Source organism: Colossoma macropomum, unplaced genomic scaffold, assembly GCF_904425465.1.
Source record: "Colossoma macropomum unplaced genomic scaffold, Colossoma_macropomum, whole genome shotgun sequence".
NCBI lineage: Eukaryota > Metazoa > Chordata > Actinopteri > Characiformes > Serrasalmidae > Colossoma > Colossoma macropomum.
In genome coordinates this window covers 10,177,174-10,314,707 of record NW_023494807.1, presented here as the reverse complement: position 1 = coordinate 10,314,707, position 137,534 = coordinate 10,177,174, and the positions used below count along the sequence as shown (strand labels likewise).

At 39.4% G+C, this 137,534-nt stretch overlaps 12 protein-coding genes across 12 annotated transcripts; 8 read left to right on the top strand and 4 right to left on the bottom strand.

Annotated features, from left to right (window-relative positions):
* Positions 1-16,088: 16,088 nt before the first annotated feature.
* On the bottom strand, positions 16,089-18,414 carry LOC118797222 (claudin-3-like). Its single transcript, XM_036556498.1, has 2 exons — positions 18,309-18,414; positions 16,089-18,187 (listed from the first exon to the last, which is right to left on the bottom strand). Exon 2 carries the CDS (start codon positions 18,142-18,144, stop codon positions 17,332-17,334), a length of 813 nt encoding a protein of 270 aa, XP_036412391.1. The 5' UTR covers positions 18,145-18,187; positions 18,309-18,414; the 3' UTR covers positions 16,089-17,331.
* An 8,517-nt stretch (positions 18,415-26,931) lies between these two features.
* On the bottom strand, positions 26,932-28,073 carry LOC118796811 (claudin-4-like). Its single transcript, XM_036555928.1, has one exon. The coding sequence runs from the start codon at positions 28,010-28,012 to the stop codon at positions 27,356-27,358; it is 657 nt and encodes a 218-aa protein (XP_036411821.1). The 5' UTR covers positions 28,013-28,073; the 3' UTR covers positions 26,932-27,355.
* Positions 28,074-36,156: 8,083 nt separating this feature from the next.
* On the bottom strand, positions 36,157-36,807 carry LOC118796988 (claudin-4). Its single transcript, XM_036556178.1, has one exon. The coding sequence runs from the start codon at positions 36,802-36,804 to the stop codon at positions 36,157-36,159; it is 648 nt and encodes a 215-aa protein (XP_036412071.1). The 5' UTR covers positions 36,805-36,807.
* A 14,198-nt stretch (positions 36,808-51,005) lies between these two features.
* LOC118797156 (claudin-4-like) lies at positions 51,006-52,291 on the top strand. The gene has a single exon (XM_036556406.1). It carries the CDS (start codon positions 51,086-51,088, stop codon positions 51,704-51,706), a length of 621 nt encoding a protein of 206 aa, XP_036412299.1. The 5' UTR covers positions 51,006-51,085; the 3' UTR covers positions 51,707-52,291.
* Positions 52,292-58,013: 5,722 nt separating this feature from the next.
* LOC118797288 (claudin-4-like) lies at positions 58,014-59,085 on the top strand. Its single transcript, XM_036556597.1, has one exon. The coding sequence runs from the start codon at positions 58,055-58,057 to the stop codon at positions 58,766-58,768; it is 714 nt and encodes a 237-aa protein (XP_036412490.1). The 5' UTR covers positions 58,014-58,054; the 3' UTR covers positions 58,769-59,085.
* Positions 59,086-65,496: 6,411 nt separating this feature from the next.
* Positions 65,497-66,333, top strand: cldnf (claudin f). Its single transcript, XM_036556726.1, has one exon. The coding sequence runs from the start codon at positions 65,546-65,548 to the stop codon at positions 66,293-66,295; it is 750 nt and encodes a 249-aa protein (XP_036412619.1). The 5' UTR covers positions 65,497-65,545; the 3' UTR covers positions 66,296-66,333.
* A 1,540-nt stretch (positions 66,334-67,873) lies between these two features.
* LOC118797287 (claudin-4-like) lies at positions 67,874-69,237 on the top strand. The gene has a single exon (XM_036556596.1). It carries the CDS (start codon positions 68,044-68,046, stop codon positions 68,671-68,673), a length of 630 nt encoding a protein of 209 aa, XP_036412489.1. The 5' UTR covers positions 67,874-68,043; the 3' UTR covers positions 68,674-69,237.
* A 2,963-nt stretch (positions 69,238-72,200) lies between these two features.
* On the top strand, positions 72,201-73,034 carry LOC118797335 (claudin-4-like). Its single transcript, XM_036556663.1, has one exon. The coding sequence runs from the start codon at positions 72,311-72,313 to the stop codon at positions 72,998-73,000; it is 690 nt and encodes a 229-aa protein (XP_036412556.1). The 5' UTR covers positions 72,201-72,310; the 3' UTR covers positions 73,001-73,034.
* A 3,629-nt stretch (positions 73,035-76,663) lies between these two features.
* On the top strand, positions 76,664-77,296 carry cldnj (claudin j). Its single transcript, XM_036556289.1, has one exon. It carries the CDS (start codon positions 76,664-76,666, stop codon positions 77,294-77,296), a length of 633 nt encoding a protein of 210 aa, XP_036412182.1.
* Positions 77,297-79,384: 2,088 nt separating this feature from the next.
* Positions 79,385-80,612, top strand: LOC118797281 (claudin-4-like). Its single transcript, XM_036556588.1, has one exon. It carries the CDS (start codon positions 79,739-79,741, stop codon positions 80,384-80,386), a length of 648 nt encoding a protein of 215 aa, XP_036412481.1. The 5' UTR covers positions 79,385-79,738; the 3' UTR covers positions 80,387-80,612.
* Positions 80,613-81,256: 644 nt separating this feature from the next.
* sbds (SBDS ribosome maturation factor) lies at positions 81,257-90,694 on the bottom strand. Its single transcript, XM_036556587.1, has 5 exons — positions 90,498-90,694; positions 88,117-88,246; positions 86,503-86,703; positions 82,707-82,871; positions 81,257-81,993 (listed from the first exon to the last, which is right to left on the bottom strand). The coding sequence occupies exons 1-5, from the start codon at positions 90,623-90,625 to the stop codon at positions 81,865-81,867; spliced, it is 753 nt and encodes a 250-aa protein (XP_036412480.1). The 5' UTR covers positions 90,626-90,694; the 3' UTR covers positions 81,257-81,864.
* Positions 90,695-96,575: 5,881 nt separating this feature from the next.
* On the top strand, positions 96,576-136,282 carry porb (P450 (cytochrome) oxidoreductase b). The gene is made up of 16 exons (XM_036556394.1): positions 96,576-96,717; positions 104,973-105,162; positions 116,142-116,190; positions 117,332-117,460; positions 118,287-118,436; positions 123,160-123,284; positions 123,899-123,988; positions 125,844-125,942; positions 128,387-128,503; positions 129,710-129,828; positions 130,760-130,941; positions 131,309-131,458; positions 131,579-131,846; positions 132,479-132,624; positions 134,046-134,131; positions 134,834-136,282. Exons 2-16 carry the CDS (start codon positions 104,987-104,989, stop codon positions 134,976-134,978), a joined length of 2,031 nt encoding a protein of 676 aa, XP_036412287.1. The 5' UTR covers positions 96,576-96,717; positions 104,973-104,986; the 3' UTR covers positions 134,979-136,282.
* Positions 136,283-137,534: the final 1,252 nt, after the last annotated feature.

Here is a 137,534-nt window from a genome sequence, read left to right as displayed (position 1 = left end):
TCTCAAAGTCTATTATTTTTTAAATTTTTTTTACGGTGGCCCTAAACGCCGTTGTAAATGTGAGCTCTGTACAGTTCTGTGTAATTTAACAACATTATCAAGCTACCTGTCAGCAGCTAAGCAAAGAAAAGCTAACTAGCTAGCTAACTGATCTGAACGTTGTTCTGTAACATTATTTTTTGTTAGAGGTCATATTAAAATGATTTTTAATGAATACAGTAGCCCAGATAAAGTTTATCTAAGCTTACAGTCTGTTAAAAGTCATTGAGCTTGATTTTGGTCTTTAATCTTAAACTTTTTCAGCTTCGGGAATGAAATAAAAACTGCTCTGACCTCCAGATGACCAGGATAGAGAGAATCGGGCATTATACACTCCTCATTAACATCCTTCACCGTTTCTTACTCTAATATTTCTGAATAATTGGCTGCTGCCGCCATTCTCACTGCAGGTTTGTTCTGAGGAGTTTTTCCAAAGTTTTTCCTTCATATGTTGGAGGAAGGAAGATTTAGAGATGACTGGGACCGACTTCAGAGGCGTGTCAGTCATTATTTTGCAAATGGTCAATTATTAGGCCAATATTATTATTATTTTGCTTTTGTAAATGGGTCAAAATGTTCCTGCAAAAATAACTCAAATTGAGTTGATGGTATTCAAAACATAGAAAAACACTAGATTCATTTAGACATTTATCATTTAGATGTTTAGGGACTGTTGTCAGAAGTAAATGCCTGCATGTTTCAGTATTTATGTGCCAAGTTGTAATTTTTATCGTTTATTTTATAGTTTGTTTCAGTGCATTTTATGTCCCAATGACACTGCTTTTTATGTCTGTAGCTGAGTATGTTACGTTCAGAAAAACATCAATTCATTTCACACCAATTGGCCATAAAGAGGAGCTGGGACGTTACCATTTGCCAAGGGTTCTTTTAGCAGTTAGGACCACTTTTGGTTCCGTAAAGAACCAGTGTGCGGAAAATCTGAAGCTGAAGAACCTTTTAAAGGTCTGAAGAGTCCATGTTCGACATTGTTCTCATATTTTTCCCAACGTCTTAGAATTCAACAGGCTGTTTTTCTCTGCCTTTAAGACTAATATATGTAAATGAGCTCAGTTCTGATTGGCTGCCATGCATTGTGGCTCAATCAAAACAGATTCAGAGCTGAAACACTCCTTATAGTGTGAAGTTTCTATGCCCCTTTAAGGATTTTCCTAGAACCTTTGCATCATGTGCAGGTTCTTCACACTCACATTTGCAGAGGTGGTTTCTCCTTTGAAAGGTTCTTCGGGGAATTAAAAATGGATATGCTATGGCATTGTGCAAAGATGAACAAGACTGGGTATCATTTGATATTTTTCAATACCTTCATTTCAGGACTGATTCCAGAACAAACTCTTTTCAGTACCTCTTTTTGTGGTGCTGTAAGTGGGTGTGTTTACTGACCGCAAGAGGTTCCAGACTTCTTGGGTATTTACATTTGGATTTGGATAAAACGGATTTTGTGCTCGATTACTTGAATTTTCATACCCAGCCATTCTCCGTACTCCATGACGTTCTCCGTATTGTTACACAGGTTCCCAGTCTAGTCCCCCAGTAATTCCGCATTTGTATTATTTTCCAGTTTTTGCCACCCAAAATAAACCTCACTGAAGTTAAAGAGGCTGAAAAGAACACAAATGTAGATCATCTAAACGTCCTCTGAGGCGGAAATGGACTGCAGTGTCATTGCTCTTTGTTTTCTATGTCTGCCAGAAAAATGACTGAAGCCCTATAATGTTTCTACTTTGTTTAGTACTTGTTATTACATTATTAAACAGTATATTTTATGTATATATATTGATCAATATGTTTGTAAATGCATGTTTTTGTGTTCACTGCTGAAAAAACACATGGATTCCTTACATTGTGAAATAAAGATTTTTTACAATTGAAAATGTCACATTTATGTTTATTTCCTCCAGTCTGGGGCAGTAAGAGACTGACTAGGCTACAGTGCAGGAAAAAAACAAACAATTGACATCACATATAAAGAATAAGAGGAATTAAATGGAATAAGTGCTTCAGATTTTTTGGAAATTGAGTTTAGTTGAGGAACAAATTCCCAAAAAGGCCGCAGTTTTTGAGATAGCCCTTGTCGAGGAAGAACAATCATATGTTTATTGTTAACTTGAAAAAAGTATTTTACTGTAAAAGTTATAAGTAATACATTTATATCTGGACAGTCCCCCAAACCAATAAATGTGCAAATGTAGGCCTGGCATAAGAGGAGTGTCTGCATTTCAGAATAAAGGTCATAAAGCAAAAATAACACCAATCTCTTTGTCCTTTTTATACTCAGGCCCTTAAACATATGTGTGTAATAGGCGGAAAATGAATGAATAACTCTATATCAAAACTGTAACGCTTTTTAATAACTAGTAATAGTAGTTCATCCGCATACAAGAGACTTTGGAAGGTTGTAACATGTCTTGTCTAAGTGTCCATGTAGAGGGAAAGTGCAGAACAACGCCATCTGCTGGTGGTTGTGTTCAAAACATTTCCATCATTCGTTTCACTATAGAGAATTTTTTGGTAACAGATTAAAAATCACTTACAGATTTTGTGAAACAGCATATACGAATACAGTAAAATATCAGCACATTTTGCTCTGTTATACAAACGTAAAGAAGAAAATACAATTCAACTACAAAACCCAAGACTCCGTGCCGGCTCCGCTCTACGGAAAGTGGGAGAGTGACGTCATTCGCGCGACCAACTTTGTAGTCCGTTTTGGGCAAGTGCTGGTAAAAAAACGTTTTCCAGCGTTTCACTGTCAAATAATCGTTTTGATGGTTGACTATATGCGGTGCTTTTAATAATTCTTCGGTGTTTTTTTGCTTGTTAATTTTAAGTTTTGATATGTCAATTTGTCTGTTACGAATTAAAATACTGTAGAAGAAAAATACCACTTAAAAAAAGCAGTAAATTAGGGTCAGATATATATAAATCATATGGGACAATTTACCCCGCTCCTGAGCTGAACTACAATAGTACCTGAAGACAGGCCAACAAAGTAATATGAAAGGATTTATTTATGTATATTCAGATAGATAGACAGAAAGATAGATAGATAGATATTAGTTTATTGTAGCCAAAAATGAAATATAACATAATTGTACAGACTTAAAAATACTTTAGCGTCACCATTAATTACAATTTGTTCAGTGTTATTTGATTATTTGGCTTTGACAGCCTGTTTACGTTTTTCTCGGCCATGATAAAAATAACTCAAATAACAGGAATAAAAACATAAATCAATAATAATAAAAACATGATAATAAACTGATGAAGTTTGTTCTGCTCTTCACCACTGCCCTCTAGCGGTGAGTCACGAGTATGCAGTACAGTACGGTAAAATTCCATGTTGCACCAGAAGAGGGCGGCATGGAGCGACGGCAGGAGAGAGACCTCGTCTGTGATCTACACTCTACCACTATACCAGGTTAGTAGCATTTTCAATGATTTTACTAAAAGCAGTTTTGGATTTTACCTCACAGTGATAGAACAAAACTCCCATCGTGATTTAAAGAGTTTTCTATCATAATTTAATTATTTTGCTTTGCATTGTTTTATAGCTTGTTACCACACCAGTTTTGAGTGTATTTAACTTGTTCACAGATGCTAATTTATCCAGTTCACACAATATGTGCATTAGAATCCGAACAGTAATACTAGACTGTGCATGGCAACAGTCTCTGAACAGCAGCAGGGTGACCTATCATGCAGTCATACGTATTGGGATCTTGTGGATGATGTTGGAAAAAGCTGTCATTTTTGGTACCTTTATTTTTGAGAATGCAGGCAAAATAGGCCTACAATGTAAACATAGTGCTGACTAGTTTAAATAAGGTCCTGAAATCTAGTGGACAGTCCTTTGAGTCTCATGAGTGAGTTCAGCGACTTTAAGGTCACCCTTTGCTGACACAGCTTGTATAATCTCCATAGAAAAGCACTGATCAATAGAATGGGACACTCTGGAGCAGCTGCACATGAGTCTAAGGTCACCATGCCCAATGCTAAGCGTGGGCTAGAGGGGTATAAAGCCCCCCAGCATTGGGCTGTGGAGCAGTGGAACTGTGTTCTCTGGAGTGATGGAGCTCCATCCAATACCTTTGGGATGAGTTGGAGTGATCCAGAGCTGACCACCACCATCAGTACCTGACCTCACTAATGCTCAATCAGATCCTCACAGCAATGTTCAAACATCTAGTGTAAAGCCTTCCCAGAAGAGTAGAGGCTGTTACTGCAGCACAAATTCACTATTAACACCTTCATTTCAGAAGAAACTCTAGTTGTGTACAACAGTTCAATTCATCATGCATCAAATTAATTTGAATTCATATTTAGGGAAGTTTTAGGAATCCTTGTCATGTGACGTCTGAACCCTGGTGAGAAAGAATCGGTCCAGTACAGTCTAGAGCTGCTGGAACAGTGAGTGATGTGCACTTTTGTACTTGTGTTCGCAGGAATTTAGGGAGGTTCCCACTTCCAGCGAAAGGTTTGAGCTATCTATAAAGATTTAAACGCTCATAGACTTGATGTGGCTCTTATACGCTTCTGCCAGACGGAGCCCTGCGGTTCACTCTGACCTAATGACCCATTTTCTCTTAAAAACTGCAAGGTACAAAATGCACTTATCTGGTTTTCCTTAGCAGGTGTTTGTCAGTTCGGCAGCAGGATGTACTCGGTGTCCTTGGCATGTGCTAACACAGAGAGGGAGTGTGTGGAGCAGTATGAAGTGAAATATTGTAAGCAGAGAGAGATGGATGCTCCCTGACTCAGACTTTATTATTAATATGTAGATGATGTATCTGTGGTGAAACATCCCCAGAACAGGGAGGCGTCAGCTGGCGCATCAGTTTTCTTGCAGAAAGAAGAGCTAAACGCTGACCAGACTGACCCAATTAGTTAGTTACAAGTCACAGGTTTGGACACACTACGAGGGGCTTTTCTTTATTTTTTACTATTCTCTACATTTTAGAATAATAGCAAGGACTTCAAAACTATAAAATAGCACATATGGAATGAAAGGGGAATTCCACCATTTTTTTTTAAATTTCCACATTGTAAACAGAGTTCTTCATTCCTGCTGGAAAAGCTGCTTGAGATAGCACCAAATATCTAAAATAGAAGATAGTTTGGTTTTGTTTAGGGTTTTTAATTAAAGGGGAATTCCATCACATTTTCAAACTTTCTGCATAATTGTTTGTTTGAGATGTAAACAGAGTCATTCAGAGTGGTTTGGTGTGAAATGGTTCATATGTCTTCACAGTGACTACAACACAAATATAGACATTTATTTTACTATCCAAAACCACCAGTGAACCTACACGAGTCTTCTGAGTGTTTATATGGAATATTGATTATGAGGTAATAGTCATGAATCTGAAAAAAATAGTTTTCTTTGGGGACAATTTTGCATGTATCTCCCCGCCATGAATATGAATAATATGTTTTACGCCAAACCTCAAAACTATCATAGAATAATCACTCAATAGATTTATTAACTATTTTGTGTAACAGCTTCCAGTGAAGTAGCTTTGGTTTGGGTTCCTATCACCACCACTGTGAACAGTTTTGATGCTGTAAGTTTCTCTAGAACAGAGCGTTTCTCACCAAACCACTCTGAATGACTTTGTTTACATCTTAATCATTTATTTATGCGGAAATTTTGAAAAACTGGTGGAATTCCCCATTAAGCATAAAACTGGGTGAAAATGTCTTTCAGATTATGAAAAAAAACGTACTACAAACGATCTTTTGACTGGTTCTCTTAATTAAATTTGGAAAAATGTGTGATTTTTTTCTGAATATATTGTGCTTTTCAATCAGTACTGAAAGAGATTAATGAGGAAAGGAATATAATTTTAGTCTTGATTAATCACTGCAGTCATCTAGCAGCTAATTTGTCTTTTAGCTTTAATTCTGTTGCCAGCAGCACCCAAACACCTGCCAAGCTGCTGCTCATATCTGTCTGCTCTTGCAGCTTGAAAAGAGGAAAGTAGCACCTAATAAAAGTTTAAGGAGTTCATTCATTCAGATAAAACTCAACTGGTTGTTTGACACTCGCGCTGGAGTTCCTGGTGTATTAAAGAAAGACTTGATAGCACTTCACATGAATACTGCACTCATAATGCTTTATAAATGCATTTATATGGCGTGCATGATACCTTACATTGTCTGGCATAAGCTTGTATAATTGCTAATAACTAGTAAACATGAATGGTGTAACGCACTACAACAAGGTTCTGAACAGGTGTTATATTGTGTTATGGAACATGACTTTATGAAACCAAACACAATCAGCCATAATCTTAAGTCCACCTCCTTGTTTCTACGCTTGTTGTCCATTTTATCAGCTCCACTTATTATATAGGTGCACTTTGTAGTTCTACAGTTACAGACTGTAGTCCATCTGTTTCTCTGCATACTTTGTTATCCTTTTCTTCAGTGGTCAGGACCCCCACAGGACCCTCACAGAGCAGGTACTATTTGGGTGGTGGATCATTCTCAGTAGTGACACTGACGTGGTGGTGGTGTGTTAGTGTGTGTTGTGCTGGTAAGAGTGGATCTTTCATCAGTGGTCACAGGACGCAGCCCACAGGGCGCTGTTGGCTGGATATTTTTGGTTGGTGGACTATTCTCAGTCCAGCAGTCACACTGAGGTGTTTAAAACCTCCAGCAGCACTGCTGTGTCTGATCCACTAAGACCAGCGCAACACACACTAACACACCACCACCACATCACTGTTACTGCAGCGCTGAGAATGATCCACCACCTAAATAGTACCTGCTCTGTGAGGGTCCATGGTGGTCCTGACTACTGAAGAACAGGGTAAAAGGGGGCTAACAAAGTATGCAGAGAAACAGATGGACTACAGTCTGTAACTGTAGAACTACAAAGTGAAACTATACGGTCAGTGGAGCTGATCAAATGGACTATGAGTGTAGAAACAAGGAAGTGGACTTGTATGCAATCATCACTACTTAAGAGCAATAAAACAGGCTTATGCCAGTTATTTTGTATGCTTTATAAATGCCTTTATAAGTCATTGTGAATACAGGATATAGAGGAAGTGTTACCCAAGACTTTTATTCGAGGATGACTTCAGGCTGTTGCTCTGTGTGAGATACTGTTTCAAAGCTCTGCCTCCGTCCTCTGCTTACCTGCCTGATCTGGAAGTGAATGTTTCTCCTGACAAAGACACTCTGTTTCTATGTCCTACACTCTGATGACTCTAGTTACCCAGCAACTCTGTATTCTCCACCCACCCCACCCCCCCAGTATCGGTCATGTGACAACAGTTTCAGAGAAAGCAGCAGACTGTGAGTGGAGGCTTGGGTTTCCCCGGGAACTCTTAACGCTACAGAAACCCAAGTCTGCTTTTAAAAACAATGAGCCGGGACTACATTAAACCGGATTAAAGGCATCTAGACCTCGCCCTCCGGATAATTCAAACAGCTGCTTCTGTATTTAAATTCAAAAGGGATAAACAACAATGAAAAGCCTTTTTATGCTCTTAAAAAATATGGCTCTTCAAGGGTTCTTTAGTAAAGACAATGGTTCTATATAGAACACTCAAAGAACCATTTGCATGCTTAAATGATTCTTTGCATGGTGACCTTGTTCTTCAGATTGATGGAGAGTGTGCTGTGTATGGTTCTATATAGCACCTAAAAGGGTTCTGCTATTGTAATGATGTCAAGCTTGTAACAATAGAAGAACCTTATTTTGTGCTATATAGAACCATTTTCATGTATTTATGTGGTTTTATTGTTTTATGTTTTATGTCATAATAATTTTTTTACATGGCAGTTAATGGTACTAGAGTGCACTGCTTAGGCTGGATGGGCTGATGTATATAATATTTTGGTTTTTTAAGCAATAGAACACGAGAGAGAGTGTGTTATCACGAAATAACATCACGTGATGGCGAGTGCCGTAGATCATCACTCCGTTCACTCGCTGCACAGTCTGCTGTAAGCTTCGCCTTTTGAAGTACAGACTGTAAGTTTAGCTCAGTTTTGTCAATTTTTGCCAGATCAATGTTAATGTTGTTTTGTTCCAGCCAGTCTGTAAAGCATCTTACAGCCCATTTAGTTTGGTGAATGGTATTGGGTTAATTTCTGGCTGATTCCAGGTTGTTTAGCTGTTCTTCTGTCACAGCTGCCGACTGAAAAGCTGCTCAGTGGTGATGACAGTTTGGGAATTTAGTGTGGTCTCATCTTCAGAGTCTGACCAAATCGGCTGTCGGTCAAATGTGATCTTAAAAGTATCCATTTTCTGTTTGTGGCAAAGTAAGCAGTAAAAACGTTCAAATGGCTTGAGCGTCTCCTACAGCTGTCAAAGTCATTGCTTAGCAATGGCATCTCAGCGGACTGATACAGTGTTTGTGAAAAAAACCTGCTTTTATGGTGAAATAACAGCACAGTTACAATGCTTCTCAACCAATCAGCTTGCATGGCCGGAACTAGTTCAAGTTCAAGTTCAAGTTTGCTTTATTGACATGACAAATGTATATTTGTATTGTCAAAGCACAACTAACTGTTGTACAATGTGACATCACAAACAGTGAAATTGCAGCTTAGTTTCCATATATGGACTGTGTGGACTGGAGAGTGAAGGGCACATTTTGAAACTTTAACACTGTTTACATGCAGCATCAAAGTCTTTTATTTAAAAAATAGTAAGGAAAATTTGATTTTACATGTTATAGGCCCTTTAATTGTTTTACTATTTACATATGTTTATCTTATTTTATGTATCATTCTGGAATCTTATAGTATTTTGTCTAATAAGAAATGCAGAATTTCTCCAGCAAAACTGAAAAGTCCCTACAGTGAAATCCAATAATTTAACATTTTTTATCATAAGAATAACTTGATGCATGCAAATTTGCATTGCAGCCCATGTAGATAATGAATGTTAAACCTCAGGATGTAAATATCTAATATCTGAAGTTGAAATTCTACATTTTTTTCTAAATCTTGTATAATTGTCTGCATAATTAAGTGTTTAAGATGTAAACAGAGTCATTCAGAGTGGTTTGGTGCGAAACGCTCTGTTGTAGAGAAACTTACTGAGTCAGAATTGTTCACAGTGGTGGTGATAGGAACCAGACGTCCACCTCTAAAAGCGCCCTCACAGAAAGTTATTACAGGAAGTGGTTATGAATTCACTGCCTGATGACTGAGACACTGTTTTATGATAGTTCTGAGAAGATTATGGTCTTCATGGTGGAGGGATACATTCAGGATGTTGTGAGGCAAAATAGTCCCCAAAGAAAACGTATTATTTCAGATTCTCCACTATTTTCCATCATCCACATTCCATATAAACTCAGAAGACCTGTGTAGGTTCACTGGTGGTTTTGGTTAGTAAATAAAATGTCTATATTTGTGTTGTAGTCATGGCGACCCCTGGTTCCTATCACCACCACTGTAAAGACATCTGAACCATTTCACAACAAACCACTCTGAATCACTCTCAAACACTGATTTATGAAAAAAAAATTTTTAAACTATTAGAAATCTTTAATAGAAGTTCTAGCAGAAAAAAGACCAATGTTACACAAGAATGTCTATTGTCATAATATTCAATCTTTTTTTTCTTTCTGTTTATAGTGTAGAGAAACCCTGCCATGTTTATGCTTCAGCCTCAGTGACTCAGCGTTGTGTAACACGTGACAAAGCATGTTTCGAGTCATGAATGATACATTTGCATTGTCTCAGCTAACTAAGCTGCTCAGCACCTGCTGTAACTGGTTAAAACTAACTGTTTACGCCTTGGGGTCTTATAGGCCTTTAGAGAATGAAGGATTTCTGTGAAATTAAAAAAAATCTATAATATTTAGCTAATTTTTATTAAATCCTATCATCATGTTTGCTGTATTTAAACTGTGCTAGTTCTTACTATATTGTTAAGTTTCGGTTGGAAACAAAAGGGTTGAATTCTTGAAACAACAAGCAAGAAATTCTCCAATAAGGATTGTTCTCTCTGTGGTATCCAGGTAGATTCAGCCATGTGAGCTCCCCCATTGGTCAGGACTTCAGGAGCTGGACTGAAGGCCTTACATGTTAGGTTAACTACCAGCATAATTAAGACGTGACCATAGTCTAAACAGATTACGGTTAGTTGTTAGGAAAAGAAAACAGTGGTGGCAGCTCTATGCAGGACTCTTCACTGAGAGAGCTACTGTAAAACTGATACACACAAGCTCAGATATATGATAATGTCTGTTTGAAACTTCAGATAAAACATATGGGAATGGCTTTTACAAGATTTAAACGCTAGCGTTTAATTTATAACAGCCAAAACAATGTTAATAGGAATCAGCAGTAGCTTAAAGCTAATATACTGCTAGAATCCCATAGGGCTGCTAGCAGAAATTAATTATTATAGAGCTATAGAGGTGTTTTTATTGTTTCCTTTGCTTTTGGGCTTGTTTTTACATTTGTGTCCCAAACTGATGGCCTCACTTTAACCATCTCACTTTGCCTGCGTTGTGTTGTAGCTGTATAAATGGACAAAATAGGTGTCTTTATTACTTTTAATAATTCTATAAAACTGTTTTCATCAAATGCAGAGCCTGGACATGAAAATGATTGAACACAGTTTACAGTTTTCATCATCGATGTCCAACGAAAGTAACAGTGTCTGCATGTTCCAACCAATGAGTGTACATGTCATATATACACCGTTCAGGCATAACATTATGACCACCTCCTTGTTTCTGCGCTCATTGTCCATTTTATCAGCTCCACTTACTCCACTATAGAGTAATTTTGTAGTTCTACAATTACAGACTGTAATTGTCCCCCATGGACCCTCACAGAGCAGGTACTATTTGAGTGGTGGATCATTATCAGCACTGCAGTAACACTAATGTGGTGGTGGTGTGTTAGTGTGTGTTGTGCTGGTACGAGTGGATCAGACACAGCAGTGCTGGTGTCCACTCACTGTCTACTCTATTAGACATTCCTACCTTGTCAGTCCCCCTTGTAGATGTAAGGTCAGAGACGATAGCTCATCTGCTGCTGCACAGTTTGTGTTGGTCATCCTCTAGTCCTTCATCAGTGGTCTCAGGACACTGCCCACAGGACACTGTTGACTGGATATTTTTGGTTGGTGGACTATTCCCAGTCCAGCAGTGACACTGAGGTGTTTAAAAACTCCAGCAGCACTGCTGTGTCTGATCCACTCAGACCAGCGCAACACACACTAACACACCACCACCCACACGTCAGTATTACTGCAGTGCTGAGAATGATCCACCATCCAAATAGTCCCTGCTCTATGAGGGTCCTTGGGGGTCCTGACCACTGAAGAACAGGGTAAAAGGGGGCTAACAAAGTATGCAGAGAAACAGATGGACTACAGTCTGTAATTGTAGAACTACAAAGTGCACCTATATAGTAAGTGGAGCTGATAAAATGGACAATGAGCGTAGAAACAAGGAGGTGGTCATAATGTTATGCCTGATCGGTGTATATGTGATATGTATTTCATATGTACAGTGAATTAGTGGATATGTCATCATTATCTAAGTCACTCGTGGGTCGCAGGGGGTGCTGGAGCGTATCCCACCCTATCCCTGTGCTTGTTGGGCAGAAAGCAGGAAACGCCAAGGACAAGTCGCCAATCCATCGCAGGGCAGCATGAACATGCAAACCACATGGAACGCCACACAGAAAGGACCCTGGTCACCCAGCTGGGGAATCAAACCCAGGCCCTTCTTGCTGTGAGGTGACAGCTTGCCGCGCCACCATGCCGTCCATGTATATGCCATGTATATCATATATACACTCAGTAGTTCAGTGGAGGATCTCGAGGGGAACTGAAGCTCCACCAAGCAGCTGTTTTTGTTAGTTGGCTGCTTGTTGATTCATCCATAGATCTCCTATGGATGTCCAGCATGGTTTGCTAAAGGTTTTGCTTTCAAAGACATTTAAAAGCTGTATTTGAACAAGAGCTCTACAATCACAGAGTCTATCAGAGTGACATACAGCGTCGAAAGAGGAAAACAAATAAAAAAAAGTTTTACATTTTAAAGGTACACTCTGACCAGACTTTAATAACCCCCTTCTGATGACGTATTTTGTTAAAAAGGCTCGTCAGATTGAAAAAAAATACTTAATGTGGTAACAAGTAAATCAACTAGTTTTATTCAACCTAAATCATTTGTGGTGGAGTTTTGAATGCAGAAGGAAGCTGGAAGACTGATCCTACATACTATGAAGCTACAAAAGGCACTTCAAACAGCCTGTGCCCAAAAATCCACACCAACATTATTCAAAAGTACCTTTTGATACATCATCAGAAGGGGGGTTTCCTAGTCTGGCCAGAGAGTCCCTTTAACTTCGACAGCTCTAGTGTGTTGTAATAACCAAATAAACAAAATGAGGTCTTCTATTCATAAGAGGTGCAACTGATCTGGCCCCACCTAGAGTCCTGCATTATGCAAGAAGGTGTAATTACTGTCAATTGCTGGTTTACGGTCTAAGGAGTGACATCATGCGGTCTGATTTGATGACGTGTCTGGTTGTTTGCATGTTTGGCTCATTATGCATTAGCTGAACAGAAATCTACTACTTTGACTAATTCCAGCCAGGCCATGAAAATTTAGAGGCTTTGTTAAGAAGTGCCAGGTTGCTTTGCTGTCGATGGAGCTTGATAGTCTTTGTTAAGGTGACACTGATCCTGTATGATCCTGTGCAACAGGTGCTGCTGGCTGGTAATGTGATATTTTCATGTCTCCCACCACCTTACGCATGACACCATCAATATTTAACACAGCATCTGTTGGAAGGTGCTACAATTGATTCTTGTGGTCAGAAAGCGCAAAATGATAGGGAGCAATTCAAACATGGTCAGTAAACATATTAATCATGGGCACTAATCTGAGAATAAGATTATTTAATCATATAAAACAGGGATTTTGGAGTTTAAAATTAATTAAAAATGGTGTTGAATTGCACTAAATGGCACAAAAGTTTGTAGACACCTGCTTTCTTCTGAAATAAATGGTATTAATTGTGAGTTTGTGCTGCAGTAACAGCCTCTACTCTTCTGAGCATCTGATTAAGCATTAGTGAGGTCAGGTTCTGATGTTCGATGGTCAGTTCTGGGTCACTCCAACTCATCACAAAGGTATTGAATGGAGCTCCATCACTCCAGAGAACACATCTCCACTGCTCCACAGCCCAATGCTGGGGGGTCTTTATACCCCTCTAGACCATGCTTGGCATTGGGCATGGAGACCTTAGGCTCATGCATCTGCTCCAGAGAGTCTGATTTCTATTTGTCTGTCCTTTTCTATGGAGATTATGCAAGCTGTGTCAGCAATGGGTGACCTTAAAGTAGCTGAAATCACTCCTTAGATGGTTAGTCCTTCAGAAAATCATTTCTGTAAGTGAGATATGTGCAAGTTTTATGAAGATTTTTAATGTTTAACTGCTTAAAATCTCAGGCTCATTACATACTAAGGCTTATTAACCATTGTGTGGTGTTGATGTGTTTGTTACTCAGTGGTCTGGTGGACCCACCACATTATTGTTTTATAAATCAATACAGCCATAACAACTACCAGATGTTTAAAATATCATAAGTGTCCAGCGTAGAGTTCTCCTTTAGCAGCTGTAGCCAGTCAGCAGCCTGTCCATGTTGTCCACCCTCACACACACACACACACACACACACACACACACACAGACTAACAGCAGGCCATGTAGGAGAAGAACACAGTGAAGGACACAGCACCTCCACACTTTTACTCCTCGCAGGTTCAGCCTAACACCACATGTGTAATATAAATGTGTGGGGGGTGAACAGTGTGAAGACACTGAAAATGGGTTATTTTATATGTTCTTCACAGAAAATGAGCAAAGGATAAGAATCTGAGGTTGAAATAATAATAAATCGCATCATTTTTTTCTTTTGGTAAACATTGAAAAAGGGTCCCACAGATCTGAACACCACACAAGGGTTAAGCAGTACCTACAGGGACTTCAGTGCAAACTGGTTAAGCTGTTCTTAGGTTATAGACTTGTGTAATAAATCTTTGGGCCAGCCTGCAGTCCCTGGCCATTTAGGGGGTTAATGAGCCTTTACATAATGTAAGAGTTCTGGACCAAGTTAGGGTTTTTTTTCCTGGAGCTGTGAATTCAGGCCAAGAGCCATTTAGGAAGGCAGAAACACACCTGTTAGCATATTTAACACATACAGGTAAAGAACACTATTCAGTAACATCTAGTGTGTGTTTTATGCTCTTGTATCCCAAACTGTATCTGCATCAGACTGATGAATGAGGTCATGGGGTCATGTTTTAAAATGTATACTTATTTGATTTATTTAACGTTTGAAGAGTTTTGTGTTGATAAAAAAGAGATTGGAGTTTAAACAGTGGTGAGTAGCGCCGTAGTGACCGTAGTGTCACTTAGTACTGAGCATTGTGATAGTGCACTTCAATATCGGTATAAAGAAGCACAATTCTAGTATTATGAAAACCCAATCCACATTTTTTTTGATACATAGTGTATTTGTAACCAAGAATGTATTAATGATATTCTCTTATTTTGAGTTTCTATTTGAAAACTATATTCTGTGTTATTGCATTCATTAAGAAAATAAAATCAAATTAGATGTTAACCATTGCAGCTTAATCAATTGTTGTGTGGGTTTTTCCAACAGTTATTAAGCCTCATCATGGACTATGTTTTCCTTTCAGTACAAAATACTGTGTAGTCAAGGACTACACTCTTAAAAAGAGGGTTCTTCAAGGTTTCTTTAATAAAGACATGTTTATATATAGAACCATGAACACTCGAAGAACCATTTGCATGCCAAAATTCTTATTCAGATTGATGGACAATGTGTTGTATATGGTTCTATATAAAACCTTTTTGAAAAGGGTTATATATAGCACCAAAAAGCGTTCTGCCATTGTTACAATGTCAAACAACACTTTTCGGTGCTATATAGAACCATATACAACACATTCTCCATCAATCTCCAGAACAATTTCACCATGCAAAGAAGCATTAAAGCATGAAAATTATATTGTATTTACGGGTTTATATATAATCATTGGGCCTCATTCATCAGTATCTTAAGTCTGTTCTTAAGTGTGTTCTTGTGAAAGGTCCTAAGAAAAAGTCTACGTCAGATTCATGACGTGTTCTTAAAGCGCAGAACTGTTCTCACCTTTGTGCTCTTGAGTGTGTGTAGATTCTGTTCTTACCTAAGAACAAATCCCAGATAAGAAAACACTGGTGAACGTCAGAATCCTTGTCAAAACTGGGTAAGAGGGTTTTTAAGAAGAAATTTTTTTCTTAAAAACTGTTGGTGAATGAGGCCCAATTTTTGTTATTTATTGATATTTGGACCTTTATTGTTGTTAAATTTCAATATGAGCAGAATTTATTACATCCATGACCCTGTTTGGCACCTTTGCCTACACTGGTAGCTAAAAGGGTTCTACGTAGTTCCAATGAAGTCAAACATGTAATAATAGTGGCACCTTTTTTGGTGCTATATAGAACATTCTTTTAAACCACATACACGATTTATAAAATGGTTCAGACATAGAACTATGGACCATTCAAAGAACCATAGGAATGCATAAATGGTTCTTTGCATGGTTATATGGTTCTTCTCCATGATGGAGAACCAGCTGTACAAAATAGCACAAAAAGGTTCCGCAATTGCTACAAGTCATAGAACCCGTTATGCTAGGAGTGTACAATAAAATTCCCATCATAGAGAGCCATTCATGCATTCAAATGGTTTCTTGAGTTGTTGTGGTCCTTTATAATCACTGCCACTGCTAAAGAACCCTTGAAGAACCCACTTTTTTTAAGGGTGGTAGATCCTTTTTGGTAACTGTTAAAGGAGTGTGTGTACTTTTGTTGCCAGTTAGAGATGAAACAGCTGCTAATCCTGATCTAATCTATCTATCTCTAATCTCATATCATTGATCTAATCTATCTATCTTTAATCTCATAACACTGCAGTTAGAACAAATGAGGGATAATGAACGAACTGAACATCAGACTTCAAAAAAACAAAATCAGAGTTTATTACATTGTTAAACTTGATACATGTGTTCCAACGTAAGCAAACGCAGAATTCAAACCACTCGCTTTCTTGAAAGAACAGAAAAGCACCAGCATGTTCCACCAGCTCGACACCAGCGCTCCTCTCCGCCTCACTGCCCACAATGAGGTGCTCACATTGTGTCTCCTGGCTTCCTTCCCACTCCGCTCTGCCACAAGGCCCCTTGTGTAAGGCAGACTATAATGTCCACCGGCTCGGGTAACTGTTTTTGTCTTTCTCTCACGAGTAATCTTTTTCATCTCATGTGCTCAACACAGTCAACCACGCAACGTTAAAAGCAACGATAAAAAAAAGACTGAGAAATACTTTGAAAAAAGGGACCTTAATTTAAAGGTTAAGATGTAAACAGAGTCATTCAGAGTGGTTTGGTGTGAAACGCTCTGTTCTAGAGAAACTTACAGAGTCAGAATTGTTCACAGTGGTGGTGATAGGAACCAGACGTCCACCTCTAAAAGCTCCCTTGCAGGAAGTTAATACATGAAATGGATATATATACACTGCCTGATGACTGAGACACTGTTTTACGATAGTTTTTAGAATGCATAAATCCATTCATGGGGTTGTATTTGTGTTGAAGTTATGATGCCTGGTTCCTATCACCACCACTGTAATGAAAAGTCTCTACAAAGAGTCTCTGCAATCGACTGTTTCACACCAGACCCTGTTTACATCTCAAACATTGAATTATGCAGATCCTTACAAAAAAGTCACATTCAAATTGTGAAAAATCACATCTAGAAGAGTTTTGTCACATGTGAACACGATTTAATCACATGATACTTTTTCATGCAATCATTTGGTTTTTCACATGAGATAACGTTTTTTAACATGTTAAGTGTGTTTTATTTACATGCAAAATTCATGTGACTTTTCTATAAGGGGAAAAATAAGTAGAATTTACCTTTACACCCTTCTTAAAACATAAAAAAGTAAGAATGTCTATTGGGCTGGAAGGCTTTCCATTACTGCATTAGAAAATACACTCATTTGACCTTCAGGCGGACTTTTTTTTCTCCCTCAGTGCATTAAAAAGCCAACCAAATCCATCTTTTCATAGGCCGACAAATGACAAACGTTCTCCTTCATAACGGAGTCTGAGAGGGCACTCGTATTACATACCCTTGTCAAAGAAATGACACCAAACAGAGGTGTGGACAGTTTTACAGTTCCTCATTTTCACTTCATACGTAGTCTCTCCTGTCGTACCCACCGCCAGCTGTGGAGCGAGGGGCAGAGTAAGCCATCCTGGAGGGGTTGTATTTCTTCTCCTGTGGCGGGCAGGAGCAGCAGAGCAAGGAGCCGCCCATTAAGAGGAGGGCGGCGGCGGCCCAGCCGATGTAGAGCGCGGCCCCCAGCTCCCTCCGCTGCGCATCGGTCAGCAGCGGGTTGTAGAAGTCCCTGATGATGCTGTTGGCTGACCAGCATACTGGAATCAGCTGCATGAGCCCAGCCACGATGAACAGCACCCCAGCGAAGATCATGACTTTGGCCTTGGAGGACTCGTCCTCGATGCAGTTGGTGCACTTGGCGCCGGCGATGGACACCAGCACAGCCAGGACAGTCAGCAGGATGGAGATGACGGTCAGAGCTCTGGCTGCTTGGAGGTCCTGTGAGAGGGCCAGCATGGAGTCGTAAACCTTGCACTGCATCTGCCCCGTGCTCTGGACCACGCAGCTCATCCACAGGCCGTCCCAGATGATCTGGGCCGTCACGATGTTGGAGCCAATGAAGGCGGTGACCCGCCACATGGGCAGGGCGCAGGAGACGATGGCCAGGAGCCACCCCAGGACGCACAGCACGATGCCTATGAGCTCCAGACCAGCAGACATGGTCGATGTTGGGTTCCTTCTTTCTACAGCTGGTTGAGTTTCTGCAGTGATGTGAGATCCAGCCAGTGTCTCAGAGTCAGTGATGTGGTTCCTCTGCAGAAACAAGAACCCCTTTATACTCCGGCTCAGGTAGAGGGGTGGAGTCCTGCAGGGCAGTGACATCATCCAGAGGAAGGACTTAGACTCTGCTGACCTGCTTTTGCCAGCCCTGAATGATGGTACAAAACGTTATGAATTAAGGAGTAGGAGTAGAAGCCACCTAGTTACTGAACATCCATTTGTAGCTGTCGGACAAAACGTTCCCAAAAGCCCACGGCGCGTGGTAGTACCTCTCTACATCTGCCAAAAAGGAATGTCTAGAGCAGGGGTGCCAAAACTTTTTATCATGCAATGTTTGAGGTGGGCCCTGGGCCAAAAAGACAAAACAGAATACAAATAAAGACACACATTTCAAAAATGCATTTTTATCATATTGCACTATAACTAAATTTGTAACTTAAGTATTTCAAACATACAGTTTAAGAATAGCATTAAATAAGTTATACATGCAAAAATTTGTGAACTGACATTTTTTGTACACTTTATTTGCTGAATATACTGGAAATATATTTTATAGTTTGTTTTATTTTTTTCCAATATGATAAACGGTCCCACCTTAACTTTATATTAAGTGTGTCTCTAATACCTGTGTAGTTACACATGAATACCATTTGTAACAACACTGTAACTACTGATGATTTAGTCTATATTACAGATGAATTAAAGAAGTACAGCCTATATAATTACATGTGTATCAACTTCAGTGTGGCATAATGTAATCACACAAGTGTATCTTCTACACAGGAACTTTCCTGTAGTGCAGTGTTAAAGTTACACTAAAATAAGTGGGCGGTTCCTGTGTAGTTGTTATGTAGGTACTGTGTAATAATGGAGTGGTCATATAGACATTGCTTTTGAGGTAATGCAACACATTTAATAAATGTCTTAAAAGTTATGTTTTAAGATAAGGGGATGTCTGCTGTACTGTCACATAGACATACAGAATGATTTAAAGTTAAAACACAGTGTCACAGCACTGGCAACATAAATGCTAGCTAAATGTTAGGAAAGCTGGCAGATACAGTGTAAGTAATGCCTTAATGTAAGTTATTAGATTCTTTTACTGCTGGAAAAAATGCTGTTCCAGTCTGATTACAAATGTAATTACATTAGTGTTATTACCCTTGTGTAATTACATGAGAGAATAGGCTGTTACAACTATTAAGATACACTTGTGTAATTATATGATGCAAAACTGAAGTTGATACACATGTATAATTATATAATGTGTACTTCTGTAATCCATCTGTAACAGTAACTAAAGGATTAGTAGTTACATTGTTGTTGCATATATTGTTCATATGTAACTACACAGTTATTAGAGACTTAATATGAAGTGAGACCTGATAAACTTAGCATTTAGCTTTGTTCCCTGTATATGTCATGTCATTTGACTGGGGTGTTCACACATTTGCAAATGACCGTTTCATAATAAATTGTATTTACATTACATTTAAATTCCATCTGCACTCCTGACTTTTTCTGTTTGCATATATCTCAAATGCGAACACCAAGCTATTTCTGAACATTTGGGGGGCCTAAGCACCATCCTACTTGGGGGGCATCCATCCACCTCAATTATATTATTTTGTATGCAGGAATAAAAAGGAATTTATATTTAATTAATACTTAAAACTGATCAGGAAAAAAATCTAATAAATGCCAAAGTAAATGCAGTACTGAGCAGACGTATTAGTCATCAAGAACTGATTAAAAGCTACAGAGAAAATGTGTCTCCTAGCAACCACCTGGAAGACCTGGTAGACCCCAAAACTGCTCCCATCAGATAAACAGCACTTAAAGCTTTCATCTTTGAGAGAGAGGAGAAAATTAAGATGCTTCAGATCTGAAAACATCCACAGGTGTTTCTGTCCATCCTTCCACTGTGAGAAGACGACTCAGCGCTATGGGTCTGAAAGGATGTGTAACTGTCAAGAAGCACCTACCTGAGAAAAGGAGACGGACACACCAAACAAAGAAGCTGAACAATGGACTGACCACCCCAGAGTCCAGATCTCAACATCACTGAATGTGTTTGATTACTTCAGAAAATCGTCAACCAACTTCTAAGACTGAACTTTGGAGATGTGTCTGCAGATTCTTTGAGAAACTGAAAGTGAGTCTCCTGAAAAGAATGGGAGCTGGAATAAAGGAAAAGAGTGACTCACTGACACTCACACAGCTGAGAGTAGATTTAGTTGTCGAGGTTTTTATGTTACTTTCTGTTTAATGTATTTTTTGCTCATTTTACTGCTAAGAATACATAATTTGTTCTAAATGGCTGCTTTAACTGGAAATTGAATAACATAACAGTACTGAAATCCTGAAATTAATGAATAAATAAATAAAATAAATACCATACCGAAATAAATCACATTGTTTGTTTAAGTGGCATGTGCCTCATTTCCGCTTTACTAACCAAAATTATCTATAACATTTTGTACCCATATCATATTTGACATGAACAATATTAAAGAAAGAAAACACTCTTGTGGCTCAGAGGCCTCTTGTGACTCAATTGAGCGTGTCGGGTGTCGCTGCACTCACGGCTCTTTCAGTGCGATTTCGGAGATCATCCAGTGTTGTGGAACCAACGACGAACGCTCTGAGCTGTTGGAGGTTCACTGCCCACAAATCACGCTGCACAGTTATGACGGATTCACTCTTATTGAAGTGGAGAACGCAGAACGCTTTCTGCTCAGGGGTCTCATCTCCTCGCAGACTGAAGGGAGCCATCTCCCACTGACAGACAGAAACTCTATGATCCCCTCTTTCAATTGGATTATGATTGGTTCCTAGGAACCTGACGATTGGAAAAATATGCCGATTTGAAATCAGATGAATCTTTTTGAATCACCTTGTATAACAAGTAGGGGAAGCTGGGAGGGTGACAGATGCTCAGATAAGAAGTCTTCACATAAGGAGTCTCAAAGAACTGCCGTGTGATTAGCCAGACATTCATTTGTTTGGAAACTATGTCCTTCTTCAAAGAGCCACTGTTGTTGCTGCGTGTCTGAAACCTCCAATCAGCTGAGTCGATGAGCTGTGCCTCTGAGGTGTCTTTGTATTTCGGTGGGTGATGGATCCTATTTCCAGCAGGGTGACCTCAGCTTTGGCTAAACTGCAGGTGAATAACAGTTAATGTTCCTGGCTACCTTTTAAACGCTTTTACAGGATTAGTTCTAATGGTCACCTATGCAAAAACCAATGTTTATTATGGGGTTAAAGTGACACCACTGGAAACTGTAAAGCTGACAAATACGCTGATCAAGACATATGGTCACCTAAAAGTGTAACCTCAAGCATGAAATGCTCCATTCTAGAGAAAGTTACAGAGTCAGAATTCATCACGAAGCTCCCTCACAGAAAGTTATGAAGTTATGAATACACTGAATGATGTCAAATTTTAAAACTTCTGTATAATTCAGTGTGTGAGGTGTAAAAAGAGTGATTCAGAGTGGTTTGGCGTGAAATGGTTCAGATGTCTTTACAGTGGTGGTGATAGGAGCCAGGGGTCGCCATGACTACAACACAAATATAGACATTTTATTTACTATGCAAAACCACCAGTGAACCTACCATATATGCCCCACCATGAATGCATTAAAAAAATAGCGTAAACAAAGTCTCAGTCATTAGGTAGTGTAATAATAATAATAATAATAATAATAACAATTATTATTTTTTTATATTTATTATTATTATTCCACTTATTTTTTACATTTCTGCATAATTAAGTGTTTGAGATGTAAACAGTCATTCAGAGTGGTTTGGTGTGAAATGGTTCAGCCTTCTTTACAGTGGTGGTGATAGGAACCAGGGGTCGCCATGACTACAACACTAATATAGACATTTTATTTACTATCCAAAACCACCAGTGAACCTACACGAGTCTTCTGAGTTTATATGGAATGTTGATGATGGTGATAAATCTGAAGAAAGTACGTTTTCTTTGGGGGTTATTTTGCCTCACAAAGCCATGTGTGTATCCCTCCACCATGAGTGGATTTCACACATACTTCATAAAACTATCGTAAAACAGTGTCTCAGACATCAGACAGTGTATTTATGGCCATTCCAAGGAATGACGTTCGGTGAGGGAGCTTTTAGAGGTGGAGATCTGGCTCCTACCACCACCACCGTAAAGAAAATCTTGGTATAATAACCATTTGAATGACTGTTTGCATCTAAATTATTTAGACATTTTGAAAAATCCACTTTAAACCAAATTATTCATCACCATGGCTATGAATGGTGTCTCATTAAAGGTATATGCAGCGGGAGCAGAGAGGTAGTGCAGCTTGTACAGTATGTGGGGAGTCGTTTGAGGGAGTGTAGGAGTAGACCAGCTTGTTTTTTTAATTTTTGGCTCGGAGCAAAAATATGTCCAAAGCATTTCATTTTACCGTCTGTAGGATGTGCTGGAAAATCCCCAGAGACACACAAACTCATTCTGAAACATTAGACAGACATTCAGCATCATAACAGTAATTATTAGTGGGGCAACCATGGAAATGACCCTGATGTCTAAGCAGAGACCCTCGTGTCTAAGCAGAGAACCTCATGTCTAAGCAGAGACCCTGATGTCTAAGCAGAGTGACTCGAATCCTGGTTTGCTGTCTCTGAACTCCACTCAGAGCCGAGATATATGCCTCATTAAAATTTCAGCCTGAGAAAAAAACACAAACAAAGCTGATTAAATCAGGAGAATCGACCTTAAGTGTGAATTCAACCAAATTTTCACAATGCCTGAATAGTTCGTTCAGAGTGGTTTGGTGTGAAATGGTTCAGATTTCTTTACAGTGGTGGTGACAGGAACCAGGGGTCGCCATGACTACAACACAAATATAGACATTTTATTTAGTATCCAAAACCAGCAACGAACCTACACGAGTCTTCTGAGTTTATATGGAATGTTGATGATGGAAAATAGTGATAAATCTGCAAATGTGAAGTTTTCTTTGAAGACTATTTGCCTCATAGTTGTTTCCCTCAGTCATGAATAAATTACAATAAATAGAGTAAAATACATTTTAAGCCAAACTTTTTTTTCACAAAACTATTATAAAACAGTGTCTCAGACATCAGGCAGTGAATTCATAACCATTTCATGTAGTAACTTTCTGTGAGGGAGCTTTTAGAGGTGGATGTCTGGTTCCTATCACCACCACTGTGAACAATTCTGACTCAGTAAGTTTCTCTAGAACAGAGCGTTTCACACCAAACCACATTTAATTATCAAGAAATTTTGAAATATCAGTGGAGTTCCCCTTTTACACATAAATAACAATAAAACTCAGTTCCTTACATGTCTGACTCACCTGTCATTGTCGTGTGCAGTAGGTACTGCAGTACTGTTCTACTGCAGCTCACAGTGCCTCTGCTAAAGACTCGAGACTCTGACTTACACCTCAGAGACTCAAGATGCGACTTAGACTCACACTTCAGAGACTCAAGGCGCGACTCTGACTTGCACCTCAGAGACTCAAGAAGACCTTGACTCTAACCTCAGAGACTCAGAACACGACTCTGACTTGCACGTCAAAGACTCAAAACACGACTCTGACTCACACCTCAGAGACTTAAGAAGAGACTCTGACTCTAACCTCAGAGACTCAACGCGACTGTGACTTGCACGTCAAAGACTCAAAACACAACTCTGACTCACACCTCAGAGACTCAAGAAGAGACTCTGACTCTAACCTCAGAGACTCGACGTGACTCTGACTTGCACCTCAAAGACTCAAAACACAACTCTGATTCACACCTCAGAGACTCAAAAAGAGACGCTGACTCTAACCTCAGAGACTCGACATGACTCTGACTTGCACCTCAAAGACTCAAGAAGTGACTCTGACTCAAACCCCAGAGTCTCAAGACGCAACTCTGACTTGCACCTCAGAGACTCAAGACATGACTCTGACTCGCATTTCAGAGACTTAAGACGCAAATCTGACTTGCACTTCAGAGACTCAAGACGCGACTCAGACTCACACTTCAGAGACTCAAGGCTCCGCTTTGACTTGCGCCTCAGAGGCTCAAGATGTGACTTGGACTCACACCTCAGAGACGCAATACAACTCTGACTCGCACCTCGGAGACTCAAGATGTGATTCTGACTCGCACCTCAAAGACTTGAGACGATTTAGTCTCACACCTCAGAGACGCTAGATGCAACTCACACCCCAAAATCTCGTAGTGTGACTGACTCACATTCCAAAGACTCAAGACGCAACTCTGACTCGCACCTCAGAGACTTGAGATGCAACTCTGACCTGCACTCCAGAGACTCAAGATGTGACTCTGACTCAGTCCCAGAGACTCAAGATGTGACTTTGACTCAGTCCCAGAGACTCGGAATGTGACTCTGACTCAGTCCCAGAGAATCATGACGTGACTCTGCCTTACACTCCAGAGACTTGAGTTGTGACTCAGACTTGCATAAAGAAACCTGTAGTCATTTCGACATTCCATAAATTCTTTAGATGGTTTAAGACCATGGACTCAAATATGTGCCAAGGTATGAGGTGTGCTTCCCAAAATTTAGACAGTCTGTGTGTGTCTGGATCTGAACTTTGTCCTAGTTTGTCAGCATTGCCTGTATATGTACTTCATATATTATTTATGTGAGAATTTGCCTTTCCCTTTACTTTTCAGGATCCCTTTAGATGTGTTAAAGGGGAATTCCACAATCCTTTCACATTTTCTGCAAAATTAAATGATTGCGATGTAAACAGAGTCAGTCAGAGTGGTTTGGTGTGAAACGCTCCGTTCTAGAGAAACTTACCAAGTCAGAACTGTTCACAGTGGTGGTGATAGGAACCAGATGTCCACCTCTAAAAACTCCCTCACAGAAAGTTACTACATGAAATGGTTATGAATTCACTGCCTGATGTCTGAGATTATTAGAGAGGTCTTTGAGAGGTTATGAGGAAAAATAGTCCCCGAAGAAAAATTATTTCAAATTTTCCTCTATTTTATAATCATTAGCGTCCATATAAACTCAGAAGACTCGTGTAGGTTCACTGGTGGTTTTGGATAGTAAATAAAATGGCTATATTTGTGTCGTACACACTGAAAAAGATGGTTCTTCAAGGACTTTTTAGTAAAACAGATGCATCTTTTTAGAACCATGAACTATTTCATGATTAAATGTTTCTTTTCATGGTGAAATGGTTCTTCCAATTGAGGGAGAATGTGTTGTATATGGTTCTGTATACAACCTTCTCAATAATGGTTCACCAAAAAGGGTTCTGCTATTGTCACGACATCAAGCTATATAGAACCATATACAAAAGATTCTCCATCAATCTGAAGATCCATTTCACCATGAAAAGAACTATTTGAGCATGCAAATGGTTCTTTGAGAGTGTATGGTTCTATACAGAATCATTTTCTTTACCAAAGAACCCCTGAAGAACAATCTGTTTTGAGAGTGTAGAGCAAAATCAATCAACCACTTCACACCAAACCACTCTGAATGAGTTTCTTTACATCTTAACTGCTGAATTATGCAGAAATGTTTAATTGTCCTTTCAGTCACAGTCTGTGTTTTCACTCACCCACTCTTACCTTCCTGAAATGTGACCCCTATGACCCCTTCCGTGTTTGTGGATCTTATGGGTGTTCTCTCATCACTTCAGCGCTTTAACTACAGGGATGGGCTTCGGACACGGCCCAGAAACTCAGATAGCGCGCTTCCCTGACATTCCACAGCCAGCCACCTGGCCTCAGTCCTCCTGCCCTGAAACAGCTTCATTGTCCCAGGGTGGTTTGGACAGTTGGATTAGGGCCCTAACAAAGCAAGATTCTTGTCCGGAAAGCTAATAGACTGTGAGAGGCGGGTAGATAACTACACTGACAGAGGATCCAACTCAGCACCTCATTATTGAAGACTTGGAGGCTTGTTTGAGACTGTTTGGCTTCCTAGATTCCACATCTTTCTGATTTTTTTTTTGATATTTTATGAAGGCTGACGAATGGGTGATGCTGAAAGTGGCTGCACTTATTACCTAAAATATTTAAAAATAAATTAGGAGGATAGCATCAAACCCCAGAACTGATAAAATTAATGTTTGGATTGAAAGACAATTTTAAAATGTGTGATTAAGACACATTTTATAGCATCAAAGTCTTCATATAATGCAGTTCAGTAGATAAAGGAGAAGTCCATTGATTTTTGCAAAATTTCATTGCTATGATATAAGCAAAGTCATTTAGAGTGCTATGGTGTGAAATGCTCCATTACAGAAAAACCCTGTTTTGTTCATAATGGTGGTGATAGGAACCAGACGTCTAAAGGCCTCTAAATGCTCCCTCACATAAAGCTGTCATACAAAATGCTCACAAACACGTTGTTTGCCACATTGTTTTACAACAATATATTATTTATATTCATTCATCATGGAGAGGTATATGTGGGTATTAGGAAAAATAGTCCCTAAAGAAAACTTTTTTTCAGATTTATCACTTATTTATCACATTTTACCATCATCAACATTCCATATAAACTCAGAAGACTCGTGTAGGTTCACTGTGGTTTTGGACAGTAATAAAATGTCTATATTTGTGTTGCAGTCATGGCAATGAGTTATGTTTTATCATGACGCCTCATTCCTATCACCAACTCTGTGAAGAAATGCGAGATTGTGGGTTTCACAATCAAACCACTCCGAAAGACTTTCTTTACGTCCCAACCACTGAATTACACAGAGATTTTGGAAAGTTATTGGAATTGTGCTTTAAAAGGTGGTGAAAGTAAAAGTGCTTAAGCCCGATCCCAGATCTTTATACCTTTAAAACAGCAGTCATTTTAGGAAATAGTTGTTTATTTAACTATAATACAGAACATACTTAACAGGCATGAATTTTAATACAAAGACACATATACAGTTTTACTTGGCCTTTTTAAAAAAAAAAAACATGCGTAATTGTTCTACCATTGTGGAATAAGACATACAAACACAATAACCACGTTTAATTTCCCATCAGCTGAAAGAAAAAGAGAAATTAAGCCACTTTACAATTGTGATAGCCACCTTGCTGTACAGTTAATATGCAACCAGAGACAAAATATACAGAATGACTCTTCTGAATGATCTTTGGACGACAACAATGACAGAAACAAAATATTCGGCCCGTATGCGCTCCTGCTTCCAAACACACAGTGCTCCAGTGCACAGACTTTGTTCTCTTTTGGGTCAGGATGTTATCAGTCTGATGAAAGCAGGTAAAAGGTTAGACTCTTACCAAAGATCTCTCTTGGCAAAGCATTGGCTCAGACATAGTCCCTTCTGTCGTAGCCGCTGGGAGCTGCAGATCTGGTGGTGGAGTAGACCATCCTGCTTGGTGGAGCGTACCTTTTCTCCTCCCGTGGGGGGCAGCTGCAGCACAGAATCGCTCCCCCTATGAGCAGCAGAGCTGCGGCCGCCCATCCCAGGTAGAGAGAGGCGCCTATCTCTCGTTTCTGCGCGTCCGTCACCACCGGGCTGTAGAAATTCACTATGATAGCATGGGCAGTCCAGGACACCGGGATTATCTGCATGATGGCGGCGCAAATGAACGTCGATCCGGCGGCGATCATTACTTTGGCCTTGGTTCCCTCCTCATCGATGCAGTTAGTGCACTTGGCCCCTACCACGGAGACCAGAACCCCGAGCACCCCCAGCACTATGGAGATCACGCACAAAGCCCGGGCGGCCTGCAGGTCTGAGCTGAGGGCCAGCATGGAGTCGTAGACCTTGCACTGCATCTGCCCCGTGCTCTGGACGGCACAGCTCATCCAGATTCCCTCCCATATGATCTGCGCCGTCACAATGTTGGAGCCGATGAAGGCCGTGACCCTCCACATGGGCAAGACGCAGGATATGAGGCCGATGATCCACCCCAGAGTCGCCAAGGTGACGCCCAGTATCTCTAAACCCAGAGCCACCATTCTGTACCCTTGAAAAGTGCTTCACTCCACCACAGATATCATAAACTGAGGGAGGTTCTCGACAGTGGCCCAATGCTTTATAACTATCTCCGCAGGGGAAGGAGGGGTTTTGACGGATGAGGCCTCCTGGGGATTGGTCAAACTTTTCAAAATAAAGTTTTTTCCCCTCCTAGTGTAACCTTGGCATGGAAACTTCTGTAATGATTCAGTGTTCTGCCCCAACACAAGGGAAGTGAATTGATAACCAGGGCCCAGGGGCGTCTGGTTAAAGGATAACTGGTAGGTTACACTTAAACCACAAAACGAACAAAACCTCAGGAGACAAGTATGACCTGGGAGTGTGGTCTGCAAACATGAACAACCACAAGTGGCGCATTCTATCACAAAAGCAGAGCCAGCTATGCAAAACAAAGTCACATAAAAGTGTCATATAAGGATCTATGCTGGGTAATAAAGTGGTGATTCATTTGTTGACATGAAATGCTAATGGAAACTCTTCTGAATGGTGCGTTTCCTTGAAGGAAGACCGAATGGATGACACTAAAAAGTGGAGCAAACAGTCTGTCACATGACCAAAGCGCAATCACAGCCCACGTCTTTGTTTCAGTGTCACAAAACATAAATATTTAGTGTCCATTCCACTTATCAAGGACACATACAAGGTTCCTGGTGACCTACTTTAAGCCTTTATGCACTGGTCATTTTACTTTTATTTAGGAAGTTTTAAGGAAACTAAAGAAAAACAGAAACCAGCTCCATCTTTATTAGCACCCTAAGGGTAAACGGGTAGAAATCTAACCTTTCATTAAAGAAAATTTAGTCTGAGAAAACACAAAAACCTCACAACAAAATGTAACTGAAGCATGTTCCCATTTACTTACATATTGATAATCCATCAGACAATAATGCATTAGAATTCATTTGACTGCTAGAGACATTTGATTTGAAGCAGCACATGTGCAGCTTGACCCACAAGCTCAGTCACAACGTGGATCTGGTGATGAAAGGTTTAAACACAAATGTGTCCCAAATCTCTGATGATTTCTCGTCAGATCATTTCTGTGCTTTCTTTCAAGTCAGTGTAGAAGTAAGGAAAAAAGTGCCTTTAAAGTTACTTTGAAAAGTGTTACATGAAGTCAGAAACAGCTGAGAAGCTTTGAGAATATTTATAAAAGTTCAGCGAATACACCTCTGACTTCCTCCTGTAATGATCTGGTCTCTTATTTAAATACTAGATTAAGGAAACTCTTGACACTCTCGCTCCAGTCAAATGGATGAAAATCAAGCATACTTGTAAAAATCCGTGGAATGAGGAAATATGCCAGCTCAAGAGAAATTGCTGTAAAACAGAGCACTTATGGAGGAAAACTAAACTGCAGGTACACTATGATATTTTCAAAGAGCAGATCTCCAGTCATACCTCTCTAGTGTAATTAATAAACACGAAGATAATACCAAAGTCCTTTTTTTTCACCATAGACCGACTAATTAACCCTAACTCTTCTGCTAGTGTGGTGAATGGTGCTTTATCTTCTAAAATCTGTGAAGAGTTTGCAATTCATTTTCGAAAAAAAAAGACTTGATGAGACAGACTACAGCTCAGCTGACTGAAACAAACTCCTGTAACCTTCCTGATAAGCCACCTACATCAGTAATGACATCTTTCTCTGCTGTCAATCATCAGCAGCTTACAAGTGTTATAAACAAAGTAGGTTTGTCCACATGTGATCTTGACCCTGTTACTATTTCATTTCTTAAGATGGTTTTGATTGCATTCAAAATGATGGCTTAACAATTGTAAACTGTTCTCTGTCAACAACGACGCTTTGGTGAAGCCCCTACTGAAAAAGAGTAGCATGGATTCTTCCATACTAGAAAATTTTAGACCAATTTCGAATCTTCCTTAGAAGAAGCTTTAGAAAAAGTTACTTTCATGCAATTAAATGCGTATCTTATTTCAAACAAGTTATATGAGAAGTTTTAATCAGGTTTTTGTTCTAACCATAGTACTGAGACAGCATTGGTTTGTATTATGAATGACCTCAGGCTCAGCACTGATGCACAAAATCCTTCTATTCTGGTCTCACTGAATCTTAGTGCAGCTTTTGATGCCATTGATCATGAGATTCTAATACACCATCTTAAATACTGGTCAGGTCTCTCAGTCCCAGTTTTAGAATGATTTAAATTACTAAATTATTCACTGGGAAATCATTCATCAAAAATATTTAACATTTTTTGTGGAGTCCCATAGGGTTCAGTTTTAGGGCCTTTGCTCTTCTCTTTGTACATATTGCCTCTAGGTGATTTAATTAGGAACCATAATGTAAATTTTCATACCTATGCTGATAACATGCAGTTATACATTTCAATTTCTTCTGATGATCAAGACTCTGTATACAGGCTGACCAGCTGTGAATCTCACAAAATTTCTTACAACTTAATAATTAGAGAACTGAAACACTGATACTTTGTACTAAAACTCAAAGAAAAATGCTTTATTAAAAGCTTGGCTCTTTAGCCCCGTATACCAAACCTGAATTAGGAAACCTCGGTGTGATCTTAGATTCTGAGCTCATGTAAACGTTGTCATGAAAGTAGCTTTTTATCATTTGAGAAAGAGAAGAGAAACTTGTTCATGCCTTTGTTACAAGCAGAGTTGATCACTGTAATGATCTTCTTACTGGGCTACCTAAGAAAACAATACATCCTCTACAACTCATACAAAATGCAGCAGCACAGATCCTAACAAAAACACAAAAGAGAGATCATATTACTCCCATTTTGAAACTGCACTGACTGCCTAGATCTTTCAGGATAGATGTAAAAATTTTGCTCCTAGTTTTTAAGGCTCTAAATGACTTTAAAGCTCCACTTACCTCACAGAGTGTCTATCTATGTTCCAACCTGTGATCTTAGATCTGCAGATACTGACCTTCTGCAAACACCTTCTGTAAAATACAGAGACTCTGTCTGTTATTCTGCTTCTAAACTGTGGAGCTCAGTTCACACGTTTAAGAAATATTTGAAAACATATCTCTTTAGCTTAGCGCTCAATTAAGAAATCTCTTTGGTATTTGTCTGTAACTTGATCTCTCATTGTCGTGTCTGTTACTGTCAAATATTATCACCTGTCTGTAAAGCACTTTGAGCTGCCACCAATATGATGTGTTCTATAAAAAAAGATATGATTATTATTATTATTATTATTATTATTATTATTTCATTTTGAGTAGACTTGAGTATTCAAGAACTCTTAAGCCGTTTATCCATGATTTCCTGTTTCACTGTGGTGTAAACATGAGGTGACGCAGAGGCCACATTCCCTCATTTATTAACCCCTTAAATGGCCAGGATCCAGATTTCTATTACACACTTCTATAGCTCAACCAGTCTGTACTGAAGTCCCGGTAGTTACAGAATAATAAGCCTTAGTATGTAATAAGTCTGGGATTTTAAGGGGTTAACATGTGGAAGAATGTTCAGAGAATACGCAAAATGAATTGAGACAAAAGTGTGTCAGCTTTCAGAAATCAGGCAATGGCTATAAAAAAATAGGTCAGTAATAAAGAAGCTAAAAAACAACCAGAGCTGTAGTGAACCTCTCTGGAACAGAATGCATGTTTATTTTACTTCCACACACAGTAAGGAAGATGATTAGAAAGGCAAAAATGTCACCAAGTATCACAGTTGGAGATTTACAGATGATGGTAGCATTTTGAGGTCTCCAAACCTATTTTTTGGTGTGTCAGAAGAAAGCATTTTCTCAAGATGGGTTTGGCATAAAAAGAAGGACATTCATGCCAAAAAAAGGATCTCTTCCCCACTGTTAAGTATGGTGGAGGATTTGTGGTATTTTGGTGCTGTTTTTCTTCCAAAGGTCTTGGGAACCCTGTTAGGACACATTAGATCACGGACTCCATGAAGTATCAGGAGATTTTAAATGAAAATCTGGCTGCCTCCGCCAAAAAGCTAAAACTGGGTCATGGTCAGATCTTTCAGCAAGACAGCCATCCAAAACATACACACAAATCCACACAGAAAGAGTTCAAAGAGCACAGAATCAAGCTTTTGGCATGGCCACCCTCGTCCCCTGACCTAAACCCTACTGAAAAACTGTAGAGTGAGCAGACGAGGACAGTCTAAAAGAGAGAAGCTACAGTAGAAGCCTGAGGGATCTGGAGAGATTCTGTGTTGAGGAGGGCTCTCTTTTTGTCTACACTAAATTTATGTCAGTTGAAGGGTAGAAAAAATTGTAGAGATTTGTCTCATGTGTTCAGTGTGATTTTAAGAGATTTGTCTTGTGTGTTAAGTTTGATTTTTCTCTTGTGTTCAGTGTGATTTTAAGAGATTTGTTTCATGTGTTCAGTGTGATTTTAAGAGATTTTTCTTGTGTGTTCAGTGTGATTTTAAGAGATTTTGTCATGTGTTCAGTGTGATTTTAAGAGATTTGTCTCATGTGTTCAGTGTGATTTTAAGAGATTTTTCTTGTGTGTTCAGTGTGATTTTAAGAGATTTTGTCATGTGTTCAGTGTGATTTTAAGAGATTTGTCTCATGTGTTCAGTGTGATTTTAAGAGATCTTTCTTGTGTGTTCAGTGTGATTTTAAGAGATTTTGTCATGTGTTCAGTGTGATTTTAATAGATTTTTCTCTTGTGTTCAGTGTGATTTTAAGAGATTGTTCTCGTGTTCAGTGTGATTTTAAGAGATTTGTCTCATGTGTTCAGTGTGATTTTAAGAGATTTGTTTCATGTGTTCAGTGTGATTTTAAGAGATTTGTCTTGTGTGTTCAGTTTGATTTTAAGAGATTTGTCTCATGTGTTCAGTGTGATTTTAAGGGATTTGTCTCGTGTGTTCAGTGTGATTTTAAGAGATTTTTCTCTGTGTTCAGTGTGATTTTAAGAGATTTGTCTCATGTGTTCAGTGTGATTTTAAGAGATTTGTCTTGTGTGTTCAGTTTGATTTTAAGAGATTTTTCTTGTGTGTTCAGTGTGATTTTAAGAGATTTGTCTCATGTGTTCAGTGTGATTTTAAGAGATTTGTCTCATGTGTTCAGTGTGATTTTAAGGGATTTGTCTCGTGTGTTCAGTGTGATTTTAAGGGATTTGTCTCGTGTGTTCAGTGTGATTTTAAGAGATTTTTCTCGTGTTCAGTGTGATTTTAGGGATTTGTCTCATGTGTTCAGTGTGATTTTAAGGGATTTTTCTCGTGTGTTCAGTGTGGTTTTAAGAGATTTTCTCATGTGTTCAGTGTGATTTTAAGGGATTTGTCTTGTGTGTTCAGTGTGATTTTAAGAGATTTGTCTTGGTGTGTTCAGTGTGATTTTAAGAGATTTTCTCGTGTGTTCAGTGTGATTTTAAGAGATTTTCTCCTGTGTTCAGTGTGATTTTAAGGGATTTGTCTCATGTGTTCAGTGTGATTTTAAGAGATTTATCTCTTGTGTTCAGTGTGATTTTAAGGGATTTTTCTCATGTGTTCAGTGTGATTTTAAGAGATTTTCTCATGTGTTCAGTGTAATTTTAAGAGATTTTCTTGTGTTCAGTGTGATTTTAAGAGATTTGTCTCATGTGTTCAGTGTGATTTTAAGGGATTTGTCTCGTGTGTTCAGTGTGATTTTAAGAGATTTTTCTCGTGTTCAGTGTGATTTTAAGAGATTTATCTCTTGTGTTCAGTGTGATGCTTGTCCAGTCTATGTACTTAAACTAGACATGTAAATTCAACTAAATGCTAAACTAGCAACAACATGTTTACCACCTCTGCATTGTAAGTGGTGAGTGGTAACAAACTTGATTGTTCGTTTGTATGGAGCATTTGAAACTGTACATGTTTTAGCAAATGAAATCTCTTTATTTAGCATAGAGGGACTAAAAGTAACATTGTGTCCAACTTCAAGTGCTACATGTGTGATTTGACTAGCTTTCCATTTTTGAGGGCTGCATGATTTCACAACTCCAACAATATCATCTAGTTCGCTGACAACACAACAGTAGTGGGCCACATCGCTAACAACAATGTGGAAGCATACAGAGAGGAGGTGAAACACAGTGGTGCACAGACAACAATCTCTCCCTCAATGTAAACGAAACCAAAGAGATGATTCATGATTTCAGGAAGATCATCGAGAGGATCATGCTGGAAAGAGTGAACTGCTTTCAATTCCTCATTCACATAGCTGAGGGTCTCACCTGGTCAGTCAATACATCACACCTCGTCAAAAAGGCCCAACAAAGCCTTCATTTCCTCAGAAAGCAGAGGAGAATCAACCTGCCACATCAGCTCCTCTGCAGCTTCTACAGGTCCACAGTGGAGAGCCTCCTGGCCAGCTGATCACAGTCTGGTACAGCAACTGCTACGGAACAGAAGGCCCCACACAACCCACACACCCCAGGCACTTCCTGTTCCACCTGCTACCATCTGTGAAGGGATATCAAAACATTCGAGCTAGAACCACCAGGCTGAAGAACAGTTTCTACCCTCAAGCTGTTAAACTGGTCACACCCACAGCTCCCACCAGATCATGAGTACAATAAACCACTCCAGTTATATGTGCATTGCAGACTGCACTCTCCATATTACTGCCGAATGACTTCTTAAGTACTTGATTGAACACTTGAACAAACATGCATTACACAGTTTACTGAACACTTAAGTATATTTTATTCACTGGACCTTCCTCTGAGAGTGCCACACATATTTTGCACGCTCTGTCTATACACTAGCACACTTCTGTGTCTCTAGTTTAGTCTGTGTTTACTGTCTATTCATTGTTTTTGTACTTATCCTGAACGTGTTTTGTTATACTGTACCTCCGTTTTATGTATAATAACAATAAACTTGAACAGAATTGAATTTCATGGTCCTCAAAACTCTTTGTCCTTTGTGAGACAAGATAATTAGAAGATAAAGGTTCCTTTCTCCTGTTTACTCATGGTTCTCAAATTCCTCTGCTTTCATAACATCATTAGCACTTAGGTTAACTGAAAAGCTCATTTATGGCTGATTTCCTTCTCTCAAAAATGATCACCAGCTAAACAAAGAAATGCCACAGCCACTGGGCTTAAATGTTAGCTTCAGCAATCAATGAAGCTATTGAGGACCTGGGCCCAGAGAGGTATCCACCTAGCAGGTGCTTTCATCTCACAGTGGCTAGTTTCAGTTACGGTCAATGGACACAAAGGAGCAGCAGAAGGTCCCAGAACAACGGTCACATTGTCACGTCTACACTGAAGCAGAGAGGCTAATTTTGAATGTGCAGCAGCTCCTTAAAAGCTGGGTAGATTTCAAAAGATATGGGGCACTTTGCAGTGAGCATCCTTTGTTTCTTAGCCTAGCTAGCTTAGCTTTGCGGAGTCTCGGGTTTCCTGTTTCTTCCACAGTTGGGAAAGAAAGAATTCCAGAAGGCATTAATGCTGATTGTTCTCTGATAAGAACTTTATTGCTTTCAAATAATGTTTACATTACTAAGCCTTGCATTGGCCTTTAACCTTATAAATGCACCTATGAGGAACTTCAGTGGATGCTTTTTTGACAAATGAATGCAGAACAGTTATTGTGATGCAAAATGCCATCAATAAAAGTAAACATTTGTTCTATGAGTTGGCTTATTGTCCTTAAAGGGGAATTCACCCATTTTGATTTCACTTGAAATGCTTCATTGTAGAGAAACCTAATTCAGACTTCTTTACAGTGGTGGTGATAGGAACCAGGGGTTGCCATGTCTACAGCACAAATATAGCCTTTTATTTACTTTCCTAAATGGCCAGTGAACCTGCACCTTAAACATATCGTGAAACAATGGCCTACAGGCAGTGTATTCATGACCATTTCATTTGAGGTAGCATTTAGAGGCGGACGTCTGGTTCCTATCACCACCACTGTGAAGAGTTCTTACTTGGTAAGTTTCTCTAGAATGAAGCATTTCACATTAAACCAATCAGAATGACTTTCTTCACATATGAACCAGTTAAGTGTCAGTTAAGCAGTATTAACTCTACATGACTTTCATAGTTCTACCTGTATCATTACTTTATACATCACAGATATCTTGGTGCCATTTACTGCAAGTTCCAGCACTCTGAATGCACGTCTCTTGCCTGTGTCTCATTTGCTGACCTAGGCTGCTTTCAAACAAGCATAAAGACCACTCAAACATAGTCCCTTTTGTCATATCCAGTCGCAGCCATGGATTTCACCGTGGAGTAATTTGCTCTGGTCGATGCAGGGCGTCCTCTGGAAGGACATGAGCAGGACAGTATGGCTCCCCCTAGGATCAGCAGGCAGGAGGCGCCCCAGCCGAAGTACAGCGAGTTCCCGAACTCCCTCTTCTGGGTCTCCTGCAGGAGCGGGTCATGGAAGTCCAGGATGATGGTGTTGGCCGTCCAGCACACGGCCACCAGCAGCAGCAGCCCGGCCCCGATGAACGCCCCTCCGGAGCCCAGCATGATGCGCGGCTTATTGGATGCATCCGATGTGCAGTTGGTGCACTTGGCCCCTGCCACCGCGAGAGCGATGCCCACCACCCCGACAAATGTGGAGACCACGGTGAGGGCACGGGCCGCCTGGAGGTCCTCAGGAAGCCCCAGCATAGAGTCGTAGATTTGGCAGTGCATCTGCCCCGTGCTCTGGACCACGCAGCTCATCCACAGGCCCTCCCAGACCACCTGTGTGATCACAATGTTCTGGCCTACGTATGCCGCCACACGCCACATGGGCAAGCAGCAGGCCACCATCACTCCCAGCCAGCCGGCCACGGCCAGAATCATGCCCAGGATCTCGAGGCCGGCTGAAGCCATCGTCCCAAGAGCTCCGCAGACTAACGTCCTCTGTGTCCCTGACACAGCCCTGGAAAATAGCGGTGCGATATTAGACTCCCAGCAGTGGATGAAGCTTTCTTAAAGGGAGACTGGTGAGGGAGGGAGGAAGAGAGGGTTGAGAGAGGGAGCGAGAGAGGGAGAGAAACAGATTCTACCTTCTTTATAGTGCAAAGAAGTTTGAAGGTGGAGTCAGACCACGATGGCATCATTTTTGCACTGGTATAAGAGCAAACAGGGACCCTCTGTCACTTTTTTTTACCATCAGGTGGCACAGTCAAATCCAAACAACTAGCAGTCTAAGGCACCTTGATGGTGGAAATATGCTAATGCACTAGTGTTGTTTTTCAATGGAACCCTAAAACTGCAAACTTATTATTGTTATTAGGATGTATAATTCAGTAAATACAATGAATTATTCAGGGTTTAGTTCAAATTATTAAGTATTTACTACGAATTATTCAGTCACTACTAATGAATTATTCAGTAGCTACTATGAATTATTCAGCAGCTACTATGAATTATTCAGTTCTTACTACAAATTATTCAGTACTTACTACAAATTATTCAGTAACTGCCATGAATTATTCAGTTACTACTTTGAATTATTCAGTTTCTGCTATAAATTATTTAGCAACTACTATGCATTATTCAGTATGTACTAAACATTATTCAGAAGCTACAATGAATTATTCAGTAGCTGCTATAAATTATTCAGTAGCTACTAGAAATTATTTAGTAAGTACTATGAATTATTCAGAATCTACAATGAATTATTCAGTAGCTACTATAAATGATTCAGTAGCTACTAGAAATTACTTAGTAACTACTATGAATTATTCAGTATCTACAATGAATTATTTTGTAACTACTACAAATTATTCAGCAACTATTATGAATTATTCAGTAGCTACTATGAATTATTCAGTAACTGCTACAAATTATTCAGTAGCTACTATAAATTATTCAGTTAATATTTTGAATTATTCAGTACCTTCTATACACTATGCAGTACCTATAATTAATTATTCAGCATCTTCTATGAATTACCTTACAGACCGACATTATATGAAATGGAATGCAATGCTTATGATTGTGGAACCAAACTGCTGGGTGCTTCTATTAATGCTTGCATCTATATAATGCAATAGGTTTGATAATCAAGATGATGTTCATTGCTATGTTTTCTTTGATTGTAAGACTAACAATAGGCTTTTTTTCCAGAAAACAACACCAGCAGCTAAAATTACTCCAAATGAGTAGCTTTTTGCCCTTTGTAACTAAGAAATTATAAGGTTTGAGTTTCAGGACAATTGTGCTTTATTCTGAAGTTTGCTATGTAGCCTGTCATTGTGCAGGAACACAGGGGTTTTCAGGCTGAAATGGGACTCCACTGGTGTCTCATATGGGCATTTCTCCCATTAACCTTGAGAAAAAAACTGCTGAATCACCTTCTCAATAAGACGTGTGTGAAGGCTGGACAATTCCGCTCTTTGTCTGTAGAAGGAGTAAGAGACGTTACCCGATCTCAGATTATCTTCCTTGTGTAACGGTTCAGAATTCCACTAGCTGGACTCATAAGCTGAGTCGGGCGGCTCTTGATTATGTTTTGATGGACTACACTGAAATGAATTTGCAGCCCATACGCCCAAATACTTTATCCCTAAGAAAATGACTGTGGTTGTGACGCAAGCTGCTTGCTTAAATGTTTATTTAATATTATGTATCAGAGGTGGGAACAAGTCACTAAGTTGCAAGTAACAAGTAAGTCTCAAGTCAAGATAGTCGAGTCTCGATTCAAGTCCCGAGTCAGTACAGACGAGTCTCAAATTGAGTCCCAAGTCAATAGTGCTAATTTTCGAGTCCTAAACAAGTCAGTCTGCGTTCTTCAGCTAATTTACGGCCATAACACTGAATAATGGTAACAGCATTATAGCCTTTTAATGACAGCACGTTAGCAGTGTATGGCTGTGTATTCAGTATTTTTAATGAACTTAATAAAAAAAACTTTTCCGTTCCACGTTTCCGTCACCATTTAGGTGGAATGTCAAATTTCAATATCAAGCTGGTGAATAACAAGTCAACTTCATCCTCGCAGTGGATGTTGCGCTTGTTTTACCTGCATAAGCTGTTAAAATCGGTCAGTTTGCCTGGTGAGTTTCTCCACTAAGACTGGAGTTTAAGTGCTGAGCGAGGGAGCATTGATGCTGTTGATGCTTCGCTTGTTACCAGCTTATGGAGGCGAACTTGAGCTCTAACGCATCCCTTCTGAAATAAAATAAACCAAGCATACATTCAATTTTCAATTATTCAGAAAAATCAGGAAACAAATCCATTCCCATGATAAGTAATCGACTGTGTGGAGTCCCGTCTGCAGTCAGACTCTCCACTAGTCTTCCAAGTCAAGAAGATGGTCCGAGTCAGAGTCCCAGTCACTGGTGTTGAAGTCAAAGTGGAGTCCCAAGTCTTTCTCGATTCGAGTCTAAAGTCATCAAATTCGTGACTCGAGTCAGACTCGATTCATATGACATGGACTCGAGTTGGACTCGAGTCACGAATTTGATCACTTTAGACTCGTATTGAGAAAATCGAGAAAGCCTTGGGACTCGACTTTGACTTCAACACCAGCGACTCGGACTCTGACTCAGACTTGATCGTCACTCGGAAAGACACCTCTGTTATTTATTAAGAAACATAAGTAATAGGTAAGGAATGTCATATGGGGAGGGTGTGCGCTCTGACATGTTTCCTCATTGTGTATTATATGGTAAACTGTGTTACACTGTTAGCCGCCAGCCAAAAACGGCTCTTCAGTAAAAGTTATTCATTTTTCAACATCTAGAAAAAAATCAGAAACCATATATTTAAAGCTGCACTCTGTAAGTTTTGGGGATTTGGGGGGACCTCTCTGGTGGAAACGTGTAATTGCATGCATAACATTTTGTAGTGAGGGTTGTGCTTTGGCCCCCTTCCCTGAGCACATGAATGTGATGACTGAAAGAGAATTCGAAGAGAACTCAGTCTAAACTTGGTGAAGTACACGTTTTCTGAGGATGTGAATTATCTACTATTGTCATCATATCTTCATCTTTATCAGTATAATGTTGATTTTGAGATTATTTGAGACCCAAACATCAAGTTGGACCTTCTTTTTAAGTCTATGTGTGTGACATTAATATGTAAAAATGTACGATGTGGTGTGAAGAACTCCTGACTCTACACCTCTGGCTTTTAAACGATTATCTCAGGCTTTACAGGGCGACTCATAGCAGCACACACTCACCATTTTAGCCTGTTTTTATTCTCTTCACTCAGTAATGACACTTCTTTCAGTTTTAACAACAAAATCTTACACAGTGCAGTTCTAACAGAAAATATCATTTATTTATCAGTTTTTGAACACACTGATTTTCCTTTAACCCTCTATTGCACAATGTTGCCTCAGGGCAACAAACTGATTTTCTTCACTTTGCAATAACGTTATATACATTTAAAGACAATGATAGGGTTAACAATGAATGGAGGAGTTTGAGTAAGTCAATAAAAAGCATGTGTTTGATCATACTATCTCTTAGTGGGCAGATTTAAACCTCTTTTTTAACGTTCGGTACCATTTTCTTCTGTTCATGAGAATTTGCAAAAATATAGAAGCAACATTGTGTGACAGTGGAATGGATTTAGCCAGTCAAAATCCAGGTTTCACCACTCCAGGGAACACAGCTCTATACCATGCTTTCCCATTGTCGCACGATGTTGCCTCAAGGCAACATACTCCAAAAGGACTCCTGCACACATTATTGTTTTTTTATGTTCTTGAAATTAATAATCAGGTCAGAGAAAATAAATCAAGGATCATTTTATGCAAGAAAAAGGGTTTCTTTTTTATTATGGAATTGGATTGTCATATCTAATCTCCTCTGAAATCTATCCTGAAAAAACGACTAATCCATACTTAATGGGGGTTTTGACTGAAAATTAAACAAATGAAGCAGATTAAAATGAGTTATCTGGAAAGTAAGCATGTGTTTTTCCAGTAACACACTGTATAACATTTGAATAAATACAAGTAAACATCAATAAACTCAAAAAACTCACGTTTTACTGTGGTCAGTAAACTTGTGATTATATTTGGTAGATAATCACAGGTTTTATTCCTGATGTTTATTGTGTTTTATTATTTATTTTTATTCTAATGTTTGTGTTTTTTGCCCTGCGATGGACTGGCGACCTGTCCAGGGTGTACCCTGCCTTCCGCCCAGTGACAACTGGGATAGGCTCCAGCACCCCACCACGACCCTGAAGGATAAGCGGTTTAGATGATGTGTGTGTGTGTGTGTGTGTGTGCGTGTGTGTGTGTGTGTGTGTGTGTGTGTGTGTGTGTATGTTTGTGTTTTTGAAAAAATTAAATGTTTACTGTCCAAGCAAATTGCTTTACACATCATTTTCTCAGATGACCTAAGACTTTTTCTCACTACTGTATACATTTACAAATGCAGGTGTTGATAGATTTTAATAAAAATCACACTTTATTTATCAACTACAGATTAAAGCCTTTTGCATTTCAGATTAATTCGTCAGTCTTCAGTTTGGAAAGAGGCTCTTAAATTCTTCTGTGACTGAGCAAATAACTGAGAAGTACCGAAAGATAAATAGCAATAAATGTCCGAAACAGCCTTCAGTTTCTGCATCTCATAGCTCATTTGTTTAGGTGTGGTCATTTGATTCCATTGATGTTGGAGTCATGCTTGTATTCTGGCCAATCATCAGCCAAAAAGCATCTTCATGAGTAAATACATTTATATGATTTCAGTTTATTAGTTTTAGTTGACGCAGAGTGAGTTTTGAATCATAACGGCCATGGTTGAGGAGTTTTGCTTCAGGCTTTACCTCGAACTGCAGACGACACCAACAGGCAGGTTGAGGGAACTGCAGGGAGGGGCTGGGGAACGTTTAGCTTTTCACTCGGACCAGTTTACACATATAACCTCGACAGGAAGACTGTTCTTAAGCCAGCAGGTCGTAAATCAGAACCTTTTGACATTTTCTGAACACGACACCGTTACGCCTTATAGGAAAAATGGGTAAATATTAGTCATGATATTAGCTTTCTTATGTGAAACTGACTCAAACTGAGGCTGTTTGCTTTCTCATTTATTCTCAGACATTCAGAATATTTGTGGCTAAGATCAGAGCAGCTGAGATAAGATATATATGTGGCATAAGTCACATACTTGTCTGTGGATTCTGAGAAATCTTTGACAAACATGAACTCTAAGCTATAGCTGGACTAAACATGGGAGACAAATGGAATTTTTGAAGTCACTGAAGCTTTATTAGTATTACACACTGACCAGGCATAACGTTATGACCACCTCCTTGTTTCTACGCTCATTGTCCATTTTATCAGCTCCACTTACTATATAGGTGCACTTTGTAGTTCTACAATTACAGACTGTAGTCCATCTGTTTCTCTGCATACTTTGTTAGCCCCCTTTTACCCTGTTCTTCAGTGGTCAGGACCCCCATGGACCCTCACAGAGTAGGTACTATTTGGGTGGTGGATCATTCTCAGCATTGCAGTGACACTGACGTGGTGGTGGTGTGTTAGCGTGTGTTGCGCTGGTACGAGTGGATCATTGATCTGAAATTGATCTGTGTGTTAGTGTGACCACTGCTAAAATTCTACTTGAGGAAGTCCAAGAATTTACAGTTACCATCTGATCAGTGCTTCATTAAATTATATCAGGCGCTGCTGATGACATGCGATGGCTGGAGTGCAGGAAGAAGTCTGGAACCAAACCTGTGTTCTCAAAACAACATATTCATAACTTTACTGAAAACAATTAATCAATTAATCAACCTTTATTCAAACTCACACTACGCTAAGGGTGACTCTCATTTACAAAGTAGCAGAGCATTTCCAATACAAGGAGATTGAATAAAGTAAATATGCATCTGTGGTAGTAAAAGTATGGCAAAGAAAATAAAATAGAACCGAGAAATTATTATCATTAAAACAGTGCATAAAAATAAAAATTAGGAAATATTAAGACAAACAAGACAAATCAGAACAACCGATTAAAACTATTAAACACATTAATAAAAAATATATGACAATCTAAAATAATTAAAATAAAATAAAATAAATAAATAAATAAATATAAATAATGAATGTACATAATTTCCCATCAAGGTGGCCATAAGTACATGTTATTCATTTTTCAGGAGAAAACTGTGTTGTACTGTCACAACCCACAGGTCATCATTTTCCCGTACGTTGGATTCACAGCACTCCCATTGTCTCCACCTGCCTTTTGACGTCCACTGAAAATGTGTTTCTGTTATTCTTTACTCAGTGCCAGGACTTCTGTTGAAATAATGACCTATGTGAAACAGGACTGACAGAGAGAGATTATGATTATCACTCTTTTTTAATAGCGTCTTTTGTCCACTTAAGCTCACATCACAAAATCCATGAAAAAAAAAACACACATAAACAAATAGGGTGGAGCACTCCAAAAACACTGGAGTATTCTTTAAAGGCCCCATATTGAATTAATACAAGAATATAGGCAACAGAATGTTCTGCTTTTTTGATAATAGTATGATGAACATGACATAAACGTTGTTGAAGTTGCACTCCCGGGTCCATACAGTCCATATATGGAAAATAAGCTGCAAAAACACCCCTTTGTTTTTATTAATGTCATAAAACAAACGTAATTACACACATCCTCCTATTCAGCACACAGCAGTTTAGCCTGAGAACAGAGGTCATTTACATGTTTAAGTCTGAAAGGCACAGCCTGTTTAATTGTTAGGGGTAAAGAGAGGTTGGAAAATGGTCATGTAGAAATATACTATGAATGTTTTTGGTACATAAACATACACAAATGTAATAAGTGGATCTCGGAGAGGGAAGAAAATGCAAAAAAAAGTAAGACATGGGACATTTGAAGGGCTAAAATCATAGAAACATTAATTGTAAGAGTGCTGTAGTATGTAAACACTGTTAAAATTTTAAAATGTACCATTGACTCCCCAATCCATACAGTCCGCACATGGAAACTAAGCCCGTTTTGAAATCCTTGTTTCTGTGATGTTATAAAAACAAATGCATTTCCACATCTCTTACCATTTGGCCTGCAGCATTTTAGCCCCACCCAGGTCTGTTTCAGCCTAGATTGCTTTTTGAATAAGGGCAAGTTGCATATATCAGTCTTAACCCTCTATTGCATGAATTATTACATAAACATGATAAAATGTTTTAATGTGTTTTGCTATTTAAAATTTCTTGAATAATGGAAACATTTGAATTTAAAGTGGGGTATTTGGTAAATTGTTGCCATATGGCAACAATGCGCAATCATACCACAGCACCATAAAATCTAAAAAAAAAAAGCACCATAAAATCTAATTTTTCTCTAAAAAAATCTTTTTATTAAAAAACCAAGACCAAACAAATCCAACTTAAACTTAGTAAAAATGTACGACCCAATATTCACAAATATTGTAAATTAATACTTTTTCAATTGGTATTTGGAATATATGGTAATAACAGCATCATACTAAGAATTCCTGGTCATGTGACATCATAAATTCTTTGTCCTTTCAAAGTAAAAGACCCTTTTTCCACAATTAAATAGGAAAACACAGATTTTATATTACTGCTTTTTAGTAAAATTGAGAAAAAGTAATTGTTGCCATATGGCAATACCGTGCAATAGAGGATTAAAGGCACAGTGACAAAAGTAGCTTAATTGCAAGGGAGAAAGGGTTTTGCTACATAAACCTGCATGTAAATGAGAAATGCAGGAAAATGCAGGATATGTGCCCTTAAAATCCCTATTAAATACTAATTCAGTAACTACAGGGACTTCAATGCAAACTGGCTGCGTTATTCTTAGGTTATAGAAGTGTGTAACAAACGTTTCGGCCCTGGGTCATTTAGGGGGTTAAGAGCAAATGCTCAGGTTACTGAAGGTCAGGATACTTGTTTGCTGAAAGCTTTAGTGCTTCAGTGTCCAAACAACATAACATTTTGCTTGGTGTGATTCTGGACTATACAGATACAGGTATAGACACAGACACGGTCAGTCTGTATGGGAGAATGTGAATGTATTGTCTAAGACTAATACGACCGAATGGGAACAGGTGCATACAGAGGTCTCTGAGTGTAGAACATGCACAGACCAGTGCTGACGCTTTATCGAGTGTGGGAGCAGGAACCTGCTCAGCCAGTCTATTTGTCAGCAGGTGTCAGTTCATTAATAAGTGACAGGCAGGAGCGAGCTTGCATGGTAACAGTTAGTCGGAGAAGCTGGGAGAGGAAACAGGTGTTTTGGAGCGTAGGGAGCTTCATTGATAATTGCATATTTTTAAACATATGGATCTTGTGGATTGTTTTACATAGTGGCCTATTTAGTATGTGCCACACAATACATTTTATGTTTTAGTGCACATCTGAACATTTGAACACACAGTAATTCTCTTTTGGTTAACAGCCATTTTAAATATCGTCACTGTCAGAAGAAAAACATGTATCTCCATATCTGGCCATTTTTATTTTTCTACATCATTTGAACACAGCAGTTCTCCTTTACATACACTTGCATTAAAAGTTAGGGTGTTTTTGCCCTCTCCTGAAAAGTTACCGTTTGGAGATACATGTTTTTCTTTGAACAGTGACGATATATGGTCAGTATGTAATTTTACAATGTATGAAAGTGGAAATGATTATCAGCACATAATCAAATTTTGATACACCTTTTTCATGGTCATTTGAGGAGATTAATGCTGTTTGTACTGTCTTTGTTGACTGAGGTTCTCGTGATTAAATTGTTCGCTGAAGTGTAACTTACAAAACCTCTGACATATTTACCTTATTTCAGTTGTAATAGTTAAAGGGAAATTCCACCAATTTTTCAATTTCTGCCTTATTTGGTGTTTGAGATGTAAACAGAGTCATTCAGAGTGGTTTGGTGTGAAATGGTTCAGATGTCTTTACAGTGGTGGTGATAGGAACCAGGGGTCACCATGACTACAACACAAATATAGACATTTTATTTACTATCCAAAACCACCAGTGAACCTACACGAGTCTTCTGAGTTTATGTGGAATCATGCTGATGAACTCAGGCTTTAGCAGAGCTCAGTGGCACTGAGATTAATAACTGATCACATTGATTTATCAGTCTACTCAGGCTTTAGCAGAAACTGTTTGTAAAAAAGCTGTTAATTAAGTTGTTTCTTCAGAGTAAATCTTTACATGATTTTAAAATATTAAAAAGTATTGATGGTGTTTTTTTCAAATATGGTATTTATTTTTACCCCCCTAAAATCCCTGACGTATTACATAGAAAGGCTTATTATTCAGTAACTACAGGGACTTCAACGCAAACTAGCTGAGCTATTCTTAGGTTATAGAAGTGTGTAGTAAAACTTTGGCCTCATTGGCCATTTAAGGGGTAAATTGAGTGAATATGTATTCTAAAAGTATTCTCCTACAAATAAAAAAGGTAACTGTATTCTGAATACTGCCTTTACAAAATAAATACCTTGGACTGATACTTCTCTCTGTTTTCTGAATACATATTCCAAACACTTGTATTCTGCTACATCTTAACCCTGACAATGGCACAAATGATGAGGATATCAAAGGGTGGCTGCACACACAGCAGGTATCGCTAATAAAATGAGGAAACAGACAAAAAATGTGAAACAAGTGTAAATAAAAGTGACTATAGAGCTTGGAGTAAAACAGAGTACCAGAGTTGTGTCACTGTCTTTGATTATTCACCGTGCCCTACCCACTAAGCCCTGTGATTAAACACAGCGATGTCACATACTGAAACCCACTCACCCCAGCCCCCCCACTCAGACTCTCACATGCCTGAGTTTCACCTTTATTATCATTACAAAGAGCCACACAGCACAGCTCACAGGAAGTGACGTTAGTTTGCATTTTTTAAGATTTTCTGATTAACATCAGCACAGACTGGTACATCTTCCCTGTTGGTGGAAAGCGTGTTCTGTGCTTGTCTGTGCTGCAAATACTTGTCAGGACATGTTTGTTTTTTTTTTTCTTTAGTCTCTAACATTTTCCCACCGTAATTTACTAAAAGCAAACCGCCCAGTTCTGGATTTGAATGTAAGATTGTTGCTGACAGCTGTCACAACCTGCAGGATCATTTAAGACTTAACTGTTTCGTAATAACTGTGTGGTCACATCACTGGAACAACATGTCTATAAACACTGCCAGTGTATTTAAGACTAAAATGTGTTGTTAGAAGCTTCTTTTGCATTTCTTTTCCCATTAACACTGTTATATTTAATGTACTAATACTAAAAGAAGTGTATCAAAGCTGGGCTTATGCAAATTAGGAAAGTACTAAAATAAAAACTTTTTTTTCTATGGTATTAAGCATTTCTCTTTGTACTTTGCAGCTACGTTCTTAAAAAAGATGGTTCTTCAAGGGTTCTTTAGTAAAGGGAATGGTTGTATTTATAACCATGAGTTCTATAAAGAACTATTTTATGCTTAAATGGTTCTTTTGCATGGTGATTGGTGGAGAATGTGTTGTATATGGTTGTTTATAGCACTAATTCTACTATTGTTACAACGTCAAGATTGTAAACAATAGCAGAATTCTTTTGGGTTCAACATATTCTCCATTAATCTGCAGAACGATTTCACCATGAAAAGAACCATTTAAGCATGAAATGGTTCTAGAACTCATGCGTCTAATAGAACCATTCCCTTTACTAGTGTAGGTTAAAATCAGATTGTCTCAAAAGGTCTCGAGGAAGTGGGAAAGATTTCAAAGTTACTGTGAAGTTATTTGCCATCCTTACTTGTTAGAATAATTCTAATTATAAAATATGAGTTTGTGTGAAAAGAACAATACTACAGGTAGGAGACTGACCAGGGATAGCCAGGCAAAATTTCAAATTTACAGCCTTACTTCAAATCTAGTCGATCAGCCAAGACATGTTTGGTGTCTGAAGTTTGCTTCTTTAGTTTTAGCACTGAAGCTATGAGGCTAATGTAGCTAACAGGTAATAGAAGACTTGTAGACTTCATATGTCTGACATGCTTTAACCTAAAATATTTGTCTATATGTATTTAATTCTACTTTTTTCTCCATAGTTCAGTCTCTGAGATGTAAACAGAGTGATTTAGAGTGGTTTGGTGTGAAATGGTTCAGATTTCTTTACAGCGGTGGTGATAGGAATCATGACTACGGCACAAATATAGACATTTTATTTACTATCCCAAACCACCAGTGAACCTACACGTGTCTTCTGAGTTTATGTGGAATATTGATGATGGTAAACAGGGAAAAATCTGAAAAAAATTAATTTCCTTTGGGGACTATTTAGTGTCACGACACTCTGCGTGTATCCCTCCACCATGAAATTACTTTTTAGGTCAAGCCTTCCTAAAACTACTGCAAATCAATGTCCCAGGCATCAAAAATCCCCACTTATCCCCACTCGGTAAGTTGTGCTCCTTATTAAAGCACTTTGAATGACTTGTTTACATCTTAAATATTTAATTTAGCAGATTAAAAAAAAAAAATCAGTGGAATCCCCCTTTAATATCTCCCCTTGCTTGCTGCCAAGTGTGCACATCCAGTTAGCGTGATGCTAACAGGTGATGTATGAGCTTCCATTATTTATTAACTACATTAGCTCCAAAACTAAAGAAGCAAACTTCAGACCCAACATGTCTCGGCTGATGGACTACATTTGGGGTAAAGGGGGAAGCTGAGCAAACTACATTTTCAGCCAAACAATTGCTTTAATGTTCGCACCAGCCAGCGTCTCACATTTCGGCTGCTTTCTGACAGTCACCTTAAAAAGTAGATGCTATGCTAGCCGTCTTTCCTCAGCTCCTTAATTGTGGAAATTCTTTCCCTGTGTACCTGCACGTGGAACTCTATCCAGCGACCCCAAGCCAGGAGAGATTTTAATGAGCTACCTTCTGAGAAAGAGTCTTTATTGTCCTAACGGCGGTTTTGGCTTCTGAACAGTGCTCTCTTTCTTTAATGAAACAATCAGTATCTCTTACTCTCTCCCTCTCCTTCCCTCTTTCTGGAAAAGGCAAAACCTGCGAGCCCCAAAGGTTTTGTGTTTTTTTTTTTTGCCCCCCACCGCCATGTCCTCCACGGCAGACCCTCGGACAGTGAACGCTTAAAGCATACAGAACCATTAACTGCTATAGAACCTGCTAGAGAGTCTTCAGAACAGACCTCATCTCTTCCTCAGGACGTTCTGTGAAAGGTCAGATAATTTTCTGCATGTTTTCAAGCTTTAATCAGTGTTGATTTTCTAGGAAATTATTGGGGAGGATCATTTTTCATGGACTTTAGATGTCAGAGCTCATGTTAAGGACGTAATCTAAGTAATGTGGTGTTGTTTTTGGCAGTGATAGGGATGCACAATGATGTCGGAAGCATATCGGTATCAGCTGATATGTCACCGTCGGACATTGTACTCCAGAAGAGCAGGTGACGCTGAGTTACTGTGCTATTTATGCGGCGCTGGGTTATTGTGTTATTGCGCTATTGTGGTACTGAGTTTATTATTAGAAATAAGTGTTGCTATTCCAGGTGAATCTAGTCTTAATTTCTACATTTTACAAATGTTTATGTATCGGCATTGACACATATGTACACGAAAAATATCGGATCTCGGCATCGGCCCGCTATTCCTATATCTGTGCATCCCTTGTGGGAATATTTTGGAGCTACCAGGGTGAAAACGCTGCAAGTCTGAAAGAATATTGTCAAAAGCACTGAATTAGCATTGTTTACTTTACGTTGTAGATTTAGGCCTGTTGTATTTTTGCCTTCGGTACAGTCATTGGGTTCAGTAGTTTGATGATATTACAGAAATAAGAGATACACTACAAGGGATGCATGATGTTAAAGGAAGCATATCGGTATTGGCTGATACTTGCTCAAAAAAAAATCAGCATCGGACAGATGCTAAGATTTGAACTTAGTTTTATAAACTTCGTACATTTATTTCTGTTTTTCATTTTACTTTTTTTACTTTTTCATAGTGTGAAAAGTCTTATTTAATTGACTTATATTATGAGTTCAGAATGTTTTTCTCTTCTCATGTAAAGTTACCATTGTAGTGGATGACATGTAATTATTCCAGTACTTTTTCTGGCAGAGCTGAATGTTTAGGCAACAATGAGTTACTGCACTAAAATATCTGCATTTGATTCCGCTTTCTTAAAGAAATGTGTTGCAATTCTCTGTAATCCATGTGGATCTTGTCTGAATTTCTATAATTTATAAATGTTTATGTATCAATGTCGGCTGATATGAGCATGAAAAATACCAGATATCGGCATAAATGCTTAGGAACGTCTTGCTTTGCTATCATTGTGAAAACACTGCAAATCACAAACAATATACAAACACTGTGTTAACATGGTCTTCTTCATAATGCAGATTTAGGCATGTTGTGTTTGTGCATTTGGTCTTCGTTTTTTGATGATATTACAGGAAGAAGGGATAAACTACAAGATATTTATTTACATTGAGTGATTTTTGGCATGTGTAGTTTTAGGTAGACACTGTGACTATGCACTGTTTGTTCAGGTTGAAGTTCCAGGTGCCAGAGAGCCTTAATTTAAGTTAAACAAGCACTATTATTTCTACCTGTCTTCACCCCACAGACACACCTATTCACCTGTATTTGTTCGCTTGCAACATACCTTTTCAAATGTCACAAAGTAACGCCGTTCAACGCCTTCTAAAAGGTCTTTTGATTGGTTTTCGCTGCTGCATACTTCTGTCCAATCAGGCTTTGTATTTGCTGCTGAAAATATTTCACTTGTGCACCACTTTTGATTCTCTGGAGAAGATATAACTCGATCAGTGTAGGTTTCTTAAAATATTATATAAATATTCTGTCTGGATCCACCCAGACACAAACATGGCTCAATGCTGAGATTTACTAGAAACCAGTTATTTCCATGAGCAGACCTGTAGACTCACTGTGTCGCTATGACTCACCTGGGGACCAGTCTGCTATGGAAACACAAAACCTGAAGAGCTGGGACAATCAGCTGGAGGGGGAGGGGGGAGTCATGTCGAGGTTACTCATACGTGCGAGTGTGTGTCACTGCCCCTCCTTATTTGAAGCATATAAAAAGGGGCCTGCTCTCACCCCTCATCAATATCACCCCATCTCCAGCAACACTACAAGACATATTCTCTTGGACTAAGGAATCAAACAAGAATGGTGTCCGCCGGGATGCAGATGCTGGGCACGGCCCTGGCCATCATAGGCTGGGTCATGGCCATCGTGGTATGCGCTCTTCCCATGTGGAAGGTCACGGCCTTCATCGGGCAGAACATTGTGACGGCGCAGACCACCTGGGAGGGAATCTGGATGAGCTGTGTGGTTCAGAGCACCGGGCAGATGCAGTGTAAGGTCTACGACTCCATGCTGGCCCTCACCTCGGACCTGCAGGCTGCTCGGGCCCTCTGCGTCATCTGTATTTTGGTTGGACTGGTGGGAATCCTGCTGGCCATGGCTGGTGGAAAGTGCACCAACTGCGTTGAGGACGAAAGCGCCAAGGCCAAGGTTGGCATCGCGTCCGGCGTCGTCTTCATCATCTCTGGCTTGATGTGTCTCATTCCAGTCTGCTGGACGGCCAATGCCATCATCCGGGACTTCTACAACCCAGTGGTCATTAGCTCACAGAAGATGGAGCTCGGAGCTTCTCTGTACATCGGTTGGGCCGCAGCCGGATTGATGATCATCGGAGGAGCCTTGCTCTGCTGTAACTGCCCACCCAAGGACAACTACGCGGCCACGTATTCGGCAGCCAAGTCAGGACCCAAGGGGTACGTGTGAGAAGATGCTCGGAGTTCGGACTTCATGTGGTTATCATGGTACGCTGTATATTGGTCAGCTGCTACGTGTTCTGCTGTGTTGTATCATAAGGTGCCAAGCAAAGAATGGCCTAACGGGCTGTAACAGGGAGGCAGAGTTGGCCAAAATTTGGTGTGACACTTTTTCGTTTACATTTACTTTTGTTATACATACATACATACATTGATTTTCAATGCTGTAATGTGTCTTTAGATTGTGAATATTCATTGAAAGCAGCATTTCAAATGTGCATGAAGCTGTATTTTAATCAGAATATCATAACATACATAACATTTCTTTTTGACATTGTATATTTTTTTAATGTGGTGCAAATTATTTGTTCCTCTGCTGTGTTTGACTGTAAATAAATGTTTTTTTAAAAGTAAAACACTAAAGTGGTTTCAAAATGCTGATGAGAACTTTTATATGCAAAGAGTACTGCAAACCATATGTTTTGTAATAGAGCTGGTGATGTAGACACTTTTTTATTTGAATTTTTAATAGTAAAGGAAGAGGTCACTCTGAACATCAGTGGAAATAAAGCAGATCTCATGTGTTAATAAAAGACTGGTCATTTCTGACATCTGAATACTTTTGGAGAAAAGAAGAGATTAAAAGGTTTTAACTGTAAGAAGTTCTGAAGACTTTTCAGGAAAAACATGAGGTCTTCTCATCTGTTTTCAGCATTCTAGAAAGACAATGAAGACAGCAAATGTGAAATAAGGATAATAAATAATAAAACATAATTAGTGAGGTTTTTTTGGGTTCTTTCATAAATTAGTTTCCCTTTGCTTTGATGTAGCTTTATGTACTCTTAGTGTTCTCTTAAACAGCTTCTTAAGGAACCACCTGAAATGGTTTTCCAGCAGGATACACCTATGTTTATTCTACTGGAAAACCATCTGTTTTTGGTCTGAGACCTTGTTATTACTGTCGGGGAGCCATTATAATGTATATGTATGTATAATTTACTTACACTTAGAAAAGCAAAGAACACATGGAGTATATATATCACTGTTGTCGGAAGAAAATGTTACCATCTCCGAAATGGTAACTTTACAGGAGAAGGAAAAAACATACTTTACGTTTAATGTAAGTCAATGGAACCAGAATTTTTCCCAAGTCATTTTGGGCCGGATCTTTTGGTCCGTTCTTCATGAAACTTACACACAATGTAAAGGGTAACAGGTACTTTGGAATTGTGTCAAAAACTGAAATACGTCAAAAATGGAGATAATGAGGTTTTCTTTTGACAGCAGCGATATATGTATATATACAGTAATTGTGCATTAAAATGTGCAGGAATGTGTGCTGTTTGTAGATAATTTAACTATATATATATATACACATTATCTACAAACAGCACATATACTTTTACCTAAATACATAAATAAAGCATAAAATGTGGCCTGTACATTTTATGTTTTATGTTTTATTTTTTGCCATATGTTAAACTAAGCAAATAAATAGAAGTTGTGGACTAAAATGTGCACAAAAATGCCAAATATAGGTTTGTTCCAGATATATGCCTTGATAATTTGGGAATAGTAAATGTTATTAAATAATAAACTCTACTATCTTTTTATAGTAATTTCTTGTCATGGAATTTCTATAAATAAAAATTCTTGATCAGCAACATTGGGTCACTGCTTTTCATATATGACATATTTTAGATATTGACATTCATTCATCTTTCTCAGTTAGCATGGAATCATCTGCAGCACCGTTAATCACTGACATAGTACACAATTTTACAGCTATAAAACAACAGCATCATATTACCATCACTTTACTTTAATCGACCTGCAACAAAACTGATTCCAAACTTGCACAGGTGCTGAACACTGCCCTTCAAAAGTTTGGGAACACCTTGTTTTCTTATGAAATTTTAGAGTAATGTTTGATTTTTAGTGTTTGTTAAGAGACAATGTGCTATGCAGCTTTGATCTTCAACATTCAAAGGATCTTCTTTCTAAATATTCTATTCTATTCTAAATTCTAAATAATGATTTGACAGTTTTCTTTTCTATTAACTACTATTAAAAAAACATACTGAAACTCTTTGGCCCAAAAGTTGTTTTAACACCTGGCAAGTCTGAGTGCTGACATCACCATTGTAGCACTTTTGGTTCTTGTTCCCTTAACTTTACTGTTTTTAAATGCTGAGTTATTGCAAAGCAAAAAGATGCTTCTCTATTAAAATAAAAAAAACATGCTCATGTACTGAAATGGTGGGTGGCCCAAAACACATGCACATGAGAATGAAACCCAGTGGTGCTTTAGTCTATGTTCTCTATTCACGGACTCCCAGATCTAATCACTACTGCCCTCTGCTGCTGATGTTTAAGCCAAGGCAAGCTCTGAGTCATACTTTCAGTCTGGAATTACCCCACAGGCAATTACCCCGCCTCTGGCTGCTCTCAGAAACCAGCCCATAAACATAAATACTGAAAACACAATTAGTTTTGGAAGATCTGGTGTTGTAAACTCATTATCTCAAACTGTCTTGTTGGTTCAACCAGTTTTTTGACATAAACATGAGCCTAAGATCACCTAGAGGGGTATAAAGCACCCCAGCATTGTGGAACTGTGTTCTCTGGAGTGATGGAGCTCCATCCAGTACCTTTGGGATGAGTTGGATTGATCCAGAACTGACCATCCAACATCAGTACCTGACCTCACTAATGCTCCCTGCGAATCACAGAAACCACTGAATGTTACTGTTGGTTTCTGATGGTTTTCTAACGTGTTCTTAAATATTTCATTGATGGGTCTTGATGGGTTGATGTCACACTGTAAAGAATCCGGTAACACTTACCATGAATACCATGTCAGTAAGCATCTATAAGCACTTTCATAACATGTTATAATGCATTCATAAAGTATTACAAACATGACTATAAATACTAAAGTAATCACAATATATACACTGTAAAAAAATGGCTTGTCAAATTAGCCTAAATAAATACTTTATGTGGTAACAAGTAAATGAACTAGTTTAACTCAACCTAAATAAATACTTTGAATGAATGATTCTTTCAGTCAATGTAATTTTTGAATAAACTAGTTTTATTGCTTGTTACAACATAAAGTAGTTTTTTGGGTTGATCTGATGAGCCATTTTTTGCAGTATAGCCGTGTTTATTGTACATTATAAACTGCTAACATCATGCATTATAAATAGTGCCAACGACGTCAGTCCCAGCTTACAGAGTGTAAATTAACCGTTGTGTGGTGTCAATGTTGTTGTTACTCAGTGGTCTGGTGGATCCTCCACATTATTGGTTTTTTAAATCAATACAGTCAGAGCAATTTATGTAAAGACACAAATGTTTAAAATATCACAAGTGTCCAGCATAGGGTTCTCCTTTAGCAGCTGTAGCCAGTCAGCAGCCTGTCCATCTTCACACACACACACACACACACACACACAGTGAGTGAAGGACACAGCACCTCCACACTTTTACTCCCTAGATGTTCACCCACATGTGTAATATAAATGTGTGGGGGGTGAACAGAGTGAAGGCACTGAAAATGGACTATTTTATATGTTCTTCACAGAAAATGAGCAAAGGTGAAGAATCTGAGGTTGAAATAATAATAAATCACATCATTTTTTCTTTTAGTAAACATTGAAAATGTAAAAAAGAACACACAAGGGTTAAGACAAATAAGTTTATTTACACCATGGCATTTCCAATAATTTTAATTCTCATTGCTGGTTTTGTTAGGGCTGGACCATCTGGGCTCTGTTCTAAATATTTAGATGCCCCAAACAAGCTGTCCAGCCCAGAGTTGTTACTACAATGTACTTTCCTTTACCAGCTCTCTCACTTTAAACACTGCATTACATCACAGAAACCCAAGTACCCATCAGGCCCCTCCCTCTGACATCACACTGAGCATGAAGTTACTGTGGAGTGAATGCATGCAGAGTAAGAGGCAGGTTAGGGCACTTTCAGAAATAAGGTACTAAACTGTCACTGGGGTGGTTCCCTCAAGGTAACATCTCAGTACCTTTAGTCAGGGAACATAACTGTACCATAACCCACTGATATTATATTTTCTACTCCAGGTTTTTTATTTTACTGTTCTGTTTTAAAACATTCAGTTATGAAAAGGTACAAATACAAACTTTTCACCTGGAAAAACTTATTTAAGGTTCACAATCAGACCTTAAAACCACTGTTGTACCTTTGAGGGAACATTTACATTGTTTGTACCTTGATGAGTGAAAAATATACCTGCACAGAACCTTTATTTCTAACAGTGTAGAGTGCTATCATTGTAATTTGCTCCCTCACTGGTTCTAACATTAACCACTAGAAACCCTCAATTTGTAACATCACTATTCTGCACCACAGTAATGCTAATTTCTGCTAGCATTCTATTGGATATGCCGTGTTACGTTAGCGCCAAGTTTATGGTGGTGTACATTGACTTTCCCAACATTGGGTGAAATACTACTGATGGCAGCACTATAGTTTAAACTCTGACATTTGAAGCTTGTAATATGCTTTACTTTGTATGTTTTAGTGTTTCAGTAAATCATTCAGCTTGAAGCTTCACTCTTAATACTGGAGGAGTCTTTAGAATAAAACACGCCTCACATTAATTACAGCTGACAAATACAACTTACAAGCTCATATAGCATTATTAACACTACTTACAGTGCATTAACAATTTATAATGTATAGTATGCATGGTAATAAAGTGTAATGCATTTTTATAAATATTTATAACCATGTTTATAATGAATAAACAGTTATTAGTTATTATGAATGCATCAGAATGTGTTATGTATTTGTTCATAGGTTATTTTGGACATGGTATTTCTAGAAAGTGTTACTAAGAATCCTAATGGTTTATCCCCACTACCCATCACGTAACCTAACCCTTAAAGAACCCTCTTTTATAGTAGTGTAGTGGAAGGCCTTCACAAAAGAGTAGAAGCTGTTACTGCAGCACAACTATTAAAACACTTAAAGTAAAGGTGAGTTAAGATGAATCGTCAAATGTCATAAGTAGACTTCAGGAAGAGCCAATTTACGGCCAACAACTTCATCTTCATCTTCATCTTCTTAACCCACTTGATCCAGATAGGGTCGCAGTTGCAATAGGGAAAGCAGAGAAGCCCAGACGGCCCTTTCCACAACTTTCAGCTCATTCTGGGGGATCCCAAGCTGCTCCCAGTCCAAATTGGAAGTATAATCCATCCAGCAGGTCCTGGGACGACCTAAGGGTCTCATCCCAGTCAGCCGTGCCTGGTAAACCTTCAATGGGAGGCGGCCAGTGGGCATCCTAATCAAATACCTGAACCATCTTAACTGGCTCCTCTCAATATGAAGTAGTAGCAGCTCTATGGCTTTACTACTATGATGATGGCAAAAATGCTGGTCCAAATGTTGCATATCGGTAGAAAAGCAGCAGGAAAGACCTTTTTACAAATATGAGGCATTCTGGATATTCACTGTAAGTCCATTTGTGATGCTATACAGCTTTCTCAGTTATTATGGAATCAGCGACAGCTTTGTTTCACCATTAAAAGTTATTTTTAAAGCTTCCTATAAATAGTTTGAAACCTATAGAATAATATGATCAAATCAGAACCATTTTATACCTGTATCTGCAACAAATTCAGTTTTGTATTATTGAAAATGGCATTTTTAAACTTTTGAATGGGACTATGAATTTTCTGGAGACTTGCGTACAGTTTTTCATAGAAATTTGGAAGGATATTTTTCCACACCTCCAAAGTTCAGTCCTAGAAATTGGAAGTTGGTTTAGCATTTTCAGCTTCTCACCATCCAAGTAGTCCTAAACACACTCAGTGATGTTGAGGTCTCGATTCTGGGATGGTCTGTCCACTGTTCTGAAAACACCAGCAGCTTCTTTGTTTGATTTGCAAACGTTCTTCTCCTGTTTTTCCACTTAATTATGTAAGCATATTATCTTATATGTAATCTCCTGACAAACATCTCCTGAAAAATGAACTTGTACTCAATAGGAATGAAATGAATGAAGGGTGGTCTCTGACTTTTACTGTTTAATAAAATAACCACCTCATAAAACAACAGTAACGGTTCTGATGGTTCCAATAATGATTCAAACTTTGGAAATAGATCCAGAAATGAAATCATGTGCCTGTAAGTCAGCTGACCTTGAGGTTTTGGCTTTTTCTTTGTCAGCGTTCTCTGAGGTCAACTGGGCTGTTTGTGTTGTACACATACTCCTTAAGAACCATCAGGGTTCCAGTATCGAATAGCAGCAATTGAGCAAGACGAACCAAACCCCACTACCCGCAAGCTATAAATACCGAAGACCTGCTGAATGCACATCTTTTGCTATCTGAAGAAGGTTCTTCATGCATTCTCTTTGCTGTGCTGGGTTGTAGAAAGTGAAAAGAACATGGCGTCTCAAGGTATTCAGATCATCGGCATTGTCGCGGCCTTGCTAGGCTGGCTGGGGTCCATCGTCACCTGCAGTCTGCCTCAATGGAGAGTCACGGCCTTCATCGGCCCCAACATTGTGACAGCACAGATCATCTGGGAGGGAATCTGGATGAGCTGCGTGGTTCAGAGCACCGGGCAGATGCAGTGCAAGGTCTACGACTCCATGCTGGCCCTCAGCTCGGACCTGCAGGCCGCCAGAGCCATGATCATCATCTCCATCTTGGCTGGCATCTTTGGGATTGTGGTGTCCATGGCTGGAGGCAAGTGCACCAACTGTATTGAGGATATGCGCAGCAAAGCCATGGCGTGCGTCACTGCTGGAGTCCTGTTCGTAATCGCCGGCTTGCTGTGTCTGATCCCTGTCTCGTGGTCAGCCCACACCATCATCTCAGACTTCTACAACCCCATGATGTCTGAGGCGCAGCGGAGGGAGCTGGGGACGTCTCTCTACATCGGCTGGGCGTCTGCTGGTCTGCTGATGATGGGCGGAGGACTGCTCTGCTGGAACTGTCCTCCAAAGGAGCAGCAGCGCATCTACAACCCCAAATTCTCGCCCGTCAGATCCACCACCACTTCCAGGGAATACGTCTGAGAGACTGGAACATCCATGTTAGTTCACTGACTTTCTGTTTCCAGCAAGGAAAATCCAAATCACTGTATATCCGTGATTCGTGTCATTTAGATTTAGTTTGGTTGAAGCGTCGAAACTGGAATGACCAATCAGCTCTGTACTGGAAAAGTGCATGAAAATGCCGTTTTCATTTACCTTTTTTCAGCAGTTGATTAAAGTACTCCAAGTGCACCTCCCTATCGCTGCTGCCGGATCAAAACCTCGTATCTGCAAAATGGTAACTTTACAGGAGAAGGACAAAACATACTCTACTTTTAATGAAAGTCAATGGAACCAGACTTTTTTAAGAGTAATTTTTGGGCCATTTCTTTTGGTCCATTCATCATGAAATTTACACACAATGTAAAGAGTAACAGGCATTTTCAAATTATGTCAAAAACTGAAAAACAACAAAAATGGAGATGCAAGGTTTTGTTCCAACAGTAGCGATATGCTTTATTGAGAAGTGACCTCTGCCAGGGGTTCCTCAAGAACTTAACTGCCTGCACTGTGAGTGGAAGCAAAAAAAAACAACAGGCGCTTCACTCTTATATCGCTAATCGGGCTTGTGTATGACTTTTATTTAATAATGGCTCAAATGCATGATGGCAGATTTCACTGTTCATTAAATGAACAATGTGCCCATCCCAAACTAGTGCTTCTGTCATTTAATGGGGCAAAATGTGGTAAACTGGACTCCAATGCAGGATTTAATGCTTTAAACCCTTACATGTCCAGGGCCTGTCGGTGGGCCCAAAGTTTGATCATATACTTCTTTAACCTAAGAATAGCTCAACCAGCTGAACAATTAGTCTGATTATGTAATAAGTCTTGGATTTCAATAGGTTAAGTAACAATGACTGTATAGTTTTTAATAATAGTCTGTCAGAACAAAATCTTGTGTCTCCATTTTTGTTGTTTTCTATTTTTTGACAGAGTTTGAAAAGGCCAGCTTTATGCTCAAATTTCACATTGAAATTGGTCCAAAATTGAATGAAAAAAAGAATATATGGTACAGTTATCTTTCTTTCACAGTTAAGAATGTTTTCGAGAATGGTTTTGCTTCTTTTGTAAAATTACTATTATAGAGACAAAATTTTGTCGTGACAGCACTGATATAGAAATATATACACTTCATATAAAGAACCATGTCTATAGGAGGTTTGGTACACCATCATTCAAAAGTTTGGAATCACTTTTCATGTTAATAATCTACAATCTTAAAAAAGATGGTTCTTTGAGGGGGGTTCTATATAGCAGCAAAAAAGGGTTCTTCTATTGTTACAAGCTTGACATCATAATAATAGAAGAACCATTGGTTCTGGATAGATTATTCATAATAATGATCTACACTCTTAAAAAAGACGGTTGTTCAAGGGTGGTTCTTAAGTAAAGAAAAAGGTTCTGTAAAGCACCAAAAAGGGTTCTTCTATTGTTGCAAGCTTGACATCGTAACAATAGAAATATTTTGGTGCCATATAGAGCCCTTTTCAAAAAGGTTCCATATAGAACCATCTACAGCAGTCTGAAGAACCCTTTCACCATGCAAAGAACCCTTTGATCATGCAAATTGTCTCTACCAAAGAACCCATGAAGAACCATCTTTTTAAGAGTGTATGTAAATTAATATACAATAATGACTAAATTCAAATTTCATAAACTAGATTTTAGATTATATGTTTGATGTTTTATTCAGTACTTTATTTCAAACTATTAATGACTCAATGTTAATGTTTATTTACAAGGTTATTAGCCTTGAGATTTAATGGTCACATTTAATGAAATACAAGGCTTACTGAATATTCGTTTATTAATTATAATTTCATTTTTGATGTTAGGTTTTTATAAATTTATCCACAGGAAAATTGATTTTATATTATTTAAAACATTGATTCCAAACTTTCAAACAATAGTACATACCAAAAAATCACTAAAGCAAATCCTGAAAAAATATCCTTCTGCTTACTTTTGTATCCCGACTGACCGTAATTCTGTATAAACACTGGGATGCTAACTGTTGTATTCTGAATTAATGATCTATATATAGACTTGTATGTAAACTGTCTATATTTTGTAGCTTTGCAAGGCTGATCTGTGCCAGTAAAGAAATAAAATGTATTTTGTAAAATTCATTTATTTGCTGAAGTATTTCTTCAAAGATTTCTTTGCTGATGGCTTTCCTTTCTCGTGTCGGTCACTCTGTGAGGTACGATGACCTTTGGAGAAGCCATGCTCATATTTATCTTGAGATTCTGGTTTCTGTGTTTGTTGTGAGAGCGTGACTGTAAATAAACTCTGACGAAGGTGTGGATCCAGTTCTCAAAACGATATGCTGTGCCAATGAAAAGCACTTTATTGGCCAAGAACAACTGTTGCACCATTGCTTACAGTACTGTGTTACCAATATTTAGGCCTAATTCAGGCATAACAGGTACAGACTGCAGTGCTTGATTTGTTGTTTTCGTTCGTGTGTGAAGACTTTGCCCCGTTTGACTGAGTTCAATTGAGAGGTATAAACAAATATGGTGATGTTTTGTCTTTGTAGAGCTGCCTGTTGACCGCCTGCTCTTCAGCTTCAGTGCACAGTGTGGCACAAATTAGCGAAGCTGGTGTAGCAGTTTGTCAGTGGCTGAATCTGGCTTTTATACCAAAACAGTGCACTGGTTGTCCAGTATGGAACTGTGCACGCATGGCTGAATCTCAGAAGGCTATTTAAGGTTGGTGCAGTGTAGTGGGTAACACCTCTGCCTTCTGTGCTCTAGACTGGGGTTCAATCCCAGCCTGGGAATGTACCCTATGCTATACCAAGAAGAGTCCTTGGGCAAGACTCCTAACACTACCTTCACCTACCTGTGAAAAATGATCAAATTGTAAGTCGCTCTGGTTACGCTCTCGTAATGTAAATGTATTTATTAGACATGATGCACTTAACGGGAGCAGGAGCCACTTTTTTTAACATGTAGTGCACTATGTAGGGAGGAGGGAGCCTTTTGAGATTCAGCCAGTGTTTTGATTAGGACAGCATTATTTTGAATGAAACAGCTTTATTATAGACAGAGCTGACTGTAGGGGCTGCGTTTCACGTGCAGCGTGAGCACCCATGTTGCGCTTTGGCCGAACATGAGGGGCGATTCAAACGTACAGTGTGAGTCACCAAAGAACACGATTTATAAATTGGCACAGTTTATGCCTGGCTTATGTTTTAGCGATGGCTTAGCCAAATAGTCACAATAGTCACAGTTCTGGATTCTGGCTTTTGTGCATGAATGTTGATCAACTATCTGGCACATTAGGAACGCAGGCCACAATAGGCCTGGATGCCTTACAGCTGAGCAATGTTTTTCCTCCTATCTATATTTGTGGGCCAGTTCTTTGTGCTTATTTATGGGTTTATTTTATTAAAACAAATGATTGGACATTCCATTTTATATGTATCATAATAATAATGAAATTACTGAACCTTTTCTAAATGTTTCAGTAGTGAGTGTTTTGGTGGTGACAGTTTTAGCAGTTTGAGCAGAACCCAAAAACACAGCCAGTACATGACTAACACAGCACTGAAACACAAAAAAATGACTTAACTTCAAAAAAATTGTGATGATTCTTAACTTTCCACACTGATTTTCAGAGTCTGGGACACATTTACTTCAATGGGATCTAACTGCTCACCATGTGGCCATGAGGGAGGTTCCACCTACAGACTAAAACTGTCTTTTACTAGTGACGTGAAACATGGGACAGCATTTTTATTCAACTAATGATAAATGTAAATCGTTCAATGTCACGTTAATAGGAAAAAAATCTTCAAAATATTTAAAAAATACATAAAATTGTAAGTATTATTTTCCCAACTGTAAGTTTAGGGATTAGGTTTCGGGACAGACACCCACCAATAGAAAGAGCCCTATAAATTATGATTTTGTATATTTTTAGCTGATTACTATCTCTATTAATGCCTTGTGTTTAAATAGATCAGAACATATATCTTGATTCATTGAATACAGTTGACAGAAGAGGAAAAATGGGAAGATTTTTTGTTTGTTTGGTTATTTGTTTTGCTAAACTAATCTTCATTCATTGTTTAGTTTGAAGATTTCCAATGTAACTGAACAATCTGCTCCCTTTAATGGAATAAAATGGGCTGAACTGTGAGCCAATGAAAGCTCTCAAACGGCCGTTTGGAGGTGATAAGTTGTTTGATTAACCTGATACCAACTATGCAAATGTTGTTGTGGAGTAGCAGCCATTAAGAACAGCGTCACACGTAACTGGTTTCTATGTGTCACCTGTGAACTCCTGCAGAACTTCATTACCTTCAGTATCTTAATGAAAGGAGAGGAATCAGAAAAAAATATTTCATAATTAATCTACTGATAAAATTATACATTCTGAGTATATTATTAACTTGATAACAACATTAATAACAAAATACTCAGGGGTCATTCTACAGAAACGTCCATTTTTGTGTTCCTAGCGTTTACAGGTATGTTACACTTGAAAAACATGTTAGGGTTACAATTTATTTATATTTTCAAATAAATTAATAAGTTATTTTAACAATTACACCTTCTTGATCCATCAATTTAGCAATAATGGTTTTTAAATCAATTACCTAGAATTCCAAGCACCACAGAAGTGCTCGTCCCCACAGTCATGTGTAAAGGGTGAGGCCATATTTTGAAGTAAAAACATGTTTTTCTGCAATTTTAACTACAATAATCTATACATGACTATGGAATATATGCATTAAATGACATAAAGAAAACAAAGGCCAAATAAATATTATAGAATATATAATGAAGGTTGTTGTCCCCAGGAGTCGTGTCACTAGTGTTACTGTGTAACAAAAAATCTCTTATTTTAAAATAAAAATCACACTGATGACATCACTTGACTTCTTATTACCTGTTTTATGAGGATCTATGAAGAAAAGCACATGGTGAGTCCACTGTGTCTTTCAGTTATCAAACATTTTCTCATTTATCTCATGAATTCATATGAAGCTTTTAGCTGAAGTCACTGGTGTGACCGACTTTATTCTGAGGTAATTGTGAAAAAATAGAATACAAATGGATTAAATTACATATTTTAGTGGACATTCCATGATTGACAACATGTGGTTTGATGCTCTGTAGCAGCCGTTTTGTAAAATGCATTGTTCATTAAAAATGTCTCTGGTGTTACCTTTCTTACATGTAACACCAATGAGGATCAGTAGCACCAGTGACTCCTATGGAGAGATAGAAAAGTGGACATTCCTGTAGAATGACCCTCATATTAATAGATTTGCTGCTTTAACTCTTCACTGTAGAGGTCCAGGATTCACTCTCAATTACCAGGCACCCACTGTGTTGAGACTGGATTCATATCTCCCACCATAAATGTTCATCTCATGACTTCTGTGATGACTCACTTCTGTTGCGCAATCACATGCAATAGTCTTACTTTACTTTCAGTACTGCTGTAATCTTTTGATCACCAAAAATGTTCCTGTGACGACTTACTCAGACTTTGTTTGGTGAAATGACCCATGAGTCACTCGTTTCATGTGAAGATGTTTTAGAACAATGTTTTGTTGCGTCTCCTTCCACAACATGCTTTGTGATCTGTATGGATGCCAGTTGACAGTGTTTACACTCCTCCTTCATTTTTCACTGCAGAAATGAAGCATAAATACCATTTCGCTGTTATCGGAACAAAACCTTGTATCTCCAAAATGGTAACTTTACAGGAGAAGGAAAAAACCTACTTTACTCTTAATGTAAGTCAATGGAACCAGACGTCTTTCCAAGTCATTTTGGGTTGTTTGTTTTAGTCCATTCATCATGACATTTACACACAATGTAAAGGGTAACATGTGTTTTCAAATCTTGCCAAAAACTGAAAAGCATCAGAGGTTTTGTTCCCACAGCAGCGATTACTTGTATAATATGTACCATGTAATACACTAGTGAGAAGAGAAGGAAACGTTGTGTAAGGCTGCCTTACAGGACACACATAACACATGCATAAGGTGGATGAAATCACTCTGGATGGTGAAGCAGAGTCTGATGTGTGTATAATGTCGCTGTTTTAACCCTTTGCTGGAATATGAAGGCCAAACAGCAGAGCAATAATATCAGGATTTTAGGTGATGTTCCAAGCCAAATTACTCACTGATGCTGACATCACAGCTTGATGACATGATGCTTGCTTGTTAGTGGCGGGTCTGCTGACTGTCCTGATATGTGGATCATGTTTGTATCTTAAACCATTCTGAAGTTATGAAGGCTATGCCATTTATATCATAAAACATCTTATGTAGCCTGACATGAGTTGTTTATATGCTCAAGTATTGCTTTACAAATACCCTGATTCAATGTTTTTGCATGTGTTATGAAACCCCTATGCCTTCAAATCTTGGACCACTTTTACCAGCATTCAAACAAGGTAAAGAGCAGCTGCTGTTTTCAAATGCTGCTAAAAAGTTGTGATGTGACAGTGATGATATGCTAATGCTAACAGTGGTGGTATCTGTTTGCATATGCTTTAGTATTTGCCTTAGTCAAAGCAGACTGGGGGGGGAAGCGTGAGCTTGTTTTAATTCAGAAGAATGCTGACAGTCTCTACTAGGAACTTGCAGAATCTGGCTGGTCTGGAAGAACCGGCCTCGCCCGTGAAAGTCCTCCTCTAACAGGCTAGCACTTCCTGCTTGCTGCTCAGATGTGACAGTGCGAGGAGCCTCAGTCGCAGCAGCTCTCAGTCTCAGCTGGCTTCAGGATGGGTAGGATCGCTAAGGAGGTGTCGGGTCAGACCCTCTGCTTCATCGGTTTTGTGGGCACGTGCCTCACCTGCGGCATCCCCATGTGGCGCGTGACCTACTACATCGGCGCCAACATCGTGACGGGCCAGATCATCTGGGATGGCCTGTGGATGAACTGCGTGATGCAGAGCACGGGCCAGATGCAGTGCAAGATAGAGTCCTCCATCATGACCCTGACCCAGGACCTGCAGGCCGCCCGCGCCCTCACCGTCATCTCCATACTGGTCAGCTTCATCGGGGTGCTCTTGACGTTCATCGGCGGCCGATGCAGCAGCTGCCTGAAGAACGAGTCCTCCATGGCCAAACTGGTCATCTTCGGAGGTATCCTCTGCATCGTGGCCGCTGTGATCTGTTTAATCCCCGTGTGCTGGTCGGCGGCCTTCACCATCTCCGATTACCAGAATCCTCTCGTACCCGCCACGCAGAAGAGGGAAATAGGCAGCTGCATATACATCGGCTGGGGCACCGCGGCCATTCTTCTTATCGGAGGGATCATCTTGTGCACCTCTTGTCCACCAAGAGAAGACATATACCCAAATAACCCCAACATGTATCCCTACCAAGGGCCGATGATGGGACCAGCGGGACCCTACATGCCGGTCAAAACATATGCGCCCAGCGTTGCGTATACAGGGACTGGAACTTATGTTCCCAACAAGCCATATGCGGCTCCAACATACTCAGCCGTACCTGGACAATATCGATAAGCCACATACATTACATGGACTCCTGTTGCTGTAAACAATGTTCCAACCTGGTAATATTTGTACAGTAGCCAGCATTCAGCTTCAGTGCTGACCTCTGAGGATGGATCTTCAGTAAAACTTGTTTAGCAACTTTTATTAAGTTCATTTTTCTGATGGTCAAGCTGCAAATGCCTGTAGAGTATTTGTTTGTATATTTAAGCACATTAAACAGATTAAAAGGCTGATTCGTATATAGTTTTGTGCTCTGATGTTGTTATTTTGCTTATTTTCATTGTTGCTAGTTTTAAAAAAATGCTTTTGGTGGAAAAGTTGTCCTCTCCCGCATCATTTGTCAATAAAGAAAATTTTGTATTACAATTCTGTGTGCATGCTTTGTTTAGTTGCTTTTCAGTCAGGAGTCCAATAACATTTTTTTCTAAAATTTCTGCCTAAATTTCTTCTGTCTGTAATGTTGATGAGGGTAGAACAGTGAAAAATCTGAAAAAAAAAGTTTCTATAATAAAAACAAGTTTTCTTTGGGGATTATTTTGCCTCACAAAGCTGTGCGTGTATCCCTCCGCAATAAACTAATTATAAAACATATGTTTAAGCTCACAGCTTATCACAAATCTTTCATGAAACAATGTCTCGGACATCAGGCATTGCATTCATAAGTATTTGTGTATTAACTTTTCTGTGAGGGAGCTTTCAGAGGTGGACGTCTGGTTTCCTATCACCACCACTGCAAACAATTCTGACTTTGTTTACATCTTAACTATTTAAGTATTCAGGAATTTGAAATTTTCCTATACAAATTCTTCTAAATCTTTTGTAACTACTGTATCATGAGTGATTATGCTCAGACATTGTTGTTGTTGTTGTAACATAAAGAAACAATAAAATGATTTTATTCCAAAGAAATTTTGGATTTCTTTTTTTTTTTTACTGGACATTTCTTATAAAATGTTCACAAAGCATAAAGCTGGTGTTGTTAAACAGAGCAAAAAAGTATGACAGCAAAAACCTAAAAATATATGAATAAAATAGCCTAAATAAACAAAATAAACATTATCATATAAAATGTTGCTTACTTAATATAAAACACTATGAAAAACAATACGTGATCCCACTGCCCTGAACAAGGCCAGTGATTTTAATGTCTGGACCGAAACGACACTTCCGTAATTATGTCTTTTATAAACATGACAGAAACTTTCATTTCACACTATCATTCCATAATAGGCTAATTATTCAGCTGCTACTATAAATTATTAAGTTATTACAATGTAATTACTGTGTAAATCTGATGAAGAGAATAATGGCTCCTTGGAGTTTGAGTTAACATAGTAAAAATGGTACAAAAAGTGTAACTGAATGAGAAACTTAAATTTACACAAATATATCGTGTTGTTTTTGTAAAGTAAAATGAAAATACTGGTTAATTTTCCCATGATTATGTCTCAGCCTCTCCCTTCCGCCTGAACGGGGCTTTCTGTTGACGCTTTGGGTATTGGGTATACATTTCTGGCCTGTTTACTTTCAAATGCCTTGTGTTTGATGCGCATCTCGTCGAAACTGTTCCTGAGGAATCCTGTCAGGCCTGAAACCAAACCTGCAAACTGGTTTCTGGTCTAGCCATTGGCACCTCAACTCCACCCTTCCAAAAAGACCTTATAACTTGAGGGGTAGAAGGACGTGTTTCATTATTCAGCCACTGCAGCAGATCGCAGACGAGCAGAAGTGTCCTCTCTGAGCAGAACAGAAGCAAAATGGTATCCATGTGTCGCCAGATGCTGGGCTTCGCCCTGGCTCTTATTGGTTGCCTGGGGACCATCATTATTTGCGGGCTGCCCATGTGGAAGGTGACGGCCTTCATCGGGGCGAACATTGTGACGGCGCAGATCATCTGGGAAGGCCTGTGGATGAACTGCGTCATGCAGAGCACGGGGCAGATGCAGTGCAAAATCTACGACTCCCTGCTGGCGCTGCCCCAGGACCTTCAGGCGGCCCGGGCGCTGGTGGTCATCTCCATTGTGGTGGCCGTGTTTGGGATCATCCTGGGAATTGCCGGAGGGAAGTGCACCAACTTTGTGGACAATGAGATCAGCAAGGTCAAGGTGGCCATCGCCAGCGGCGTCACCTTCATCATTGCTGGAGTCCTGTGCCTCATCCCCGTCTGCTGGTCCACCAACACCATCGTCCAGGACTTCTACAACCCGGTCCTCACCGCCGCTCAAAAGAGGGAGCTGGGGGCTTCGCTCTATATCGGCTTCGGCGCTGCTGCGCTCCTGATCCTCGGTGGAGCTTTGCTCTGCACTTCTTGCCCACCCCAAGAGGATAAACCTGTCTACAAGTACTCCCAGCCACGATCCACCGCCACCAGCAGAGCGTACGTCTGAGGATCACTAAGAGGTAGCACCTCTGCTGGGAAAGAGGAGATGGACATGAGATATGTAGATGTTTGCTGGGACGTGTGAATGTACTCGTGTGGACTAACATTTGCAGATTTATAGTGATAATAAGTGTTATTAATGAAGAAAAATGTATGCAAATGTTGGAGGGTGAAATTTTATTAGGTTAATTTCACCAGAAATTGATGAAATATTAGCTAACCATACAAAGATTACACTCCTTTAAACTATAAAGCTGTAAAATGTCTTTGATTAAAAAATATGGACTTTTTTATACAGTAAGTACGCTGGTTAACTCTCACTCAAGATGTACAATTATATACATATAACGTATACATATAACATATAATGTATAATTGTTATATTATACTGACTATTCCATGTGATTGTTACATTCACAAAAAATGAACAAATGTGAGCTCTGTGAAGAGCGTAACTGTTACCTTTCACTCAAAATGTAAAACTGTCTTTTTTATTTATAGTTTAACATTTTCTTTTCCTGAACTGTCTCTGAAGGAATTTTGCACATAAAAATAAAATGTTTGAACATAATTCATGGTTTCATGTCTTTTTATGCTCAATAAGACAGAATTTAAGTTGATGAATCACCAATAAACCACAGATAATAAAGGCTTTTAAAAAGCTACAGTACTCGTATGGCTGGTTAGACAACTCCTCACCGAGTTACCAAAATAGAACAAAAATGCTGGATACATGGTCATGTTGTTTGAACGCTATTAAAATAAGATCTACAAGACATAATTTAAAGCGGAATGTCACCAATTTTTCAACATTTCGACACAATCCCTAAATAAACTGCTGAGATGTAAACAGAGTCATTCAGAGTGGTTTGGTGTGAAATGGTTGATTGTAGAGACTCTAGACTCTAGATTTCTTTACAGTGGTGGTGATAGGAACCAGGGGTCACCATGACTACAACACAAATATAGGCATTTCATTTACTATCCAAAACCACCAGTGAACCTAAATGTGTCTTCTGAGTTTTTATAGGGAATGTTGATAATCAAGGCCATTTCACCAAAAACAAACAAACAAACAAAAACAATAATGATGTACATGGGGGAAATGATTAACCCCTTAAATGGCCAAAGCCCATCAGTAGGCCCAAAGTTTCATTACACACTTCTATTACCTAAGAACAGCTCAGTCAGTTTGCATTGAAATCCTTGTAGTTACTGAATAATATGCTGTAGTTTGTAATAAGCCTGGAATTTTAAGGGGTTAAACAACCTAATTGTCTATATGACATAAATAAAGACTATAACGTTTCTCCACCAATTTCATAATTATACAAATTATATCAAATAAATAAATGCATGCATACATACATACACACATATTTACATACTCGTAAGGTTCCCTTGTGGCCTGGTGGCCGACTGCTTGTGCTAATTATGGCAACAAACAGTCCTGTTTATGGTGGTAAAATAGTGGTAAATCTGTTAAAATAAGTTTTCATTGGGCACTGAGCCTGCATGGAGTGTTAAACTCTTCAGACATCTGGTTCCTATCACCACCACTGTGAACAATTCTGACTCTGTAAGCTTCTCTAGAACAGAGCGTTTCACACCAAACCGCTCTGAATGACTTTGTTTATATCGTAACCATTTAATTACACAGAACATTTCAAAGATCAGTGGGATTCCTCTTTAACTGAATATGGCCCCATAACTTTGAGACATTATGATCTGTAGTGTCATCTTCCCTAGGACTCTAGGGAAGCCCTTTCAAATGATTATAATAATGTATAATTATTTTAATAATTTTTTCTATTACTATAAAATAAACTGCTCAGAAATACCACACAGCAAATCCTATATAGTAAAAGATAGGTAGTTTGGGATCTGTTTGGGGTTTGGCACATGACCTACATTCGCTCTGTGCCCCTCAGAGGCTCTACATTCAAATATGATGAGTGGCAAAGCAAAACCTAAGAGGCGATATTTACCACCTTCCTTTTTTCATCAGCAGTGCTGTAAACTACAAATACATTATCTGATATCATTGTTTTCACTGTGATTTCTGAAAAAGGTCACTTTTAGTCTGGAATATTTTGTTAGCAAACAGTTTTTTCATCCTCAAACCTCATTGTGGGTATAACACAGTTCATATGCAGTACTGTGCAAAAGACCAAGCGTTTGTTTATTTAATTTATATTTAATTTATATTTAATATTTAATTAATAAACAGCCATTAAGTACAACTTCATTTTTAGGAGATATTTCTGAGGAGATTAGAGGTAAGATGATCCACTTCCATAAGGAAGGAGAAAGGCAAAGTTTACAGAGAAAATGGGACTCCTAACAACCACCTGGTAGACACCAAAACTGCCCCCATCAGATAAACAGCACTTAAAACTCTCATCTTTGAGAGAGAGGAGAAAAACAAGCTGCTTCAGATCTGAAAACATCCACAGGTGTTTCTATCCATCCTTCCACTGTGAGAAGACGACTCAGTGCTATGGGTGTGAAAGGATGTGTAGCTGTCAAGAAGAACCTCACTGAGAAAAGGAGACGGACACATCAAACAAAGAAGCTGAACAGTGGACTGACCACCCCAGAGTCCAGACCTCAACACCACTGAATGGGTTTGATTACTTCAGAAAATGATCAACCAGCTTCTAAGACTGAATGAACTTTGGAGGTGTGTCTGTAGATTCTTTGAGGAGCTGAAAGTGAGTCTCCTGAAAAAAATGGAAGCTGGAATGAAGGTAAAGAGTGACACACTAAACACCTCTGTAATTCTCTGTTGAGCACATGTTTTCTGCTGTTTTCCAGGCACTGAAACATAATCTGTACTTGTGTGCCATTTTGACTGGAGATTAAATAAATGAGGGCCGGTTTCAGACTTTTACAGTTTACTGTGTGGTGATTAGATCTGATGACGCTTTGCAATTTTGGATGTTCTGGTTTGTGTGATGCTCTTTATGAGTCTCAGTAGAATCCAACCAAACTGGTTAGACATTGTTCCACACATCTTTCGGCTCAACTGTCAAAAATGCCACCAAAGGGCATCTTTTAAAGACAGCAGCATGGTTTCAGTACAGCCTAATCATCGTACTTGTCATCCTTTAGCAAACTTCTAACCCAGCGGTTCTCAGTGGTGGTTCTGGAGCACCCCTGGCCTGTTTTCCAGGTGGTTGTTAGCTGGCAAGTTAGAGCAGGAAAACTACTAAAATAGGCCAAGGGTAGTTCATAATCTAACAAATATGGGCCCAAACATGGGTCCACCCATGATCTCACGAAAAAAATTCTTTGCCCTGTACAGTACATGAAGTTGGAGACTTGGTCCACAAACTAACCCAAACATATATAATACTGAAAGTAGGGCATTCAGCTGTTTCTAATAGGTGCAATTCCTTTCGAGGTTCCTTGTAAGTTTCAACCACAGGCTTGTAAATTGAGCTGGACTGGAGCAAATACAACCCCCGCCTTCATTGTCCCAGGCACAAAGAATCCCGCACAGCTGGTATTCTTTCAGATGTTTCTGAACAACAGCACACACCTTATTTCGATGAACATTAACAGCCTGGCTGGTTGTCTCAGATGGCTTTCTGAGGAGAACAGCAGTCTGCCTCTGAGCGTTGGACGTGGTTGGTGAGGCGATGGCATCTATGGGTTTGCAGTTGCTGGGCTGCACGTTGGCCCTGCTTGGCTGGGTGGGGGTGATCCTCGTCTGCGGACTGCCCATGTGGCGGGTGACGGCCTTCGTTGGCAGCAACATTGTCACGTCTCAGATCTTCTGGGAGGGAATCTGGATGAGCTGTGTGGTGCAGAGCACTGGGCAGATGCAGTGCAAAGTCTACGACTCCATGCTGGCCCTCACCTCCGACCTCCAGGCCGCTCGTGCCCTGGTGGTGGTCTCTCTGGTGGTGGGGATCATCGGGCTCTTCATGGCCTTCGTTGCCGGAAAGTGCACCAACTTCATCCAGGACGAAAACAGCAAACGGAGAGCTGCCATCGGTGCAGGCGTGGTTCTGATCATCTCTGGCGTCTTGTGCCTGATCCCCGTGTCCTGGACGGCCAGCATGATTGTTCGAGATTTCTACAACCCCACACTAATGGCCGCCCAGAAGCGCGAGCTGGGGGCTTCGCTCTACATTGGCTGGGGGGCTAGCTTCCTGCTGATAATAGGAGGGGCACTTCTCTGCAGCTCCTGTCCACGGAATGAGGACCAAACACCATCACTTAAGTACCAGCTGGCCAACAAAGCTAGATCAACGAACAACTCGTTGCCCAGTTATAAGCCACCATCACCGAGGCCTTTCACACCTACATCAAAGACCTACATCTGAACACATATGATGGACATATCTGTGTGTATATATATATATATATATATATATATATATATATATATATTATATATATATATATATGGATTATATGTATAAGAGGTATAGATATGTTTAGAAATATACATTCCTCTGTAGAAGATATACTTTGGCAACACATATATATATATATGTGTGTGTGTGTGTGTATGTGTGTGTGTATACATATGTATATAGATATACATTCTGCTGTAAACAACACTATCTGTTCTCTGTTTGAAGGTTTTTTGTACTTTTATAGACTGTATGTATATCTATATGTAGATATAAGTACATATGCTTATATGTGTTGTATTTATCTATATAACTACATATTCTACTGTGAAGATAATCTTGGACAACAATGTCTATTGGTTTACATCACTATATTTAGATATACGTAGTACATAGATCTGTACATTGATTTACATTCAGCTGTGAAGACACTAACGGGCAAAACTCTCTTTTTATTTGATTTTTTTTTTTGTACTTTTATTTCTAATCTAGTACTTGCGACTTTCGCCAGTTCAATCCAAAATGTGTTGAATATCTTGTGAATGAAATTGTGCAACAGTTATAAACGCGATTGTGAGTTCCTTCTGCAATGTGCACCGAGGAAAGTGTTGTATTGTCAAAAACCTTCTATATATTATAGTTTGAGCCATTTAAAGGTTTAGGTTGTGAATTGAGTCATTCTTTTCTCGCTGGATGCAAAGGGCAGCAGGTTTCCTCCCTTCAGGTCAGCACACAAAACAAACCGGTTTTCCAAGGAACATCTGAGTACGCTCTTCCAGCACGCCCACGCCTCCAGCGTACCATGCATGCTCTTAGAGACAGTGAGGTTTTCATAACTGTGCTGCACCAACACTGCTCCCTCACTTTATCAGAACCTCATATGAAATTCTAGCGAATTCAGATGAGCTCATTCTTCATTCTGGGAGAGAAATATCTGCACCATTTCAGACCCTGAAAGAACTCCGAGCGCCGATGTGCTCTTGACCTTGTTTATAATGATCAGACAGTTTGAGGTATTTCAGACGTCTCCTTATCTAAAAGGAGTTTTATTACTCAGAAGAGAAGTTTATATGTTCACATCATAAGTCATGACAGATATAATGAGTTCTGAGTGCCTCTGATTCCCAAGAGGAAGTTTAAGCAGTAATTCAAAAAGACTTTCTGTGTACAAACATGTGCGTCTCATGCTCTGAAATGTGGACCATCAAGTTATCTGGTGACAAAAGCATTCTATTCTGATGTGAGCAACTCAGAACAGTTTTGATTCTCCTTGTTGCGTTTTTCTCCTGTAAAGTTACCATTTTGGAGATATGAGGTTTTCTTCAGACAACAACATGAGACCAGCACAACACACATTAACACACCGCCACCACGTCAGTGTTACTGCAGTGCTGAGAATGATCCACCATCCAAATAGTATCTGCTCTGTGAGGGTCCATGGGGGTCCTGACCACTGAAGAACAGGGTAAAAGGGGGCTAACAAAGTATGCAGAGAAACACATGGACTACAGTCTGTAATTGTAGAACTACAAAGTGCACCTATATAGTAAGTGGAGCTGATAAAATGGACAATGAGCATAGAAACAAGGATATCATAATGTCATAATGTTATGCCTGATCGGTATACATATATATGAATGGTGCCAAAACTTTTGCACAGGCCCCATTTTATGTTCTTTTCCTCTAATATGTTAAATTCAGTCAATAAACAGTAACTGTGTATTTCAAAGTGCAGAACTGTGTCTCCATAGAGGATGTGTTCACTTATTCACACCTACAAAATAACTTGACCAGGGGTGCACAAACTTTTGCATAGCATTAGTTTTTTGAGATGTTTTAAGATGTAAATCATTCTAACCTTGGACTGATAATTGGTATTACTGAAAATTGTGATCATTTAAACAAGTGCCAATATGCAAAGTATCATTCTTTCAAATTATCGTTTATAAATTTATATATATATATATATATATATATATATATATATATATATATATATAATATACAATAGAAAACACTGCAGTTAATTGTAGTCAATGTGATTATTACCAATGTAATTGCAGTCAATTATATGTTATCAGTTATAATATATAAAACAGAGCATCACCAACTGATTAATTACACACACATACACATACTCTAAATGCCACTTAGAAGGATTATAATGTAGATTTGCAGTCTTTCTACCAGAGATCTAATCTAGAGAGAATAGGGACCAGAGAGGAAAATGGACAAGCTTGTCCAGAAGAAAAGCTGACATGCCAGTTTCTCAGTATTTTGGTTTTCAACCAATCAAACCTCTTTTAAAAGTGTCACATGCTGCCTGTAGAGAATATAGTTTATCATTATATCATTATAAATTATTAAGAAGCCCAGTTGGCAATTTTACGTTTTTTACTAGGGATGCACTGAAATGGGAATTCTGGGCTGATGCCGACATCTGATATTTTTCACGTTCATATCTGCTGATGCTGATACATAAACATTTATAAAATACAGAAACTGGGGTTAGATCCACCTGGATTAGCACTGCAGAAAGATTTAACGTAATTACCAATCAATATAACATTTTATATGTTCAAAGAAGTGTAAAAATACAATAAAATTAATAAAAAAGCAGATATTTTAGTGCAGTAACTCAGTGTTGCCTAAACATTCTGCTGTTCTGGAGTTCTGCTGTTCAGTCACTTCGTGACTGAATTTGGATCACAATGATATCGTTTACCGTCATATTTCTGTAGATGATAATTGTTTGCCTACATTTACGTTATCATCCACCCTTACCCCTGGCATCGGCCGCCTGAGTGTAGTACCCAGAACATCTGACATATCATGTTTTATTCAACACTGCCATCTATTGATGGAATATTGTAATGCAGGCAAAAGATACAGTATTCTTAAAGTGGAGCTCCACAGATTTTTCAAAATTTCAGAATAATAATCGTTGGGATGTCAGTCATTCTATGTTTTAAATTCTATGTGTGAACAGAGTCTTTCAGAGTGGTTTGCTGTGAAATGGTTGATTGTAGAGACTCAGATTTCATTACAGTGGTGGTGATAGGAACCAGGCGTCACCATGACTACAAAACAAATATAGACATTTTATTTACTATCCAAAACAAGCAGTGAACCTACACGTCTTCAGAGTTTTATATGGAATGTTGATGATGCGACAATAGTAGAAAGCTATTTTAGGGGGGACCATTTTATCTCAGAAGACCCAGCATGTACCCCTCCACCATAATTTTTATATTTTTTATATTTAAAAAAAATATTTCAAGCCAGAATCTTCTCAGAACTATCATAAAACAGTGTCAGACATAAGTCAGTATGTTCATAACCATTTCATGTAGTAACTTTCTGTGAGGGAGCTTTTGGAGGTGGACGTCTGGTTCCTATCACCACCACTGTGAACAGTTCTGACTCGGTAAGTTTCTCTAGAACAGTGTTTCACTCCAAACCACTCTGAATGACCATTTAATTACGCAGAAATTTTGGAAAATCGATGGAGTTCCCCTTTTCCCTTTCAGATTAAGAGGTAATATTCATCCTAGTACTGTCTTCAAATGCAATTTATAAGTTTAATTTCTTATCCCTCACATCATTCTCTGCTCCTCTCCAGGCCCCTCAATGGCTCTGCAGGTCCTGGGCATCACCCTGTCCATGATCGGCCTGGCCGGCACCATCATCATCTGCGCCCTGCCCATGTGGAAGGTCACCGCCTTCATCGGCACCAACATCGTGGTGGCTCAGGTCTTCTGGGAGGGCCTGTGGATGACCTGCGTTTACGAGCGCACGGGCCAGATGCAGTGCAAGTTGTACGACGCCCTGCTGGACCTGGACCCCTCGCTGCAGGCCTCCCGTGGCCTTGTGGTCACCACAATGGCACTTGCATGCCTGGCCTTCATCATCTTCCTGCTTGGGGCGGACTGCACCAACTGCCTGAGTAACCCTCGGGCCAAGGCCCGCATCGTGGTGGCCTCTGGAATCACATTCATGCTCTCGGCCCTCACCACCGTGGTGCCCGTGTCCTGGACGGCTGACGCCATCATCAGGGACTTCCACAACCCCATAGTGCACGAGGCTCTGAAGAGGGAGATGGGGGCGGCCATCTATGTGGGCTGGGTCACAGCGGGGTTCCTGTTCGTCGGAGGGGCAGTTCTCTGCACCAGCTGCCCGCCAGAGAGGGTCCACCACTCGTCCAGATACACCTCAGCAAAGTCAGGCACCCAAAGCAGCTACGCCTTTAAGAACTACGTCTGAAGAGTCTAAATTAAAGGGCGCATATCCTACATTTACCTGAGGTCGCCTTATGACATTTGTGTGCTTTTATGTACCAACAACAGTCATAATTCATTTCTACGTGATTATTTTCTAAATACCTTGCTGTTCTATTAAACAGGCTTTCTGTTACTGTACCTTCTAGACTGATACAGGTAAATGAGCTCTGTTTTGATTTGTTGTCCTATATTGTGTCTCATTCAAAAAACACTGTAACACCTCTTATAACTTCAGTGTGAGTGGATGGGGCTAAACTGATGTAGACTGAACAAGCAGATTTACTTCACAAAAAACAATGAGCTGTAGTTTAGTTTCCATATCTGGACTGGGAAGTGAATGTTACATTTTTTTGAGCTTACAATGTTTTTATAATACTTAATACACATTTAATTTACTTTTTTTTAATGATGTGGGCCCTTTGAGGTGAAGGAATGGTTGGGTACAGGTGAGGCACATCATATCTAGGCCAAAAATCAAAGTTAGTTTTCTTCTGAGCCCAAATGGAACAGATCAGTTTACTGAGTTATAAGTACTCAAAGGAGAATTCAGGCCTGAATCTACAGTTTAAATGGGAATTACCATTTTTTTCAAAATTTCAATATAATTTACTGCCACTGAGATGTAAACAGAGTGGTTTGGTGTGAAATGGTTCAGATGTCTTTACAGTGATGGTGATAGGAACCAGGGGTCGCCATGACTACGACACAAATATAGACATTTTATTTACTATCAAAACCACCAGTGAACCTACACGAGTCTTCTGAGTTTATATAGAATGTTGATGATGGAAAACAGTGGAAAATCTTACTTTATCCCTCCACCATGAATGGATTGAAATAAATGGATTAAAATACATTTTAAGCCAAAACTTCATCACAAAACTGTCATAAAACAGTGTCTCAGTCATCAGGCAGTGAATTCATAACGATTTCATGTAATAACTTTCTGTGAGGGAGCTTTTAGAGGTGGACGTCTGGTTCCTATCACCACCACTGTGAACAATTCTGACTCTGTTAGTTTCTCTAGAACAGAGCGTTTCACACCAAACCACTCAAAATGACCCTGTTTACATTTAAACAACTTAATTATGCAGAAAACTTAAAAAATCAGTGGAGGTTCCCTTGAAGAAGACAACTTGACACCAAACATGACTTGGTTGATTGACTGCATTTGGGGTAAAGAGCTAAACTGTAAATTTGACATTTGGCTGAACTTTCGCTTTAACTGGGTAAAAGGAGAGCTACCATCAGATTACAAAGAGGCTTTATTTGTGTGTCACATGAGGGACTTTTACTGTCAGATCATTCCATTAGATCATCTGAATGATCATTTTGTGCTGACAAAGGGGAATTTGACAACATTTCTGCATTAATTAAATGGTTAAGATACAAAAACAGAGTCGTTCAGAGTGGTTTGGTGTGAAACGCTCTGTTCTAGAGAAACTTACCGAGTCAGAATTGTTCACAGTGGTGGTGATAGGAACCAGATGTCCACCTCTAAAAGCTCCCTCACAGAAAGTTACTACATGAAATGGTTATCAATTCACTGCCTGATGTCTGAGACACTGTTTTATGATAGTTCTGAGAAGATTTTGGCCTTAAAATCAATTGGGATGCATGTAGGGTGTTGTGAGGCAAACTAGTCCCCAAAGAAAACTTATTATTTCAGATTTTCCACTATTTTCCATCATCAACATTCCATATAAAACTCAGAAGACTCGTGTAGGTTCACTGGTGGTTTGGATAGTAAATAAAATGACTATATTTGTGTTGTAGTCATGGTGACCCCTGGTTCCTATCACCACCACTGTAAAGCCATCTGAACCATTTCACGCCAAACCACTCTGAATGACTGTTTACATCTCAAACACCAAATAAGGCAGAAATTGAAAAATTGGTGGAATTCCCCTTTGACTATCATTCAGGCCTTTTAATTATATCCAAAAAGATAATTGTGAAATGTGTGTTAAATATGTTACAGTAAAACTGAATACAGTATAATGATGACCTAAAACCCTACTGTTTACAATCTGTTTCACAATAACAGAATATCCTTTCCTACCTTGTACTTATTGGACACGTCCCCTTTAATATGTCTGCATCTGTTTGAACAGTGTTTCTTATTTGAATAAAATTTGGTTACATTTTTCGTATTTCGAGTTTCAAGTGCATCATTGTGTCCTATAAAGAGCTCCACACAGGACAAAAGAGGAGGCACACAGTGACATCATTGTCTTGGCCTCTGGGTGGAAAACAAGAGATTGAAAGGGAATAGGGACTGTTTTGAAACCATGGAATAAAGAAAACTGCACAAGCCCCGGAGCCTCGGGCGAACACTGTGCAGCCTCCACACCCACTGCAGGAATTCAGAGCAGCCGGTTTCCCTCGGTGGTTAGTCAGCTCAGCTCCATTCTGCTCCTCGAGCATGGACAGGAGGTTCGAGCTGGCCGGCTTTGGGCTGGCCTGCGCAGGCTGGATCTGCGCCATCTTCACCAAGTGCCTGCCCATGTGGAATGTGACTGGAACTGTGGACAACACCACGGACACTCTTGCCTTGTACTGGGATGGCGTTTGGTTGAACTGGCAGGAACTCAACAAAGGGAGCTTGCACTGCAACTTCTACATGTCTTTGCTGTCCCTGGCTGGCAGCTTTCGCTCTTGGAATGCCCTGCTTCTGGCCTCTATCATTATGGGAATCTTCCCTGTGGTGGGCTACTTCGTAGCTTTTGTGTGGTTTCCTCAACGCGTACAGATTAAGGCAGCGGCCGGGGTGGTCTTTGTCTTGATGGGGCTGCTGCTGCTGGTGGTTATATCCTGGGCTACACACGCCACTTACAGTGAACTGGACACCGCCACCCACCTGACCAAGGGCTGGGGACCAGCTTTGTACTCGGGATGGACGGGAACGGTGTTGCTGCTGACTGGGGGAGGAGGACTTAGTGCCTTTTGCTGTAAAGCACCCCCACAGGAACAAAGAGGACCCACAGGGCCGGAGGCAGACGACCCATTCTTGGCAATACACAGTGCTGCGTTCAATTCAAGCCCGTACAGACAGACTACAAGACCTATTTGAAAAACCTGCCGTAAAGACAAAAACACTGTATACTTCCGATGGAATTTTTTACTTATGGAACTTTAGACTAATATAAGACGGCTGAAAATTTCAGCTGAAGCTGCTTTGAAAGCAACAACTTCTCAAACTTTCTGCACATTTAAAGGGTTAAGATGTAAACAGAGTGGTTCAGAGTGGTTTGGTGTGAAATGCTCTGTTCTAGAGAAACTTACAGAGTCAGAATCGTTCACAGTGGTGGTGATAGGAACCAGACATCTTAAGTGTTTCATGCCTCCCACACAGAACATTACATGAACACACTGCCTGATGCCTGAGATGTTGTTTTATAGCCTAAAACACAATTAATAAAATCAAATCATACTAAAAAAACTCACTTTTAGTGTTTTTTTTTTTTTTTAAAGATTTACCACTATTTTACCATTAAATATTAAATATTATATACATACAAAACATATATAGCAGACAAAACTGGATAGGACAAAAAAAAGTCTATATTTGTGTTGTAGTCGTGGCAATCCCTGGTTCCTATCCCCACCACTGTAAAGAAATCTGAGTCAGTAAGTTTCTACTGAATGAACCATTTCACATCAATACCACCCTAAATGACTCTAAAACAATTTAAATTAGGCAGAAATTTTGGAAAATCTGTGGAATTGCCCTTTAAAGGCGTTTAAGGGTCAAAATAAAGTGAGGTCGTGTGTGTACATTTCATCATGACACTGTGACCAACAATTCTCAAAATCAACCTCTATAATTTATTAACACAGTCTGGTCTTCAACTGTAGGCTGTATATGATCCACTTTAAAAAGAATTTTAGCCAAGTTGAACCCAGAGATGTGTCTGTTTTTGCACAAAAGCAAGACGAGAAGTGAATTTGTATTCATGTTTTATTTGCACCTTCTGTAAATGTCCCGAATTTGGACATTACCTCAGTAGAACAAGCTGCACTGTTAGAAGGCAGATACTGCGGCACGTATTTGAGGAAGGCAAGCTGGATAAATACGCCAGTGTTAATTAGTACGGATACCTAATTAAAGGTAATCACTGTCTGTTAATCACTACATTAATTTTGTGCTTTTATTTATTTTATTCAATCCACTGCCTGTTTTGCAGTCAAGCACATAAACCACTTTAATTTTCACAGAAAATAAACCCCTTAATTGTGATTTGAGTTGGATTATTTACTTGCTCAATAGCCATTTCTGCTTAAACCTTTCAGGGAAGATTTAGTGGAGCCTCAGACATTTGTGGAAGCACTTGCATGTGTAAATTATAATAAAATAATTGGATTACTGGTCCACAAAAACACTTCGGCCAGTCTCTGTCTTACGTATTGCACAAACTAGCTTCAACCAATGCTGCTGAGGTCCTCATTAAATCCAGCCCTAAGTTATATTAATTGACAATCTCGATATAAAACAAACCACAAATAATATGTATATAGTTAGTGTGGTGGGTAAGATGTGACTGGGATGGGCTATTCTAGCTTCTCGTCCCCTTCTTCCACATCTTTCAGACTCAGCAACTCCAAGGAACCTTTTCCCTTTGTTTCGCAGCGAATCAGCTCATCGATCTCCCGAAAGCAGCCCGGATCGATCAAACAGACCTACGGGGCAAGAGAACGTACTTTAGCTGGGAAAATGCAGTGTTACAGGAGAATTTCATTGACCTTTTAACATATCTGCATAATTAAAATGTTAATTAAATGAAGTTATTTAGAGTGGTTTGGTGTGACACGCGTCATTCTAGAGAAACATGTCAAGAATTGTTCACAGTGGTGGTGATAGGAACCAGACGTCCACCTCTAAAAGCTCCCTCACAGAAAGATATTAAATGAAATGGTTATGAAAAAGTTGCCATGAGCATTTTTTACCACAGTTTTGAGAAAATTTTGTATATAAAAATTTTTTAACATACATTCATAACAGAACGTGGCTGAATAGCTCACTGTTTTACAATTATAGCACATATACCAAAAAATGGCTATATTTGCATTATGGCTGTATTAAACATCATAATTTCTGGTTCCTATCACCATCACTCACAAAGACAGGAGCCTGTATGTTTCTCTACAATTCAACACTTCACATGAAACCACTCTGAATGACTGACTGTCGAGCTCCTGAAATTTTGGAAAAATCAGTGGATCTCCCCTTTGAGCAAAGCTCCTAAGCAATTAAAGGCTAATAAAGACTGTTATGCAACAGAACTGAGTGTCCTTCCTCAGAAACGCACATGCAATGGAAAAATCTTCTGAATTAATATAACTTTTTATATATTAATATTTTTACATAAGCCAGTCAAACTTAAACTGCTCACCATCTCCAGCTGATCGTCAAAGTCTTCACTCTCCACCACCTTTATGAGTGGTTTGAGCTTCTCCTTCAGCCTCTTTCCTTCTTTGGCCGGCAGGATAAAGCGAAGCCGCATGTGAGCTCTCTGAATCTGCATGGACTCCTTCAACTGTCTGATGACCTCGAGTGCCTAGAGGGATTAAATGACATCGAGATTACTGACCAAAATTAAAAAGAGGGTCTGCTATCATTATTATAGTGAAGTGGTTACTGTAAGTAATATCTATATATGTATATCAATATACTGTGTTGATTTTACACATTATTCATCAGGCCTGCTTTTATAATAATAACAATAATAATAATAATAATTTTATAAAGCACATTTCACACAACAGAGCAGTTCAAAGTGATTTAAAGGGTATTAAAATAAAAAAGTGACATTAAAAAAAATGAGAAGAAAAAAAAAATAATGAAATTAAGACAATAATAGTTGAGAATCAAGTGAAACAGATGCAGGCAGAGCAGAGGTGGAGAGTAAAGAGAGTAAAATGACTGAGTGACCCAGCGCTGGTCCTCGCTGGTGCTCTGGAACTAAAGGCAGATTTTCCCAGTTCAGTAAAAAGTTCTCGGTACCCAGCATCTGATCCAACCACTGGATTGAAGTAATATATGCTGGCATACGGCCAGAGAGTGTTTTAGAAATAAAAGTAAACCAATGCATTTCCTGCTGTGTTGCTAGTGAGGGCCAACCAGCTTTTTCATTCAGTCTGCAGTGATGAGTGTTTATGCCTGAGGACATTTAAAAAAACAATAAAAGAATTCTGAAATCAATTCTAAAAGACACCAGTAACCAGTGGACCAGTGGTCTTTCTCTTGCGGGTCAGGACCTGAGCAGCTGCATTCTGAACTCTCTGCAGATATGCGACAAAGCTCCTGCGTAGGCCAGACAGGAGAGAACTACAGTAGTCTAGTCGAGATAACAGAATGAACAAGTTTCTCTCTATCAGCAAAGCACAGAACATCCTGATCCTCTGAGATGTAATCAAGGTGATGACCTGCTCTACAGATTGTATTTGTGATTTTTGAAGCTGAGCTCATCATCAAAATGACTCCTAAATTACTCACGCAGGTTTTGGCTCGCAGAGATGAGGACTGCAGTTATGCTGACGTGTCCTTCCTCTGTACTTCACTTCTGTCTTTTCTTTGTTTAGTTGTAAAAATGGTTTGTGTCAATTTGACAAATACAGTCGAACAGAGAGCTGATGGACTTGTAATCATTAGCTACCTTCACATTACAAGCCTCATTTCTCAAATCCGATTTTTTGCTCAAATCCGATCCTTCTGAGACGATGGTTCACACTCATTTAGCTAAGTGATTCAAATTTGTCATTAATGTGAACGAACCGGTGTCCTGAAATGACCCTCATGCGCACATCCTACTCAGTAATGTCACGTGAATGAATCACGTTCATCATCAGCAAACAGACTAACGAGCAGAACGAGCTTCACTGAGAAGATAATTAACTCTGATCAGCTCTCAGCTTCATTATTAAAGCGAGACGAAGGAGAAAAAGGTGAGATGAGCTGCTTTTCCATCTTTTACAGGCTTTAACTTCTGTTCGATGCTGCTGCCATGGTAACGCTGAATGATGGCGCAGCGCAGTGGAAGAAAAGCACATGAATTCCGATCTGAGCGTCACATTATGGTCACATATCAACGAATTGGATATGTATCCAATCTAGAACCACATATGAAAGTGGCTCAGGTCGGATTTGAAAAGATCAGATCTGAGTCACATTAGGGCAAAAAATCAGATTTGTGATACTTCAACCTAGTAATGTGAACGTAGCCATTAGGAGTCAGAAACAAGTACAGCTGGGCATCACCTGCGTACTGGTGCTAACCTATATTCTTCTTAATTCTACCATGAAGCAAATGCATACTGCATGACATTTAGAAGCTTAACTGCCTAAAGCAACAAAGCAGTCTCGGCCACTTAAACATGACCTAAACCAGGGTTTCTCGACCACTGGCCCCTAGACCACAAGTGGACTTCAGATACCCTCTGATGGTCCTCAGGCCAATACTGAGGGTGCGCCAGTACTGGCCAATCCTCAGGCCAATACTGAGGGTGTAATGGCACTTTGTTATTAAAAAAAAAAAGAATTGACATAACAATAAAATATTAAATGTTTTAAATAAAACGTTACACAATATTAATACGAGGTCTTAAACAAAATATTCTCCTCCCAATGTTTCACTTGTCCACTCACAAGCACTTAATTACTGCCATTCTGGTGACTTTTTATGCTCACTTATACACGTCAGGTACTGCAGGAGTGGACACAATAGCCTCATTTACATGCAGCCTGATAATCCATTAATAATCCGACTAATAGCTCAATTGGGATAGAATACGTCCATCTATACACTATAGGTGTCTATTCCGATTGAGGCCATTCGGAATACAGTTTCTATCTGATTAAATGTGGTGGGTAATCCTGTGAATAATCTGTTAAATAGAAGAATAATATCCGTGTGAACACCTGTATCTGATTACATTCCCAGTCTGAAAGTTTAAGTCCGTTCTGATCATGTGCGTCACGTCATAGTGAAAGTTTATACCGTCCAACATGGCGGAGCAGAAACTGGTCTGCAGAGGAGACGAAGTTTATGCTCTGATCTTTAAAAGACGGCGGTGGGACGGACGTCCAGTTTATGTGTCTCAGAACACGACGTCTTCCTCTCGGCCTTCTTTAATAAGGACATGTGAAGGACGTTTTCCTGAGACTGACATCATTTTAAAGTAATTAAAAACACAAGTGCTGCTCACTGCTGCTCGTCTCACTCTGACTGGACTCATGTGATGCTGGTTGTCATGGTAACGTCCACACTAAGTGTTACTCTACGCATGCACATAATTTTGGATCAAATTACTGGTAGTGTGCATGAAAACAGAGATTTTCATCAGATTTTTCATGACCGTGCATGAAAACACCTTAGGCTTAATCTATTATCGGAGCGTATTTAATCAGATTGGCAAAAATCTTTGCAAGTAAACAGCCAGTTTGTTAAAACATTTCACAAAAATTTTGTTTTTCAGCAAAAAAAGCTGTGTTTTTTTCCTGTGGGCCTTCATGCTTACTACTGACAAACAAGTGGGCCTTCAGGTAGAAAAGGTTAAAAACCCCTGATCTAAACCAATTTAAGACATTGCTAGTGAGTCCTGCCAACTTTTGCGGGCGGTAAAGCAGAATCTAGTGATCAACCTTATCAAAAAGTTGTTGCCCAAAAATGCGACGTGCCCTAAAGCCAGGCTGACACGTTTCATTAAGATGATTTGTATTAAGACAATAGACCACCGCAGTCGTGCATCATCCTGTAGTCCATATTAGGATCTCTAAGCTAAGAGTCTAAGCTTGACGACTCTATGGTCAGAATGAATGGGGTTTTCAAAAAACCACCTCTATTGCAAACAGTGTTAAATAAAAATGTTCAGAACCCGATAAGTTTTGTCCTGTGTACATTTTTCTCCCGAATACCACAGGATCCTCCGAGGTCGTTAAAGAGCCTTAATACTAATATTGCTACACTCAAGCTGATGCTACTGCACATCAGTTTGATGTCATTAAGCTACATGTCAGCAAGTTGGGCTGTGGCGGTGCTTTGACAAGCCGTGCTACCTAATCAAAATGTTCCATAGCGCATATTTACAGGTATACCTGGAAATAAAACCTCTAGGTAGGACCCCTACAGTCCTCTCGGCCCCATAAAGCTAACATTTTCATAGACAGACATAGTCAGGCATCCTACTGACCTGCTGCTTTGTGCTCTTAGTGGCTTTGACTGAGTAGTGAATGTCCTTCATGGCTCTTTCTATAAGGCTGACCGTGTACGGGCGCTTGGTTTCCGGATTTACACATTTCTCTGCCACAATCGTGGCAATGTCCCGGAACATCTGCTCCAGCTGACTCTGACGCTCCTTATCAGACACCTGAAGCTCTCCTTTTGCTAAAATCTGAAAATAAAGGAAAAACAAACACTGAGAAATAAAAAACACAACGTCCTAATTAAAACTGAACAGTCAGTAAAGGGAGCTCCAATGACAGAATGAAACAGGAGATAAATTTAATTATAAATCATCGCTGTCAGGATAAAAACCTTTTAATTTGCCAACTGTCTTTTACTTTCTGCCAAAATTTCAAATGACCAAGTATAAAATCTTGACAAAGTTGAAAGTTAAGACAGATTTTTCTTCTTCTGTAAAGTTACTTTTTTGGAAATATGTTTTGTTTTTTGTTTAATGGAGAAACAACTTTCACTGTATGTCCAAAAGTCTGTAAACTGTAGTCTGTAATGCTTCTTCTGAAATGAAGGGTATTAATAGTGAGTTTGTCCTCCTTTGCTGCAGTAACAGCCTCTACTCTTCTGGGAAGGCTTTACATGAGATGTTGGAACACTGCTGTGAGGATCTGATTGAGCATTAGGGAGGTCAGGTACTGATGTTCGATGGTCAGTTCTGGATCACTCCAACTCATCCCAAAGGTAGTGGATGGAGCTCCATCACTCCAGAGAACACAGTTCCACTGCTCCACAGCCCAATGCTGGGGGGCTTTATACCCCTCTAGACCATGGTGGGCTTACGTGCTCAGATCGTCTACTGGTTCTACTGGTCATTGCTTCTCTATAGAAATTACACAAGCTGTGGAGGTGCAACTGGGTAAGCAATAGATGCACCTTTAGGTAATAATTAGAAGGGGTGTTTGGATACTTTTGGACATATTACGCAGAATTTCAGGGGGCGATGAAATCATGGATAATATACTCGTACTAAGCGAAATGTTAATAGACAGGGTGATTCAAAAAGATTGATCCGATTTCAAAGCGTCAGGCACCATAGGAACCAATCACAATCCAATTGAAAGAAGGGGTCATAGAGTTTCTGTCAGTGGAAGATGACTCCCTTCAGTCTGTGAGGTGATGTGACCCCTGAGCAGAAAGCGTTCTGCGTTCTCCACTTCAATAAGAGTGAATCCGTCATAACTGTGCAGCCTGATTTTCATAGGCAGTGATCCTCCAACAGCTCAGAGTGTTCGTTGTTGGTTCCACAACACTGGATGATCTCCGAAATCGCACTGAAAGAGCCGCGAGTGCAGTGACACCTAATATGCTCAATCAAGTATGGGATGAGTTTGACTATGGCGTTGATGTTGTCCGTACAGCTGGAGGAGGTTCATACTGAGCACTTGCACAATTACATAATAAATTTATGCTCAATGAAACCATTTACAGTTTACTGCATTGTTCTGTAATGATTTACAAGTGAAATTAATTATTTTGAAATTGGATGAATCTTTTTGAATCACCCTGTATTATAATGCACTGGCTGATGGAAGTTGATCCTGTGCTTTTATGTAAAACTAACACTTACCTGTTTGCATATTTCTGTTAAATCATCTGTTCCAAATGATTTTGACAGATCATCCTTTTTGGCCACCTGGCCCTTTGACACATTTGTAAACACTGTGTGTGTCTGAAGTACTTCATCCAGATCTTTCTCCCTAAAATAGGAAATAAGACATACATAACTTCAGTACAGCTGTGGATAACAAATCAATAAAGTTATCTGTGCTGCAGGCAGATCCTTCACAAAGCAGACCTTGAGTCAAAAGGCAGAGGTAAGAGAAACTTTAAAAAAAGCAGATAACAACAGTCCAATAAGATGCAGGAACGTTTGCTCCTCGCTTTAACCTTCTCAACTCCTTGAGACCACCGGTGGTTCCAAAATGCACTTTGTCATATTCTTCATAACTTTCATATTTCATAAGCTACATTCAAAAGGTGGGTGTCATATGAGAGCTGTAACTGTCTTCTTTCCAGTCAAATAGATGGGTCATGTTATTTTAAAACTTTATAATAAAAGAAGCTGAACTCACTATTTTTTTTTCTACTGAAAGTCGACCCGTTTTTCCACAAGTCTGGGATATAAACTATAAACAGATGGTGTCTCTTCAGTGATCTGCTTTGTAAAATTTATTTTTATAAAAAAATACAAAGACCGTCTAAGTTTTTGGCTTTCAGCAGTAAATTGTAAGCATGTAGTAATATGTGTATGATCATAAAACACATGTTCTGTTAATCTGATGTCAGCTTTTAGAAAAATAAATAAATAAATAAAATAAAAATTTACATTTATTTCATGCAGTTACTGAATAATTTACCTTACGATTTGGTCACGTAAATTCAGAGGGAAAAACCAAAATATATTACGATTTACCTTTACTTCAGTTTTACTTAGGATTACCTTCCCTAAACTTATAGACTGGCTTTCACTGTTTACCGTACCTTAGCTTTGCAATTAAGTTTTCTTTGGGGACTAATTTAACCTACAACTCCCTGCATGTGTGGATGGATTTTATATGCATTTTAGGCCAAACCTGTGTCTAAACTATAATAAATCAATGTCTCAGACATCAGGCAGTGAATTCACAACCATTACATGTAATAACTTTCTGTGAGCGAGGTGGACGTCTGGTTCCTATCACCACCACTGTGAACAGTTCTGACTCTGTAAGTTTCTCTAGAACAGAGCGTTTCACACCAAACCACTCTGAACAACTCTGTTTACGTCTTAACCACTTGATTATGCAGAATTATTGAGAAATCAGTGGAATTCCCTGTTTATCAGTATAACTGAAGTTTGTTGAAGTTTATTCTTTTCTTCTTCTTTCTTAAAATGAGGGATGTCAAAAAAGAGAGGAGTGCCCTGTCACAAAGCAGTAGATGCTGACTAACAGAATTAAGTTGAAGGGGAAAATCACTGCATAATTAATAGGTTGAAATGTAAATAAAGTTATTTAGAGTGAATGATCTGTTCTAGAGAAACTTGCTGAGTCAGAATTGTTCACAGTGGTGGTGATAAGAACCAGACGTCCACCTCTAAAAGCTCCCTCACAGAAAGTTATTACATGAAATGGTTATGAATTCACTGCCTGATGTCTGAGACACTGTTTTACAATAGTTCTGTGACAAAGTTTTGGCTTAAAACGTATTTTAATCTTTTCACAGCAATGGGGCACATGCATAAATGTGAATAGTCTCTCAAAGAAAACTTTTCAGGTTTTCTTCTATTTTACCATCATCAACATTCCATATACACTCTGTATATCTATATTTGTGTTGTAGTCATGGTGACCCCTGGTTCCTATCACCACCACTGTAAAGAAATCTGAACCATTTCACACCAAATCACTCTGTTTACATCTCAAAAACAGGAATTTAAAAAAATCGGTGAAATTCCCCTTTTTAGCCGAACAACGCTGCTTCATATTAACGTTTGCCAGATAATAACATGGTTGAATCATTTTGGCAATTAATAAGCTACAAATTCCGCTGCGGTGTACGGAGCCCCTCTAGTGACACCCTGCATAAATACAAATAATTTTAAACACGACTTAGTAAGCCTTACTAAGTCGTGGCCAGGCATTAGAATCTCGTTCCCACGCCTTGTTTTTATTTATACAGGACGTCACCAGCGGGGCTCCGTAGTGGTGACAGAAACACAAGCCGATGATCTTTATGACGTTAACTGAAGGTAGTAACTATCTTATTCGAACTTCCCGTTCCACCTTAAATGGAACAGACGCCAGAATGTAACTGTGGCACCATTTAAGGTGGAACAGGAAATTCGAATAAGAAGCTGGTGAATCCGATTTCAGCCTCGATGGTAGAAACACACTCAGTTTAGCTTAGCTTAGCCACATTAGCCCCGTCAGATTAACACTGACATGCTCAGCGGAAGCTGCTACTCACGCTCCGGATCTCCAGCTCATCACTTTATTCTTATAACAGGCGATTTCAAAGCGCTTCCCGCCCTTCTTCATCCTCACCACGGCCACGTTAGTGAGCCGGATCTGATTTGTGGGTGTAAAAATCGACATTTCGGTATTTTTGATAAACGTGACAGCACACGGGTTCGCCCGGCCTCACTTCTTCTGCTGCTGCTCGAATCTTCCTTACGCCGTTCAGATGGCACTACTGCCCCCTTCTGGACCGACCACTCTTATTTTTTTTAGTTTATTTTTTTGTGTAAAATGTTTTTCTTTTAGTTTTTTGTATATGTTTTTTTTAAGTTTTTATGTGCATTTTTAAGTTTTTATGTGTAATATTTTTGAGTTTTGTTGAGTTGAGTTTTGTTTTGTGTTTTTTTTGTTTTTATGTGATTTTTTTTAGTTTTCTGCTTTTTTTTGCTTGTAATTTTTAAAAATGTATCAGCATATTGTATAAACAAGTAAGAGGCCACAACCATCATAGCACACAAACCATGAGCCTAAAAAAGGAAAAGGTGCAAAAATATGAGCTAAAAATGTCATTGAACAAATTCACCAATTTACCTGCTAATTACAAGGTTTTCCATGATCAACTGTGAGTGGTATTGTTGAAAAGTGGAAGCATTTAGGAATCACAGCAGCTCAGCCACGAAGTGTCAGACCACACAAAGTTACAGAGCGGGTCGCCAAGTGCTGAGAAGCATAGAGCATAAAAGTCACCAACACTCTACTGATCAATAACTGAAGAGTTCAAACCTGCTCTGGCATCAACACCAGCACAGAAACTGCACCAGGAGCTTCATGACATGAGTTTCCATGGCTGAGCAGTCAAATGCAAGCCTTACATCACTAAGCACAATGCCAAGTGTTGGATGGAGTGGAGTAAAGCGCCGCCACTGGGCTCTGGAGCAGTGGAAACTTATTCTGTGGAGTGACAAATCAGCTTCTCTATCTGTCAGGAAGAACCTTTTCTGTTCCAGCATGACTGAGCCCCAGTGCACAAATCAGCTCCATAAAGTCATGGCTGGAGGAGTTTGGTGTGGAAGAACTTGGCTGGCCCTCACAGAACCTTGACCTCAACCCCATCCAACACCTTTGGGATGAACTAGAACTAGATTGTGAGCCAGGCCCTCTCGTCCAACATCAGTGTCTGACCTCACAAACGCTCTTCTGGATGAATGGGCAGAAATTCCCACAGACACTCTCCAAAATCTTGTAGGAAGCTTCCCAGAAGAGTGGAAGCTGTTATAGCTGCAAAGGGGGACCAACTCCATATTAATGCCTATGGATTTAGAATGGGATTCATAAAAGCTCCTGTAGGTGTCCCAATACTTTTGTCTATATAGTGTACAGTCAGTGAGCTTCTGCCTTTGGTGTTTTGAACTAACCAGAGCTGCAGCACTGCTCTGCCTCAGGGTGGCGCTGTAGCAGACTGGTTCACCCAGTTGTTCCATTATAACCAGCACCTATAACTAAGCCCAGGATTCCTCTGAAAAACTTTACAATATGCCTCAGCATGTCTGTAAATCTGAAAAGACAGGAAGGAGATCTGTAAAATGTCAGTTAATGTGAGGAAGAGCGCATTTCCAAAATTCAAAACCAAACATTTTGCTGCCATTGAAGCATCAGCACATCTATGGTGAGTGAGATAGCAGCCAGTAAATGCTGGAGTAGCCAGCCAACATGGGACCCCCCAAATACCAGGGGGTATTTCACACACTGGCTAATTTGTCACAAGAATGCAACACAACCATATAATGTTCACATTCAGCATAGAAGGAGACAGACTGGTCATTTACCACTGATGGATAAAACATTTGGACATGAGGGTAACAGTGTTCATAAAGAGGTCAATACCAAAGTCACTAGAATGATCAAAAAACACATTTAAAGTATTCAGAATTAAATGTAAGTAGGCTGAAATTAAATTTGGCTGTACTGACGTTTCTGCTTCCAAGAAATCAAGAAAGAAGAAATTATTTAAATTTAAATTTCTAATTTATTTTATTTGTACAGACAATATAATCAATTAAATTTCTTCTGTATGTAGTTAATAAATATTTATTTTTTAAATTTTTTACATAAAATTTTCATTCATTTTATTTTTGCATTAGCATGTCCATTTGGCACTTATCTCACCGAACAGCTGAGGTACTAAAGTGCAATAGACAGTGATTTTCTTTTTTTGATGTAAAATAAAAGGATAAACTTCAGAGGTGCGAACAGTGTGACATAACACGATTAAACATAACACAATGTGAAAAACTGAATTTTCCTCACTTTCTTAAATATAAAACAAAAAAAGTGTTTGATGTAGTAGGTAAACGTTGGTAAAATTCCAGTCCATATAATACATTTAATAATGCATTTACATATATCCACTTCAGTCTACCACAGTTTAGCCCCACCCATTTATGTTCAAGTTGTAAGTAATCCTGTCTGCCTGGACTGCTTTTTGAATGAGGCAGCCAATCAGAGCTGAGATAATTTACATATATCAGTCTTGAAGGCATTGTTAAAAACAGCCTGTTTGAGTTTGGGGATAAAGAGATGTTGGAAAACGGCCATGTTAAAAAATGAATCACACTCATTTTTGTTGCATAAAACAACACAATGTCATAAGGATCTCAGGGGAGTTGGGTGTGTTGGGGTGGGTGATGAAGTACAAGACAATTGTAGGATATGAGCCCTTTAATGGCTAATGTAACTGAGTAAATGCACCCGTGCTGTAGAAATGAAAGTCTTATCATTTGAAGCACAAATCCATCAAAACTAAACTTGGAGAACAGTATTAATTACTACCCGCCTCGCCTTTGAGTGGCACGAGTGAGTAAGATATGTAGGCTGTGTTGTTTAATGACGCATGACTGGAGTCGACTCTTCAACTCCACTTAATTTTAACCAAGGCAGCTCCAGAGCTGGTGATAAAAGGACACAGCAGAGATCCTAAGCATTTTGAGTAGCAACAGATTACAGTGATTCAAAAATTCAGCTTATTTCACACAATGAGGTGCAGAGTGATGCACTGAGACAATCATTGCTGTAGTCCTTAAGTCTTTTTTAAGTACCTAAAAAAGAAACTACACTGATTTTTCAAAAAATTCCACATAATTAAATATTTAAGATGTAAACAAAGTCATTCAAAGTGGTTTGGTGTGAAATGTTCAGTTGTAGAGAAGCTTACCGAATCAGAATTGTTCACAGTGGTGGTGACTGACAGAAAGTTATTACATGATGGTTATGAATTCACTGCCTGATGTCTGCGACACTGTTTTATGACAGTTTTGTGATAAAGGTTTGGCTTAAAATGTATTCTAATCCATTTATTTCAATTAATTTATGGTGGAGGGACACATGCAGAGCACCATGAGGCAAAATAGTCCTCAAAGAAAACTTTTTTCCATTCCATATAAAACTCAGAAGGCTCGTGTAGGTTCACTGGTGGTTTTGGATAGTAAATAAAATGTCTATATTTGTGTTGTAGTTATGGAGACCCCTGGTTCCTATCACCACCGCTGTAGAGACATCTGAGTCTCTACAATCAACATTTCACACCAAACCACTATAAATAAAGGCTTAAAAAACAGTGGAGTTCCTCTTTAAACAAACTCACACCACTCAAACTCAGACTCTCTCCTGCATTATAAACTCTGTGTCCCTGGAGTCAATTACAATAAGAAAACACAGTTGAAGAGGCGACTCTAAGCATTTAAACTCTTAGAGTCTTTAGACCAGAGTCGACCCCAGACTCCCAGACATGCAGGAGTCGAAGAATCAATTCTTTTGGAATCAATACCACATCACTAGTGTTGTTATCATCCTCAATCTCTGTGGTACAGAAAAAGTATGTACATATGTTTTTTTTTTTTATTTTATTTTATTAAAAGAGCGGCACTCACAGCAAGAATGGCCTGGGTTCGATTCCCGGCCGGGCGACCAGGGTCATTTCTGTGTGGAGTTTGTATGTTCTCCCCGTGTCTGCGTGGGTTTCCTCCGGGTACTCCGGTTTCCTCCCACAGTCCAAAGACATGCAGTCAGGCTGATTGGACGTGCTAAATTGCCCCTAGGTGTGAGTGTGTGTGTGAATGTCTATGTCTGTCTGTCTGTCTGCCCTGCGATGGACTGGCGACCTGTCCAGGGTGTATCCTGCCTTCTGCCCGATGACAGCTGGGATAGGCTCCAGCACCCCACTGCGACCCAGAAGGATAAGCGGTTTAGATGATGGATGGATGGATGGATTTTTTTTAAATATATTTATGTATAGGCATTTAGTATGAAGTGAGCTGCGATTCAGGGCCATGAAGATGTACCCAATGTAATGGAATACAAATACTGGGACTGCAGATTCAGAATATAGAATTTAAGTATCTGTATTCAGTCCAAGTTACTTTTAATAAAGGCAGTGTTCAGAATACAGTTACTTTTATACTATTAGGCGAATACTTTTAGAATATTTACCTACTAAATAATAAAAAAAAATACAATATTCAAAAGAAACACCATCAATGCTTGTTAAACTATTAACTATGGCATGTAGCAAACATGCTCATTAAATGAATTCTAAGGAGGACTTCAATTAACGCATCATTACAAATACTGAAGTTCCCACTAAAGCCTGAGTAGACTGATAAATCAATGTGATCAGTTATTAATCTCAGTGTTACAGAGCTCTGCTAAAGCCTGAGTGAACTGATAAATCAATGTGATGATCAGTTATTAATCTATATGACTTAATATTTCATAGCAATTACTTACTATCTCCTAAAAATGAGATTCAATCCCATAATTAGGATTTAGCATGTCAAAATTATGACATAGACTCTCATAATTATGACTTAGTATCACATAATTATGACAGAATCTCATAATTATGACATGGAATTTTAGAATTATGGTTCGGTATCTCATAATTATGACTTAGCATCTCATAATAATTGCTTACAATCTAATAACAATGAGACTAAGTCTGAAACTAAGTCATAATTATAAGATTCTATGTCATACATATGACATGCTAAGTCATAATTATGAGATGCTGAGTTATAATTATGAGATATTAATAATATTGGAAAATTTTCTCATTATTGTAACTTACCAAACGGCTATATGTTTTTTCCAGTTGTGGAAACTGGCTTCCATAGTACATTGTCTTTAAGATAGTAATTAAGTAAAAAAAATGTACCTTAGCAAGATGTATTGTAAAAATATTAAAAATGTTTTGTGAATATGTTACTTATGACGGCATTTTAGGGCCACTGTTAATAAAATAAAAAAGTTGACTTCAAGAATAAAGTCGTACTATTTCGAGGATAAAGTGGGTAGAGTATTTCTTTATGGGTGAAATTGATATGAAAGCATAACTCCACCAACTCCTTCCCGCTCGTCATTTAACACGAGGAGGTGCTGCCTCCCCTTTGCAAAGCCTTTGGCCACAATATTGTGACCTTTCCTGGTAATAATGCCGCTTTAATGTCGGAATTCTACTTTTTTTTCTCGAAATATTACGACTTTTTTCCTGGGTAGACTGATAAATCAATGTAATCAGTTATTAATCTCAGTGTTACTGAGCTCTGCTAAAGCCTGAGTAGACTGAGTAGACTTTTTTCTCTAAATATTACGACTTTTTTCTCGAAGTCTACTGTTTTTATTTTCATTAACAGTGGCCCTAAAACGCCGTCGTAGGTTACTTTTCATGTATTGTGATTGAGTGCGTTACTGAACACATTTAGGACGGTGTATTCAGCCATCACTTCTTGTCAGATCACCCTGCTCAGCCCTGATGAAGACAGCCTGTCCTGTGGGAGGGATTGCATAACCCTGACCTCTCACCGGCTGCACTTTGAGTTCTGTTTCACGTGCTCGCACAGCCGAAACCAATCCGGAGAAGCCTTGGGACGTTACAAAACGGTGGATCCGTCCACAGTAGGGGAAAGGCGAGAGCCTACGTTATAAAATACTGCTTATAAACCAAGAAAAACGACATAGCCGGCCAATATTCGTATATTTACAACGTGTTTACATATATTTCTTCCATTCCGTGTACTGTATATGCGATCCACGGTGCTGTGATGGCGAAAATAGTCGCCCCCCACCTTTTCCAGCAGAATGGACTCGGCCCGTGTTGTATGTGCAGGTCGTGACGTCAGCAGACTTCCACACCGTCTAACAGCACGTTCACTTGTCAGAGCGAGAGAAGTGAGAAGGTGAGTTGTTTCAGATTTTAGAGGTATTTTAACGTGTTTTTTGAATGCGAACGATATATTTCACCCCATCCTGGCTCGGGATAGACTGTATTTATTTGTGTGCTGTGCTGCTTGTTGTCGTTTCTCACTGAAATCCTCGCTTAAACAGGTGTTTATTCCGGCCCTCCGAGTGCCGAGCTGAGCTGGCGAGGAAGCAGCATTAGTTAACGCGAGCTAACGCTAACGTTAGCTAGATTAATTTGGTTTTATTTTGTTTTAAATGGGTTTAAAGTAGTAAAACTGCTGACTTAAAGTCAGAAAATGTTTCGCAGTGTCTGAGTCGCGCTCCCCGATTAGCTATCCTAGCTTGCTAACGCTAGCTCACTCATTGGCGTCAATCTTCTCGCTAAAACGTTCTCTATTAAAAGGAGACTTTCCCCATTTTTTCAAAATTTCCACACAATTCAGTGTTTGAGATGTAAACAGAGTGATTCGGAGTGGTTTGGTGTGAAATGATTGATTGTAGAGACTTCTTTACAGTGGTGGCGATAGGATCCAGGGGTCACTAAGACTACAACACAAATATAGACATTTTATTTTCTATTTAAAACCACCAGTGAATCTACACGTGTCTTCTGGAGTCTTTTTTATGGAATATGGATGACGGCAAAACAGTGTAAAATCTGAAATAATACATTTTCTATTGGCACTATATTGCATTTCACACCAAACCACTCTGAATGACTTTGTTTACATCTTAACCGTTCAATTGTGTAGAATTTTTAAAACATCGGTGGAGTTCCCCTTTAACTTTGTTCGACAGTCAGTCTTATCTAACTGTAAATGGACTGTAAATAATTTAACGAAGGTGTTTATTCCAGCTGTGGTCGCTTGCGCATGCTTTCTGATCTAAAAAAAATATGGTTCTTCAAGGGTTCTTTAGTAAAGGGAATGGTCCTATTTATAGCTATGAGTTCTGTATAGAACCATTTCATGCTTAAATGCTTCTTCAGATTGATGGAGAATGTGTTGCATATGGTTCTATTGTGAAAATGGTTTTATATATCCCTAAAAAGGGGTTCTGCTGTTACAAGCTTGACATCTTAACAATAGCAGAACCCTGTTTGGTGCCGTATAGAACCAAATACAACACGTTCTCCATCAATCCGAGGAAACATTTCACCGTCCAGAGAACAATTTAGGCAAGAAATAAGTCTGTATAAAACTCATTGATCTAAATAGACTAAAGAACCCTCGAAGAACCATCTTTTTTGAGTGTGGAAGAACAAAACAGTGCTTTTTAAAACATTTTCCAAGTAACTTAGCCATGTTCCTAATGATGTGTTCTACAGTGTTGAGCAATAATGTACTCAGTAGATAGACAGAGACCTTTTCACATTTTTATGGCGTTCAGTGGGAGGTACCTTGGGTAACCTATGACCCATTATCTTTAAGAATATGTTGATAGTAATTATGTCTAGGTAATAAGGCTTTCTGGCTGCTACAGATCTACAGATCATGTGGCAACAACTAAAGTTAACTGTTATACACAAAATGATTCTCAAGTCGTTTTGTAGGTATTTATATCTTTCATTAATCCCAGTGTGTTGTCAATGGGACTGTCTGCCTATCTGTGCTGTGTTTAGGATAAGAAATACTATATAGCCAGAGCAGTTTTCACATAACATATAGTGACTGTTGTCTTATCTGAACACTAATAGCTCTCAGACTAAGTGCCAATGTTGGATAGGCACATTCCTCAGACACTTGTTGAGCTGGACCAGTTATTTGTTGGCTCTGTTTCATTGTTCCTGCTCTGCTAGAACAGTTTAGGTTAGTCTTATGCATTGTGTGGTTTCAGATTGCAGAGTGCGGCTCTGAGCGTCCTCAGTTACACTGCATGTCCGTTTTGATAGGCAGTAACAGCCTCTACTCTTCTGGGAAGCCTTTACACTAGATGTTAGAACATTTCTGTGAGGATTTGATTGAGCATTAGTGAGGTCAGGTACTGATGTTGGGTGGTCAGTTCTGGATCACTCTGGTTCTGCTGCTCTAGAGTGTCCCATTCTATTGGTCAGTGCTTTTCTATAGAGATACAAGCCGTATGCGCACAGTTGAGCACAGCGCTTGTGCCTAAAGTGAACAGTCTGATGTAGGGCAGTTTAGCTCTGCTCATTTACATTGAAGGACAGCAGTTATCAGCCCAGACTGCTTTTGAGTGAGGGCAGCTAGGCAGAAGTTAATTGTATAGTCATAAACGCAACCATTTTTAATTCTAAAGCATTAAAAAGTTGAAAAATGTTCATGTAAAAATGTTTTTTGGACATAAAGTGTATACAAAGTATACAACAGAATTGTAGGATATGGGCCCTCAGTTTACTCAGTAGAAGGGCTGTCTGGGTATGTTTCAACGTGCTACCCTTTCCCAGCCAAAGAAAACGTTCCATTTTGACGCTAGGGAGCAGCACAGGGTATCCCACGGGATAATGACTCTATAGGATAGTCGTCAAGGTGATCAGTAATAATGCACCACAGAGCTGTTTTGTCGGCTGAGGTGTTTTATAGCTGAGACTGTGAGGAAACAAAGAACTTGCCTGGATTACATGAAAATGGTGACACAAGTTAATGAGCTCACTATGTGCTGATATGTCATGGTTGTAATTCATATGTTGTTTTTTTTCCTATTTTCTTAAAATTACACCAAGAGGAATGTTAGAGTTGGGCAAGATGATATTTATCGTCATTGAGAAAAATGACGTGTGTTTTTCTAAGTATATTGTGGATAGTGTCAGTACTTTACTCACCGACTGCCTGTTTTATTACCATGAGAGCATAATTAGTCCAGTTTAGCTGGATTGAGTGACATAAAAAGAGTTTGTTCCAACTTTTTAGACTTCAGAAAAACTAAACACACCAGATAGAATGCACACCTATTGAAAGGAAACATGCTATTTATTTATAGGGGTTTTAAACTGTTATTTCAAAGCAGAATGAAAGTAAATGACACGCTGCAGTAGGGCTGGGCAGTTAATTGAGAAGTAATCAAAACCAACATTCAGAAAGTCTAACCGACGTAATCTTGCCCATTTTGGTTATTTTGATTTTTCTTTCCCCACTCTGTGTGTTCATGTACTGTCCCCTTCAAAACTTATTACCGTGTGTGTCGTCATGTGACTCCACCTCATCCACTCTGCAACATGGAAGCAGAGGCTACATTCACACAGCAGGTAAAAGTGGCCCAAATCTGATTATCTCACCAAATCAGATTTTTTTTGTTTGGCTGTTCACATTATCTTTTAAATGTGATCTGTATGCGACATCAGTCTGAACAAATCAGCTCCTAAACTGACCCGCATGGGCAAAAGAACAGAGCGTCACGTTGCTTCACGCGGCTCATCCAGAGGTAAACAATCACGACCGCCAACGAACGCCAGTCGCTCCCAGAGGATCAGCTTCATCTTCACCAGCATCACAGGAGCCATCATGAAGCTTCACTGAGTGACAGCTGGGCTCATCACCCAGAATGTGTTAGAGTTCGCTGTAAAAAGGGGGTGGTCACTTCTTTTGTTCACATACTTGGATTCTTTAAACTTTGCTTTCAGACTTTAATTGTTCTTTGACCTGCAGCCTCGTTCTCCTACGGCCACGTTCAGCTATTTCTTTCGAAACCTCTTCAAACACGGAGGGTTTTGGATGAGTCTCTTCTAATTTTTGTACAGAAGTATCAGCCCAAATGTTTGAGGTCTCAGCAGCGTGAAATTATGACGAATGTCGAGTTGGATTGACGTAAAAGTCACATTGATTCCGATCTGGCTATTAAGATGATTTACATTAAGATGTGCCGAGCATATTTACAAACCTTGTCAGTGAACTGTGAGGGCAAAAAAACAAACAAGACCAAAAAATCAATCAAAATAATTGTTCATTTATCGTAATCGAGGTAAAACATTCAGTTAATCGTGATATTGATTTGAGGTCATATCACCCAGCACTACGCTGCAGTTAAGTGTCAGGTCCTGAAGCACAGCTACTTTATTTCATTGTTGTCTTGGATGTAAATGCATATTGTGAAATATAGCCCTGTGCAAAAGTCGTAGGCACCTAAGCACTTTTTTAAAAGCCATTTATCTTGTTTATAAGTGTGTTTGCTTGGGAAAAAAAAACATATCATTGGAATAAATGCAAATAAACAAATAGTGTAAAAATAACAACAAGAAAATAAAACACTAGTTGATTTGTTGTGCACTGGTTAGAAAAAGAATGAATCCAGCTGTCTCATAGATTTGGTAAATCCCGTCAGCAGTAGGGTGGGCGATATGACAAAAAAAATTATATCACGATACTATGATACACAATGTGCATCACTATTTATTTTTTCTGAGCTTTAATAAGTTGGAACAGGCAAAATGGATCCTGTACATATAAAGAAACACTATAATAATCAAATTATTATTACATTGATATTTATTCAGTATTTTACAGATTGTGCTGAGAGAAATCCAGTTAAACAGGCCTGATTATGGTCACTTTATAATAGGACATTTAGTTAGTTAGTTTTATTAAAGTACTAAGTAGTAGACAATATTCACAGGATGCACAGCATGCTTAGAAAAGCATATTGTGATAAATTATATCACCATAATGATAAAATATCATCATATTATCCACCCCGACTAGCAGTACCTGATTTACCATAAACCCAAGTCGAAGTGTTGGATGGTAACTACAAATATTACTGGGCTTCCTCTAGGAGTGATTTGGAAATGGCTAACTGAAGATATTGACGTTCATAAAAGAAATACTTATTGTGTAAAGTGTTAATATGTATTCCAATGTTTGATTTTTCTGCCCACATTAGTAGCTTTTTGGATTATAATCTTCTCAGGTGCCTAAAACCTTTGCACTGTACTTGAGATCACAAAAAATGTTGGTAAAACTGAAAAGCCTGTGAGAAACTGAAATCACCCAGCACTACCAAAGACAGTTTTGAGAACATGACTAAGCTGAATCAAATGACTCGAAACCAGACTTGAGCATCTTGCGTAATATTTCTCTAGCATCTGTATGCTGACGTTTCAGCGCGGGGGGGAAAAAGGAAATAGATTTTTTTCAGTGGTCAGAAATTCCTGTTAGAGCTCAGTGATCACACTGTACAGTGAAAGCACATTTACACATCACCAGATGAGCCCATAATCACCCCGATTTGTGTGCTTTGTTTGTCAGTTTCGCTGATGTCTTCTGGTCTGTTTTCTAATTCTGGTTTAAAGCCCTCACATAACATGTCATTGACGACAGCAACGGTTTGAATATTACGTTCTCACATTAGTGCCAGTAATAGCTTAGTGGAGAAAGGCCTCCAGGCTACGTGTTCAGTTCGTGGTGTCTTCTGGAGAAGTGGCCCGGCTTGTCACGAGCAGAAAAGGGAAATGAATTGAACAATTTATCCCAACCGTTTACCGCTTATTATAAAATGGATAGTTTGCTTTAACCTCTTCAACTCCTTCAGACCACCGGTGGTTCCAAAACGCACTTCGTCATATCTTCATAACTTCCATATTTCATAAGCTACATTCAAAAGTTGGGTGTCATATGAGAGCTGTAACTGTCTTCTTTCCAGTCAGATAGATGGGTGATGTAGTTTTAAAACTTTATAGTAAAAGACAGAAAGTCACAAATTTTTTTTTCTACTGAAAAAAAATTAATTTACATTTCATGCAGTTACTGAATAATTTGCCTTACGATTTGGTCATGTTAATTCAGATGGACAAACCAAAATATACCCTGGAGAATAAGCATCTGTGTTTTAGTCAGAAGTTGTTTATCGAGTGTGGATGTTTCTGAGTGCCAATTGACTGTTTCTTAGCTGTTGCTCTGTTGTGCTGCAGGATTCCTATGTAGTGCACTATGTAGGGAGCAGGGAGCCATTTGCGATTCAGCCCTAGTGTGAGAAGAGAGGTGCCGCTGGATTGGTGCTAAATAAGACTCGTGGTGGTAATTTGGTGAATAAAAGTAGTTATAAAGCACAAGTTTTTGCATTAAACAGTGCTGTGTTATCATATGTTCACTGTTATATGACAAAGTTTGAAAAACATGAAATCGCCACCGTATACGGCGATGGGCGACCAAACGTTCTCCTCATTCAGCGGTCTGTGGTTGCTTGGCAATGATACCGTAATCTAAAGGAACTACATTTTTGTAGGAATACTTGTTTAGGTTGATTATTATTAACAATAACTTACACAATTTTTCAGAAAATAATTCATTTTGTCATATTTCATGTTATCACAGAAAATTCCCTGAAAATTCCCTTCCTGTGATAAAACCGCAGTAACACACAGCCTCTCGTGGCTTAAATGTTCATTACAAAGAATTTTCTTGTAAGACGGTGATTTTTAAATGTGTTAACCAACATGAATGATTTAGGCTCTGCTGGTATAAGAAATATAAGAACTAAATAGGTCAGCAACACCAGAATGAACCTAATTTAACTTTTGGGAAAATAACATTTGGTCTTCACTCTGCTTCTGTTTGGCATGCCCAGCAGGGCTGCATGGTGAATCTCATTTTTATCTTTAATGTGAGTTTCCCTGATAAACATAACATTAAGAGTTGACCTCATACACCTGGCACAAGCCATTAGAAGCTTAATGAGTGTTTCCCTGTGCTGGGATTGAACTCTGTTCACCCAGGTGGAGGAAAAGTAACTTAACCATTAGGCTATACAGCTAGTTACAAAGTGCAGAGCTAAAAAACTCCTTCCATCCTAAACTACACACCTGTAAAAACGCATCAAACATTGTGATGGTTCTTACATGCAGTATTGTGTTTTAACTATGCAAGGCAGTAAAGGCTACTGTCATAACAAACATATTAAATAACTAAACAAATTGATATCATATTCATTTGTTAGTGTCTGTATGAAAAATAAGTATATATTTATTCATTTTTGTAGCCTTTAGAAAAGGCTGACTGTGTCTCAGCCTTTCAGTGCACACAAATGCTCTTGCGGTTCTGATGTAAGCAGCTGATTTATTTATTTTCATTTTGCACAATAGTAAATTGTGCTTTGTATTTTGTTATTTACTTAAAGGAGAGGTTAGACACATCCAAAAAAGTGTCTGAACCTGTCAGATCCAGTCCACACTGTTTTAATAATAATTTATAGCTTCTTATTGAACATTGTGTTTTATGTACATATTTTACAGCCCTAATGTCCAGTGATTATTCCAGATGGCCGTTACAGGGATTCAATAGCCTGTTTTTTTGTGAATTACAAAGAACGCAAAGCTTCAGGGTCAAATAACCCAATTACTCTGTACACATTGTGCTCTCTTAGTTGTTTCCTCTTTATTTTCTTCTGTCAGTTTGTTTCAATTCAGTTGCATTCAACAAATGTTGCTCAGCAGTTTCAGCCTGTCAGGCTTTTGGTCCAAGCAGGCATGTTAGTGGTGCTCTGTTCTGAATCCATCATTAGAGGTTTTGGCAGAATAGCTGATCTGTAAACAGGGGCATTATTTGCTGTTGGTTTGTTAGATACATTTAGTTATTCATTCATAGTCACAAGAATCTTGTCAGGAACAGAATGTCCTCTCAGCACAGCGAAGGCCTGTGAGGTTGTGAGAAGAATGCAGTTGTCAAGTTTTTTTTTGATTGAAAAGATTGTCTCAAATTGTAGAATAGAGTTGTACACTTTAATGTTAGCCTTTGGCTGGGTAGTGTGGTGATTACAGCCTGACGTAGATGAAAAGTCTGCTTTTTTTAGATTAAAGTCTAAAATCATTATTGGTCTTTACCATAAAATCGTTACCTGTTGCCCTTTTTTTAGTATGTTAATTTCATATGTGTGTGTATGTGTGTGTATATATATATATATCTCAGAACAGAGCACCACTAACACGCCTGCTGAGCAACATTTGTTGAATGCGTGAATTGCCACACTGACCCAAATATTTGAGGTCTCAGCAGTGTGAAATTCTGACAAATGTTGAGTTGAATTGACGTAAAAGTCACATTGTCGCAAAAGTTGCATTACCGCATATCAGATATGTATCAGATTGGATCGAATTTGGGTCTTTTTTCCCCTCGAGCCAACAGTTGGCATTGAGCATGGTGACCTTAGGCTTAGTGCGGTTACTCCAGTGTCGCATTCTGTTAGTCAGTATTTTTCTATGTAGCTGCATGAGTACATTTGATCACCTGTATCAGCGGTGGGTGGCCGAATTTACTCATTACAAGGACTGTCTGTTAACAACAACAAAACTCTTTTCGTTTTTTAGAGCTCCTCACAGACATGGCAGACCCGCAGATGGAGGCCTCAGCAGGGGCTGAGCTAATGGAAGAAGGAGAGCCTTTCCTCAGCAACCTGGACATCTTCCTCTTCTCCCTCATTGTGGGTCTAATCATATACTGGTTCATGTTCCGCAAGAAGACTGAGGCCATCCCTGAATTTAAGAAGCTTGAATCTCCGTAAGTGCAGATTGTTTGTTAGATCTTGGACCTAAATAACATCTGAGAAAAGGGCTGCGGAGTCTTTTGTAGGGCTGTAGGTTCTTTACTGAAAACTTTAATACTGTAAAACCGTTCTGAGTCTTTGTGTTTGTCCCCTTTGATTCAAATCTGAGTAGTTGGTGAGCATGCGTGTCCGCATTAGGTCAGTAAAATGGATCAGTATGAGGAATCTGAGCTTTCTGTGAGCCACTGTGTTTCCTATCACTGTATAAAAGAGGCTCCATGCTGCCTTTATTGTTGGATGCCCTGCGATGATTTCTGAGCGGCGCACGCCTTTATATCACTATGCAACCCTCATTAGTGATCTGTTTCATCAGAGGAACAGTAAAAAAGCAGCTGATATGTAAAATACAAAGTGATTCAAAAAGATTCATCTGATTTTAAAATTATTTGTTTCACTTGTAAATCATTACAGAACAATGCAGTAACTGTAAATGGTTTAAGTGAGCATAAAGTTTATGTAATTGTACAAGTGCTCAATATGAACCTCCTCCAGCTGTATGGACAACATACATATATATGAACAACTCCATAGTCAAATTCATCCCATACTCGATTGAGCATGTCGGGTGTCACTGCACTCATGGCTCTTTCAGTGTGATTTCGGAGATCATCCAGTGTTGTGGAACCAACGCCAAACGCTCTGAGCTGTTGGAGGTTCACTGATGACCAAAATCATGCTGCACAGTTCTGACTGATTCATTCTGATTGAAGTGGTTTCCGCTCAGGGGTCTTATCTCCTCTCAGACTGAAGGGAGCCATCTTCCACTGACAGTCAGAAACTCTATGACCCCCTCTTTCAATTGGATTGTGATTGGTTCCTAGACGCCTCACGGTTGTGAAAATATGGCACTTTGAAATCAGATGAATCTTTTTGAATCGCCCTGTATTTTTGTTTTCTTGTGTTTGCTTCATGTACACGTTTACAGATTTTCTAGATTTACTAATCAAATTAATGCAACAACTGATATTTAACATCCTGTTATTAACAGAGGAGCCATGTGAATTTAACACCCTTCGATGAATTGTTTAAGCTTTTTTGGGAGGCAGCTATAACTTAAATTTTTATATATATAGTATATTACAGAGGTGTCAGATTAATAACGTGCAACAGTACAATGCAGAAACAGTTTCAGCTTTGTTCTGAAAGGTCAAACTGCATCACCTGAGTGTCTCTGAAAGTTTCTTTACTCTTATAAGCTGCTCTTAAAGTGGGGCTAATGCTAGTCAAAATTTTTTATTTATTTATTTATTCCTAAAGGCCGTATGAATTCTAGTAGTTGTGATTTTTGGAATTTAATTTGTTAGAGGGCAGCACAAGAGACATTGAAAAATAATTTGAGAGCTTCTGTTTATCGCTGCAGTCGGAAGAAAACCTTTTTGTATTTTTGTCATTTTTCAGTTTTTGACACAATTTAAAAATACCCGTTGTCCTTTACATTGTGTGTAAATTTCATGATGAAAGGACCAACAACACGGTTATTCTATTTATGTGCTATATAGAGTTAAATTATCTTAGGGAACCATTATGAAGGGGTGTACTCTGAACGTGATTTGGTTCATAACCTTCAAAGTGCACTGAAGTTCGTTGAGAAATAGTTTCTAGTAGGCAGATGTCAGAATGTTTCTGACTAGACTATTGATTTGTCCTCCCTTAACACCGAAGGTCAGTATCACTGAGTTATTGCTGTACCACGTTTAGTGCACTGACCACTCTTAATGCAGCTCACCTTTGCACAAACACCGGTGTTACATCTTCTGCCTCGTTTACCTTCCTTTCACTGATTACAGTCCTCCACACCCACTGAGAGGTGGTGAAAAGTTCAGCATTTAGCTCCCAGGGAAATAGCCAACATTCCACTTGCTTTTAGGTAATTTCATGCTTGTAACAAAACCTTTCTTTAGCAACCCTATACAGCCTGTTTCCAAGGGCTTTTCTCCTTAAAGGGACCTCAACTGCTGTTGAGGACATATCTGATTACAAAAGAGATTATGTCACATTTCCCCTTGCAGTCTGGCTGTGTGAAATGATGGAACTGAAATCAGTTGTTGTACAATCTTTTGTTAATAATAATTTCTGGGCTCACAGCTCAACATTTATCCTTTTAGCTGTGTGCTAGTAAGGATGTCCAGGTCCAGCTTATCTTTTTCGGTGTTGGCATGAGTAATATTGCTTTCTATTTTAGTAAATAAAACAGCCACACAGTCCACTTTGCACAGACACCGATCCGACATATCATGACCACCTCCTTGTTTCTATGCTCCTTGTCCATTTAATCAGCTCCACTTACTATATAGGTGCACTTTGTAGTTCTACAATTACAGACTGTAGTACTATTTGGGTGGTGAATCATTCTCAGCAGTGCAGTAACACTGACATGGTGGTGGTGTGTTAGTGTGTGTTGTGCTGGTCTGAGTGGATCAGACACAGCAGTGCTGCTGGAGTTTTTAAACACTGTCCACTCACTATCCACTCTATTAGACGCACCTGCATTGTCAGTCCACCTTGTAGATGTAAAGTCAGAGATGATGGCTTATCTGCTGCTGCAGTGACACTGAGGTGTTTAAAAACTCCAGCAGCACTGCTGTGTCTGATCCACTCGTACCAGCACAACACACACTAACACACCACCACCACGTCAGTGTTACTGCACTGCTGAGAATGAACCACACCCAAATAGTACCTGCTCTGTGGTGGTCCTGACCACTGAAGAACAGGGTAAAAGGGGGCTAACAAAGTATGCAGAGAAACAGATGGACTACAGTCTGTAATTGTAGAACTACAAAGTGCACGTATATAGTAAGTGGAGCTGATAAAATGGACAATGAGCGTAAAAATTAGAAGGTGGTCATAATGTTATGCCTGATCGGTGTATCTTTCCATGTTTTGTGGTTCTAGCTAACACCAGCTTGACTGGATAGCCAGTTACAGCTGCGCTTTCTCTGCCTTCATGTCCTTAACAGCGCTTCTTTGGCAACACGTTGCTTACTTTAAAGCAACACTATGTAGGATTTGGGGATTTGGAGACCTCTCTGGTGGAAATGTGCAATTGCGCGCAACATGCGTATGAGCGTTTTGTTGATTGTGCTTCACACTGGATTTTGCAAAAGTGTTGAAAGAGAATTAGAAGAGAAATCGGTCTAAACCTGGTGAAGGACGTGTCTTCCGAGGGTGTAAGTGAATTGCCTACTGTTCTCATCACATCTTCATCAGTGTAATGTTGATTTTGAGATCATTTGAGACCTAAACATTGAGCCTGACCTTATTTTGAGTTTTGTCATGTGACGTTAAAACGTAAAGACGTGTGATGTGGTGTGAAAAACTCTCACCAAATCCGCCCCGGTTTTTTTAAATGCATATCTTCTTTCTAATTTGTTATTTCAGTTTTTTAATGCTGCCACCTTGACTGGTTAACTGAGCACCCATGCAGAGTACTGATGATGCTGCAAGTTCACATTAAGCACAATCTGTTCATCTTGTCCTGTCTTTGCAGATGGCTGACAGATTGTTGTTCTCTGGTTTTGTTCTTTGGGTTTTTCTGATTATATCAGTGCAATGTTTGCCTGTTGCTGTGCAGCAGGGCTGCAAGATATGAATAAAATGCCATTTTGCAATTATATTGCTAGATATTGTGGTTGCAGTGTATCTCGCAAGACGTTTAAAGTTTATTTTCATGCTTTGAGATAACAGTAAATGTAGTGTTCCGCATTATTTTAACCAACATTGGTTGCATGTGTTGGATGAGCTCAACTGAATTAAACAGGCTGTTACTGTGTCTGCAGGACTGGTACATGTACTTATGCAAAAAGAAGTATGGGCTAACACTGCTTATAACTTCAGTCTGAACGGGCAGAGCTAGACTGCTGTAGGCTGTGTGGGTGGATGTGTATCGCTGTTATCGGAACAAAACCTTGTATCTCCAAAATGGTGACTTTACAGGAGAAGGAAAAAACCTACTTTACTTTCAATGTAAGTCAGTGGAACCAGACTTTTTTCCAAGTCGTTTTGGGTCGTTTCTTTTGGTCCATTTATCATGAAATTTACACACAATGTAAAGGACAACAGGCATTTTCAAATTATGTCAAACTGACAGCGATATGCAAATGTGCTGTTTTTTTTTTTTTGCGACGTCACAAACAGTGAATTCAAAATGAGCTGCTTTTGCCGCATAGTCTATATGGAGTCCAGAGTGAATGTTTATATACTACATCAAACTTTATAGGCCCTTTAACAAAAGCTAATACCCAAGATTATTTTGTTAAAACAGCTTTTTGGTCGACGCTTTTAGTTTTCTGATACAAACACTTCATTTTAAATCATCTGAATGCACCACAAGGCCTAATGTGAATGGGACCCCTGTTTAAAGGCCAGTTCTTTTTCTCTCTCTCTCTGTCTCTCTCTCCCTCCCTCTCTCTCCCTCCCTCTCTCTCTCCCTCTCTCATGCTTAATGCGAGACCATTGAGCACATGTGAAAACGCACGCAGGCATGACTTGATCAACCCTAAGACGAGTCTTCTTTCTCCCCTCGTTCCCTCTCTTCCGTGGGGAGGATCTTTGTTAGACTGCAGCGAAGGCTGTGCAGGAAAGTAAAACCACATATTCTCTTGGGGTCTCAGAGGAATGGAGCGAGTGAAAACTCTGGTTCGTGCCTGGGTTCAGTCCCTGCCCCCATACTGTTTCCGTTCTTGTTCCTCGTGAAAGAGAGTGCATCTTGTACTGAGCCTCCACCTCCCCCCACCCCCCTTTAGTTTTTTTGTGTCCCAAAACCTTGTAACGTTCCCTGGAGAGCGTGAGAGTAAAAGGCCAGCCAGCGCTTTCTCTCGAGGTGGAAAGTTGAGCCGAGAGACAAGCCCCCCATTCTGTTTCCCTTTCTGTTTTTCCTCCCTGCTTCCTTTCTCCAGCCGAGACCATCTCTAATTTGCTTTCGCCACTTCCCTGAATGGCACAGGGCCTGGCTTGTCACCGGAGAGTCCTCTTATGACAGATGAGGTTGCCATGGCAGTCGGAGTCCCTCCGTCTCTCCGGTGATCCAATGGGCAGCCCGGGTTAATGCCGAGTGAGGGGCGGGCGTCCAAGCGCATAGGGGACATTCAGTCATTCTTCTCCTCACAAATGCAGCAACGTTGTCATTCTTATAACTGTTGCCAGGGTGACAGAACTGCAGACATTGTGCTTTTCTTTCTCTGCTTTTTTCCGTGCGGCTCAAACGCTGGAAAAAAGGGGGCAGGATCTGGTGAGGTCCCCTTTGGTTTTGATTTTGAGTCAGTATTTATTCGAATGCTGGTGTGCGCCAGCATGCTGGCTTTTATGGGACGTTTCATTAGGCGGTCTAGGTTTCTTTCCCACCATAACAGCCTTTGTGGTTGCCAGATGTTGCTGGCGCCTGTGGATGTAGAGTGAGAGAGCGAGTGAGGGAGTATAGAAAGCATGCAGCCCGCTCCTTTCGTCACAGTCGTGAGTGACGCAGGGCATGGTTTCTGAACAGTGTGCTCTGATGCTGCTCTCTCCTCAGTTTTAGCCAGTCATCTCCTCTGGATTTCACTGTTGACATTCTCTGTGTTTCTGGATTCTGGGATAAGACTTTGGCAAGCTTTCTTATCCTAGGGATTCCGAGCTCCTTTTATTTATTTATTTTTTTTGATCTATTCTACTGGATAAACCACGTCTGATCTCCGACTTGTCAAGTTCTCTTCGGATTCGGCCTCAACTGGTCCATCTTTATTTGGAAATTCTCCCTTTCTTTCTCAGCATGAGGAAGAAATTGTCGTACACATCATACAAATGACGTAGTGATGTGTGGCTGCCCTTCATTCCTCCTGTGGACCTGTGGTTGTTGGACTATTGTATCCTGTTGTGGTGGTTTTGCAGTCTTGCTGCTACACTGAGGCTATGGGTTGCGTGTTCTCTCTTCCAGAGGACCGACTGGCCGCTGCGGACAGGTGGGTAATTACCTTACCGCTTGCTTCCCGGTGGTCACCGTAGTAGTGTGTTCCTGTGTAGTCATGAATGGACGTTTCTCGGATCAAAACAGTTGGCTTTGTTAGTGATTTTGCATGTATATTTACATGCAGGGATGCAAGACTTGTGAAATGATGACACTTGCGTCCTCATGATAGACTTCTTTTAGATTTTATACATTGGAACAGGCAAAAAGAAAACACCAGAGTGGCACAAAATACATAATACTTTTTAAAAAACTACTAATACTGTACTGCACTAAAAATCCAATTAAACAGGACTAATTATGTTCTGAAATCAGGCAATAATATGAAACGCTGTTTAACTACTGATATCCGCAGTACGCTCATGATGGCGATATTACTCACCTTTTTAAATGGTTATAAATCTTGCAGTGCAAACATTACGCAGGCAGAACATGCGGTAATAAATATGTGGATTCTTTTAGCTTTTAAACGTCACCAATCGCCCAACTATACAAACCTCTTCACAGGCAAGTGTGGACATATTCCAAAGTTCATAGGAAACAAGAGCTGGGCTGGTATGCAAACTAATGACAGTTCCTCATCCTGAGCTGCTGTCAGTTAAGATAAACACGCAGAGCATGATGGATGGTCTGCAGAGCACTGCTTTGTTTCTTCAGGCGTCTTACTATCTGCCTAGAGTTGAATGATCAGCCAGGGATCCTCTAGTTTTGCACTACTTTCCCACCAGTCATGACAGAAAAGTGGTCAGGGTGGATGGATCCTGTTAATCATTTTAAATGTGCTTTTTTGTATGTAATGCACCGTTTAAAGGTCTTAAATATATGAGATGCATAGTACATGATAAGTGATTCTGCGTTCTCATCTGGGGCAGTTGTTTGCTGTTTCTCTTTTTTTAAAATCCATAGTCTCAAAATGATTGGTACAGTCCTTTAAAAGGCCCATATCATGGACAAACTAAATTTCCTTACTTTTTTGAAACGGAAGAATTTAAAGTAGTATTTAAACATTGTTAAAGTCTCAGAACGTCCCATTCTCTCCCAGGTCCATACACTCTTAGCAAAAACGGTATAAAACTGACACTGGGGCAGTCCCCCTCTTGTCACTTGGGTGGTTCCCTCAAGGGTACATCTCAGTACCGTTAGTCAGGGAACATAACTGTACCATAATCCACTAAAATGATATTTTCTAAGTTGTACTGACTCCACACACCCCGTCTCGTCCCCAGGCTTTTATTTTATTGTTCTGTTTTGAAACATTTGGTTATGAAAAGGTACAAATACAAAATTTTCACCTGGAAAAACTTATTTAAGGTTCACAGTTGGACCTTAAAACCACTGTTGTACCTTTTGAGGGAACATTTACATTGTTTGTACCTTAATAAACGAAAAATGTACCTGCACAGAACCTTTATTTCTAACAGTGTACGTGTGGAAGCTAAACTGCAGGACATTCCATTTTTGTAATGGCCAGCCAATCAGAACAGAGCTAATTTACATACATCCTAAAGGCACAGTAACAAAAACAGCCTGTCTATATCTGAGGCATAAAGGCTACGTTCACATTACCAGGCTGAAGTGGAACAAATCCGATTTTTTGCCCTAATGTGACTCAGATCTGATGTTTTCAGGGCTGTGTGGACACACAAATCTGATCTTTTCAAATCCGACCTGAGTCACTTTCATATGTGGTCCTAGATCGGATACATATCCGATTCGTGGCCATGCAACCTTAATGTGACGCTCAGATCGGAATTCATGTGCTTTTTTTCCACTGCGCTGCGCCATCATTCAGCATTACCATGGCAGCAGCGCCGAACAGAAGTTAAAGTCTGTAAATGGTGGAAAAGCAACTCATCTCACCTTTTTCTCCTTCATCTCACTCTAATAATGAATCTGAGAGCTGATCAGAGTTTATTATCTTCTCAGCGAAGCTCGTTCTGCTCGTTAGTTTGTTGCTGCTGATGCTCGTGATTAGGATGTGCTCATGCGGGTCATTTCAGGACGTTATTTGTTCACATTACTGACAAATTTGAATCACTTACCTAAACGAGTGTGAACCATCGTGTCAGAGAGATCGGATTTGAGCAGTGAGGCTTGTAATGTGAACGTAGCAAAAGAGAGGTTGGAAAAGGGTCATGGGAAAAATGAATTATGGCAGTTTTGGTAGATAAAACTGTGGATCGTAAAATGCAAGAAATGTAATGTCTTTAAAATATGGGCTTTAAATAGTCTTTAATTTAGTAAAACTACCACCATATCACAGTGTATACACTATGTATACATTCAGGTCTCAAAATAGGACTTTTTTTCCCATTATAGTTATTTAGATGTTGCCGCTTACTTCCAAAAAGCTTAACAGCAGTTTGAACATGCTGAATAACTTTTATTTAGGTTCTTTTGCAGCGGTTGGCTCCGTGCCTCGAGCTCCGTTCTCCTTTCTCAGGGCTTTTTGTTTCAAGCTGTGGGCAATTACATGTTTTTTGGCCTCTGTGAAAGACAACTGTTCCATTAATGCATTGTGTTTAGTGATATTTCCACTGCATCCTAATCAAGCGTTCTTTAGTCATGTTGCTTATGAAATGAGCTCCCAGAATAATTGTTTTTGTCCCTTTGAATGTTTGGCGATCGTAATGATAATTCGCAGGTGTTCATGTAGATTTTATCAGTTTTTGTAGAAACCCTTGCTTATTCCTGCACCACAGGGCTGAATAATCTGGCCGATTTTGTCATAAAAAGTGTCCCGATTTCAGGACAATATTTACCCCTCCAGTCTATTCACAGTCACTGGTGCTAGCATTACTGAATAAACACTAGCCACGTTTACATGCAACCCAATAATCCGTTAATAATACGACTCATAGCTCAATCGGAATAGAATACATCCATGTATACACTTCAATCGGAATAGTCTAGTCTGATTGAGGCCATTCAGAATACAATTTCTATCCAACTGATCGAGGTGGATAATCCTGTAAATAATCCGTTAAATAGAAGAATAATATCCGTGTAAATGCCTGTATCTGATTACATTCCCAATCGGAAAGTTTAAGTCCGTTCTGATCAAGTCTGACATCATTTTGAAATCATTAAAAACACAAGCACTGCTCACTGCTGCTCGTCACACTCTGACTGGACTCACGTAATGCTGGTTGTCATGGTAACGGCTACACTAAGTGGTTCTCTACACATAATTTTGGATCGGATTGCTTGTAGTAAGCATGTAAACGGAGATTTTCCATCAGATTGTTGAGTTGAGTGAGAATAAACACCTCAGTCTTAATCTGTAATCGGAATGCATTCAGTCAGATTGGCAACAATCTTTGCATGTAAACACAGGCAATGATTCTCTCATGTGGAACACAGTGTCATGCGTAAAAGAGCGTTAACCAATGTGTGTTAGTTATTGACTAGTTTTGAGCTGAGAACCAAATTAATGGAAGGATAATCATTTTGCCTAATCAGCACTGAAACAGAAACAAATTACAAATATTTTCTATTAAGGCGGAACAATTTGGGTAAAATGTCTATTGTGAAAGAGCCACGACTCTTTAAATTGTAATTATACTCAGTAAATTAAGGTCCAGAGCTGTTATTTTGGCCAAGAAGACCAGAATACCCATTTTTTTCTGGTTTAAGGCTTGATCGCTGATCATAGTGCACCAGACTGCCAGTTGTGGTTGTGGTGTCACAGCACATGGGTGTTTGGTTGCTTCTGATTAATGTTATTAAGTCAAATGTTCCCTCTTAAAACTTATCAACAGCATTGATCTAATCAGGTAAGCTAAAAATAAAAGTGCAGCTCTTCATAATGGCAAATTTGATATAAAAATGAGGCCCACACTAGAACCGCCCCTAACTAGTTAGTGTGACGTCATTAAGTTCTGATGTCATCATCAGTGACTGATTGGCTCGGAAAATCACCCAAAATCCTGATATTATTGCTCTGCTTTTTGGCCTTCATATTCCAACAAAGGGTTAAAACAGCGACATGATTCTCACATCAGGTCACTCATCAGACTCTGCTTCGCCATCCAGAGTGATTTCATCCACCTGTGACCATCCATCAGCCAGAGATCCAGCTCCAAAATCACCCAAACCCACTCGCTACTGTTATATTACATCTCTGCTTTTAGCCTTCATATTATAAACAAAGGGTTAAAAGTAGTGACATGATTTACACACCAGAACCTGCCATCACTAGCCAAAGTGAGAGAAACCAGCTCTAACATCCCACAACCCAGAAATACAGCACAAACACACAGCCAGATCACTGTAAAACCTGCTATTAGCTCTCTGCTTCAGCCTTCATACGGCAACAGAAGGGTTAAAAACAGCGACACAGTTCACACATCATGCTGACCATCAGGACTTACCTGTGTCCAGAGTGACTCTGTGGAGATTTTAACCATGATCCAGTCAGTAGTCCAGTTCAGAAAACCACCATTCAGATCCTGCATAGTGAAATGATTCTGGACTATGGATAATGCCTTGTATATGGTTCTAAACAGAACCTTGTTGAAAAGGGTTCTATAAAGCACCAAAAAGAGTTGTCAAGCTTGTAACAATAGTAGAACCCTTTTTCATGCTAAATAGCACCCTTTTCAAACAGGTTCTGTATAGAAGCATCTATTCTCCATTAATCTGAAGAACCCTTTAATGATGCAAAGGGTTCTTCGAGTGTTCATGGTTCTAATATAGAACAATTTTCTTTACTAAAGAACCCTTGAAGAACCACTTTTTGTGCTGGTAAATGCCCACGTTACTAGCACAGTAATCTGTTTGTCTCCCATGTTTGTTCTGATCTAAAGTCATGTTTGTTCACAAGAAGGTCTCTGAGGTTTTAGGTTCTGAGAGATGGCACGATTTGTCTTCAGCCTCCCGAGGAAAGCTGGTTTCACTCGAATTCATCTTCATTATCTCTGGTTAAGGTTGTGATAATTGTGATCATTTGAAAATACGTGTCTTTACTGATGTACTGATCTCTTCTTGTAGAGCACCGGCCGCGAGGGAAACCAGTTTCATTGAGAAGATGAAGAAAACGGTAAGCGCACATATTCATATTGCTTTATTTCTGTAGAACAAGCCTAGAACTCAACGAGTGCAAAGCTGTCCCGTGTCTTGTGTTGCGTAGTTATGTCTAGAATCAATCTCGTCAGCTCTGACATTAAACAGATTGTGGTATTATGAAATAGTACAGCTACAAATCCTAATTTGCTTTTTATGATGTTCTGCTGTCAGAAGGAAAACCTTGTATCTCCATTTTTGACGTTTTTCAGTTTTTGACGTAATTTAAAAGTACCCGTTGTCCTTTACATTGTGTGTAAATTTCATGATGAACGGACTAAAAGAAATGACCTAAAATGACTTGTAAAAAAGTCTGGTTCCATTGACGTACATTAAAAGTAAAGTATGTTTTTCCTTCTCCTGTAAAGTTACCATTTTGGAGATACAAGTTTTTTTTTTCCCACAACAGCAATGTTTATGCTGCCAAAACACGCGACTACAGTTCCAGGGTTTTGAGAGAAATAGCTCACATCCTGTGCTCTTTTTGGGCTCTTGCTGCTTGATCATTTGTAGAGGTTCTAGCTAACAAGAGAACTAACAAGGTGGGTATTTCACAAAGCAGGATTTCTCGGTTAACCTGAGTACTTGAGCCTAAAAAAACAAGCTAAAGAGAAAAAACGAGCTAAGGAATGTTTCTATTGACCGCAGTGCATGAGAGGTACTTGCCTTTTGGCTTAAGTTAATCAGCTTGAGAGATAAGGAAATCCTGCTTTGTGAAATACCACGCAGGTGTTCTGGTAAACCCATGTTTCGCAGTACAATCCAGAGTTTCTAGTTTACGCAGTCGAATGCTTAGCTGTCGTCAGTGAACGAGTGAGCAAAGTGTCGAACAGAGTGGTCATCTGTAATGTCATGAAATGAGATGTAAACCATGAGAATGTATGAATAAAAATTTTGTTTGCAGATTTGAGTTTCATGAAGTTACAGTTTCAGCGTGACATTGATGAATAGTTCTTTTTGACAAAAAAATGAACTACATGAGCAGCATTGTGCTGGTTGTATTATGGAAGAAAAGAAAAATAGTTAAAAGACATTACATTTTATGTCTGTAAAATTTAACATTAAGTTAGCAAGGCTTTAACAAACAAAATAACCTTTTCACTTTTCATAATCACCAGGGCAAGAACATTGTGGTGTTCTATGGCTCGCAGACAGGCACAGCTGAGGAGTTTGCCAACAGGCTCTCCAAAGATGCCCAGCGCTATGGCATGAAGGGCATGGCTGCAGATCCAGAGGAATACGAAATGGTAACTTCACACTGCAACACATTCAGTAATAAAACTTACTGATACACATTTAAGTTTAGTAACTAAATTTAATATCATTAGGCCACAAAACTTGTTGTCTATAGTGACTTTTTTTGTATAATACCTTGGATGAATATCTAATAGTGTCCGTTGGAGTTTTTTGGCTTAAATGTAATTTTTATGCTTTGGTTTACAATAAAAAAAAAAAGGTGATTTCTGTTGTTTTGTTAAAATCTGTAGTGCCCGAGTGAGTGAGTAAGTAAGTAAATAAATAAACAAACAAACAAATGGAATTTATTTATCTATTTAAACCAACTTATTTGCAGGTGCGCTTGAGTTACCTGAAAAAAAGTTGAAGGATGCAAATTATATTGTGTAAATTGGCCTTGCAATTTTATTTTTATTTTTGACTTTAATATAATAAATTTGGGCGATAAAATTCACTTTGTAGCCATATAGTTTAGTCATTTCCTTAGATTTGCGCTCAGGAAAGCTCAGAAACCCTATGAAATTTTATACAAGGACATTAATGGGTTAATGATACTGCATCTGTCCACTAAAACTGGTCAGTCTAAGCTCATCCCTTTATGCTGTAAAGGTCTTGTTAGGTCTATTAAAACAAATTAATGTGATTTCATGTGCTGGTGTGATTTTCATGACATGCAGAGATGAGCCATTCTCTGATGTTCTTATAGCCAAAGGATTTAAAACCAGTTCATGTCATTGTGTTTTGAAGGGGAATAATTCCTTGCTGATGGGTTTATTGTGTTCATATCAATAATATGAAGCATATACAGATTAATTTTGTTTTTGCCCTTTTAATAAGAGTGAACTTTCTCGCTTGAAAGAGATCGACAACGCCTTGGCCATTTTCTGTATGGCCACTTATGGGGAAGGAGACCCTACAGATAATGCCCAGGATTTCTATGACTGGTTACAGGAGGGTGACACTGACCTGGACGGAGTCAATTACACGGCAAGTTATTCTGATTGCGTCTTCATGCATTCTTGTTACTGTAAATGTTCACAGTACATCATCCGCTGTTTATGTAATTATACTGTTTGAATAGGATGTTAATAGTGAGTTTGTCCCTCTTCGCTGCAGTAAGAGCCTCTGCTCTTCTGGGACGGCTTATAATAGATGTTGGAACATTGTTGTGAGGATTTGATTGAACATTAGTGAAGTGTTGGATGTTCAGTTCTGGATCACTCCAACTCATCCCGAACGTATTCGATGGAGCTTCATTACTCCAGAGAATACAGTTCCGCTGATCTACAGCCCGATGCTGGGGGGCTTTATAGGGATTAGTAACTAAATGATAATGACTAAAATGAGGAAGTAGATTACTTACCTTACTAATATACGTGAGCAGAAGCAAAAAGGATATTGTGAAAATATTCTAGGAGGTACAAATCTGTTGAAAGTTTATTATATTTAATGGGAGTAAATGTAATTAGTGATCACCCACCATTGCTAATTTAATGAGGTGTCTGGGTACTTTTGGACAATAGTGTAGCTTTTTTCTTATTTTTTTTTTTAAACCCCAGCTGTTTCTTGTTGTTAAGCTCTGTTTGTACTCTTTTGGAAAGCCTGAATCACTCGGGATGTTGTAAACAGGCCAGCCATTCAGGATTTGTCCAGAACTTCCCAAGGGACTCTCAGTAACCTTGTGTTTTCCCACTGAAACACACCAGTGCACATTGACATGGCAGTGGTACCGTGGGCGTCATCATGTCATACTTCAGTGTTGAGTAAGGCTTCACCGACTTAGCATTCAGCTTAGACAATCTGACAGGAAACCGTTTGCTGCGTTTAGCGCCCTTGTAGCGTTCCAGTAACTGTTCCAGTAAACTTTTTTACTACAGTGTAGTAAAAAACTTGGTGACTAAGCACAGTGACTGAGAGTGGAAACTTTTTGGCAAATATGTGGATCTTTACTGATTCTAATCAGGGGGAAAAAAATGACCTGATTATAGTGCGAGTTACTACATTTGAGTTGAAAACTTTATCTAATGAATTTACCCTTTGTTTACTTCAGTATTTTTTATTGAAGCAGAGCATAATTGAGAAGCAAACAAAAACAAGCCTGTCCTTACATTTACCTAGTTAGCAGATGCTTTTGATTGTAATGATGTTATTCTTGTTTTTATATCGAAATCTCAGTTTAAGAGAGTGCAATTTTCAAATTGCAAGAGCCGCAGATTTTTAAAATTCTAGCCTATATTATTTACAGCATTGTCTTTGAGTTTTAACTGGGGAAATTTAACCTAATAACACAGAGCTTGTGAACTGCCTGTAGAGTTAGAAGAATCAGAGGCAACCAAACCTCCATGTGTTGTGATATCACAAGCACAACTTACTAGCAGTCTGGTGCTACATTCAGGGTTTAAGCCTCAAGCCTAAAAAACAGGCCTGAACATTGATTTATATAAAATAATAGCAATTTAAATTGCAGTTGCCATGTTAGTCGTTCAGTCGTTTAGTTCATTTATACTGTTTTTAAACCAAAAATCACTGTGATATTATACTGTGTCATTTCTTCCTCCCATCGTGACTCAGCACAGTTAGTGTCAGACAGTACAGTCACGTGGAGAACTTCTGTTTTTTACTGTTTAATGACTTTGCAAATGTATAGATTTTGCTGATGCATGAGCAAGCAGGCATGAGACCCAACGCTCAGCGGTCCTGTGACCCAGCAGCATGTGAAGGGCAAGATGAGTACAGCAGGTCCCAGTACCCTTGCTCGCCGTTGGCTTGCTGCCAGATGACACATCATGTTCTCAGAGTGTTTTTTGCTGCCAGTTTCGACAAAGGTTACTGTGTGTCGCAAGCATGAATGCTGTTATAAAGCAGCTGCTGCTTTTGTCCTGTGTTATATTCTGCCCTGATGCCGCTCTTCATCGCGTGTCAGATGAAAGTGTGCGCTAGAATGCATTAGCATTCAGAGATGAGCAGTGCTCATTGAAGTCGGACTACAAAGGGCTTTGGCCGGGTAGCTGGCCTTGCTCGTGCGCCTCTTCTTTCTGAGGCCTCGGGGGAGAATTCAACTTAAACAGTCCTTGAGCTTGAATAACAGAACTGAGCGAACTTCTTGGACGCTTTTCCTGCGTGCTTGTGCTTCTCCGCATTGTCCATCTGCTTTAGACTGGAAAGGGATAATTGATTATACCTAATCTGAGTTGATGGAATCCATGAAACCTGTCAGGCTGTTTTGGTTGGTTTGGAACGTCGCACCTAGTGCTGATATGACACCTGTCAGCTGAGAGTCTCTAGGCACCTCACAATTCGATTTCAAGTCAAGGTGCCAAGATGTTGTAATTACGTGATTCTCAGGGCATCTTGGTTTTTGATTCCCGTAGGCAACATTATGTTGTTCTCCTGTATTTCTCATTAATAATTACTGTTAACTGTGTTGAATTTAGATATAGCCTTTTCTCTGTGCATGTGTTAAGTCTATAGGCCTGTTTCAGTATCTAATTTGTTTCAATTAAAATCTTAAAAATAGAAAATAGGAAGGAAACAAATAGAAATGAAATAATAAGGTACTAATGAAATATTTTTTTATAGTCAGTGGTATCATAAAAAATATAAATGTATATTATTTTACTTTATTAAAAAAGAATTTATTTTTTTATTTAATTTTGTGCTCTTTACTCATGGTATCCAGCATAGTTAACTGCAGTGTATGTTATCTACTGGGAGCTTCAAATGGTTTCAAAAGAACAGTTTAAAATCTGTTAAATTAAATAAATAAAGAGTTTTTATTTCTGGAAATGCAGTTTCGGTCTGGTTAAAGTTTACAATACAGCGTAAGATTCCCTTTGGTGTCATTTTAGGAGAAGAAAACGGAACCAAACAGTTGGGTTTTATCAACTAGTTGTACATTTCTTAGTACTGTTATCGACTGTTTAAACATTTTATGCTGATTCCCACACAGCTGTTTTCTGAGACTTCATACAGATGTAAAATAACTGCCTGTAAGCATTAAGCTTTACTCAAAGGCATAGTTTAACCAAAAAAATAATAATAAACCAAATTTTTTGAAAACACCAGACCAGTTTGGGTTTATTCATTCAGTCTGTAGTTTTGCTTGGTTAACGTTGCTTAATAGGAAGTGAAAGCATGCAGCCCTAACTGTCCGATGCAAATCTGACGTAATAGACCAGGGGTGGGCAATAGAGTCTGGCTGCAGACATGCACTCTCAGCCCCAGTGACGAGGTTGTCTGCATGGTGCTCTCAACATTAGCACAATGTTGAAATGTAATTCCTCGTAAATGTAAAGTTATGACAACGTTGTCTTGTCAACTTTCTAGGAGGTTGTGACAGTAATCGGTACTACGTTGACTGTACGTTTTCACAACCTCCTAGAATCCTAAATAAGTTCTATTTTAATCACTATTGCAGTTTTTGATAACTGATTCTAACCGATTCATGGCTTTCATGAGTTTCAGTAGCCTTTTTGTTTTTTCTGCGAATAAACCTGACATTCATGTATTATTGTCCTGGTTTTACTGTGAAAGTTTCCATATTTAATTACCTTATTATCAGTATGGCAACATTAATATACATTCAGTGTAACTCTTGTTGCCCAGCAGTACTTGATTCACTGTTTTGCCTCATAAAACCGACAAAAACGCTGTCGTGGCAGAGCAGCACTGACGTCATCAGTAGGCTGGCGGTGCATGTCAGGCTGAGAGTGCATGTCTGCAGCCAGACCCTTCTCGGGGTGGGGAACTTCTGTCCTGGGGGGCCGGATTCCTGCATAGTTTTTTGTTTTCCTGCTTAAACACAGCTGATTCAGCTTGGCCCTAAATTACCAGGTTAAGTTGGTATTAAAATGGAGAAACTCTGCTGGACTCTGGCCTTCAGTTCGCCACTCCTGCGCTAGACTCTCCTCTGAAGCTTTGTGTTAATGAATAATGACATATGAACAATTCCCATTTAGTAATTGATTGTACAGTTAACACTGTGATCCCAATGTGTGTTTCATATCTGTTAAAATGTGTAAAATGTGGTGCTGGCCATCTTCACGCAGTCTTGTCAGAATGCTTTTATGAACAATTACGGTTTACAGAATTCTTAAATAAATTTTATGAGTTTGTGCCTTGAAGATGTGCTTTATATTTAATGTTTCCATTTTTTCGTTTATTAAAGCGTCAAACATACAAAAGTTAATTAACCTCTTATTCTCCAGGGTATATTTTGGTTTTTCCATCTGAATTTAAGTGACCAAATCGTAAGGCAAATTGTTCAGTAACTGCATGAAATAAATGTAAATTTTTTTTTTATTTATTTATTTTAAAAGCTCCCCTCAAATTAACAGAACATGTGTTTTATGATCATACACATATTGCTATATATGCTTACAATTTACTGCTGAAAGCCAAAAATCTTAGATGCTCTTTGTATTATTTTATAAAAATAATTTTTACAGAGCAGATCACTGAAGAGACGCCATCTGTTTATAGTTTATATCCCAGATTTGTGGAAAAATGGGTCGACTTTCAGTAGACAAAAAAAAATAGTGAATTCAGCTTCTTTTATTATAAGGCTTTAAAATTACATCACCCATCTATTTGACTGGAAAGAAGACAGTTACAGCTCTTATATGACCCCAACCTAATTGCTGGTTACAGTTAAATCAGTGCATAACTGAATTGAGTGTGTGAATTAAATCAAATCTCTTTCTCTTCGTAGGTGTTCGCACTTGGCAACAAGACGTATGAGCATTACAATGCCATGGGCAAATATGTGGACAAAAGGCTGTCGGAGCTGGGTGCCAAGAGGATCTTTGACCTTGGCTTGGGAGACGACGATGGCAAGTGAGTATAGAATTCTAACCGTTTGGTAATCTTAATCTCCACCCTGATAAAAATGACATCTCCTTAGATAAGACATCTGATCAGTGATGAAATGATCTGTGATTTGTCCAAACTCTACACTGCAATTCCCACCTGATGATTTATCATATGCTCTTTACATTGTGTAAACATTTTGTGACAAATATACCAACGGAAATGAAATAAAATCTCTTAATATTAACTTGTGATTTTTCCATCCCCTATAAATCATTTCAGAGATGCACTGTATGCAAACTCTTGTAGACACCTGCTTCTCCAGCGTTTTATTCTGAAATGAAGGGTATTAATAGTGAGTTTGTCCAGATTTGCTGCAGTAACAGCCTCTACTCTTCTGGGAATGCTTTACACTAGATGTTGAACATTGCTGTGAGGATTTGAGCATTAGTGAGGTCAGGTACTGATTTGGATGGTCAGTTCTGGATCACTCCAACTCATCCCACAGCCCAATGCTGGGGGGCTTTATACCATGCTTTTCTATGATTATACAAGCCATGTGCACAGTTAGTGCCTTAAAGTAGTTGACTTCACTCATTAGAATCCTAAAAGCGTTTTTGTTTCTCTCTGTCTGTTTATAGTCTCGAGGAAGACTTTGTGTCATGGAGAGAGCAGTTCTGGCCAGCTGTATGTGAACACTTCGGAGTCGAAGCGACTGGAGAAGAGTCCAGGTACGACAACTGTTTGTCTTTTTCACAATTTAATATAACGATGAAATCATTACTTTTTTCATTTGTTTCTCATGTCCAGTTTGTCTTGTTTTCCTCCATGTTTTTGTCTTTTATGTGTTGTGAATAACACTCATACAGACCATTCCTTTTCTTATTTGTTCTTGTCTTTTTTGCTTTGATTAGGTTTCCCTTAAATACCTGCACACAGACTTACTTGCTCTCAAGCCTTTTGTTCACAAAAAGCCTCTCTAGCTGTGTAGAGTTCTCTGGTTTAAATTAAACAAAAGTGCAGCTGTGTGTAGGGCAGGCTGACCTGAAGCTTTTTTTCACCCCTCTGTCTTTCAGACTCCCTCTTTCACTGTGTACATCTTGTTGTGCACTCTCCTTCGTTCTCATGCTTTGTCCCTTTCTCTCATTCAGGGGCTGAATGTGAATTTTAACAAGGTTTTTGGAGAACTCAGGATGTCAGCAGGTCCTTAAAAAGTCTTAGTTTGGCTGAAATTCTAAGTTCAAGTTGTTTAGGATACAGAAAGTTGCTGCTTTTTTATTTACAAAAAACTGCTGACATCAAATCACTGGCACATCACTGCAGCTTTTATCTGAACCCTTGCTGCGCGGTGTTGCAGTTGATCTCACTACAATATAAAAGTCCATCTTCAATTTCTTTAGGAAACAAAGAGCTTTATGTATAATATAGCATACTTTTATATGATCACATGCCGTGGTGTTGCAGATTGTGTGTATAATTTAATATTTATACACAAATACTTCTGGAAAATAAAATGTACCACAAAATGTGAGAATTTAGCTTCCTTTTCATTAAATTTCATTAAATTTGAATACTTTGCTTTTATATAAAATGATAAAATATAGTTGTCATGTGGCGACAGCAGATGACCATGGAACTGCAGTCTGCGGTGCATGTAGTGGGAGTAAATAAGCACTCGCTATCGGACATTGATCCATTGATTGATTAGATGATAATTGTTAATTAGAATTATTTTCATACTTTGTGTTCTTAAAACATTTATGCATCTCGGTGGGACCTTCTCGTATTTTGGGGGCACTCGTGGGCTGGAGGTTAGTGAACCAACCAGGTTCGATCCCCTGAGCCAACAGTACGTGACTGAAGTGCCCTTGAGCAAGGCACCTAACCCCCAACTGCTCCCCGGGCACCGTGGATAGGGCTGCCCACCGCTCCGGGCAGATGTGCTCACTGCCCCCTAGTGTGTGTGTGTATTCACTAGTGTATATGTGGTGTTTCACTGCATGGATGGGTAAAATGCAGAGGTGAAATTTCTCTGTTGTGGGACTAATAAGGGTCACTTAATCTTAATATATGGCAGTTTTTTTTAATCTTGGACAATAGTGTCCAGTGGCAGAGTGTTGTCCCCCCCCCATTGTATGCTTTGCAATTTGCAGATCTGTTGTTGCATGCTGTTGCCATTATGGGAACAAAATGCAAAGCACCCTCTTTAAAACAATTCAAAATGTAAATGTCATTTTCAGTAAGAAAACATTTTTAATGTGTATTAATTCATGCATCAAATAATGCAATAAAGGCTAAAGCCCATAAATGGTCAGGACCCACTGGTGGCTAAATCAGCTATATTGCATTGAAGTCCATACAGTTAGTGAATAAGACATTATAGGATGTAATAAGCCTGGGATTTAAAGGGCTTAAGTCACTTTTGAAGTAACAAAGTCTTACTCCACACTAGATAAACTAACAGAGTAGTTTGGAATAACATTTTTTTATGAACAGTCACAAAACTGTTAGCTTTTGGTTGTAATAAGCCTGCAATAGACACATGCATGCACTCAAGAGTTCACACGTCTTCTTCTTTTCTCTTAGCATCCGTCAGTACGAGCTGAAAGTCCACGAGGACCTTAATATGAATAAGATCTACACAGGAGAGCTGGGACGCCTGAAGAGCTTTGAGAACCAGAAACCGTACGTATTATTTAATCGTCCCTCACACTCACATGCATCCCGCCACATTTTACGTCAAACTTTATCATTCCTGTCATCGCATCTATGTGCTGAGAACAAGTTTCCTCACAATTCGGTGCAACATTTAGCACAAAATAGCAGCAGACAAACAGAAAAGACAACAAGGGTCAGTAAATTCCATCTGTAAACTGGTGTGGTAGTTGAGACCATTAGAGGTGAGACTGAGTCAAGTTTAAATTTGGCTCATTTTGCGTTCATTTTTCATGACTGATGCCATATTTTGGACTAAAAGTTAATCCATAGTAAGTAAATTAGCTCATCAATCAACTTTTTTGGTTCAACTCTGCTTTCTGACATTGGAAGGAGATGATGGTAATATTAAAAGATATTTCTGTCCCTTTATCAGTTTGAGTTTAACTCAGGTTGCTGATGCTTGTCTAATAATCAAACGGAGATCTTTGCTATTATTTCAAGGTTCGTCTGTCGTTTTTCACGGCAGCTCGAGTTACAGAAACGATATGAGAGCAATAAGAGTCTGTAAAGAGTCAGAGGTTAAAACAGGCAGATTATACTGACGGTACAGTGCTGACGTGCTGCTAGATAAAGGGGAAAACCGGCTCTACTGATGAATTCCCTCGTTTGGTCATAAAATGTGTCCCACCAGCAGTGAACTCAACAGGGTTGGTTGGAAACAGACCCAGACCCACAGGTTTTGCCGAACCGGCGTCTGATGCAGACCCTAATAGGGGTGGAGAGTTCACACACGTCAAAATGGAGCGAACTAAAGAAAACAGTTTGATAGGTCCGCAACAGACAAGGTAGGAGTAACACCCTGAGGAACCTATCAGTCTCTGGCTAACTCTGCACTGTGCGCCCACCGCTGCATCATCTCAAACTGATGACGTTTGATCAGCCTGCGACTGCGATATTTTATTTATACATCTGCACCGGCCCACTACGAACGACTGTCTACCCCTGAGAACACGCCCACGGACCACTACAAGGTGCTTCACGGCCCCTGGTGGTCTGTAGCCCACAGGTTGAGAAACACTGCTGTAGAGTCAGAAATGAATAGGTTGCGATGTGTGCACGATTAATCATTATATTACAGAAAAATGCACTCTTTTTCTTAACGCTATCATATTTTTAAAATGCAGTTTTACTTCAGTTATAGAACTTTAGAGTGAACATAGAACATAGAGTGCCTTATGGTCATTCATGACCTGAGTGAGTGCAACCATCTTTACTTAGACAGTGAGCTGCTCTGCTCACCAATCAGTTGCTAGTGCTCCACTTTAACTGGCTCTGTAAAATAGCTCTACCAGACATTATACAACAGTTAGTTCCAACCACGCAAGCTGATTGGTTGAGAAGCGTTCTAACTTATGGCGAAATAACAGCACATTTTTTTCACAAACGCTGTATAACTCGACAAGCCATTTGAACGTTTTTACTTCTTACTGTGCCACAAACAGAAAATGGATACTTTTAAGATCACATTTGACCGACAGCCGATTTGGTCAGACTCTAAAGATGAGACTACACTAAATTCCCGAACTGTCATCACCACTGAGCAGCTTTTCAGTCGGAAGCTGTGACAGAAGAGCAGCTAAACAACCTAGAATCAGCCAGAAATGAACCCAATACCATTCGCCAAACAAAATGGGCTGTAAGATGCTTTACAGACTGGCTGGAACAAAACAACATTAATATTGATCTGACAAAAAGTGACAAAACTGAGCTAAACTTAATATTGCGGTGGTTTTATGGTCGATTGGTTATTGGTCAGACTCTTAAGACGAGACTACACGTTTGGTGAATGGTATTGGGTTCTTTTCTGGCTGATTCCAGGTTGTTCAGCTGTTCTTCTGTTACAGCTGCCGACTGAAAAGCTGCTCAGTGGTGATGACAGTTTGGGAATTTAGTGTAAGGAGCTGGAGAACGAACTGCAACGAGTGAGCGGAGCTCGTTCCCCTGATGTAGCAACAAGCTGCTTGTTAAGGAACTATAATTTGGTGGAAGGAACTGCAAACATTAAAACATTAAACGCTGCGTTCACGGCCCGATTTATTTATTTCTTACTTTATTTATTTAACTGTTGTATAAAAGCAATAGAACACTTGAGGTCGTGTGTTATTGCCAATAGCATCACATTATTTTGCGATAACACACTCCTTCTCGTGTTCTATTGCTTAAATATAGCATATCTTTTGCATAAAGCAGGCAGAGGTGACCTAGGGTCCCAAGCCCTCTACAATACAGTGCTCTCATTCAAAGTGATCTGCATGAAATTGATGGTGTACATTATTCTTTAGATTGTTTTAATATATTGTTATACCTTTTCATATCAACAGTGTATTGTTTTGACAGATTAAAGCTGATATTTGAGTAATAATAGCCGTTGAAGAAGAGTCTCTCTGTTGACGAGTGCTGTCTGTTTTCAGGCCATTTGATTCTAAGAACCCATTCCTGGCCCCTGTTACTGTTAACCGCAAGCTCAACAAAGGAGGCGACCGGCACCTGATGCACTTGGAACTGGACATCACAGGGTCCAAGATAAGGTTTGTAGTCTGAAGCTACAGCTGTTAAAAGTACCGTTTGTGTGTGTAAACAGAACATCTCAGAATGGGTCTAAAAGTATGCAGTAACAGCCTCTTCTTCTCTGGGAAGGCTTTACACTAGATGTTGGAACATTGCTGTGAGGATTTGATTGAGCATTAGTGAGGTCAGGTACTGATGTTGGATGGTTAGTTCTGGATCACTCCAACTCATCCCAAAGGTACTGGATGGAGCTCCATCACTCCAGAGAACACAGTTCCACTGCTCCATAGCCCAATGCTGGGGGGCTTTATACCCCTCTAGCCCACGCTTGGCATTAGACATGGCAACCTTAGGCTCGTGTGCGGCTGCTCCAGAGCGTCTGATTGTATTGGTCAGTGCTTTTCTATGGAGATTATACTGGGAGATTCACTCGAAAGAGGCCCCGAATATTCTGCTGTAACTCCCGTTAGGATGAAGCAACCTGAACCAAAAAAATATGCTACATACATTGATAGATGTGTAATCGATTGCATTACATGCAATGCTGGAAGTGATGTCTGTTTTCTGCCAGACAACTGGGGTTTGCACCGCGAAGTTGCAAACGGAGGTTAAATGTTGCGGCGGCTGTCCAGCACCTACCTCATCGCTCCGACGCAGGGGCATCCCAGCTTGTTCGAAGCTCCATATACTGAGGAGCACATTGCACGTTGTTTCATTCAGATTGCTTCGTCCTAGCGAGAGTTATTACAGAATATTCGGGGCCTCTTTCAAGTGAATCTCCCTGTACAAGCTGTGTCAGCAGTGGGTGCCTCAAAGTAGCTAAATGACACTCCTTAGAAGGGCTGCCTGGATACTTTTGTTCATAGTGTGCTTAAAATGTAAAAGTTTTCTTTTAGAAAAGGCATAGAACTCAGTCAACAATAAATGTTGTACAATAAAACAAGTGTAATAAAGATTGATTGTAATATATGTTGCAATTGCCTTATTGTTTGCTTTTCATATAGACTAAAGGTAAAGCAATTAATAACTAACTGCTAAAAATAACATTTAAGATGAAAACCAGGATGGTGATTGACTGACAGTGGGCCCTGTTTGTTTTGCTGCGTTATCTTAATGAGCACTGAATGTTTAGATAATGTACTTCTCCTTCGTATTGCATAATGATGGAACCTTATGTTATCTTATTCAGCATAAAGGTTAAGCTGAAACTGTTCTCAACCAACCAGGTATGAATCAGGAGACCACGTAGCTGTATATCCCACCAATGATGCCACCATAGTGAACAGGCTGGGGGAAGTCCTTGGCGTGGACCTTGATACCGTTATCTCCCTGAACAACCTCGACGGTATGACCCTGACCTTGAGCAGCAGTTGGCCCAGCTGTGTCTTGGAAAACTTTGACTGATAATGATAACTTCATTCACAATATGCTTTTCCATATTAGCTAAGCCTTGGCTCGTTTGATCCATGGCCCATATTCCAATTGGTGATCTCTTCTTTAGTCTTAACGGGGAATTTCACTGTTTTGTTATTATTTCTACCATGAATGAATGTTAAAAATATGCTTTTAGCCAAAACTTTCTCAAAAATATCATACAACATTGAACTCAGACATCTGGTTCCCATCACCATCACTGTAAACAACTCTGACTCTGTAAGTTTCTCTACAATGGAGCGTTTTACATCAAATCACACTCAATGACTTTTTACTTCTTAACAGTTGAATTATCTTTACATTTATAACAGTTGATGGAATTCCCCTTTAAGATTAATCATTCCTGGTGTACTTAATTATGCAGAAATTTTCCAAAATTCAGGTAGATACATACAGTCCCTTACCACAGATCTGTACATGACTGGTTTAGGTTTTTTTTTGTATTTTTTTGTATAGTTAGAGCAGCTAAACAACTTGGAGTTGGAGTGCAGCTCTTATGCACCCCTGTATTTTCCCCTATATAACTAGTTTCTATGCATCAGCATTGAAACTGAAAGCTTTTATGTGCTGTTCTCCTCTTTTTGGTCAAAAATAAAATGTTAAGCTCAAAAAAGAGAAACAAAAGCAAAGCAGTATGGATTCTGTTCCCAACAGAAACGAATGAAATTAAATCCAGAAAAAAATTAGTAAGTGCTAATGATTAAAGTATAACTTGTTAAAAAGCAAAAGTGTGATCAAGTACAAATCCATCAGATTAGTGCTTCATACCCCTAACCACATCTGCACATGTTGATTTGTTGTTGTTGTTGTTGTTGTTGTTTTTCTTTTATTATTGTTTACAGAGGAGTCCAATAAGAAGCACCCGTTCCCGTGTCCCACCACGTATCGCACCGCCCTCACTCATTACCTGGACATCACTAACTCCCCACGTACCAACGTCCTGTATGAGCTAGCCCAGTACGCCTCCGACCCCAAGGACCAGGAGAACATGCGCAAGATGGCTTCATCTTCACCTGAGGGCAAGGCACGTACCACGTCCACCTCCTGCCTTTCAAATGAACGGCCTAAAGTGCCTCTTCACTCAGGGCCTGTCTCACAAAGCAAATTCAGCTCGGTTTCAGCCTCGTAAAACCTAATAAACACAGCTGTGATAACAAATTTTACGACAGGAGTTAATTTCCTCTGTCAACCAAAGTTTATATATTCAGGCTCTGATTATTCCTCATGCACATGCACATGAAAGCATATCCTTAATCACGAAAGAGATCAAAGAAGGAAAAGTCAAACTATGAAAATGCAAGTGTCGACGAATGAAAGAGAATTTATGACTGTAAAAAGCAACACTGTATAGCCTGCTAGATATTCTTGTTATTCATTTTGTCCCCAATCAGGCATTGTACCAGAGTTGGGTGCTAGACTCATGCAGGAACATTCTAGCCATTCTAGAAGACTTACCATCATTACGGCCCCCCATCGACCACCTCTGTGAGCTCCTGCCCCGCCTGCAGGCTCGTTATTACTCCATCGCCTCCTCCTCCAAGGTAAGTCTTTATCTCTCTCCTTTTTTTTTTCCTCCTCACGTTCCTCCACAGCGTACGTGCCACTGCGTGTTGTATCATGCTGTGTCATACTTGCTGCTAAACAGCACCCTCTTGTGACAGGTGCATCCCAATAGCATCCACATCTGTGCTGTGGTGGTGGAGTACAAGACAAAGACTGGTCGCACCAACAAAGGTGTCGCCACCAACTGGCTGAAGAGCAAAATGCCCACCGACAACGGGCACAAGGCCACCGTGCCCATGTACATCCGCAAGTCGCAGTTCCGGCTGCCCTTCAAGGCCAGCAATCCTGTCATCATGATCGGCCCAGGAACCGGTATCGCTCCCTTCATGGGCTTCATTCAGGAACGTGCCTGGCTCAAAGAGCAAGGTATAAACTGCATCTATTTCACAACCGGTCCAAACTAGCTTACGGTATCTGAAATGTGTAGTTTGAAGTGTCAGTTTGTGGATGTTGAAGGGGTCAAGGTTATTAAAGTTTTAAATTTTCATTGTTTTTTGTTTTTAATGGGCTTTTATTTAAGATTTCAGTGTCAGTTTTAGAAGTGTGATAGTTTTTTTGTTCTAATTGTCTGAAGAGGGAGAGCTTCGTTATTAGTTTTTATTAAACTTCATTCCTTTTTCCTTTACTGAAGGAGTCACTAATTTATAATGGCTCTGGTTTATTGTTCACATACCAGTGATTTACAAACTCTTTCACAACATTCCTGTTGATTTTTCCCCAAATCCAGCATAAATTAAGTTTTTCTTAAATAGGTATGTTTACTGAAAATCTGTCCCAATGCAATGAATACAATACCTCGATCCATAATACACTTCTAACATTATTTTTGATTTATATTTTCTTTTCTAGTTCTAAAATGTGCTGTTTAAAGGGTCACTGTGTGAACGTTTATAAAAAAAAACAATTCTATTCAGTTCCTTTCTGTTTTTTTTTAATTTACTAGATATAGATGTGGTGATTTTGCGGTGTCATCAGCTTGTTCCCTTTTTCCCCCTCAGGTAAAGAAGTGGGAGAGACCGTGCTGTACTTTGGCTGCCGTCACAAGAATGAAGACTTCTTGTACCAGGAGGAGCTGGAGGCGTTCGAGAAGGCAGCAGTGCTGACGCAACTTAACGTGGCCTTCTCCAGGGACCAGGAGCACAAGGTACTTTTCCCACATTCCTGAGCTTCTGTACAGAATCAGCTTTAGCTAGTAGTTGTGGTAGCAAGTTAAATACCCTCGCTGTCCACTTTACAAACACTTATGTCCTTCTGCTCACTGGTCACTTTAGAGACACTTACCTTGTGCTTCTGCTCACTGGCCACTTTGAGCTCCATTGGACTCATAGGTCCAATATATAGATAAAATAGATGTATAGAGACAGACTGTTGCCCATCTGTATCAGTATCAGCCCACCTCCCTCCAGGTCAGTGTCACTACTAGGTTGAAAGTGGTCTGCCACCCAGTCAGAAACTGACCATTGATGAAGGGCTAGAGGATGGACAACACGAATTGTACTTCTACACCAGCACTAACTGTGCATTAGAAGGGTTTCTAATAAAGGGACCAGTGAGCGTACACCGATCAGGCATAACATTATGACCATCTCCTTGTTTCTACACTTGTTGTCCATTGAATCAGCTCCACTTACTATATAGGTGCACTCTGTAGTTCTACAATTACAGACTGTAGTCCAGGTCTGAGTGGATCAGACACAGCAGTGCTGCTGGAGTTTTTAAACACTGTGTCCACTCTCTGTCCACTCTATTAGACACTCCTACCTTGTCAGTCCACCTTGTAGATGTAAAGTCAGAGACGATGGCTCACCTGCTGCTGCATAATTTGTGTTGATCATCCTCTAGTCCTTCATCAGTGGTCACAGGACGCTGCCCACAGGACGCTGTTGGCTGGATATTTTTTTGGTTGGTGGACGATTCTCAGTCCAGCAGTGACACTCAGGTGTTTAAAAACTCCAGCAGCACTGCTGTGTCTGATCCACTTGTACCAGCACAACACACACTAACACACCACCACCACGTCAGTGTCACTGCAGTGCTGAGAATGATTCACCACCTAAATAGTACCTGCTCTGTGAGGGTCTATGGGGGTCCTGAGCACTGAAGAACAGGGTAAAAGGGGGGCTAACAAAGTATGCAGAGAAACAGATGGACTACAGTCTGTAATTGTAGAACTACAAAGTGCACCTATATAGTAAGTGGAGCTGATAAAATGGACAGTGAGTGTAGAAACAAGGATCGTGTATAGATAAAATAGATGTATAGACACAGACTGTAACCTATCTGTTGCTGCACAGTATTAGCCCACCTCCCTCCATGTCAATATCACTGCTAGGTTGAAAGTGGTCTGCCACCCAAAAATGTCTAGCTAAGAGCAACTTTGTGGTTGGAAACTGACCATTGATGAAGGGCTAGAGGATGGACAAGACAAATTGTACTTCTACACCAGCACTAACTGTGCATTAGAAGGGTTTCTAATAAAGGGACCAGTGAGCATATATAGAGGAAAGTGTGCCTTCTCTAGAAATACATGCTTTTCTCATCTGTCTCATGTTTCAATACTTCTAGGTTTATGTTCAGCATCAACTGAAGAATAATAAGGAGGCGGTTTGGAGGCAGATCCACACAGACAATGCACACATCTACATCTGCGGGTAAGTGACCATGAAAAGTTTAGAAATGTTGCCACAGGGGTGGAGAGATGCATACACAGTCGCCCTGGTCAGTAGAGCAACCGAGCCATTAAATCTTGTGGCCGAAATTAAACATTTGTTACCACAATAATAGAAACGTATTTATCTTATATACATTAACAAGCATGCTTCACACCAGTCAGGTGTTGATTTGAAAAAGGAAGTATTTCTACAAAACTTTACATTAATATTAAAATTGTCGATGTGGTGACCGTGATGCCCCCCAACGCTGGTCTGTTCAGCCCTGACGTCATCTGATATAGGTTATGTCATTAGGTCCTGTTTAGCTACTGCAGTGATGGCTGTCAGTGTAACGACAGAAAAAATCCTGCAAAGGGTTCTTTGAGTGTTCATGGTTCTACATAGAACCATTTTCTTTACTAAAGATCCCTTAAAATACCATCTTGTTTAAGAGTGTATAACCTAAGAATAGCTCAACCAGTTTGCATTGAAGTTCCTGTAGTTACTGAATAATAAGCCTTAGTATGTAATAAGCCTGGGATTTTAAAGGGGTTAAGACCTTGTTTCATAGATTGATGTTGGCAAACGTCAGCCAATAAAACAGTGTATATGGTGCCAGGCGGAGCAGCTTGGAAGGGAGGGACCAAAAGCTGCCTGAACTTTTCACTTAACCAAACCTTAAATGCCCTCTTCCTCTTCCAGGGACGCGCGTAACATGGCAAGGGACGTACAGACCACCTTCTACGAGATCGCAGAGGAGCTGGGCGGCATGACGCACACCCAAGCTGTGGACTACATCAAGAAACTGATGACCAAGGGACGCTACTCGCAAGACGTCTGGAGTTAAACCGCCTCCCCCCGCTCTTCAAATTTATAAATTTTTTTAATTGGCGGTGTTTCAAGGACCGCTTTAAACGTGTATGTAATCTTTTCAGAGTAGTAAATGGGGGGGGAAACACGGACATGCAGACGTTTAGCTCACTCACTGTAGTTTCGAGTTGGTGCTTCTGGCAGTTGCCTCGACAAACACTTTCATTGTACATAGATACAGTAAGTCTTAGTGTGTGGCATCGTGAACATATCAACCAAAATACTGAACTGTCACACAGTGCGATAGGCTCTTCATGATTTACCGCCTTCATAAAAGGCAGCGAGGGGCTTAGTTTAAGCAAATGTGCAGAATATTGAATGTTTTTATGCGGGACCATAAACTCAATACTCTAATTATGTAATAGGGCTACTGAACATACACTTTATGCATAGAACTTCATGGCTTTATAATTGCAATCATGTACATGCAAATCTGCAGTAGCCACTAATTTAAGTGATGGATTTGACTCTTCAGGCCCCATCAGGGTGAAACCGGCTGTGATGACTGCCTTTAGCATCTCAGAGACACTGATTAAATGTAGTTATCGCTATGCACTTGATGCCATTTGTACTGTAGCCTGCTGTGCTTCACTACTTCTGTAGGAATCAATACAGGGCATCAATTAATGTTGAATAATTTTGTCTTTTACTTTTTTTGAAAAATCTTAACATTTCAGTTTTCAAGTGAACTCATACATGCGCAGCAAAATAACTTAAGGGTGATGCATGCTGGCACACCCCGTAGGACATTGTGACGGTTGTCATTTCATTTTTTTTTTCAACTTTAAAGCTCCGTTGATTAGGACATTACACACTGTTTCTCTGCCGTATTTACCTTTTTAGTGCTTTTCCTTTTCAGTGGTGTAGCATTACATTCTGAACTATGCTTTATTTCTGTTGTTTTTGTGTCCGGTTTGTTCCTTCTCAACACTTTTCCGAGTGATCGTACTTGTAGTCGAGCTCATAGACACATCAGGCCTCATGTGGGTCTCATTTGTACACCACTTGTGGAATATAAGGGACTGTTGGCCTTGAGAACCTATCTGTGTACTAGTCAACCTGTGCCTTATTGAAAAAGTAGCCTGCCTTCTTAATGGAATCTGCAGTTCAGCATCGCTGATGATGAACTAGTTATTTTGGAAGAGAATATGATGTAAATTGGTACTGTTGCTGTTACTTATTTTGTCAGCATCATACAGTTTTATATGCAATGAATGTTTCCTATATTACTACTATCTAGGCATGTCTTTTTAAATTAATAAAATTGAAATTCAGATTTAATTTTTGCACAGTGTCAGGTCCTTGATTGGTTTAAAAAAATGCATTTTGTTTTTACCCTTTCTAGTCTAACGGCTATAAACATGAATTTGTTGTAGTATTATATAATATTATTATACACTGATCAGGCATAACATTATGACCACCTCCTTGTTTCTGTGCTCACTGTCCATTTTATCAGCTCCACTTACTATATAGGTGCACTTTGTAGTTCTACAATTACAGACTGTAGTCCATCTGTTTCTCTGCATGCTTTGTTAGCCCCCTTTTACCCTGTTCTATAATGGTCAGGACCCCCACAGGACCACCACAGAGCAGGTACTGTTTAGGTGGCAGATCATTCTCAGCACTGCAGTAACACTGATGTGGTGGTGTGTTAGTGTGTGTTGCGCTGGTCTGAGTGGATCAGACTCAGCAGTGCTGCTGGAGTTTTTAAACATCTCAGTGTCACTGCTAGACTGAGAATAGTCCACCAGCCAAAAACATCCAGCCAACAGTGTCCTGTGGGCAGCATCCTGTGACCACTGATGAAGGACTAGAGGATGACCAACACAAACTGTGCAGCAGCAGATGAGCTATCGTCTCTGACTTTACATCTACAGGGTGGACCAACAACGCAGGTGCGTCTAGAGTGGACAGAGAGTGGACACAGTGTTTAAAAACTCCAGCAGCACTGCTGTGTCTGATCCACTCGCACCAGCGCAACACACACTAACACACCACTACCATGTCAGTGTTACTGCAGTGCTGAGAATGACCCACCACCCAAATAACACTCTGTGAGGGTCCATAGCGGCCCTGACTACTGAAGAACAGGGTAAAAGGGGGCTAACAAAGTATGCAGAGAAACAGATGGCCTACAGTCTGTAATTGTAGAACTACAAAGTGAACCTTTGCATATATATGTGTATATATACACTAATTCTGACAGTTTACTATTGTGAAAATAATGTCTGATCATTCTGATATGTGTATACTGACAGTAGATGAATGACAAATAAAAGAAAAACTCTTGAGTGGAGAAACTTAACTTTTAAGATGTTCTGTGTTAAAGGGCCCATATCATGGAAAACTGAATTTTTCTCACTTCTATTTTAAAATAAGAGTTTAATGTAGTAGTATAAACACTGTTAAAGTTTCAAAATGGAAACTAAACTGCAAAATAGCTTGTTTGGAATTCACCGTTTTTGCGATTTCAATGCATTTACAGATACACGTCTATTCAGCCAACAGCAGTTTAGCCTTGCCCACTCAA

Bases quoted from the DNA above. Each gene is read 5' to 3' on its own strand.
- LOC118797222 (XM_036556498.1), bottom strand. From the start codon at position 18,144: ATGATGTCACTGCCCTGCAGGACTCCACCCCTCTACCTGAGCCGGAGT.
- LOC118796811 (XM_036555928.1), bottom strand. From the start codon at position 28,012: ATGGTGGCTCTGGGTTTAGAGATACTGGGCGTCACCTTGGCGACTCTG.
- LOC118796988 (XM_036556178.1), bottom strand. From the start codon at position 36,804: ATGGCTTCAGCCGGCCTCGAGATCCTGGGCATGATTCTGGCCGTGGCC.
- LOC118797156 (XM_036556406.1), top strand. From the start codon at position 51,086: ATGGTGTCCGCCGGGATGCAGATGCTGGGCACGGCCCTGGCCATCATA.
- LOC118797288 (XM_036556597.1), top strand. From the start codon at position 58,055: ATGCACATCTTTTGCTATCTGAAGAAGGTTCTTCATGCATTCTCTTTG.
- cldnf (XM_036556726.1), top strand. From the start codon at position 65,546: ATGGGTAGGATCGCTAAGGAGGTGTCGGGTCAGACCCTCTGCTTCATC.
- LOC118797287 (XM_036556596.1), top strand. From the start codon at position 68,044: ATGGTATCCATGTGTCGCCAGATGCTGGGCTTCGCCCTGGCTCTTATT.
- LOC118797335 (XM_036556663.1), top strand. From the start codon at position 72,311: ATGGCATCTATGGGTTTGCAGTTGCTGGGCTGCACGTTGGCCCTGCTT.
- cldnj (XM_036556289.1), top strand. From the start codon at position 76,664: ATGGCTCTGCAGGTCCTGGGCATCACCCTGTCCATGATCGGCCTGGCC.
- LOC118797281 (XM_036556588.1), top strand. From the start codon at position 79,739: ATGGACAGGAGGTTCGAGCTGGCCGGCTTTGGGCTGGCCTGCGCAGGC.
- sbds (XM_036556587.1), bottom strand. From the start codon at position 90,625: ATGTCGATTTTTACACCCACAAATCAGATCCGGCTCACTAACGTGGCC. The intron at 88,247-90,497 runs GTGAGTAGCAGC...TTCCTATTTTAG, and splicing joins ATGAGCTGGAGATCCGGAGC to GGAGAAAGATCTGGATGAAG. The intron at 82,872-86,502 runs GTCAGTAGGATG...TAATCCCTCTAG, and splicing joins CTAAGAGCACAAAGCAGCAG to GCACTCGAGGTCATCAGACA.
- porb (XM_036556394.1), top strand. From the start codon at position 104,987: ATGGCAGACCCGCAGATGGAGGCCTCAGCAGGGGCTGAGCTAATGGAA. The intron at 128,504-129,709 runs GTTTGTAGTCTG...TCAACCAACCAG, and splicing joins ATCACAGGGTCCAAGATAAG to GTATGAATCAGGAGACCACG. The intron at 132,625-134,045 runs GTACTTTTCCCA...CAATACTTCTAG, and splicing joins CCAGGGACCAGGAGCACAAG to GTTTATGTTCAGCATCAACT.